Below are 144179 nucleotides of genomic sequence, written 5' to 3'. Positions count from 1 at the left end.
AATAACACGGTCAAAGAAAGTTATCCCTACAAAATCATATAGTCTGGCTATGCTCTATCTTCATCACACAAAATATTTAAATCATGCACAACCCCAATGACAAGCCAAGCAATTGTTTCATACTTTTGATGTTTTCAAACTTTTTCAATCTTCACGCAATACGTGAGCGTGAGCCATGGACCTAGCACTATATGTGGAATAGAAGGGTGGTTGTGGAGAAGACAAAAAGGACAAGATAGTCTCACATCAACTAGGCGTATCAATGGGCTATGGAGATGCCCATCAATAGATATCAATGTGAGTGAGTAGGGATTGCCATGCAACAGATGCACTAGAGCTATAAGTATATGAAAGCTCAACAAAAGAAACTAAGTGGGTGTGCGTCCAACTCGCTTGCTCACGAAGACCTAGGGCATTTTGAGGAAGCCCATCATTGGAATATACAAGCCAAGTTCTATAATGTAAAATTCCCACTAGTATAAGAAAGTGACAACATAGGAGACTCTCTATCATGAAGATCATGGTGCTACTTTAAAGCACAAGTGTGGTAAAAGGATAGTAACATTGTCCCTTCTCTCTTTTTCTCTCATTTTTTTAATTTGGGCCTTTTTCTCTTCTTTTTTATGGCCTCTTTTTTTTCTTTTTTCTTTTCGTTCGGAGTCTCATCCCGACTTGTGGGGGAATCACAGTCTCCATCATCCTTTCCCACTTGGGGCAATGCTCTAATAATGATGATCATCACACTTTTTTTTACTTACAACTCAAAAATTACAAATCAATACTTAGAACAAAATATGACTCTATGTGAATGCCTCTGACGGTGTACCAGGATATGCAGTGAATCAAGAGTGACATGTATGAAAGAATTATAAAGGTGGCTTTGCCATAAATACGATGTCAACTACATGATCATGCAAAGCAATATGACAATGGTGAAACGTGTCATAACAAACGGAACGGTGGTAAGTTGCATGGCAATATATCTCGGAATGGCTATGGAAATGCCATAATAGGTAGGTATGGTGGCTGTTTTGAGGAAGATGTATGGTGGGTTGATGGTACCGGCGAAAGTTGCGCGGCACAAGAGAGGCTAGCAATGGTGGAAGAATGAGAGTGCGTATAATCCATGGACTTAACATTAGTCATAAAGAACTCACATACTTATTGCAAAAATCTATTAGTTATCGAAACAAAGTACTACGCGCATGCTCCTAGGAGGATAGATTGGTAGGAAAAGACCATCGCTCGTCCCCGACTGCCACTCATAAGGAAGACAATCAATAAATAAATCATGCTCCGACTTCATCACATAACGGTTCACCATACGTGCATGAATCACAAACTTTAGAACAAGTATTTCTCAAATTCACAAATACTCAATTAGCATGACTCTAATATCACCATCTTCATATCTCAAAACAATTATCAAGTATCAAACTTCTCATAGTATTCGATGCACTTTATATGATAGTTTCTATTATACCCATCTTGGATGTTCATCATATTAGGACTAATTTTATAGCCAAGCAAATTACCATGCTGTTCTATAAGACTCTTAAAATAATATAAGTTAAGCATGAGAGATCAATAATTTCTATAAAATAAAACCACCACCGTGCTCTAAAAGATATAACCGAAGCACTAGAGCAAAATTATCTAGCTCAAAAGATATAAGTGAAGCACAAAGAGTATTCTAATAAATTCCGATTCATGTGTGTCTCTCCCAAAAATTGTGTACATCAAGGATGATTGTGGTAAACCAAAAAGAAAAGACTCAAATCATACAAGACGCTCCAAGAAAAACGCATATCATGTGGTGAATAAAAATATAGCCTCAAGTAAAGTTACCGATAGACGAAGACGAAAGAGGGGATGCCTTCCGGGGCATCCCCAAGCTTAGGATTTTGGTTGTCCTTGAATTTTACCGTGGGGTGCCTTTGGCATCACCAAGCTTATGCTCTTGCCACTCCTTATTCCATAATCCATCAAATCTTTACCCAAAACTTGGAAACTTCACAACACAAAACTCAACAGAAAATCTCATGAGCTCCGTTAGTATAAGAAAACAAATCAGCACTTTAAGGTACTGTAATGAACTCATTATTTATTTATTGGTGTTAAAACTACTGTATTCCAAATTCTCTATGGTTCATACCCCCCGATACTAGCCATAGATTCATCAAAATAAGCAAACAACACACGAAAAACAGAATCTGTCAAAAACAGAACAGTCTGTAGTAATCTGTATCAAACGTGTACTTCTATAACTTTAAAAATTCTGAAATAAATTGGTGGACGTGAGGAATTTGTATATTAATCATCTGAAAAAAGAATAAACCTAAAATCACTCTCCAGTAAAAAATGGCAGCTAATCTCGTGAGCGCTAAAGTTTCTGTTTTTTACAGGAAGATCAAAAAGACTTCACCCAAGTCTTCCCAAAGGTTCTACTTGGCACAAACACTAATTAAAACAAAAAACCACATCTAAAAAGAGGATATATGAATTATTTATTACTAAACAGTAACAGAAATCAAGGAACAAAAATAAAATTGGGTTGCCTCCCAACAAGAGCTATCGTTTAACGCCCCTAGCTAGGCATTGATAATTTTAATGATGCTCACATCAAAGACAAGAATTAAAGAACAAAGAGAGCATCATAAAACATGTGATAAGCACATATAAGTCTAACATACTTCCTATGCATAGGCATTTTATAAGCAAACAAATTATCATAGCAAGCAAAAATTAGCATATGCAAGGAAGAAGAAAGAGACGATAGCAATCTCAATATGACAAGAGGTAATTTAGTAAGATAAAAGTTTCTACAACCATATTTTCCTCTCTCATAATAATTATATGTAGGATCATAGGAAAATTCAACAAAATAGCTATCACATAACATATTCTCAACACGATCCACATGCATGCGAAGTTGACACTCTTCCAAAATAGTGGGATTATGATTAACTAAAGTCATGACCTCTCCAAACCCACTTTTAGCAATAATACCATAAGATTGAACATTCTCCAAATATGTGGGATCTAAAGTTGACACTCTTCCAAACACACTTTCAATATTATTGCAAACACTATTATCAATCTCATATTCATCATGGGGCTTAAATAAATTTTCAAGATCATAAGAAGAATCACCCCAATCATGATCATTGCAACAAGTAGTAGGCATAGCAAAACTAGCATCCCCACGCTTAGGGTTTTGCATAATATTAGCACAATTGACATCAAGAGAATTTATAATAACATCATTGCAATCATGCTTTTGATTCAAGGAACTATCAAGTATGGGTGCAATAGCAATAATCTCATGTTTAACATAAGGAACTATAGCAAATTCATCTCCATAAATATTGGCATCATGGCCATAAGAATAGAAAGCATCATGTTCATCAATGGATATTTCAATCAAATCATCGGAATCATAATTATCTATAGATTCGTGCATATCATTATTTTCTTCCAAAGCAACGATCATTCTCTCAATAAATTCCTTAACATAGGCATTATGAGCATAGTTTTCATAGCAATATTTAAGTATGTCGGAATTTTCAGATTTGTAGAAAGTAATATCATACTTTTCAATCAAGGAAGCAACTTCATGAGCACCCTTAAAAACGACAAATTCTTCAATTTGTTCGATATCATAGTAACTATAAACATCCTTTGCATAAGAAGATAAGATTTCATTATCATTAAACTCACATAGGTAGGGAAGGTGTTTTTTAGGGTTCTTAGAGCAACAAGTGAAATCATAGATTTCACAAAGATTCCAAGCATAGCATAGCAAACTATTTATTTGATAACATAAGAGCTTCCCCTTTTTAGACAAACGATGGCGCACAAAATGAGCATGCTCATCTAAAGATTTTCCCTCAACTCAACTAGTTGGGGTTTCACCACGAGCACATATAGATCGAAGATGATCCAAGTAGAACACTTTAAGTGGATCCATATCAATAGATTGTTAGCAAGCAAAGATGTAAGCAAATAGAAGGCACATGGAAACAAACAAAAAGACATACGGGATGAAGGCGAAGAAAAGGCAAAGGTTTTCAAAAATTGTTTTAGAAGTGGGGGAGAGGAAAACGAGAGGCGAATGGCAAATAATGTAATGCGAGGGATAAGAGTTTGTGAAGGGTACTTGGTATGTCTTGACTTGAGCGTAGATCTCCCCAGCAACGGCGCCAGAAATGGCTAGTTGCTAGGAGATCAAATCTTGACTTGACTTGGCGTAAGCCTCCCCGGCAACGGCGCAAGAAATCCTTCTTGCTACCTCTTGAGCATGTGTTGGTTTTCCCTTGAAGAGGAAAGGGTGATGCAGCAAAGTAGCATAAATATTTCCCTCAGTTTTTTAGAACCAAGGTATCACTCCAGTAGGAGGTTACACGCAAGTCGCCTTGTACCTGCACAAACAAATAAGAACCTTGCAACCAACGCGATAAAGGGGTTGTCAATCCCTTCACGGCCACTTGCAAAAGTGAGATCTGATAGAGATAATAAGATAATTATTTTTGGTATTTTTATGATATAGATTGGAAAGTAAAGATTGCAAAATAAACGGCGGCAGAAATAGCAAATTGATAGGAAAATAATATGATGGAAGATAGACCCGGGGGCCATAGGTTTCACTAGTGGCTTCTCTCAAGATAGCATAATCTACGGTGGGTGAACAAATTACTGCCGAGCAATTGATAGAAAAGCGCATAGTTATGAGAATATCTAGGCATGATCATGTATATATGCATCACGTCCGCGACAAGTAGACCGAAACGATTCTGCATCTACTACTATTACTCCACACATCGACCGCTATCCAGCATGCATCTAGAGTATTAAGTTCATAAGAACAGAGTAACGCATTAGGCAAGATGACATGATGTAGAGGGATAAACTCAAGCAATATGATATAAACCCCATCTTTTTATCCTCGATGGCAACAATACAATACGTGCCTTGCTGCCCCTGCTGTCACTGGGAAAGGACACCGCAAGATTGAACCCAAAGCTAAGCACTTCTCCCATTGCAAGAAAGATCAATCTAGTAGGCCAAACCAAACTGATAATTCGAAGAGACTTGCAAAGATATCAAATCATACATATAAGAATTCAGAGAAGAACCAAATATTGTTCATAGATAATCTTGACCATAAACCCACAATTGATCGGATCTCGACAAACACACCACAAAAAGAATTACATCGAATAGATCTCCAAGAGAATCGAGGAGAACTTTGTATTGAGATCCAAAGAGAGAGAAGAAGCCATCTAGCTAATAATTATGGACCCGAAGGTCTGTGGTAAACTACTCACACATCATCGGAGAGGCTGTGGTGTTGATGTAGAAGCCCTCCGTGATCGATTCCCCCTTCGGCGGAGCGCCGGAAAAGTCCCCAAGATGGGATCTCACGGGTATAGAAGGTTGCGGCGGTGGAAATAGGGTTTCATGGTGCTCTCGGATGTTTTCAGGGTATATGAGTATATATAGGCAAAAGAAGTAGGTCGGTGGAGCCACGAGGGGCCCACAAGGGTGTCCTGGCATCCTGGCATCGACCCCAAGATGGCTGCCAAACAGAAGAAGAAGCCTGTTGTGGCCCAAGCTGAAGCATCAAGGCAGGAAGCGCCTTGCATTGTCTTCCCTGCCAGCATGACAAGCTCGAAGCCCAAGGTCCCCTCAGCAGCTTCAGAACTGAAGAAGACTAGGGCAGCTGAGGCCGAAGCCAAGAAGCGCAAGCACATGAATGCCTCTGATGGTGCTCCATCAACAAAGAAGCCGAAGACCAAGTCTTCGCGAAAAGAGCATGTTGCTGCCACAGAGCCACTTATTGTCGAGCCCATCTCTGTTGCTCGTCCTGCTTCCTCAAACCAAGAGCGTCAACTTGTAGTTCACGAGCCTGCTTACACAGAGGCTCCTGAAGATCAAGAAGTTCCAGCTGTCGACCCCATCGCAGCTGAAGACATTGGTCATGGCGGCAATGTAGGAGATGATGAAGTCCTTCCTCAGATCAAGCACCAACTGGTATCATCACCTGTTCTCACGAACAGCGAACTCATCAGCATTGGTCGTCCCTTGACGCCAATTGCTCAGGATGCATCGTGGGCTGATCACCCTCAACAAGACACACCAAGTCAAGATGACATCCCCAGTACTCCCCCACCTCAAGTTAACACTCCGGTGCTTGATGATGACAATTACATGGTGCAGACCACTCCCTCACCACAGGCGTCGCCAGTTCCGTAGGCTTCACCAAGGCCCTAAGACACAGGTCGCCATGTCAATCATTCCAGAGGGAGAAGTGCAACAAAGCTCAGTAGCACGCCAAGTGTTTCCTGAAGTCACTCCCACTGCGAATGTCTCCGAGTCCGAAGAAAAAGCTGCTGAAGACATTCCGGCTGCATCAGCCGATGACAATCAAGAACCGCGTCAAGAAGAAGAAAGAGTTGCCACACCCCCAGTCACTCAAGAAGTTGTTCTCGAGGAGAACGTGTCGTACCCGACCCTCCTGCTATTGAAGAGGAGGTTCAAAACATTGAGGCGGCCACAAACAACACTGCTGAAGCCAATGACGTTGTCATGGCTGAAGACATTGTGGCGCCTGAAGCTAATGTTGCACCTGAAACTAGTGTGCAACCTGAAGCCACATTCAATGCCGAAGCTGCTGTTCCACCCCAAGGCCTCACACTATTGAGCAGGCATATGATCGTGGCCAACTTGTCACTGTCCGATGGCCTGTTCTGGTTCCTCCCACTGCTCCCGAACCACAATTTGACTACCATGTGGAGCAAAGGCCTCAGGTTTAGAAGCCAAAGTCCAGACTGCCAAGATTTCCCGGTGCTGCAACATCGCCAGGATCGTTCAATGTAAACAGCTTCAGGGCAGACAACACATTCTTTGACAGTGCCAAGAACTCGTACACGAAGCCAAAGATCTCATCTGATCGCTTCTGGAGCTATCAGCAGCGCAGTTATTACTCATGTATCTTATACAATCAGGGGTGAATCTTTCCTCACATGCGTCTGGATTGTGAAGCCATTGCTGGTTTGCCTTGCTTGGAAGAAGCTCTAGACTGTTTCAGAGATGCTAGCCTTCTGTAGTTCGTAACTGACAAAGAGCATTGGAATGAGGAGGTTCTGCTGCAATTCTATGCCACTCTTCACATTCGTGGCTACAACAGGGATGCGAAGACTTGGGTCCTTGAGTGGATGACAGGTGATGTGCACCATGAAGCCAAAGCTCAAGATATCATTGAGCTTACTTCCCTGCCCACTCCAGGTGAGCTCTATGAACCTGGTTGTTAGCTGCAGAGGAATGCATTGGATAGCATATCTCAGAAGCCTGAGCCCAACATGAGTCAGATGCTCGGCATGGTGAAGCCACTGCCACAAGATGCTGAATATCCTAAGGAATTCTTTGTCGAAGACCTCGAGTATCTGCCCCATACCAGTTATCACATTGTAAGGCGAACTCTATGGCCCGTCACAGGACATTCTCCTGCAGCCAAGCTTGAAGGCACGATGAAGACATTGGTGTTCTATATTCTCAACGGCATCAGCTTCAATGCTCAAGATTTCTTCATCAGGCAACTTGCTGCATCTGGAATTGATCTATTTGGCTTGAAGTTTTATGCTCCATGGGTGATGCGCTTAATCAAGCTTCACTCTTCTTTCAACTATCAACCCTCTGCATGCAACCATCTTATCTTCTTGCCTGAGGTTGATATGTCTGTCGAAGCCATCTACCCTGAGCCTGCCAAGGAGCCAATTTAACTTCATAATGTTGATCGCCAAAGCTTTTCACAACCAATTGAGGGAGTTCTTGTTGTAACTTGTGTTTATCCTCTGGCTGGAAATACACGTGCACCTCATCGTGCAACTACTGAAGCCACTGAAAGCACCATTGCTCAAAGGCCTCGGAAGCGATCTCGTGTACTCAATGACCGAGAGCTTCTTGTGGCCTTGCATCAGAAACAGGATAAGCACCATGACTTGCTGAAGCGTCAGATGCAGAGCCTCTTGGTGGATGTTAATCGCATTCGCAATCTTGCCACCAAGAATGCATTCGTATCACATGAAGCCTGTCGAAGGTCTTGGAAGAGTCTAACATTGCTAAGCTCCGAAGATGATCTTCGCAAAGATGGCTTCACTGAGCGCTACAAATTTGATTCCACGCCTCCCCGGAATGCCGTCTTGCGTCGTACTCCTTCCTTAGAAGACTCGGAGTATTCATCTTCGGCTACAACTGTTGTTGCGAGAGTCGTCGATGAAGAAGACGATGCCACTTCACCAACCATGACTTTGCCGCGTCTCGACACTGCACCAGGCCCCTCTACACCACCAGACTCCAATGTCAACCCTGCACCTTCATCTCCTCCTAATGGGAACGAGTAGATGCTCTATGTCTTCAAACCTTTTTGGTCATTACTGACAAAAGGGGGAGAAGCATATCAGTTGATAGTCTTCAAGCGGGTCCATATGGGTGGTTGCTATAATTTTTGCCAAGTGGTTACCACTCTCTTTTTTGATACATTTGGTTCTTGGGTTGTAACACTTAAACTCGATGGTCGTCTGCTACGTTTTCTGCTGCTTTGTGATGCGATGATAAATTCCGCATGAAGTCATTCCGCAGAAGTCCATTTTTCATTATGCATGTCATTATCTTCGCTATATCTGTATATGCATGATGAATTGTCTTCGTAGGTTAAAGAGGATCTCCGCAAGTAAAACCTGCCATGTGCATTTGCATTCAAGAGCAAACTACTTATATGCACATCTTTAGGGGGAGCCTTTTGCTACTTATGAAGACAATGCCTTTACCCTCAAAATTTTACATACTTTTATCCCCATTGAAAACTTCAACCAGTTTGTCATCAATCACCAAAAAGGGGGGAGATTGTAAGTGCATCTAGTGCCACCCCTAGTTGGTTTTGGAGTATTGACGACAAACTTGGTTGAGGGACTAATGTGTTTGTGAGAATTGCAGGATAACACAGGTAGTAGTCCCTCATTGATTCGGTTTACCTACCGGAGATGACCCCTAAAAATGTGTGAAGACATTGAAGACAATGGTGGTATGTGAATATATTCACAACAAAGATTATGACTCGAGAAGACATTCACGTGAAGACTATGGAGTGCGAAGACATAGCTGTTTCGCAGTTTCCTTTTCCTCTTTGTTGAGTCATAGGAACCATCGTACTGTTAAGTGGGGTCCAAGTGAACAAAGTCAGAGTGACTGAAGTGATGCTCAACCAAATCCTATGTCTTTGAGTGAAGACAATGAGAGCAAATCTTATCTAGAGCTGGATGAGTCAGCTTTACTTGTAGCCCAAGTCAAGCTGCCGCGTGTGTTTGAAATCTGACCGTTAGACACGTGTCAGTTCCTTAGTGACCCAGGGTCATTTCGGACAAATCCAGTCGGGTTGCCTCCTGGCTATAAATAGCCCACCCCCTACACCATAAATTGGTGGTTTCTGAGAGTTAGTGCACGACTTTTGTCGTTTGAGAGCAACCCACCTCCGAAGCATTTGAGAGAGAGAGATCCTTGTGAGGACAAAGCTCAAAACACCCAGAGACAAAGAGTGTTAGGCATCACTGAAGTCTTTCTGTCCGTGTGATCTGAAGAGTTATTACACTTGAGGACTGTGAATCCTCCAGCCAGTTAGGCGTCGCGTACTGAGCATCCAAGAGTCATTGTGGATTGCCGGTGAACGAAGTCTGTGAAGGTTTGGAAGTCTACCTTGAAGACTTACCAGAGTGATTGGGCGAGGACTAAGTGTCCTTAGCTCAAGGGGAATAAGGTGAAGACGCGGTCTTCTGAGTTGAATCTTAGCCTCCCTAACTAGACGTACACTTGTCATAGCAACTAGAACTGGTCTAACAAATCCTTGTCCTCTCCAAGCAACTGGTTCTATCACTTCCCTCTCTTTACTTACAGTTTGTCTTCATGAAGTCATTGCCTGCTTGCATGATCTGATTGACTTCACCGTGTGAAGATTGTTGTTGTTTGGCTTCATACTATCTCCCATCATGATACATATTGCCTAGCTGCTAATAGTCTTCGTGCTTTCACTTCATTACTTACATGACTATGGCTTGTCTAGTGTAGTCTTCCTTCGGCTGCATATCAATAGGTTCATTTCTATTGTCTGTCTTCGAAACTCCCATGTTTTGAAGACTTTCATAAAAATCGCCTATTCACCCCCCTCTAGTCGATAACTAGCACTTCCAATTGTGCGCTGTGTCTGGGTCTAATACTTCCTATACGGTGGGTAACGCCAACACCAAAATCTTCTTGAAGTGTTTCATTTGGCGTCATGATTGCATAGTCTTTGCATTTGGTTTGTCTTCAACATTGATTTGACCTAACGGTTTATCTTCGCAAATGTTGAGTTGGTCTTAGACTGATATATATGCATGTTCTGTCCTCTACAACATTCACTTATAGCTATGTCTTCATACTTGAATTTTTCTGACCTAAGTGAATGTGATCGGACCCTAACCCCTTCTGTGCTTCTACCTCAAATTCTATCTATCTAAGTCATATGCATTCTGTTGAAACCTGTCAAATGTCTTCACTGAGTCCTTGTTAGCAGAAGACACAGAGACAAACATTTAAATATGTTTTTAATGCCATATCCCTTTTGCCTGAATACCGGAGAAGCCGGAACGACCACCCGACAATCCAGGCGTGCGTGGGAACATGTAACAAGTTCCAATAAGTTGCATGCAGGCCACGTGTCCTTCCGATATGAACCGCCAGGGGCACCTGCGTAATTACGCTATGCAGTCCGTTTCCTTATAAATACACACACCGCACGGTCATTATCTCTTCTTCCACCTCGCTCAAACCCTAGCGCCTCCGCTAGCTCGCGTCGACGCCGGAGACGAAGCGCTTAGCTGCCGCGACTTCTTCGACGCCGTCCTCACGCCGGCCGCGGACCTCGTCCTCTCCGCCGCTGCCGTAGGTGTATTCCGCCGCCAAGTTAGGGCGCTGGAGATTGAACTGCTCGGCTTCTAACTCTGCCTTGTCTAGTAGTTCGTCAGCGGTAATTGAATCTCACTTTTTACTGCCCTTTCGATCCGTCAAATCTATCCACTTCAACCAAAAGTGGTTTCTATACTTCCAAATCTGGGTCCGTCTTTTCTGCATCTCATATCATGCTAAGAATATTCACTTATGCTTCATAACTAGTTAGATTCCTCACTTGTACTTATTCATGGATTCGTACAAATTTGAAACCAACTCTCTTCAAATAAGTGAATGTCTTCGCTCTATGAGGTCAATATCTTCAAACTGATTTATCTTCAAAATCTTCTGAGAATGCATATGACCTCTTCCCCTTCCCTCGTACCTCTAATGCTGTCACAGGTACATGTTCGTGGGAGAATCCCTTGGTTCTCATAGTCTGCATTCATTTGCAGAGTTCTTACAGCATCACATTCACTCCCGTGAAGCCAGTTCTTGTCTGACCAGTAGACAGAAGCCTTTCACTGTTCTAAAGCCTATCTGCTTGAATATCATGGCCATAGAAAAATCCGCTAGGAAAGGTGGCAGGCAGCACAGAGGCAACACAACTCTAGATCTGCCTCCGGATCTGCATGAATTGTACAAGACTGATCCAGAGGAGAACTACAATCAGCGCAAGACCCGAATCCAATGGATTCGAAGATATTGGGCAGAACAGTGGTTCAAGTACAACTTCGTCACGGCCGAATAAGCTGAGAAGAACGCCATCAAGCGCCCATGGGGCGATATACTGTACAAGAATCTGCAGCCAAAGTCGAAGCCTGAAGCTATTGCCCAAGGCTTCTACCCATGAATGGTCCGTGGACCGAAGCCTGAGAATGCCGACCCATCATCCATGTTATGGTGTCATGAAGACAATCTCTTCAAGCGCAACTACCAGTTTGCCAAAGATTCAGCTGCCAAGAACAAAAGGGATTTTGGACTCAACTTCAACCCTGGTCCTTCTGCTCCAAGGCAAGATGGCACTCGCGATGCCAATCCGAATGTCATCGGCCCCTTCACCAGCTTCGACGGGCTCCTCTCCCACATTGCTGCTTAGAGGGCCACTGTGGAGCAATCGGCTGATGACGCAGACTCTGAAGATGCGCCTGCTCCCCGAAGCAAAAGAAAAAGAAGTCAAAAGCTTCGAAGCCCTCTGCCACACGAAAGGCTTCGACCGTGAAGCCGTTGAATACTGCACCTCCTGAACCCAGTGTGCAGTCTGAAGATTTGTCTCGTGTCTCCAAGAAGACCGAGAAGACCAAGAAAACCAAGAAGCCCAAGAAGATTTCTGGGCATGAACTGACTCCAGCTGCCGTTCTGCGCAACGAGGAAGACACCATTGATCTGTCAAGTGATGAAGATCTTTGTGATGAAGCACTTGAGATGCTGATCAAGAGAAAGCAAGAGGCGGAGATCTTCAACGATCCGCCCCACTTTGATGTTGATATTCTGAATAACTTCATCGATGAGTGGTTCGATGACCAGAGCATCAGTATTGATGGTCTTCAGCTGCCTATGGACATAAGCGTCATGTTTCACGGAGCCATTGCTAATGAGTTGGCCCTGGCTCAGAAAATCATCGAGCTCAAGAACAAGATTGATTATGAGAAGGCTCATTTCAAGAAGAATATGGCCAAGCTCAGTGTGGCTGACGTGCAGATCTTCAAGAAGATGCTGCATGATCTTATGGAACAATTCCACAAGAAGCGTGAAGAAGCCAAAGGCTCACGGGAGCACATGAAGTACTTTGCGCAGAAATGTGTTCAAGCACATATTGAAGTTGAGAAGTGAAAAGCTCTTGGGCGTCCTGGCATTGACCCCAGGATGGCTGCCAAGCAAAAGAAGAAGTCTGCTGCGGCTCAAACTGAAGCACCAAGGCAGGAAGAACCTCGCGTTGTCTTCCCTGCCAGTATGACTGGCTCGAAGCCTAAGGTCACCTCAGCACCATCAGAGCTGAAGAAAACAAGGGCAGCTGAAGCCGAAGCCACGAAGTGCAAGCACAAAGATACTTCTGATGATGCCCCATCCAAGAAGAAATTGAAGACAAAGTCTTCAAAGAAAGAGCGTGCTGCAGCCCCTGAGCCCCTCATTGTTGAACCCATTTATGTTGCTCTTCCCGCCTCAACCAACCAAGAGCGTCGTCTTGTGATCCATGAGCCTGCTTCCACAGAGGCTCCCGAAAGTGAAGAAGTTCCAGCTATTGACCCCATCACAGCTGAAGACATTGGTCATGAAGACAATGTTGATGATGATGTAGTCCTTCGTCAGCTCGAGCCCCAGTCGGTATCATCGCCTGCTCCAATGAGCAGTGAACTTATCAGCATTGGTCGCCCATTGACGCCAATTGCTCGGGATGACTCATGGGTCGAGCGACAACAACAAGACACCCCAGTACATGATGAGACACCAAGAACACCACCACCTCAAGTCACCACTCCAGTGCTTGACGATGACAACTACATGGTACATACCACTCCCTCGCCAAAGGCGTCGCCCGCATTTTGCAGGCTTCGCAAAGGCCCCAGGCCACAGGTCACCATGTCGAGCATTCCAGAAGGGGAAGTGAACCAAAGCTCAATCGCACGTCAAGTGTTTCCTGAAGCCGCCCCTACTGCGAATGCCTCTGAGTCTAAAGACAAAGTCGCTGAAGACATTCCGGCTGCATCAGCCGAAGAAGAAAGAGAAGAAGAAAGAGTTGCCACACCCCCAGCTACTGATCAAGTCATTCTCGAGGAGAATATGATCATGCCCAACCCTCCAGTCCTTGAACAGATGGAGGTTGAAAACACTAAGGCTAGCACCAACAATGCCACTGAAGCTAATGACTCAGTCATGCCTGAAGACAATGTGGAGCATGAAGCCAATGTGGATACCGAAGCCACCGTAACGCCTACCATCTCGGATGGCACCGTTCCTCCTCCATGGCCTCACACCATGGAACAGGCCTACAATCGTGGTCAGCTTGCCACTGTTAGATGGCCTATTTTGGTTCCTCCCACTGCTCCCGGACCACAGTATGACTATCATGTGGAGCAGAGGCCTCAAGTTTAGAAGCCCAAGCCTAGATTGCCAAGGCTTCCAGGTGCTGCAACTTCACAAGGTTCTTTCAGCGTGAATAGCTTCAGAGGGCACAATACCTTCTTTGGCAGCGCCATGAATCCTTATTCGAACCCAAAGATCTCATCCGACAGATTCTGGAGTTATCAGTAGTGAAGCTATTACTCATGCATCCTCTACAACCAAGGGCGGATCTTTCCACACATGCGTCTGGATTGTGAAGCCATAGCTGGGCTGCCCTGTCTTGAAGAAGCTCTTGACTGCTTTAGGGATGTTGGTCTTCTGCCTTTTGTGACTGACAAAGAACACTGGAATGAAGAGCTTCTACTGCAGTTCTATGCCACACTTCATATTCGTGGCTACAACAGGGATCCGAAGTTATGGATCCTTGAGTGGATGTCAGGTGATGTACATCACGAAGCCAAAGCTCAAGACATTATCGAGCTTACTTCCTTGCCCCACTCCAGGTGAGTTATACGAACCTGGTTGTTAGCTACATAGAGATGAACTGCGGAGTATCTTTCAGAGGCCCGAACCAAACATGAGTCAGATGCTCAGTATGATGAAGCCATTGCCTCAAGATGCTGAATACCCAAAGGAGTTCTTTGTGAAGGACTTCGAGTACTTGCCACGCACAGTATACCATATTCTGAGGCGTACTCTATGGCCGATCGAGGGACACTCTTCTGAAGCTAAACTTGAAGGAGCCATGAAGACTTTGGTATTCTATATCATCAATGGCATCAGATTCAACACCCAGGATTTCTTCATCAGACAACTTGCTGCTTCTGGGATTGATCTGTTTGTTACTAACTACAGACCCGAAGGTCTACAAAGAACTACTCACGCATCATCGGAGAGGCACCAATGGAAGTGTTGAACCCCTCCGTGATGGTGTCTAGATTGGATGTGGTCGTTTTGGACTCTGCGGCGGCTGGATGAATATTTCGTTGACACTTCTAGGGTTTCTAGAATATTGGGGTATTTATAGAGCAAAGAGGCGGTCCGGGGGCACCCGAGGTGGGCACAACCCACCGGGGCGCGCCAGGGCCTCCTGGCGCGCCCTGGTGGGTTGTCCCCTCCTCGGGACTCCCCCCAGGTGCAACCAGGGCCCATCTACTTCCTTTTGGCCCATAAAAAATCATCGTGAAGTTTCGTGGCATTTGGACTCCATTTGATATTGATTTCCTGCGATGTAAAAAACATGGAAAAAACAACAACTGGCACTTGGCACTATGTCAATAGGTTAGTACCAAAAATGATATAAAATGACTATAAAATGAATATAAAACATCCAAGATTGATAATAAAACAACATGGAACAATCAAAAATTATAGATACGTTGGAGACGTATCAGGCGCGAGCTGGACATGGAGGCGGCGGCATAGACCGACGAGCACCAGCCATAGTAGTACTCTTTGTTTTGTTTAATTAAGAGCGCCGGTCTTTAATTTGTTAGAGTAATGTTTAGGTCAGCTAGCTCTATTTAATTGCTGAACTTGCTCGATAAAGAAGTGTGGGTGTGTTGTAGTCTCCTTTGTGTACCCAAATTAAGCAATGACGTGGATGACCACTGTAACCAGGGAAATTCGAACTAAATTTTTTGACGTGCAAACTCATCACACACGGGTTAAGCTATCTGAATCGTTTGTGATGTTCACATATCGTACACAGTTCTGAATAAGGGACCGAGTCTGATGACACTTTGCGCGCCAGTTATTTCGCTGAAGCGATTCCAAATTTTTGGCTTTCGCAGAAATATCTACCTCCTGCCCCCCTCCCCCTTACCAAAAGTCACATTTCCCCTGTTTCTGCCTTCCTTTCCAAGTTGAAACCTTCACTCCTTGCTTGCAGTGCCACTGTAAGTGCATCTAGTGCCACCCCTAGTTGCTTTTGGAGTATTGATGACAAACTTGGTTGAGGGATTAATGTGTTTGTGAGAATTACAGGATAACACAGGTAGTGGTCCCTTATTGATTCGGTTTACCTACTAGAGATTACCCCTAAAAATGTGTGAAGACATTGAAGACAATGGTGGTCTGTGAAGATATTCACAGTGAAGATTATGTCATGAGAAGACATTCACATGAAGACTATGGAGTATGAAGACATAGTTGTTTCGTAGTTTCTTTTCTTCTTTGTTGAGTCATAGGAACCACCGTACTGTTAAGTGGGGTCCAAGTGAACAAAGTCAGAGTGACTGATGTGATGCTCAAGCAAATCCTATGTCTTCGAGCGAAGACAATGAGAGCAAATCTTATCCAGAGCTGGATGAGTCAGCTTTACTTGTAGCCCAAGTAATGCTGTCGTGTGTGTTTGAAATCTGACCGTTGGACACGTGTCAGTTCCTTAGTGACCCAGGGTCATTTCGGACAAATCAGGTAGGGTTGCCTCCTGGCTATAAATAGCCCACCCCCTACACCATAAATTGGTGGCTGCTCAGAGTTAGTGCACAGTTTTTGTCATTTGAGAGCAACCCACCTCCGAAGCATTTGAGAGAGAGAGAGAGATCCTTGCGAGGACAAAGCCCAAAACACCCAGAGCCAAAGAGTGTTAGGCATCACTAAAGTCTTTCTGTCCGCGTGACCTGAAGACTTGTTACACTTGAAGACTGTGAATCCTCCAGCGGGTTAGGCGTCACGTTCTGAGCATCCAAGAGCCATTGTGGATTGCCAGTGAACGAAGTCTGTGAAGGTTTGGAAGTCTACCTTGAAGACTTACCAGAGTGATTGGGCGAGGACTAAGTGTTCTTAGCTCAAGGGGAATAAGGTGAAGACGCGGTCTTCTGAGTTAAATCTCAGCCTCCCTAACCAGAGGTACATTTGTCACAGCAACTGGAACTGGTCTACCAAATCCTTGTCTTCACCAAGCAACTGGTTCTATCCTTCCATCCCCTTTACATACAGTTTGTCTTCGTGAAGTCATTGCCTGGTTGTATGATCTGAGTGTCTTCACTACTTGTAGACTGTTTACTGTTTGGCTTCATACTATCTTCCATCCTGATCCATACTACCTAGCTGCTGATAGTCTTCGTGCTTTCACTTCCTTGCTTACTTGACCATGACCTGTCTAGTCTAGTCTACCTTCCGCTGCATGTCAATAGGTTCATTTCTACTGTTTGTCTTCAAAGCCCTCGTGTTTTGAATACTTTCATAAAAATCGCCTATTCACCCCCCCTCTAGTCGATAACTAGCACTTTCAGCCGCCTCCTCGCCGGCGACCCTCCTTCACGCTGCTCGGCCTCGTCTATCCAGGCAGGTAATCCACACCTGACCCCCATCATCCTCCTCCTGCATCATCCCACATGCCCCGACCGCTGGCGCGGGCGCGACACTTTCCACCCAAATCAACGACCCCTCCACCAAATAAGCGCCACCCTAAGCCATGGTGCATGCAGTATAGCCAGGATCTCAAGGAGCATTTGGCAGCGGAGAAGCAAATCGCGGCTGCACTCGCGGATGAGGTCGTGATGGCTGCCATTCGTGCCAACCCCCAGTTCTTGGAGGAGCACCTTGCCATTTGCTAGCTACGCCGGTTAAGCATGCTCGGTTTACCCGTTGCGTGTGCTGCTCCTGCCTTTCCTTCACAAATTCTAGTGAATTGTGCTATCTAATTTTACCATGCAATCTGTTGCTCTAGTGTCTTGAAGGAAATATGCCCTAGAGGCAATAATAAAGTTGTCATTTATATTTCCTTATATCATGATAAATGTTTATTATTCATGCTAGAGTTGTATTAACCGGAAACTTAGTACATGTGTGAATACATAGACAAACAGAGTGTCCCTAGTATGCCTCTACTTGACTAGCTCGTTAATCAAAGATGATTAAGTTTCCTAGCCATAGACATGTGTTGTCATTTGATGAACGTGATCACATCATTAGAGAATGATGTGATGGACAAGACCCATCCGTTGGCTTAGCACTATGATCGTTTAGTTTATTGCTATTGCTTTCTTCAGGACTTATAAATGTTCCTCTGACTATGAGATTATGCAACCCCGAATACCGGAGGAACACTTAGTGTGCTACCAAACGTCACAACGTAACTGGGTGATTATAAAGATGCTCTACAGGTGTCTCCGATGGTGTTTGTTGAGTTGGCATAGATCGAGATTAGGATTTGTCACTCCATGTATCGGAGAGGTATCTTTGGGCCCTCTCGGTAATGCACATCACTATAAGCCTTGCAAGCAATGTGACTAATGAGTTAGTTGCGAGATGATGCATTACGGAACGAGTAAAGAGACTTGCCGGTAACGAGATTGAACTAGTTATGGTGATACTGACGATCGAATCTCGGGCAAGTAACATACCGATGACAAAGGGAACAACGTATGGTTTTATGCGGTTTGACCGATAAAGATCTTCATAGAATATGTAGGAGCCAATATGAGCATCCAGGTTCCGCTATTTGTTATTGACCGGAGATGTGTCTCAGTCATGTCTACATAGTTCTCGAACCCGTAGGGTCCGCACGCTTAACGTTCGGTGACGATTTGTATTATGAGTTTATGTGATTTGATGACCGAAGGTTGTTCGGAGTCCCGGATGAGATCACGGACATGAAGAGGAGTCTTGAAATGGTCGAGACATAAAGGATGATATATTGGACGATGTTATTCAGACACCGGAAGAGTTTCGGGAGGTACCGGGTAAAAATGGAGTGCCGGAGGGGTTACCGGAACCCCCCAGGGAAGTAATGGGCCAACATGGTACTTAGGGGAGAGAGAGGGCAGGCCACGAGGAGGTGGCCCCCCCCCATGGGGAGTCCGAATAGGACTAGAGGAGGGGGCGCGGCCCCCTTTCCCTCTCCCTCTCCTTCCTTCCCCCTCTCTCCCTTTTGGTGGAATTCTACTAGGACTAGGAGTCCTAGTAGGACTCCCCTCTTGGGCGCGCCCTAGGGGCCGGCCGGCCCTCCCCTCCTCCCTCCTTTATACACGTGGGGAGGGGGTGAGGGAGTCCTGGATTAAGGGGTCCTCGGGCGTGTGGCATGTGTGACGTGGGCCGGACTGATGGGCCATGAAGATACAAGATAGAAGACTGCCTCCCATGTCCGGATGGGACTCTCCTTTGCGTGGGTGGCAAGCTTGGCGTTTGGATATGAAGATATCTTCCTCTGTAAACCGACTCTGTACAACCCTAGGCCCCTCCGGTGTCTATATAAACCGGAGGGTTTAGTCCGTAGAGGTAATCACAATCATACATGCTAGACTTCTAGGGTTTAGCCATTACGATCTCATGGTAGATCAACTCTTTTAATCCTTATATTCATCAAGATCAATCAAGCAGGAAGTAGGGTATTACCTCCATCAAGAGGGCCCGAACCTGGGTAAACATCGTGTCCCCCATCTCCTGTTACCATCGACCTTGGACGCACAGTTCGGGACCCCGTACCCGAGATCCGCCGGTTTTGACACCGACATTGGTGCTTTCATTGAGAGTTCCGCTGTGTCGTCATCAGAAGGTTCGATGGCTCCGTCAATCGTCAACAACGATGCTGCCCTGAGGGAGGTCTTTCTCCCCGGCCAGATCTTCGTATTCGATGGCTTCGCACTGCGGGCCAACTCACTTGGCCATCTAGAGCAGATCGACAGCCACGCCCCAGGTCACCAGATTAGTTTTGGAAATCTGGATTATGTCGCTGATATCCGAGGAGACTTGATCTTCCAAGGGTTCACGACCCCAACCTCCGCTCTGGGCTTGGATCTGGAGTGCATCACCAGGTACGAAGACGGGATTCCTGAGCCCGCCGCACTATCTGCGGCCACTAAGCCCAGTACGGGAGAGCTGGAGGAAATAGTGTCGCTGGCAACCATCATGAAGCCGGATTCTTCTCCGGACACTGGCTCCGAACCCTCGGAGTCAGCATCGTGTGAGCTCGGCCAAGGAGTCTCCTTCCCGCCGTACTCCACGGACTCTCTTCTCCCCGGCCAAACCTCGCCTTTAAGCGTGGCTATGGACTTGATGCGATCCCTCGTCATTACATAGGAGCAATGGCCGAACTACGCCCATCCCGGACTAGGGGCTGAGAGCGGGGAATTTTATGTCCCACCCACCACCCACTTCATAGCCACTGTCAAAGACTTGCACTACAAAAAAAGACACATCCGTGACATTTTGGGCCGAACGAATTTGTTTCCTGTCATACATATGACACTTCTATGACGATCATTGTGACAAAACCCGGTATCATCATAGATGTGGTGGGCTCCTACTTCTATGACAAAAAATCATGACAGAAAATGGGCTTTTCGTCCCGGGCGGGCCGGAGACGTAGCTGCATGACATTCTTTGGGCCGTCCATGACGGAAAAAACCATGGTAGAAGCGAGGGCGAGGAAAATTTTGGGGAGTTCCCGGTTACGGTGGGAGGTCGGGGGCCGAGCGATGCGCGTTTCTCTCATACACGTATGCGCGTGTGTGCGAGGCGTTGGCTCTAACTGAACCCGAGCGAGGCGTTGGGCTCCAACTGAACCCGAGCGATTGCACTGCAGGCTACGCGTTACTGAACCCGAGCAATCGATCGAAGGCTGTTAACTGAACCCGATCGAGCGATTCCTTCGCTACTGCTGCTAACTGAAGCCGATCGATTGGATGAACAGTGAGCGTTGCGGGGGGGGGGGGGGGGGTTGGATGAACAGTGAGCGGTGGCGTTGCCTCTGGATGAACAGGACCCCGTGGTGTGGAGGGCTGGATGAACAGTACACGGTGGAGGGGTGCCCGTGGAGGGGTGGTTGAACAGGACCCCGTGGTGTGGAGGGCTGGATGAACAGTAGACGGTTGAGGGGTGCCCGTGGAGGGGTGGTTGAACAGGACCCCGTGGTGTGGAGGGCTGGATGAACAGTAGACGGTGGAGGGGTGGTTGAACAGTAGCCGGTGGAGTAGCGCGCAGTGGAGGCTGGATGAACAGGAGCCCGTGGAGGCTGGAGGAGGTCGATGGTGGAGATGAACAGTATCCCGTGTAGTCCCGTTTTGCGGTACGCCACACCCCTCCCGATGAACAGGACCCCCGTTTCGACCGTAGGAGGTCCGTTTCGTCCGTTTTGCGGTACGCCACACCCCTCCCGATCAACAAGACCCCCGTTTCAACCGTAGGAGGTCCGTTTCCTCCGTTTTGCGGTACGCCACACCCCTCCCGATCAACAGGACCCCCGTTTCGACTGTAGGAGGTCCGTTTCCTCCGTTTTGCGGTACGCCACACCCCTCTCGATCAACAGGACCCCCGTTTCGACCGTAGGAGGTCCGTTTCCTCCGTTTTGCGGTATGCCACACCCCTCCCGATCAACAGGACCCCGTTCCGAACGTAGGAGGTCTGTTTCCTCCGTTTTGCGGTACGCCAGGCCTCGTTTCCATCGCCTGTTCCGTCCAAGCCCTCCCGATGAACACGACCACGCATTCCGTTTCGACCCAGCCGGTTGGCTCCCACGCGTTCCGTTGCCTCCCGATGAACACGACACATTCCGTTGCCTCCCCATGAACACGGCGCATTCCGTTGCCTCCCCATGAACATGGCACATTCCGTTGCCTCCCCATGAACACAACGACGACGTTGTTTCTCCGTTCCGACCCAGCCATGTACACGAGCCCTGGCCGTACGTATGCGCGAGTAGGCGTTCGAGACCCCGCCCGTATGTACACATACGTGGCCATATTTTCTTTCTTGCACCCTGGCCGCTGTACGTACGTGTACATGCTACGTGCGCGCCTCTACTACGACACGTTCGCGCCTCTACTACGACACATGTGCGCCTCTACATCCACCAGTATATATGTACATACACGTTCGTGACCAGAATGACAACGCTACGTACGCTTCGACCAGGTGGGTCCCGACTGTCAGGCACTTCCTTGCCTGCGAAGATGTAGCTGGTGGGTCCCAGCAGTCAGGGGGCGAATCGTTTTTTTTGCCCGGACGCACTTCCTTGCATGCGAAGATGTAGCTGGTGGGTCCTGTCAGTCAGGGGCAAACGTTTTTTTTTCACAAAATATGGTGGCCCGTCCGGTGGGTCCCCGCTGTCAGGTGGAGGAATAATTGTTTTGCACGTAATAAGGAGGCACTTCCTTGCTGCGGTCGTGGACCCAGCTGTCAGCCTCTCCACGTACAGTCCACGTCCGATGGAAGCCGTTCCTTGACCACGTTGACCACGCCGCGCCGAGAGCACCTGGGCGATGGACGACGGCGAGGCCTAGGAAGGGGACGACGCGGAGCCGGGGAAGACGCGGTAGTGGATGCCCACGCATAGAGGAGTACGAGGGTTCACTGGTTCGCTGCGGTGTGAGGCTGCCGTCGCCGCAGAATAACAGGGAGTGTGGGTGAGTAGACGGATGGCCTGGCAGAGGTGGGAGTAGTAGGGGGCGGTGAGGCCTCCGTCGCATCGTAGCCGGCCACGGGAGGCAGGAGCACGAGGCACGACCGGCGCTGGTTTGGGCGGTTGGAGCAAGAAGACCAGAGGTTGAAGAAGCACTACGGCCGTTGGATGGACATCGTACGGTCAGTGGAGCTAGAATCGTTCATATTGACTAAGTTGACAAATCCCTCCGTCCCCGTCAACTTAGTAGGCCCACAAGTCAGCCTGCCACTATACTGGGTCCCAGCTAACAGGGGGAGTATTCATTTTTTTTGTGCGTAATAAGGAGGCACTTCCTTGCGTGCGAACATATAGCTGGTGGGTCCGAGCTGTCAGCGGCGGTAACGTTTTTTTTCGCGAAATACAGAGGCCATTTCGGTGGGTCCCTGATGTCAGGTGGAGGAATCATTATTTTACGCGTAATAAGGAGGCATTTCCTTTCGTGCGGCCGTGGACCCAGCTGTCGGCCTCTCCACGTATAGTCCACTTCAGATGCATGTCGGTCGTTGACCACGTTGACCAGGCCGCGCCGAGAGCACTAGGGCGGTGGATGACGGCGAGGCCTAGGAAGGGAACGACATGGAGGCAGGGAAGACTCGGCAGTTGTTTCCCACGCGGAGGGGAGTACGACTGTACGAGGGTTTACTGGTTCGTCTGCTGTCGCCGGAGAATAACAGCAGGTGTGGGTGAGTAGAGGGATGGCTAGGCCAGCGATGGGAGTATGGTGGGGCGATGAGGCCTGCGCGGCAGCAGAGCCGGCCACGGGGAGGAGGGAGCAGGCAGTCCCGCCGGCGCTTGTTTGAGCGGCTGGAGCAGGAAGAGCAGAGATTGAACAAGCACGACGGCCATTGGATGGACATCGTACGGTCACTGGAGCTAGAATCGTTCATATTGACTAAGTTGACAAAGCCCTCCGTCCCTGTCAACTTAGTAGGCCCACAAGTTAGCCTCCCACCATGGTGGGTCCCAGCTAGCAGGGGGAGTATTCATTTTTCTGTGCGTAATAAGGAGGCACTTCCGGTGGGTCCGAGCTGACAGCGGGGGGAACATTTTTTCGCGACATACGGTGGTCCGTCCGGTGGGTCCCAGCAGTCAGGGGCAAACTTTTTTTCGCGAAATACGGTGGCCCGTCCGGTGGGTCCCAGCAGTCAGGGGGGAAACATTTTTTCCGTGAAATACTGGTGGCCCGTCCGGTGGGTCCCTACTGTCAGGTGGAGGAATAATTATTTTGCACGTAATAAGGAGGCACTTCCTTGCGGCTGCCATGGACCCAGCTGTCAGCCTATCCACGTACAGTACTCTTTAGATGGAAGTCGGTCATTGACCACATTGACCACGCCGCGCCGAGAGCACCACGGCGAGGCCTAGGAAGGGGACGACGCGGAGACGGGGAAGACGCGGCAGTGGATGCCCACGCGGAGAGGAGTATGAGGGTTCACTGGTTCGGCTGCGGTGTGAGGCTGCCATCGCCGCAGAATAACAGGGGGAGTGGGTGAGTGGCGGGATGGCCTGGCCAGCGGTGGGAGTAGTATAGGGACAGTGAGGCCTCCGCGGCAGCACAGCCGGCCACGGGAGGCAGGAGCATGCAGCACGACCGGCGCTGCTTTGGGCGGCTGGGGCAAGAAGACCAGAGGTTGAAGAAGCACTACGGCCGTTGGATGGACATCGTTGACCACGCCACGCCGAGAGCACCAGGGCGGTGGACGACAGCGAGGCCTACGAAGGGAACGACATGGAGCCGGGGAAGACACGGCAGTGGCTGCCCACGCGGTGGAGAGTACGAGGGTTGACTGGTTCGGCTGCCGTTGCCGAAAAATAACAGGAGGTGTGGGTGAGTAGAGGGATAGACATGCCAGGGATGCGAGTATGATGGGGCCGTGAGGCCTGCCCGGCAGCACTGCCGGCCACGGGAGGTGGGAGCAGGCGGTTCCGACGGCGCTGGTTTGGGTGGCTGGGGCAGGAAGATCAGAGACTGAAGAAGCACGATTGCCGTTAGATTGACATCTAACGGTCTGACGCTGGTAGAGTCGATTGTTGACTAAGTTTCTTTTTTGAGAAACCTTGTGGACGCATGAACTTAGTAGGCCCACAAGTCAGCCTCCAAATCTGTGGCAGACAACATAAATCCCATTTGCTATTTTTTATAATTTGCAGCCCATTTGCTAATTCTTAAGTAATTTATTACAGCCCATTTTCTGCCCAGGACCACGGTCAAAAAGTTCAACCTTATTTTGCATATTTCGGTGGAGTCCGAACTGTTGTAATCCCGAAATGATAAACATTTTTTAAGAACTTATTGATTTGCCAAAAAAATCGTTTTGTTTTTGTAAGCAAATAAGACGTGGGACAATTGAGTTGGTTTAAGGGAAAACCAGTGGTAAAAAAATCAGCGCTGGGTGGGAAAAAACAACAAAAATAAGGATGTAAATATGAAAAGGGAATTTTATGTGTTTTCAATATAATGATACGTGTATATGAACTAGTAACACTATAGGTAGAGATTAGAAAACGGATGTAGGACATGCGTTTCAAGAGGAAAATAGAACTGGGTTGTGTGTTTGATTCAGTAAAAAAAACTGCCTGCGGATGTTGTAAGACAAAATATAACTAACGCTGGCGGGCCAGAGGCCAGTAGATACCTGCTGGATCTTTGTGCCCCGTTGTCGTCATGGGCTGGGCCTGTCGGGTGGTAGGTGCGACATATGCCAACGGGTGGCTTATCATTGTGGGAGCCAGTAAGACGTCGCCGGTGCCTGGAAACGGGATGAGGCGAAGACATGCACGCCGGCGAATCTTACCCAGGTTCGGGGCTCTCCGTGGAGATAACACCCCTAGTCCTGCTCTGCGGGGTCTCCGCATGATCACTAGATCAATACAAGTAGCTACAGGTGCTCCTTGAGCTGTCTGGCTAGAGGAAGAAGAAGGGCAAGGCTAGCTCTCCTCTTCTCTCTATGTGGTGTGTGAAACTCTATGAGATCAACCCTTTGCATGGGTGTCCCGGGGGGTTTATATAGGCCTACCCCCCAGGGGTACAATGGTAATCCGGCTGGGCGCGGGTCCCAGCCATCAGTGTCTACGCTCGCCGGCTTCTCCGCCGGTCATTGGGGCCCGCCAACTGGTGGGTCCCGCCGGCTGCCGGCTTCTTGGCCGGCACGCCGGCCCCACCGCTTGGGTGCTTTGTCGGCGGCTGGTTACTGTTGCCTCGCCTCTGATGACGAGGGCTTTGTCGAGGTAAGCGTGGCTACAGTGTCGCCACCTTGCGAGCTCTCACTGTAGCCTTACCTCGTCTTGTCTCCTTAATGGGGCGCATGCTTCGAGGGAGGGAGGTAGCCGGCTATTGGGAGCCGGTCACATCCCTGGCCGACTAGAGGAGGCCGGGCCGTCTTCAGATGTCTCTATGGCAAAGGGGCCCGCCGCCCACGGGCCATACTGGCACCTATCGTGGGTGACATCGAGGCCAACATGGCTACAGTGCCGCGCCGGACGGGGGATGGTTGGCCCGTACAGCGCCCTGTGTCCATGCCCGTTCCGGGATTCGGGGGTAGTGGGCTGTACTGCGGCCACACCCCATCCTATCGCTGTTACGTGGGTACAGTCTTAGCAGGTGCAGTCTTGGCCGGCTTTCTTTATGGCCGGCTTCTGGGAGTCGGCTTTCTTCATGGCCGGCCTCTGGGAGTCGGTCCTCTTGGGGCCGGCTCCCTGGAGTCGGCTATCTCGTATCATTCTTGGGCGAGGTTTCTGGGGCTGGGTCACCCTCTAAGAGTCGGCCCTGGGGATAGCCGGCCGGGGGAAGGCGGCCCCCTATGCTTGGTATGCTTGAAGGCCTGAACGGCCTGATAATTTTCAAAGATCCAGGGGGAGTCGGTTAGGCTGCCCGTGGTCATTTACTCCGACAGTAGTCCCCGAAGCTGGTTGGGCTTTGAGGCTGAGAGGAGGTCGAGAAGCTCGGTCAGCTTCTTATCTTGACGAGCCAGCAGCTGGGAGCCGGCTTCGGTTGGGCGCGCCGTCTTGGCAAATTTTTTTAAAGTCGGAAGGCGGGAGTGTGTTGGCGCGTGCGCCGGGCTGCGGGCCAGCCGTTCGCCGCCTGCGAACCACGTGGCGTCCCTTGGATGAAAAGAGTCTGCCAACCCACGCGCGCGACAAGACGTCGCCGCAGGCCGTGGGCCCACCACTCCTACGCCTAGGCCCAGGCACGGATTCTTTGCGGCCCAAAGCCGTCCGCACGTCTTCCGGCGGCGGTTTCCGTACGCCGTTAGGGCGCAATAATCGCGGGACGTGGGGGAGTGGGCGCAGTTAATCCCACGTTCCTCCCCACGCCTCGTCTCCTCGGCTTCGCCGCACGAGGCTATAAGTAGGGGGAGGAGGGGGAAGCGGGAGACGCTCGCACGCTCCTCCCCTCTCCGCCATCTTCTTCCTCCTGCTTTCCCTTGCAGCAGCGCCTCGCCGCCGTGCCGTCCCACCATTCTTCACTCCGCCCCGCAGCTCTGCCGCTGCAGGGCCGTGCTTTCTCCGCCGCTGCACTCTTCCTCACTAGCTTCTCGCCACCATGCAGTACGGCGGGGACTGGGACGGCTCCAACGTCCACATGGACCACTTTGAGTTCCTCCGCAAGACGCGGCGGTTGCCCGGCGCGGACAAGGTGCGGGTCTGTCTCGCGCCTGCAAGGGAGATCACGCCGGAGCCGGAGGAAGGCGAGCGGGTAGTCTTCCGCTCGCATTTCCTGCGCGGCATCGGCTTGCCGGCGAGCGCTTTCTTCCGATCCTTCCTCGACTTCTATCAACTCCAGCCGCACCACCTCACTCCAAACACGGTGGTGCTGCTGTCCGCCTTCGTCACCTTGTGCGAAGGCTTCCTTGGCGTTCTCCCCACCCTCGAGCTCTGGGGGAGTTCTTCCAATCTAAGATGGGCACCCGCATGCAGGGCGTGCCGGCCCAGAGCGGCGCCTTCATCGCGATGCGGAGGTCGGCGGCCGACAACCCCTTCCCTGTCATCACGTTAATCCAGTCGGTGAAGCGCTGGCAGAAGTCCTATTTCTACGTGAAGAACGTCGCCCCGCAAGGCGACTATGTCAACTTGCCGGCTTATGTAGCCAGCCCGCCGGCTGGGAGGCGGCCCCACTGGCCTTATCGGGCCGCGTCGCTGACGCCGGCTGGAGCCGCAGCCGTCGCCCGACTGCGGGTGATGATCCAGTCGGAGGGCCTGACTGGGCCCGACTTGCTGGCTGCCTTCGTCGTGCGCCAGGTGCTTCCGCTTCAGAGCCGCCCTCACCTGATCTGTCAGATGAGCGGCCAGCTCGATCCGAGCCGGATGTGCACCAAGGACATGCCGCACGACGAGGTGTCCCACATGGTGAATTATCTTACGAACTGCAAGCTCTCCGCAGAGTGGCGGTTTGGCAAGGAGCCATATTCCCGTGCGCATCCTCCGCCCACGGTATGTTTTCTTTTTCCTTTTCTTTCTTAGTTTTGTTGCTGAATTCCTTCTGGCCGTCTCTGACCAGTCGGCACGCCTTGGCAGAGCTCTCTCCTTCGACCTGCAGCCGGGTCAGAGACGGAGCGCCGATTCCTCCCCGACCGGGCGGAGCATCACCTGGAGGACCACGACTTGGGGGCGGCCGCCATGGAGGACAACACCGAGGGAGGTTGCGGCGAAGCCGGCGGCGAGGCAGGCGGCTACGGGCTTGGAGCTAGCTTCGACGACTGGCTAGACGACGACGCGGCGGAAATCGTCCCACGCCGCCAGCCGGCATCCGGCCACGGCGCGGGTTCCTCCGCCGCGCCGCCTGCTCGGGGCGGCGGACAGAAGCGTCGTGCCGCGTCGGGCTTGTTTGGCAGCCGGCTGAAGAAGCCCAAGGGCGGGGCGGCGGCGACCAGGCGGGATGAGGCGGCCGCGAAGGCGGCCCGCTTCCGCAAGGTGGTGAAGCAGCCGCAGACGGTGTCGGCGTAAGCGTATACTCCTTTGTACATTCTTTCTTATTTTCTTTGGTAGTTTCTGAATCCTTGTCCTTTCTCAAAAAATCAGGGCTCCGCTGTCGCTCGAGCGGGTTGCTGCCGCCTCCGTCGTTGGATCGCCGGGAGGATCCGGGAGCACCCGCCGCGTGGACCCCGCGCCGAGCTTCAGGCGGCGACGGAGCGAAACGCGCGGGAGGCGCGGGAGGAGCGGGAGGCGGAGGAGTTGAGGGCGACTGCCGCCAAGGCGGCACAGGAGGAGGCGGCGGCGAAGGCGCACGCCGACGCAGCGGCCAAGTCCCAAGCGGAGGTTGCGGCCGCGGCGATGGCGGAGGGGGCCTTGCTCGTCACCCCTCTGCGCGTCGCGGCGCCTGAGGCCCCAGAGCCCCCGCCAGAGGAAGCCGGCGGCGACCAGCCGGGATTGGAGAGGGAGGACGATGTCGTCGTCCTGGAGAGGGAGGCGGAACCGGCCCCGCCGACTGGAGCGACCCAAGGCGGGCGGCCTAACTTGCCGCCTGCGCAATCGGCCGGGGGCGAGCCGGCCGCGAAGACGGATCTGGTGGTCCTGTCGCCCTCACGCCAGCGGACGGGGAAGGCCGCATCGGAGCCGCAGAAGGCCACGGGCACCAGCTCGTCGACCCAGGACATGGAGGCGGCCAGCGCCAGCTCGGGGTGGACGCCGGGTGGAGGGACGACTGTGGTGAACGTGGAAGCATAGGACGTCCGGAACCGACTTCAGTCCCAGGCTGCGGCGCTGAGGAAATATAATGACGAGTTCCTTGCGACACGGGCGGCCATTCGGGTTAGTCTTCTGGTTTTTGCTTTTTTGATCTTGGTTTCTTTCGTGGGGGCGCGTCAGCGCACCCACTGGGTGTAGTCCCCGAGTTCCGAGTCGGCTACAGAGCAGGCGGCTTGGAACTTCTTAGCGGGCCTTGTTTTGCTATTCTTGTTCTCATTCGCTCCTCTGCCTGACTTGCAGGACTACCACAACCTCCGCGCGGCTGCCTTCAACTCCCAGGCTCGGGAGCTGACCCAGAAGACTGCTGACCTATCTGAGAGCCGGGGTAAGTGCTTCGTCTTTTATCTCACATGGGGGCGCGTCAGCACACCCACTGGGTGTAGTCCCCCAGATTCGGGCCGACTGCTGAGCAGTCGGGTCGGATCTTCCTTGACGACTTCTTCCTTATTGCTTTTTTCTTTTCTGCCATCCCTGCAGCGGCCAATGCTAGTCTGAGGGAACAGCTGGGCGGGGCTCAGGCCGCCCTCCGCGCTAAGGAGTCCGAGTTTGCCGCCTTGGCACAGGAGCGTGACCGCCTAGCCAAGAGGTTGGCCGACCAGGAGAAGAGCCACAAGGCGGCCCTGAAGGCGGTGCAGGACAGCGAGGCCGCCCTCCAGGCCGAGTATGAGACAGAGGCGGCCAGCTGGGCCGAAGCGAAGCAGACGCTGATCAATGGCTATGGCCAGATCGAAGACTTGGTTGACGGTAGGCCGCCTTCCTCTTCGTCCTTGCTTGCCGCTTGCCGTTTAGCTCACTTTCTGACTTGGTGTTTTTCTCTTATTTCTCTTTCTTCCTTGCGCAGAGTCCTTCCCTGGCTACTCTACTGCCGCCAACCAGGTCGTCGAGGCCCACTGCGAGGCACGAAGGCAGGCTGGCGCCGAGATCGCGCCAAACGCTCGCCGGTCGCTGGAGGAGCAGCTCTTGGCGATTCAGGCCCGCCTCCAGCCGGCTCATCGCATGCTCCGCCGGCTTCAGCGCGTTGGAGCGCAGGTGTTGGTCGCTCTCTGGCCTGGTGAGGTGATTCCCCGCACCCTCAGTCAGACTGCCGACTGGCTGGAGGTGGCGGTCAGCCGCTTCGAGGCCTGGAAGGCTTCTGCGGCTCGGTCCGGCGCCAGGCGGGCACTGGAGTTCGCCAAGGCCTGGTATCCCGAGCTGAGTCTGGACCAGCTGGCCACCTAGCGGCAGGAGGCCGACACAGAGCTGGAGCCGGCGCGGCCGGCTATCGTCCAGCGGGCTTCGGCGATTGCCGACTACATCGACACCAGCGCCTTCGCTCCTGAGGTGGACAACAATGGCGTTGCCCAGCCGGAGGAGTGGTTCGGGCTGAACCCGGCAGACGGCGAGGACTCGGCGGAAGAGATCGACTCCAGCGAGGAGGGCGAGGAGGTGGAGGAGGAGGGTGAAGACGCCGCGCCAGATGGTGGAGCGGCCGGTCAGCCTCAGCTTGACCGTGCCTCCAGCAACAAGGCACGCGTGGGTGCACCGTCTGCAGCCGGCGATGATCAAGCCGAGACCCGCCAGCCGGCCACTCCTCCAGCCGGCGGCGCCGTCTCGCCCGACCAGCCCGGCTCCCCTGCTGCGCCCTTAGTCTAGTCTGCTGCCTCTACTTTCCTGTTTTACCATTCTCGGAATAGTGTTTTGTTAAGTTTGCACAATTCCACCCACTGGGGGTGTATTCAAACTATATTGACTGCCGGCCTGTTTGGGGCCTTATGTGTAAATATAATTATGCATGCGTTTGGCTTTCCCTTGTTCTTTGCTTTTCATCCTTCTGCTATTTCCTTTGCCGCCCTCCCTTGGTTGCGGCCTTCCCAGCCGAACAGCTGCTCTGCAATCTGTGGCTGGGGAAGTGCTTGGGAGGGCAAGTACTCTAGCTTTGTTGGATTATAGCGAAGTGATTGGGAGGCCGGCCAGCCGGCTGTTTTGGCAGCCGGCAGGCGTGGTTGGAGGCCGTCTTTGCATTATATAAGTTCGTTAGTCCTTAGCCGTTTTTCGTGTGGGCATCCTTTCTGCCTTTGGCTCTTGCCAGTCGGACAGTCGGTTCTTCGAGCTGCGACTTTCAACAAGAGAGGGCTCGGGTGCCGGCACACTACTTGTCTGACTTCGGGTAGAACTTTTAATATAACTTAAGGCGGCCAGTCCCCGGGCCGACTAGTCGAACCCGGTGCCAGACAGAAAATCAAATGTAATAATACATTCATGAGTATGACGCTCATCATTCTTAGATAAAGGAGGGCAGTCCCCGAGTGCTCCTCGGGGGGGCCGTTTGTCTCATATTTAATAAAAACGGTAGCATGGTACATACTGCTTTCAACTGTAAAATCTTCTCAGGAGGTTCGCGTTCCATGGTCGCTCTGACTCCTTGCCGGAATCATCCCTCTTGCGTGCTATTGGTTTTTGTGCGTCGATCAGGTAGTAGGAGTCGTTGCCTAGTGCCTTGCTGATGACAAAAGGGCCTTCCCAAGGGGCCGAGAGCTTGTGCTGGCCGGCTGTTCGCTGGATCAGCCGAAGCACAAGGTCGCCCTCTTGGAAAGATCTTGGCTTGACCTTTCAGTTGTGGTAACGGTGCAAACCCTGCTGGTAGATGGCGGACCGGCTGAGTGCTAACAGCCGGCCTTCTTCCAGCAGGTCGACGCCGTCTTCTCGCGCTTCCTTGGCCTCCACCTCCGTGTACATGGTGACCCGAGGCGAGTCGAACTCGATGTCAGTTGGGATGACAGCCTCGGCACCATATACAAGGAAGAACGGAGTGAAGCCGGTTGACTTGTTTGGGGTAGTACGCAGACTCCAGAGGACAGCCGGCAGCTCATCGAGCCAGCAGCCGGCCGATCGCTCCAATGGTACGACCATTCGGGGCTTGATGCCGGAGAGGATGAGTCCGTTTGCTCGCTCGACCTGGCCGTTTGACTGCAAGTGGGCAACGGACGCTAAGTCCAGTCGGATGCCCTGTGTCGCGCAGAAACGTGCCAGTGCTCCTTTGGCAAAGTTTGTGCCGTTGTCGGTGATGATGCTGTGCGGCATGCCATACCGAGTAGTGATGTCGGCAATGAATGTCACGGCAGTCGGCCCGTTCAGCTTCTTGATCGGCTTCGCTTCGATCCACTTGGTAAATTTGTCCACGACAACAAGATGATGTGTCAAGCCGCCGCGGGCTGTCTTGAATGGGCCCACCATGTCCAGCCCCCAGACGGCAAAGGGCCAGGTGAGGGGGATGGTCTTGAGTGCAGAAGCCGGCAGGTGTTGCTTGGAACTGAAGACTTGGTATCCTTTGCAGTTTTTGACTATCTCTTTGGCATCTTCCAAAGCAGTCGGCCAAAAGAAACCACGGCGGAAGGCTTTGGCCACAAGTGATCTTGAGGCTGCGTGGTGGCCGCATTCGCCTTGGTGGATATCCTTGAGGATTGCCACACCTTTCTCTGGCTCGACGCAACGCTGGAAGACTCCAGTGACGCTGCGCTTGACAAGTTCTCTGTTTATTATTGCATATGCTCCGGCTCGGCGTTGCACTAGTCTTGCCGAGATCTCATCAGTCGGTAGCTCTCTGTTGACTAGGAAGTTGAGGATGGGCTAGGCCCATGATGGAGCTGTGACTTCTTCTAGTGTCAGTACGGCCACTGTGACTCGGGTGGGCGGGTTGGGTGGTGGGGAGTTGGAGTCGGCCACCGCTTCTTGTGTCGCTGCAGTCCCCAGGCCGACTGCTGCAGTCCCCGGGCCGGGTTTTGAAGTCCCCGAGCCGCCTGCTGGGTTCCTCCAGTCGGATCCGGCTGCATCGGGGGCAGGCGGTACGAAGATAGAGTCCGACTCTGGAGACGGCTTGATAGACGGTTTGAGGAGGCGCTGGAGAGAGACACCGATTGGTATAGCCTGTCGGGTGGAGCCGATCCATGCCAGGGCATCTGCTTGGTCGTTGTCGGCCCGTGGCACGTGAAGGAACTCGCACCCTTCGAAGTACCCACTGATCTGCTGGACGAGGAATCGATAGCTCGCCATGTTTGCATCCTTGGCGTCCCAGTCGCCAGATGACTGCTGGACCACCAAGTCTGAGTCGCCATAACATAGGATCCGGCGTATGCCGAGCTCTTTGGCTAGCCGGAGCCCGTGTATGAGCGCCTCGTATTCAGCCACCTTGTTGGAGGCGGCAAAGTGGATTGCAGCGTGTATCTGAGCTTGTCGCCTTTGGGAGAGGTGAGGACGATGCCGGCTCCCAAGCCGGTGCGCATTTTGGACCCGTCGAAGTGCATCCGCCAATGAGTAGAGTCGGGAGCCGGCGGTAGGTACTGGGTCTCGGCCCAGTCGACGAGGAAGTCGGCCAATGCTTGGGACTTGATGGCGGTGCGGGGCTGATAGAAGATTGTGTAAGGTGCAAGCGCAATGGCCCATTTAGCCACCCGGCCGGATGCATCCCGGCTGCCTATGATCTCGGCAAGCGGGGCGGTGCACACGACCGTGATGGGATGCTCTTGAAAGTAGGGCTTCAGTTTCTTGGCGGCGAAGTATACTCCATAGCACATCTTCTGGTAGTGTGGGTAGTTTTGCTTTGAGCTGGATAGTACTTCGCTTAGATAATAAACTGGTCTCTGGACTAGCTGGGCTCGGCCTTCTTCTGGGCGCTGGACCACGACGACTTCACTGACCACTCGGCTAGTTGCGGCGATGTAGAGGAGCATGGGCTCCTTCTCAGTCGGCGCCGCCAGGACAGGTGGAGTGGTCAGCATCTTCTTCAACTCATGGAAGGCTTGGTCTGCTTGGTCATTCCACTCGAAATGAGTGGATTTCTTCATGAGTCGGTACAGGGGGAGAGCCTTCTCTCCTAGCCGGCTGATAAAGCGGTTTAGGGAGGCCAGGCACCCGGTGAACTTCTGAACGTCTCGCAACTTGGTGGGAATCTCCATTCTCTCAATGGCCTTGATCTTCACAGGGTTGCACTCAATGCCGCGTTCGGAAACCAGAAAACCTAGAAGCTGGTCGGCTGGTACTCCGAACACGCATTTCTCGGGGTTGAGCCTTATCTGGAATCGGCGCAAGTTGGCAAATGTTTCTTTGAGGTCCTCCAGTAGGGTGCCGCGCTTCTCTGTCTTCACCACAATATCGTTTACGTAGACGTGGGCATTTCTGCCGAGTTGCTTGAGGAGGCATTTCTGCATGCAATGCTGAAAAGTGGCACCGGCATTCCTCAAGCCGAATGTCATGGTCAGGTAACAGAAAGCTCTGAATGGTGTGATGAAGGCGGTCTTCAGGCGGTCTGCCGGGTCCAACTTAATCTGGTGGTATCCTGAGTAGGCATCCAAGAAACTCAACAGCTCGCATCCGGCTGTGGAGTCTATCACTTGATCAATCCGTGGCAGAGCAAACGGATCTTTGGGGCAGGCCTTGTTGAGGCTAGTGTAGTCTATACACATACGCCATTTGTTGTTTTTCTTCAACACCAAGACTGGGTTGGCAAGCCACTCTGGAAAAAACACTTCCATGATAAAGCCGGCGGCAAGGAGCCGGGCTATCTCTTCTCCTACGATTCTTCTCTTCTCTTCTGACAGTCGGCGGAGAGGCTGCTTGACCGGCTTCGCGTCGGCTCGGACGTGTAACTTGTGCTCGGCGAAATCCTTCGGAACACCCGGCATGTCCTTTGGGGACCATGCAAAGATATCCCGATTCTCACGGAGGAAGTCGACGAGCTCGCCTTCCTATTTACTGTCCAGGTTTGCACCAATGACTGCAAACCTCTCCGGGTTCTCCGGGTCCAGAGGTATCTTTTTCGTCTCCTTGGCCGGCTGGAAGGGGCCCTGCGCATCATTCTCCTTGGGGTTGGGGGACAAGGCCGGCTGCTTGCCGGCCATGGCCACAACTCGCCCCAGCATCTTCTTCTCTCCTGCCACTACGAGGGACTCGGCCAGCCGGCTGCTGGCTACAGCGCACTCGATGGACTTCTTGTAGTCGCCGGCCACAGTGATGATCCCCTTCGAGCTCGGCATCTTCATCTTCAGGTAGGCGTAGTGGGGCACAGCCATGAACTTGGCCAGAGCAGGTCGGCCAAGCAAGGCGTGGTAAGGGCTTTCCAGATCCACTACCTCGGCGAAAGTGATCCTTATCTCTGAAGAGAACATCCATCTTGATCTTGCCGATCGGGGAACAGGACAGGCCGGGTAGGATGCCATGGAACACGGTCCGGCTTGGCATGAGCTGCTTCGCCTTGAGGTTCAACTTCTCCATGGTATCGCGGTATAGTATATTGATACTGCTTCCGCCATCAATTAGAACGCGGGAGAATCGGGCAGCTCGCCTCTCCGTTGTGAGGGTGACATCCAACAAAAATGCGTAGGAGCCAGGGGACGGCATCACCTCTGGGTGATCGGCCCGGCTCCAGTTGATAGGCCTTTCGGACCAATGCATGAACTCGGGGTTGCTGGAGGCGACTGCGTTGACCTCTTGGTGCTGTCGGCGCCGGCTGCGCTTGTCTTCAACCTGGCTCGTGAAGACGACATAGGCGGCGTGCTCATCAGGGAACTCATCTTGAATGGCTCCGACTGCTGGTCGAGCAGCCGGTTGCTGGGGGGCTGGAGGCGGCGGGCCGGGAGGCGGAGGCGGCACCAGCCCCTCGCCCTTGGAGATCCGTGTGAGCCAGTGGCACTTTCAAGTCGTGTGGTTGGACGGCTTCGCGCCGCTGTGGAACTTGCAGGGGGCATCGTGAGTCTGCTCGTAGGAGAAGGCCGGCTGCCAAGCCGGCCTGCCGCCCTTCTTCTTGGGAGCGGGCCGCTCTTCGGGCTGCTCGTCTTCGACTGCGGCCACCTGCCGACTGGTGGAAGGCGGCATTGGGGCCTTGCGCTTATGGTCGTTTTGGTAGGGGCGCCGATTGGAGTCGCCAGCCGGTGTCTTAGGAGCCGGAGCGAGCACCTTCCCAGAGGCGTCGACTCAGAGCTCGGTCTTCATCAAGGAGTCGGCTGTGGCGTACTTGTCTGCAATGACCAGCAGCTCGTCGAGGGTAGCCGGCTCGTCGCAGAGGAGTCGGTGCTTGAGGAGGGTGCCCTCTCGGCACCCGGCGGTGAAGTATTCGATGGCCTGCACCTCGTGCACCCCCTCGCAGGAGTTGTGGAGCTCGGCCCACCGCGTGAGGTAGTCGCGGGTCGACTCGTTGGGCCCTTGGACGCATAGGGAGAGCTGGCGGGGCTTGGGAGGCCGCTTGTACGTGCTGGTGAAGTTGCGGACGAAGACTTCCGTGAAGTCCAGCCAGCTGTTGACGCTGTAGGGCTTGAGGCTATTGAGCCAGGTGCGTGCCGTGCCTTGCAGCATGAGAGGGACGTACTTCACGGCAACGCGCCTGTTGCCGTTCGCTATGCTGACAGCGGTGGAGTAGTCGATGAGCCAATCTTCTGGCTTCACAGAGCCGTTGTACTTGGGCGTGTCTCTGGGGAGCGAAAACCCTTTGGGGAAGGGCTCGTCGCGGATGCGGGAGCCAAAGCATGGCGGGCCGACATCGTCTTCTTCTTCTAGCGCCAGGGATCGAGCTAGGCGGTCGATCCGGTGGCGGGCGTCGTTCTCGCCGACTCCTTCGCGGTGGCCCAGTCGGCCACCGAGAGTCGGGTGCGTGACAGGCGGCGGGGTGGGATATCTCTCCCCCCGAGTCAGGGGAGGAGGCGGATTGCCTTGGCGCTCCACTTCTCGAGGGCGGCTTTCCGCGTCGCGCTCGATGGTGATCCGAGTCCGGCTGCGGCTAGCAGCCGGCTCCTTGTCTTTTCTTGCGCGGGCGCCGCTCGCAGTCGGCGACCGGGATGTCGCGGCGTGCTCTCGGCGTTGGGGAGGACTCTCAGCGCGGGCGCCGGCTTCATGCCGCTCTGCGGCCGCGTCGATCAGCTGCTGGATGCGCCTTGTCATGTAGGGGAGCTCATCAGCCCCCAACCCATTTAGCTCTTCAGCGTCCGCCTGAGCGGCTCGCAGATTCTCGAGCGGTGTGGCGTAGACGGGGCGGTCTGCCCCCAGCATGCTGGCGATGGCCGCGCCGCGCTTTTTGACGAGGTCGGCTCGGCTCGGCCCGCCATGAGGCGGCGTACCGAAGGCGGCGCGGTCGACTTCGCGCTGGTGAGCCTCGGTGAGGCGTCTCATGGAGGCTATCTTCTGACCCTCCGCGATGAGGGCAAGGCGGCGTGCCTCCAGGGTCTCGGCGTCGGCGTCGGCCGGGATGGGGACAGACAAGTCATGCATCGCCGCTTGTAGGGCATCGCGGGCATTCTCGCCCGAATCGGCGACGTGGCTGATGACCAGCACCTCAGTGACAGCGCTGCTGCCGCTGTCAGCTCGAGGGAGAGGGTCATTGAAGACAACCACGTCGGAGGGGTAGGCGTCGAGCGATGCCGTGTCGGAGTCGACAAGCATCGGGTCGGTGGAGCCGACCGACTCCAAGTCTACAGCAAGCTCGCTGGAGACGTGAAGTTGGTCGAGGAGGCTGACGAGGCGACTCTTGGGGTCGTCCGTGCCCGCATCGGACGCGGGCTCGTCGGAGATGCGAGTCTCGCCAAGAAGATCGGCGAGCCAGCTCGCTGCGCAGGCGTCGTCAATGCCTTGCAGCGCGTCGGGGCAAGCGCCATCGGGTGCAGCAGGCTGGCTGCGCTCGCGGGGAAGGAAAAGGGGTCCCGTCCAGAACAGGTCTCCAGACGACGGTGCACCTGGCCCCACGGTGGGCGCCAAATGTCGGGTGGTAGGTGCGACATATGCCAACGGGTGGCTTATCATTGTGGGAGCCAGTAAGACGTCGTCGGTGCCTGGAAATGGGATGAGGCGAAGACATGCACGCCGGCGAATCTTACCCAGGTTCGGGGCTCTCCGTGGAGATAACACCCCTAGTCCTGCTCTGCGGGGTCTCCGCATGATCACTAGATCAATACAAGTAGCTATAGGTGCTCCTTGAGCTGACTGGCTAGAGGAAGAAGAAGGGCAAGGCTAGCTCTCCTCTTTTCTCTATGTGGTGTGTGAAACTCTATGAGATCAACCCTTTGCATGGGTGTCCCGGGGGGTTTATATAGGCCTACCCCCCAGGGGTACAATGGTAATCCGGCTGGGCGCGGGTCCCAGCCATCAGTGTCTACGCTCGCCGGCTTCTCCGCCGGTCATTGGGGCCCGCCGACTGGTGGGTCCCGCCGGTCAATGGTTGGAAGCAAATGCAAGTTCATACCAAAAGATCGTTAACAACAATACCAACTTGCGGACGACAAGGTAGTACAACTACCAATACCAAACTAACTTATAATCTTTTTACTCTTGGACCTAGTGTTCGTGTGGTAGAAAATCTTGCAGAGGACCAGCTCCCGCTCCTTCTCTTGCTCCAGGTCCCTGAGGTGGTACTGGTGCATCACCCAGTTGGTCCTCTGCTGGTCGAAGTTCTTGTTGGTGTGCAGCACCAGAACCTTTTTTCTGCCCGTCTGCCGGCCGTTGACCATCACCGGCAAGGTATTGCCGGTCTTGTGCCACATCGCGTGCATGCCGCACTCCGACTGTATCTTGCGACGCGTCCACGTGCCCCTTTTGAACGCCCTGGAATTGCGCTGGAAGAAATGCTTCCTTAGGCCACTCAGTGTGATACCTGCAGTATTGTGGAATATAGGTTTTAGTGTACCTAGTTGGCATTTTCATAACATCTTTGGCATGTTGCAGTCACTTGTTTCACTTTTTATTAACTGTCAAATTGTAATTGCTTCACCAGGTCTGCGTCTAAAAAGAAAAATAGAGCTATAAACAAAGGAATATGTTTGTGCAAGTAGACGGCCGATCGGTGTCTTACCTGGAAGTTCTTAGGTTGGGTGTAGCATATGCCATGCTCGCTGTCGATGGTTGGTATGAACAAATCGATGAGAGACTGAAATCTCGCGCTGTCAGCACTCACTTTGGCCTCAAGGTGCTCGATCAGCTCCTGATCCGTGGGATCAAACTTGATGCCAGCCGGCAGCACCGGCCAATCCTTCTTTGACTTGCATCGGTAATTCCAGTTATATGGTACTCAATGTATGATCAATCGACTGTTTTAAGTGAATGATGAAAGATTTCGATAGATAAGTGGTACTCCAAATCTGAAGTCCAGAATACCCGAACACGTCGCCGGGATTCTTGTGTCACCTCACGCGCAACGTGTTGTCACGTCAATTCAATGTGTGGACATGATGAATAATTTGACCGACGTATACTAGTACTGCTACTGTACAACTTACTAGTCGTATTTAGTGTCACAATTTATACATAGGTTTAACTAACAAGTACGCACTTGAAGCCTAACTGATATATATATGGCTTCTGCACAGCATCTCCATCGTCATTATCAGTACATCCTACACAGGTGAGTTAGGATGCACTTGATCCCAGGAAGGTATCTATCCTTCAAACCAGAGGAGTGCTTCAAACTAACAACAGTACATAATATCCAACAAAAGAGGGTCGTGCTACAGCAGCAGAATACATGGCTCAGTCTAGATATCAGCACGAATCAAGTTGTGCATATTTGCTGTTGGCATGAACCACATCGCCGCATGTCGGGTTTGCAAAAGCCATCCATCGCATGGAAGCTTGATGCCTTTCACACACTGAAGATTATCTGGCAACAAGCTGTGTCGACGAATCTCTGGATATGGTGATTCATGAAACCCATGGTATGATGTGTAAACACAGCCCCCCCTCGCGAATGGAAGTTGCATAGCACAGTAATCATCGCCGGTGATATGATCGATGATTGGTTGGATGATCGGATAATTGAGCCCGAGGAACAAGGAGTGGTTGCCGAGGCTGTAAACCCGCCTCCAGTTGAATACGCCTAGCCCAGCGGAGCTGGGATCTTTCTCGAACGCGAAGCAGCCATAGCCATCAATGTCACGAACGCCCCACGCATTGTACTGCATGTGGTTTGATGTAATGGTTTGGTCAATTTGGTACGTGCGAATGAGCATCAAATGACCGCCGTCAGCTGAACGAGCGATAAACCACCACCCATCGGCTGGTATGATTCCAGGTCCTAGAATCATGAAGGCCAGCGCATTTGCGTCTGCTGCAACAATTCAAATTGGAGACCAAAAGGACAAAAATAAACAATCATGTTCAGAGTATGTGTGGAATTAAGATTATTATAACAGTGACACATATCATAGACAGAGAATTGCAATGCCGTGGTCATAATCATACCCCAAGTTAAAAAGATAAGCCAATGGCTTTCATATTCTAGCAATATGTCATGGTTCAAACATCATGTAACAATGAGAGGAAAACAGCTATGACAACGCCTACTCATATTCTACCATAGCACTTACTACTACTGTTCTCATATCAACTCTAAGCAATAACATGCGTTGTTAAAAATCTTGTAAACGAGAGTAACGTATAGCAATCATGATGTTATGCTCATAATATGTATTCTAACAAACATTAGATGCCAATTGTTCTCATATCAACTCTAACAATAACATGTGTGGTCATAAAAATCTAGGAAATAAGAGGAACATATAGCAATGATGTGGTTATAGACATGCTATGCATTCTATATTTGTAACAAATGAACATGCAGTCGTATTCATAAGGTAAAGATGAGATGAGATAGAACAATTACACGACGATATATTCCACCAGTATAGGCAGCCAATCTGTGCGTCGACCGCGTAAACGATGCCATCGTGCACTATAGCATCAGACAGAAATGTTGCCTCAACAGGATTGATGATGAGCCATAACCATGTATGGCGACCGGATTCCAGATAGGCTAATCCCATGTTGAACAAGGCAATGAGCTTGTAATCCATGTAGTCTTCTGATGGTGTGGGCACTTCGCAGATTACAACTTTCTGCAAACAGAGGTCGAGCCAAAAGCTTGACGCGTCTCGTGCGTAGTAGGCAGGAGTGTCCGGCGGGCCGCGAGGCTCGATGGCGGCGGTATCCAACGATGGAAGGGTGATCTCTCGATGGGTGTAGATATCCACGAGATGCCACGGACTACCGGTGTGGTGGATGAGGACGATCCAGTTGGCCTTCATGCCCGCCCAGTAGTGGCCGCGCATGAAGGACAGGTGGACGGGTAGTGGTGGCATGTCGAGGGGCACCATGGCAACCTCCGTAGGATCATCAAGTCGGTGTCTGGGCCACCTACGAGGATCGGGCATCAGCAAGCAGGGTGTCTTGAAAAGAGCTGGCCGGTTGCAGACGAGTAGACGGTACAAAGACACCGAGCATGCGGCCAGACGGACGGTGCTGAGTAGGTCCATATGACTACAGATCTGCTCCAAGAGAACATCGGGGAGGGAATTCCAATCGCGGCTCTGCGTGTCAGTCGGTTCTGCCATTGGGGTTTTCGGTGCCTGCGAGCCAGCGTGGAAGTGGATTCGGGCGGGCGAGCGAAGAAGCTTCTCCTCGTGTGGCCGAGCAGTGAGCGGGGGGGATGGTACGCGCGAGCTACCAAGGAAGATGGCGCTGGCGGGCGAGCAGTGAGCGGGGGTAAATGGTGTGTGACCGACGATGGGGAAGAGAGGAGGAAGTAGAAGAGAGGAGGAAGAAGAAGAGAGGAGGAAGAAGAGTGGAAGGCGGGGAAGAAAGTGCATTCAATCTCAATTCTACTAGTACTACTACCAGGATATACCGTCCTTCGGAGTGTAAATAGTTACACCGATGACATGTGGGTCTACCACAACAGGGCCCATATGTCAGTTAATGGAGGACAGAGGTGCGTAGGCGTATTTGCGGAAGCGTGCTCTACTGGCAAACATGATGGCAGTACTGGGTAAGGCTGATTTAGTAACACCAACACGCTGGTTCAGCTTATTAATTACGTGTCCCATCTGCTGCAGCGTGTATTGTCACTTCACTGCGAAGACTAGTTGACTAGTTCTCTCTGACCGAGATGGGGAATAATGGATCGCAAGGACTTCCTTTCTAAAGTATCCCTATGCCTCTACGCTCACTTCACTCATTTTGCTCCGTACCTAGTCACTTGTTGAAATCTGTAGAAAGACAAATACTCCGTATTTGGGAACAGAGGGAGGCTTTTACTCCGTACTATTTGGGAACAGAGGGAGTATCACCATATGGAGGGAATAGAGGAAGCTTGAAATATGAACATGTCAATGGGAGGGAGTAAGCCCCATGCATGCATGCATGCATGCAACATGCAACACTCACACGTACACATGGACGCACACAACACTCACGCACCCATGCGGCACACAGCACACGACACAACACACACGCTCACGCTCAAGTGCTCAACCTACTCCCTACGTCCGTGAAAGACTCTACATTTAGAGATTTACACATTGACCAGGGCATAATTAAATCCCAAAAGTAGCAGACTTATGTGTGCATGCGACCAATGAGATAAGAAGATTAAATGAAGGCCGTTGCATGCTGTAATTAAGGATAGACATGTAGCCTATACCTACAGCACAAGTTGGTGCATTAGTCAATCAATATCGATTTAGATTAAAGGCTAAATGCATTGGAAGTGTAGATGTACATCATGTACTACACTCTTTGTTTTATAGCCGATGTACACTCTTTGTTGGAAGACCGAGGGAGGACACGTGCATGCACTCACATACACAGCCAGGGCGGTTCACGCGCAAGGGTTGGACTCGTGTCGTGCCTACGTAAAGTTTTGTTTAACTGATTTCTTTGCTCTGCCAACTGACAGGTGGGACCCAGAAACCAGGTGACAATTTAACCAGTCAACAAAGTGCCACGTCGACTATGTGGCCGGTCAGTTGGGTGCAATACGGTGCTCTACGATGAGCTAGTGATCGTATAATCGCCGCAAAACTATATATAGTGACCGTAAAGAGCGTATTGTTACATACGTTGACTGCCAGTGTATTTTTCCCGTTTCAAATTAAGCCATATTAATCAGAAAGGACGCAGTATGGACTACTACTACTAGTACTAGTACTGCTTTGATGTGTCCCGTCAACTCGCCGAACGAGGAGAAGCTTGCTTACTACGCCTCTCCCTCGCCCACGCGCGCGGTGGTTCGCAGGACGAGGAGAGGGTTTTGACTACAGCGCCCTCTCCCTCTCCCTCTCCCTCGCCCTCGCCCTCGCGGTGGACGTGCAGCAGTTCAATCGGTGTCAGATTGCCAGAAGCATATTGTACTATAGTATCATCATTGTTGGACCTTCCAAAGAGGCGAAGAGCCAAGTGCAAGGTTCACACGAGTACGAACTGTTGAACCTCCCGAAGAGGCAAAGAGCCAAGCGCAAGGTTTTATAGGAGTTGTCGTCCTAGTAGGAGTGTACTACAACTATAGCGAACGATGCCACTGTATGATGCCGCCACGTCACGTATATCCAAAGTTGTGCCACCTTTTTCTCTCAAAGAGCGTGTTGGAGCCCGTGCAACAACCACACAAGTTGCATGTACACATAACACATTTACTAGTAATAAATTCTAAAGGACAAATGCCAGTATGCCACACAAGTTCATCTCCAATTCATGTGATAAATTTGTGCACGACTAGTCTACATATATTCACAGCGCTACCGTTCACAATTACCGTACTCCACTTACACGTTATAGATGGGCTACATGTCCTCCTCCAGGTTCCAGTCCCAGGTGCTCTTCATGGATGGCACGATCCATAGCAGTGGGCAACGGGAATCATTGTCACAGCTTTCTAGTCCGGTTCCACATGATGGAGACTCATCCAAGCTGAAGCGGCATAAATCAGGGATAGCGTGTCCCAGCATGTCGTTCATCCGGTGGTGCGCACTGAAGACACAACCATGCTTCATGAACGGCAGGCCTTCCGTGTCGTGCACGGAAGGTGGCATCCGCTTCACAATGGGGTAGCTGTCCCCGATGAAAAGCGAGTACTCTCCAAGAGTGTTCCTCGGCACCCACGTAGCATCACGGGGGTCGAACTCGGCGTCGTTCATTTGGTACACGCGGCATCCCAGATCTGGACACATGGTGACGTACATAGTCAAGGTCAATGCATAATAATGTTGTGCTCAAATATGGCGGTCAGTAATACTGTGCAACAAATATTACTACTCCGGTATAGAGGAAGTAAAATAACCGGCTTATTATATATAGCCACTCTTGGCTACATGGATGAGATAGTAAGACATGGAAAAACAAAAATGGTGGCAGCTAGTGGGTTCAAGTCTTCAAGGGCCTAGCTAGCTATATGCATCCTCCAAGGTAAAAAGTACTCCTACTAGTACTACAAAGTATACTACTAGTACAACAATGAAAGAGAAGGCGAGAGGGTTAAAAATGGAATACCTGGGTAGATGGTGACGGTCCGATCGTGGTAGATTGTGTGACCATGTTGCACATCAGTGGTACCATGGGTAACGACTGCTAAGATAGTTGATCCCAATATGCCAAAGTCAGCTACAAGGTTCCAGGTTAGACCGAATCGCGGATGCAAATGCACATCTAGGATCGGCGATCTTATTTTGATCGGGGGATGACTGGTCCCTGCAAAATAATGGAGTACCGTTAGGGATGCAAATGATGGTTTGTGCATTCCGTTTGTAATCTCCCGTACCGTAGGATGGCAACCAGATGAAACAAGTCCCCTGGCTTGTCACCGCGAAGATGCGGCCTAGATGGCGCACGGCGTCTTCGAATGTGTAGGGGTACAAATCTGCCGCCGCCAACATGCGCCAGCCTCTGCCGTTACTGCCTCTTGCATTGATGGCAATCGTTATGTCGAACACCGCGATGAGATAGTAATCGTCGTAGCCGCGTCGCTTTGCCGGTGTTTCCGCAATTGCTATCTTCTTCAATCTCATGTAGGCATCATTACGTATTCATGCCCAGCCAGTCCGGAAGGCCGATCCCAATGGTGGAGAAGGGGTCTACCGGAACGGCCGCACTGCTGTGGATGTTGTGCAAAATGATGGTGGTATCCGGCCAGAGGTATGCAAGCCAATCTTTGTTGGCACCGACCCAGACCTATATATAAGACGGTGGGCAGCGGAGAAATTACGGGATGGAAATGGAATAACTAAGTACTACATGATCAAACTCCATTACTGACCTGCTCATCGGACAAAATCCGACTACCTCTCAACGTCGGCAACTCTAGCGGAGTCAACGTGCAACCATGGCCAGGGAGCGGTGGACTGTTCGAAGGATTGTCCCATAGAAGAACCTTCTCCTCGAGGACGCATGGAAGACCAACAAGCATGGCCTTTTCCCAAGCCTGTTTAAGCAGCGTCTTGAAAAAGTTGGTGCAGGAAGCACCGAGTCTTGCGGCGGTGAAGACGTCGGAGCGGCGTGCGATTTCTCCCAGAGGATCGTCATCCAAGGTCTCCCAGCCCCGACGAGGAGGAGAACCGCCTGGCGAATCCATGGGAGCAGCGACGAACTACCTTCTCTTCGGGGGGAGGGGAACTGGCGAGGAGGAGATAAGAGTGTAGTAACCGCAGGGACTCGTCCCTTCCAACTGTAGATCGTTCCTCAGCGAAGGGGTGAGGCTATTATTTACTACTAGTACTAGCATTATGGAACATTATGGGATTGCATTATACTGTAAATAATAGCACTAGTAAGAAATTTTTGGCACTAGGTAGTAGTTTTTGGCGTGGATTAAGAAATTTTGGGTATGTTTTGCCATTTTTTGTACACGCCAACTAGTGTCAAAAAACGTCTTACATTATGTGATGGAGGAGTACGTACTCGTACTGTAGCAGTACTAGTACTACTTTTCTCAACTAGTAGTGCGATGTACTGTACTTCTAGTCTAGTCTAGTATAGTGCACCAGTTTTGAACTCTTGAATCTCAGAGCCAAGGAGCTACAGTTGGAAGTGGAGGGTACTACTGTTCTCTAGAACCATCGCTGTACTATCAAGGCAGGGGAAGTACACCTGCGTAGTGGCCTAGTGGGTACTCTCGGTGCTCTATTCAGCCGCTCCTCTCACGTAGCTGGCCTACTCAGCCGCTCCTCTCACGCACACACTAGCAGCCTGTTTATCAGCGGCGGTTACTGCGGGGGCAGAACATTTGAGTTATTTGATACAGCAAGACTAGGTTTTTCGCTTCCATTTGCGGAGGTGTAATGGATCTCGTCGAACTTTGTTAGTAGTTCCTTCTTTATGAATGAGATGAAGCAAAGCTTTTGCCTCCGTTTCAAAAAAACACGTCAAGAGGAATTTCTTTTATAGTAGAGCCGATAATGGAGTGAAGTCCATGCGTGCAACGCCACAAGCTACAGAGTAGTAGTAGAGCACTTTACGTACAGAGCCATATTGCACAGTTCCCAATGCCTCGCCAGGATTTTTCGGCTCCTCGGGCTTAATTGGGAGGCGCTAGTTTAAATATGCTACTAGCTGGAAGCTGCAAGCGAGGTGCGGCTAGGGCGAGCACGCGAGCCACGGGATGCTGGGAAGGAAAACCCGTTCACGTGGCTAGGCTGTCCAGTGCACCCAGATTGTGGGGCCGCACGTCCGTTTGACTTCAAAACTCAAACTACCCGTGTAAAATATTGGCTCGCAGCAAAGTGTAGTAGTACTATTTTTAAAAAAAGTCCGCCGTGCGTTCGGCCGGGATCGAACCCACAAAATGAGGTATACACTCCCGCGACCACTAGTAGTACTCGCTGGAGTACAACGCAACCTAGAATCGCCTTTTGTCGCTAGTAGTACGTACATTGTTCCTTACAAGAAACCCCTAAGAGCATGGTTAATAGTATAGCCAGCTGCTGGCTATAAGCCAGTGCCATGTCATCTACAGCCCATCTTATAGCCAACATGTACAATAATAGATCAAAAGAGTGTACTACTTTTTTATTATGTGGCCCACTTCTCATTCTCACAAAGTACCTAGGAGCACGTGCTAGAGCTGGCTCTTCACGAAGAGCCCACTTACCTTCTCTCTCCTCTTCTCTTTTCTCCAACTAAGCAGAAATATACTAGTTTATTTCTTATAGCCCGCTGACTTAGCTATATTGTACTTGCTCTAATAATGCAAGAAACCACTAAAATGCCAAGAAACTACTACCACTTGCATACGTGGCAGACTTAAGATAAGACTACCTTATCAACCATTGTACATGCTCTTACCAACAAAAATCCTCGAGTGGCCTCCTACCTCCGGCCCGTCCACCTAGTCATCCTCGGCCATGGGACGTAGCTACCGCCGCCGGCAGAAGGCGAGGTCAAAACCACCGGCGGTGCGGAGCCCATGTTGCGGCAGCCCGGATGCCAGCTCCGTCCGGCGCTCGCGGCCGCTAGCTAGCCAAGATAGCTCCGTCCAGCTGCTTGTCTGCAAGGTTTGCTAGCTAGATTGGCACGGCAGCGCGGCGGCTTGCTCGCGCGCGCCGCGCTAAGGCCAGCCATCTGGCTCGAGCGAAGGCCAGCGCGGCGGCTTGCTCGCTCGTGAGTCACGCTCGGGCCAGCCTGCCAACCCGTGCGGAGGCCAGCGCAGCGTCCGGCTTGTCCGGCGGAGCGGCGGCCAACTCGCTCATCACCGGCGCCACCGACGAACACGCATCAGTACTGTTTGAAGTAATGTTCAGGAAAAGTAATGTTTTGAGGGGGAATAACAGGATAGAAGGTCAGATGTGGGTCCCTCGTGTCAACGGTCAAACAAAATGTGTTGGTTTAAGCTGCTTCGTCAGCACGGACGTGTGGGCCAACCCTGTCATAAATGGGTTTAAACGAACCTAATCGGTAGGAGTACTAGGTAGTTTTTGGCGTGGATTAAGAAATTTTGGGTATGTTTTTGCTATTTTTTGTACAATAGATTCTTCCTAGGGCTGGTTGAAAGTGGTAGTTTTTTGTTAAATACTCTACATATTGTAAGTAGGAGTGAAAGTTAAGCTTTGGAAGCCAATAAGCAAGGCTAGTTACATAGTGCATATGTGTACATGATTGAAAGTAAATATCAACCATGAGTGACTAATATCTTGATGGAAAACTCGAAACTATGGAATACTAGGAAAAAATGCATGGTTGGAAATACTAGCAATGTTCATGTCCGTTGCAACGAATCATAATTAGAATAATACTTATTCACAAACTTGGTACAAAACACTCTAATTTTGATATACATATGTCACTAGAGATATATTATATTTCAATTAGAATATATTCGTTGGGCTGTTTTGGTGAGGTCAGGGAGGGATGTGGTTGGTTTTAAGATACTAATTATGGGTTTTTCTGCAAATTGGTAGACAAGTGGGATGTTGGTGAGAAAAGGCAACAACTTACCTCACAATCGTTAGATGTAGATCTAATGGTCAGAAACGACGGATGGCAGACACACCAGCATGACCAAGTTAGTCTTGTGTAGGAGTACTAGCAAGATCCGTGCATTGCACGGAACATCAAGATGCATTTTTTTATAAAACACTTGTTGTGATTGACCCTTGCGGGAGTAATCCCATGTGTAAAAACTAATGATATCTCGAGAAATATGAGATAAGGTGAAGAGGAGTGGGGTGTGGTGGTGGTTGGTGGTCGGACTGAGCGGAGGCATGGGGATTGACGACGCCGGCAGCGGCCACCAGGCCAGTTTGTTCCAGAGGCTTCCTTTCTTAATTGCTCAACAATGAGGTTTGTTGGAGATAAGGATGAACGAGGGAAGGCCTTGTCTGCAAATGTGGAGAGGGGTGCGGGTATCGTTTAGTTTAATTTACATCCGTCAGATATAGATCGGACGGTCTATATTGCAAGATGGCACACGTACCATCATCACCAACTCGGTTTTTTATAAGAGAAGAAATATAAGTATGGAGATACAAACGTATTATCAATACTTGCTTCCGTAAACTAGCATCCACATTCTATTCAACGCCTCGGCATGTGGGGCCTTAGCACAATGACTTCTCGACTGTGTAAAACAAACATTTTCCCGTCGCCGACAAGGAGGGGGTGACGGCAGCGCGCTTTTTGGCTTGCTCTAGTCCTAGTAGTCATACTAGGTGGTCTAAGCACGTGTAGATTTATTCTTTTTCACGTCTCGTGTTCACCGTACTGCCACGACTGTTGATGAATAGACGGTAAGTTATTCACGGGGAAACCCTTGTTGAGCATGTTTGCGAGAGAGAGCGAGAGAGAGACAGTGTGCGTGTGTGATATGTTAGAGACTGAGGCAATGATAAGAGATTCTTTGTGTCTATGTGTGTGGAGGATAGAGAGAGACATGTACATGGGGCTTTGTGTTGTGTAACGTGGAGACACATATACATAATTAGAGAGTGAGTGTGTGAGATACACATGCGGACATGAGGATAGATGAGGATCCAGATAAATGGGTGTTTGTGCGTGTCTGTGTGTGTTTGTGCATGCGTTTGTGTGTGAGAGGGAGAGAGTGTATGTGGAGTAGAGAGACCACTGATGATGTAAACCTAGTATAAGGGAAGGGGGAATGGTGTGACATGTGTAGTAGCGAGATAGCACGGGTGCGGGCGGGGGGAGCAGACTATTTGGAAGAGACATCGAGTGTGTGTGTGGGAGAGGGGTGTGAGAGCGAGAGAAAGAGAGAGCTAGCGACGGAGAGAGAGAGAGAGAGAGGAAGAGAGGGGGCGAGAGGGGTCGTTCGTGTCCATAAATGGCGTATAGATAGGGAGACAATGTTGATGTTGTCCGAAATTTGCCTATGAACGGAGACGCAAGGGAAGCGAGTCATCGTGTGTGTGATGGGGACTTCATGAGAGATCTAGAATAGATGATGTAGATAACAATGTGCGAAATCGAGAACGATTATACATTAGGGAGCTATGCAAAGAGTCACGACATATATGTATACAGGGAAGGAGCTGGGGCGGGTCCGCATGTGGGAGAGATAGAAAGAGGAGAGTGGTGCACAAGGACACAAAGTGTGCTTGTTTGCACTGGGGTGGTGTGTGAGGTGAGTGCGCGAGAACCACATAACTAGGGAGATAGACGTTTGGGGGCGATGTTTTGTGTGTATGGGAAATATACACTCTACATAGTGCATCTGCTTGGGTAAGAGAGATAGCGGGAGACCTAGAGAGTGAGGGAAGAGATGTGTGCATGCCCGAGAGACAAAGTGATAGAGACCTATGTTGGGGTCCGGACTTTACAAGAGAGAGGGGTGTTAATGTGCTTGTGTGTTGGTGTTTGGGGGAGAGAACGACTTCTCTATGTGTGTGTGGTGGGGGGGGGGGGTTGACTTCAGATAAAGAGTGAGGTGTCTATATTTGAGGGACTTTAGCGTAATATAGATATTGTGCACTCATGGTTGATCAATTTGTTTCACAGTTTGTACTATGAGATAACGATACTTTTGAACATGCGTGATATACCTTGATGTACCAGAATTACAAACCTAAGATTGGAATTTTGGAATTCGACTCCATCATTAGCTTTTGTAATTCATTTAAACGGAGGTACATTTTTAAGCCGGGATTTCGTGATTTCAAATTCATATATCAAACCTAGAGATATACACATACGGGCATGTTCAAACTTTATAATCATCCACTTTATTCATACACATACACATTTTTGCTTTTGTCATCATATTTAGGATAAACACATTTGGAATTTCATTTGAATTGGACCGTATGATGGTATTTGCTTGTAGTAGCTCAATGATCCATATTTGAATTGAATGGACAATCTAAGTTTCGAGTTGGAGACATTGATTTTCAAAACTTGCACATTTTTTTGCGTGCAAAACAAACAAATTGTCGGCCATGATATCATAGTCGGCCGTACGAGAGCAGAATACTTATAATTTTAGGCGCCAAAAGCTTTCAAACTTCCCGCTCACATCGAAATATCACGCGCCCGAAAGTTTAGCCCTGCGATATTCCTGTTTTACCCCTGCCACATGAACAGAAAAGGGCTACTTTGGTAACTCCATTGTTTTCCCCTCTTTGCCCCCAACATTCTTCCCCAGAGCCCCTCCCCTTCCCCTCCCCGACCCCCCAACCACGGCAAGCCGCCGAATCTAGTCCTCCGCCGCAGCGGTGGACCTCACACCCCGCCGGATCTACCTTCCGCACCTTGGAACCCCCAACTGCCAACTCACCACTTCGCCGGAGCCGCTTCAGCGACTGGCTTGTCCACCGCTCTAAATCTCCTTGACCGCCATCATGGTCCACCGCACCGGATCTGCTTAACCGACGCCCTCGTGCACCATAGCGTAGGCCCTTCACTGACTCCCTCGTCCACCCCTTCGCTGGCCCTTCATACAAGCCCTCGTCCGCCGCAACAGATCCGCCTCACCGAAAGCACTCTACAACGCGCCCGCTGAAGCCTTCGTCCACTGCACCAGACCCGCTCCACGGACGCCATATTCAACTCCACCGGCCCTGCTTTACCGATGCCGCGGCCTCATCAGGTTATTTCGATTTGTACTCCTTCGGTTTTTCTCTTTATCGTGCAACTGTTCACTTACCACAGATGAGCTTTCTTGTATGTCGACAGGCGCCGCAACCGTAGCACCGGAGCCGCTTCAGCGACGGCGACGGCCGGCCCAAACTCAACCGCAACACGAGCACCATCGATGATCCATAGCTATCAAGTATGACAATGATACCCACACGCCGCCGAGAATCAGGTACTATTATCCAACGGCCGGCGCCTACGTTCACTTTCCTAGCATAAGCACCGCACCTTTGAATTTCTTCAGGGCATCATTCAGTTTTTCATGAGACGCGTTATTCTGCTTGCACCTGTAGGGCCATACTTCTGGCAGTGAACATGTTACATGTGCTAAATTACATACCAGTGCACATATAGTTAATATGCTTTAGTTTTTTTCTGATGCCACCTGTTGGTTCCATCAGACTGCTTAATGTTCTCTATGCTTAATTACACATCAGCAAACTAGCATGTGGTTCCGCTGCTTTTTGTTCGTTTTACCCTACATTTTCTGATGCTAGCTATTACATCACTGCTCCGAGCCTCTGTTCATTACTTGTTTGTGTGTTCTTGATCTTCCCAAGTTGCATGACTAATTTGATGCTTCTATTAATTATGGAGCTGCCAACCCCATCAAGCAAAATATTTGTTCTTTTGGGTCTGGCACCTCGAACAAGCATAAAAATAGAGGGAAGCAGATATATTGTCGTGTATGCACACACCCTTCTTTCATTAGTTTAGATGAACCATTGATGATCAATTCTGACCAGTGCATGCGATTAAAATTAATTTTACCTAAATAGATGGTGCAGAATAAACTACAACAACTAGATTTGCAACCATGGGATGCTGACGATATCTTCAAAGAACATTGCAACAGCAGCTAGGCTTCACAGCAACATATGGTAAGCCAGTGTGTTTTAGTACATGTGAAATGTAATGCGAGTGGGCTGCTTTCTTGGCTTGTGCCCTCAACGTGTAATCCTACCGGATTACAAATAGTTCAGTTGTCTACTTTGCTGTATTGCTTGATTCGAATGCTTATTTGTTGTTACGCTATACCTGAGTTGGCCAATATGTCAGCAGTGCCTGCTGTACTATCATAAAGAAATGCATGCCTATTTCATTTGAGTCCTTAACTTTTCCTCTCAACTTCATCACAAGACTGTCTTCGTAGTTTATATGAGGCCACACTGTTAAGTGCTTTCTCAGATTATTTCAACTGCTTAGATGCCTTGGCAACTTAAATATAGCGGTTGTACACTCCCTTTCAACTAGGGATGTCAACTGGGTCCCGTTTAATCCCGATTAAAGTCCACTAGTGGTATGATAGTTCAAAAGAGTTTTTGTTTTTTGAGGAAAATGAACTAGGGAGGTAGCAAAAACTAACTAGATGGGACTGGTGGATGTCGTTTATTTGCCACTTACATCGCTAGTTTCATCTTACCATTTTAATTTCTTTTCGGTTGATGCTGCTTCGAACCATTTAAATATAGTTTGCCATGCTCGGCAATAATTCGTCCGTCGTTTACCATGTAAGCTTACTGCCTGGATCATACGATAACTATCTCTTACTGATGTCCAGCGGAAACCTTTCAGGCTGCCGTTCACACTAGGACACAATGTACAACCCCGGAATCTATTTGTGGAAGCTGTGCACCATCCATGTTACCAGATGGTAGCAGTTCAGAGGCAACACCGCCGGAGAGCAGTCTGAGCACAGATATTCTAGTGCTTGAGGCTCTACTAGAGGCAGAAAGAGATGGTGTGGCTGCCATGAATGAGGTAATCTTTATCTTGAGGCTGGAAATTACGGAATTAGCGGCACGCATTATGCAAGCAACCCAAGAATTGGAGGAAGTAAGAATGTTGCATTTGAAGACGGAGGAGGTCCTGCTGTTTCTGCTATCTGAAGCCCAAGGTAATCCCGGTTCTTCTTTAGATACCAGTTGAAATTGTCATTAGATTATTGTACTTGCATGTTGTGTCATGTCTCTGAATGGATTATGTTGCAAGACCCCCTATGTTGTCCATGTGTTGTAATGATCCGAATTTTCTAGGCGAGGTAATCCTCAGTACTTGTATGATTGACATAAGGTGAACTGCTTTTCGTGTGAGCATATTGTATTGGATGAAATAACTGTTTGACTCAGAGTGTATCCAACCTACTGAATTCGAAGATCACGGCATTTCTAAATCATAATCATATATAAAGGTGGAATAAATCTTTGTTTTGGTTTTGAAGAAATAAATAACAAAACGTATAATTATCTGTGGATATTCGTAATCGAATACAAATTGGATTTGAATTTAGTTTGCCAGGTCCCAGGGCAAACGTGAATGCTAATTCTCCCAAGTTTTGAACGAAGCGGCTAAACACCCACTATAATTTGTGGGCTGCCCGAAGCAAGTGTTTGCGAGATGGAAATTACTGTCTACCCCTGACACTTGACATCCTTATCGACCGGATTTACACTGCTGTCGATAGGGGTAGACTAGTAAGTTCAATAAGACATGACACGACGGCCTTTGAGCCCATTCAGACACGGTGGGCGCCAAACGTGGGCGGCAAAACACATTTGATTCAAGCACGTCTGAAAGACATGTGTCTCTTCCTCCATTTCCCCATTCATACACGGTGGGCGGCAAAACAAACTCTCCTCGTCCGAAATCGATGTAGGCTAATATTTTAAATAGGGGCAGATGTGTAACTTCCATCAGATGTGACACAACCGCCCTACCTGTCAGCCCCGTTCATACACCGTGGGCGCCAACCGTGGGCGGCAAAACACCCTCTCCTCGCCCGAAATAGTTACCGGCAAATATTTGGGAGATGCGAGATTACCGTCCTATCCCTAACCGACGCGATGTCCGAAATTTTAAACGGGGGATAAGTTCGTAACTTTCCCCCATTTCAGAGAAGCGTGTCCCAAAGTTTGAGATCCCCCCCTCCATTTCCTCATTCATACACCGTCGGCGGCACGACAACCTCCGCACTACGGCTAGCCTCCTCCGTCCGCCACCCCATCCTCCACCTTGCCGGAGCCGCTACCCCTACCCCGTCGTCCACTGCAAGAGATGGATGTCTCTCATCCACGGCGCTGGACGAGGATCCTGTCATCGCCTCCTCTCGCTTCATCGGCGCCATTGTCCACCTTGCCGTTGCCGCTCCTACGACCGCCTCGTCCACGGCAACAGGATATATCCCCCGACCCGGCCGTCTGCCGTCTAAAGTCTTCTTCCCTGCCACCGACAGCCATCGCACCCGCAGCACCCTCAACGTATCAGCATAGGCCTACACGGCGTCGCAAGAGAGGTGGTACTCTTCCATATGTGCTTAAGTTATTGATCTCACCCGGAAAATAGATCGTAATTTGTTTACTGTACTTTTCTTGTCCGTACCAAATCGTAGTGGCTAGTTGAAAGCAAACATTGGTTGCGAAGTAGCTTTGTCCGGTTTGCACCTTCAGATTCGCCATGGCACGGGCACTATACTCGTAAAGCTTATGGTTTCCACCCTTTATATTCACTACCATCATCGTAGGTGCTTCGTGTCGTGCTAGCACTGCTCCTCAAGACCTCAACCCAAAGCTTACGTGTTGAAATACGAATCTGGTATGATGCTCATATCACTAAAACAGAGAACGTTTAATTGGTCACCTAATGTTCCTATATTCGTTTTGAAAAGCATGTGCGCCACCCACTGGTCCAGCTAGTTCCACTTTCCTGATTTTTCTCTTGATGCTTAGGGTTTTCCCCTTTTATCTACTCTACTATGATCAGCGTAGGTGCTTTTTATCGTACTAGCATTACTCCACCCTTCAAGCTAAACAACACAACACTCAGAATTCGAAAGCTTAGTTGTTCAAATATGATTGTGATATGATACTGATATTAGTTAACCGACACATTTAATTGGTTAGCTAAAGGTCCCACTTGAGTTTCCAAATGCATGTCGCGACATATAGAGAGACATCATAATTGCATTTCTTTGTCACTTGTTGACCGTACTTTCTTGTCCATACCAAATCTTAGTTGTTATTTCAAAGCAAACATCGGTTGCTAAGTACCCTTTGCGCGGTTTGCAGCTTCAGATCTGCCATCCCACTTCCACGGTCAACACTGTACTCATCATGCTTATGTTTTCCCCATTTTATGATGACCACAATCAGCCTACGTGGTTCGTGTCGTAATAGCACTGCTCCACCCATCGAGCTAAACAAGATTAGTTGTACAAATTCATATCTGATATTATTGCTGATATTAGTAAAACTGAGAGATGTTTAATTGGTTAGCTAAATGTTCCTACTTTAGTTTCGAAATGCATGTGAGCCACATATGGAGAGACCGGAAAGAATAGTATTTCTCTGTGCGCTCTAGTTCATCATGGGTGGCCAACCGACATTGTATTGAAAGACTTGTAATATCTTCAATCTGCTTGCTCTTCTGCTCTTCTTTAAGATGATACTCTTCTCTTGCGGTCGACTGGTCAGGTCGAGTTGTTCTCCCTTAGTATATTTTGAATCTGTCAGGTCAGGTCGAGTTGTCATCACTTCTGGAGCTCTCATATTTTGAGTAGTAGGCCACATTATATTAATGCACACAACAAAATACAGCATGCATGGCATCTTTTAAAAGAATTGCAGAGATAGCACAAAGGGGTTTGCAGGGAGGCAGTATTGGATTAGAATCACTTCTGCATTACAAAGAAAATCTCACTTGTTTCTATGTTTTCATGCATGTCAGATATTGAACATTATCAAAATGAATATGAGAATGGGCGCACGAGAGGAATATTGCGGAACGATCCACTGGCTAACAAACTTGGCATGGTGGAGGATGGCCTATCTTATTCACCCATCAAGGTGCTTGCTCTAACTTTGCAAAGTTGTATTGGTCGCACATATTTTGCATCTGACCTCTTGCATTACTTCTACTTTGTTACACTATCTGCTTAGTTTAAGCATCATATATGAGTATATGCCATACCTATCCATTTTCTGTACCTATTCCATGTGTCGTCACACTATGTGTTTCCAGTCAAATGTTGTTCTTTCGTAATAGATGTCCAAAAGGAAGAGGGTGAGTGCAGATCCTCAAGGAGTACAAACTAGGTATTTGGAAAAGGTAGTGATTCCTGTTAAATCAGATAGATCAGCAGCCACAGAAAACACAGGCCCAACTGTACCACACTTTACCCCTACTCAAGTGGCCAAACCCCTATTAGAACTGCTGGGAGCCGAGCGTCAGGTACTGTCTATGATATCAATTCAAAATTTGAACTCCTAAATTTCTGCTTGTGCCTTACCTTCTCTCTTGTATGAAAACTAATTTTAGATGAATCTCCTTGCTCAAAGGATCATACGATCTCAAAACAATAATGGGCTCTGCATTGCTCTTGTCAGTACCTCTCTCCCTTTTGCCTTGTAACGCTGTACTTAATTAATTGCTATTTGATTATGTATCATCAGTCTGCACCTGAGCTTTATTATCCTCTATTTCTTCTAATATTATTTGATCTATATTTACTCTTTGCAAAATGTAGAATAATGGCAACGCTTATAAAGAATTTTCTTTGGGGAATTTATTGAATTATCCTTCCATCAACATGGAGAAGGGCTTTGTCCAGCCCGTGTTAACATTTAATGTAAGTTCATCCTTCTCAAGCCTTCAAACTTTGTTCTAGTATAGATTTGGATAGGCATCATTTCCTCCACTGCTGTTTGCTTTGTTGTTTACATCTGATTGGCTGTTTGCAACAACTACCAGTTTCAAATTGTAGTTGTAAAAACATGTTCCTTATGTAGAACAGATACATTTATTTGCTTATATAATTGTGAAACCTGTTACGTGTCTCCTTGTTTCTCTTTCAGACTCGTATCTCTTACGCCAGGCAGAACTTTAGGGAAGATAGTGAGCCAAACCATCTTGAGGACAGCGAGATGACCCCAAGGTCATGTCTTGATGAAGACAGTGAGTTGAAGCTACTCACCAGCAGGTGTGAGACAACCTCTGTGCAGTCGCTGCCTCAATCAGTTCGACTTCTTCAGTCTCAACTTAAAGCAGAAAGGCTTGCTTCAGCTCAGCTCCGACTTGAAGTCAAAGATGCAATGAAGATGTCAGAGGACTGCCGTGCGCATCATCATGCCTTAAATCTAGTGTTGATGCATCTATGGTTGACACAACTGAGGTCTACTCAGCTTCTTCAGCTGTTTGGGGGGCCCGGCGTGGCCAGGCCTAGTGCCTTCTGAAGTGCTCTCAGTTTTGTATATTCTGTTGTCGGCGCGTTTATTTGCACTGGTGGCGAACTTTGATGCCCAGTGGATGTAATATGTGTGATAGCCGTGATAGCCTAGCGTAAGTTCCTTACTTATTTATTTCCTTGTTGTCTTGTTTATTTGTTTGCTTGTAGTCATTGCAGTTCTTTTTCCGCGGTTTGCTAGTGGCTGCAATAACCTATTTTTTAAAAACTAGGCCACAATAACCATGGGCTAATATTTACTGTAGTGACACTGGGCCTCCTACGGGCCGTAGAAATAGTGGGCCTTCTACGGGCCGTAGAAACAACGGGCCTTCTACGGGCCGTAGAAACAATGGGCCTTCTACGGGCCGTATCATCAATGGGCCTTATACGGCAGTATGATCGATTGGCCAAACATGGGCCAATAACAGGCCGCATTATGGCCGTAAACGGGCTAGAGTTGGAATCGTCCGTTCATGGGCCGACCATAACGGGCCATCATTAATAGGCTGTATTTGATGACGCTATGAAAACGGCCCAACATATTAATGGACCACAAACGGGCCGGCTGTAACCACGGGCTGAATTTGGCCCACAAGCAGAAAATGACAGTAACGGGCCGTAAGTAAACGAATGCTGAAAATGAGCCCAAGAATAAATGGGCTCTCAGAAGGCCGAAAGATAACATGGGCTGGAAACGGCCCAACGGAATAACGGGTCGTTAATGGGTATAAAGTGATACACTGTTCATTACGGGCCAGTTTCACCACGGGCCGTTAATGGGTGTAAAGTGATACACTGTTCATTACGGGCCAGTTTCACCACGGGCCGTTAATAGGCCAAGAGTTACATAGGGCCTCATATGGGCCGAAAGACGTCATGGGCCATACATGGGCCAGAAGTGAAAAGGGTTGGAATCATATTGGGTGGCCCAGATGACGCTACTGGGCCTAATTCGGATAGGGCGTAACGGGCCTTGGGTTAGCGGGCTATAAATGGGCTATATGCGAACAGGCCGTTAACAGGCTTTACATGGGCCGGCCCGCCACCTTTTGACCAAGTTAAACGGGCCGGCCTTTTCAAAGGAATGGGCCTCTGTTGGGCCGTGCCACGTGTCGACGTATCATAGGCGCCTTCTGTCCAATGAGTGGATGACATCTGTCCCAACAATGAGCCGACACGTGTTTCCTCCAGCCAATGATGATTTTACACGTGGAAAATCCCCATTGGTTGGGGCTGTTAACGGGTTATCGGATTCAAAACCCGACCCGATAGCTTAACAGTGTTCCATTACGGTGGATGCCACGTGTCGGTCACCCTTGACGAAAGCACTTCTGTGACGCGGGATTTATCGTCATGGAAGTGGACACTTCCGTGATGATAATTTTGGTATTGTCATGGAACACTTCTACGACAACACATGTATGACTATCTTGATTCTGTCATAAAATCGTCATGGATGTACATGCATGACAGAAAATGCGACCTACTGTGACAAACACGTATCATCACGGAAGTGTATTTTTTTTGTAGTGTTGACTGACATGCTCGATTATGGCTCCGAAGACATCGACGGTATGGACGACGATGCCGGAGAAGAGCAGGCCCAAAACCCGCCGTTCATCGGATGCTGGACGGCCACCTCTTCGTATGACGTGTATATGGTGGATACACCCAAAGAGGGTAACGACGATAACGAGAAAAATCTAGTTGAGGATAAACCTCCTGAGATACAACCAAAGTGCCAACGTCAGCGGCGCCGCTCTAAATCACGCCGTGGAAAAAACAGCAATACCAGCACGAGAGACAACAATACTCCGGACGACACCGAAGACCAAGAAGACCCCGTCGAGCCAACCTCCGAACAGGACGATCAGGAAGATGGGCAAGTTAGCCCTGATGAACAGGCTGTATACGAAGACTCGAAGGACAGTAATTATCTTCCACTCTCCGAGGATGAGGTGAGCTTCGGTGACGAAGACTTTATCGTGCCTGAGGAACCCCTCGAGCAGGAGCGCTTTAGGCGCCGGCTAAGAGCCACTTCAAGGAGCCTGAAAAAGAAGCAGCAGCAGCTTCAAGCCGATCAAGATCTACTCAACGACAGGTGGACTAATGTCCTGGCAGCCGAGGAATATGGCCTCGAGCGCCCAACCAAAAGTTACCCGAAGTGTAAACTACTACCTCAATTCGACGACGAGGCACTTGAACCTGTACCATCAGCGCGTAACGCGGCTGACCGACCACCACGTGGCCGGGACAAAACAGCAACTCAAGCCGAACACCAACCCACACTACCTCGCCGTAAAGGTAGAGACACAACAGCTCGGGGATATACATATGACCCGCGGCAGGACCTGGAAAATAGAGCAGGTCAGACCAGATCAATTTACGTATCGCGGGGGCGTGCCCTGACGCGCGACGATGGCTATCTAGCCAGGCGTGACAAGCATAACCACGTCCGGGCCGAAAACCGCAGACGGACTCCATCTGAGCTGCGTCGCGACGTGGCCCGATATAGAGGCGTCGCACACCCCCTGTGCTTCACCGATGAAGTAATGGAGCACGAATTCCCAGAAGGGTTTAAACCCGTGAATATCAAATCATACGATGGAACAACAGATCTCGTGGTATGGATTGAGGACTTCTTCTCCATATTCATATGGCCCGCGGTGATGATCTTCATGCCATCAAATACCTCCCGCTAAAACTCAAGGGACCAGCTCGGCACTGGTTAAACAGCGTCCAAGAGAACTCCATTGGCAGCTGGGAAGACTTGGAAGACGCCTTTCGCGACAATTTCCAAGGTACATATGTCCGGCCTCCGGATGCCGATGATCTCAGTCACATCATCCAGCAGCCCGGAGAATCAGCCAGGAAACTCTGGACTAGGTTCCTAATTAAAAAGAACCAAACTGTCGACTGTCCGGATGCCGAAGCACTCGCGGCCTTTAAACATAGCGTCCGCGATGAGTGGCTCGCCCGCCACCTCGGCCAGAAAAGCCCAAGTCCATGGCAGCTCTCACCGCACTAATGACCCGCTTTTGCGCGGGAGAAGATAGCTGGCTTGCTCATAGAAGCAATAGCGCGAGCGATCCTGGCACCTCCGAAGTCAGGAACGGCAATGGCAAGCCACGACGCAATAAAGACAAGCGTCGCTACAATAATGCAGGAACCAAGACATGTCGGTCAACGCCGGATTTAGTGGCTCCAAAACTGGTCAACGCAAGAAGCCATTCAAGGCAAACAGAGATGGTCCATCCAGTCTAGACAAGATACTGGACCGGCCCTGTCAGATCCATGGCAGCCCCGACAAACCCGCCAACCATACCAACAGAAAATGTTGGGTTTTCAAAAAGGCCGGCAAGCTCAATGCCAAGCACAAAGGGAAGGGGCCGCACAACGACAGTGAAGAAGAGGAGGCTCGCCTACCGAGCACCGGGGGACAGAAACAATTTCCCCCCGAAGTAAAAACAGTAAACATGATATACGTGACGCATACCTTTGAAAGGGAGCGCAAGCACGAACTACGAGACGACCACACCATAAAGCCGGACGCCCCAAAGTTCAACCCATGGGTGGCCTACTCGATCACTTTTGATCACAACGACTACCCAACCAGTATCTGTCATGGAAGTTCGGCAGCTCTGGTCCTTGATCCAATTATTGGCGGATTACATCTCACACGAGTCCTCATGGACGGCGGTAGTAGCCTCAATTTACTCTATCAAGACACTGTCCGCAAAATGGGAATTGACCCTTCAAGGATCAAGCCCACCACAACTACCTTCAAGGGAGTAATACCCGACGTAGAAGCTCATGACACAGGCTCAATCTCTCTGGGAGTCGTCTTCAGTTCACCAGAAAACTTCCGACGTGAAGACTTCATCTTCGATATTGTCCCGTTCCGCATTGGCTACCACGCACTGCTCGGGCGGACCGCTTTTGCTCGTTTCAATGCGGTCCCAAACTACGCCTATCTAAAGCTTAAGATGCCCGGTCCACGCGGCACCATAACGGTCAATGAAAACACGGAACGCTCCCTCCGCACTGAGGGGCACACTATGGCAATCACAGCCGAAGTACAAAGCGGCCTCCTCCAGCCGCATATCTCATCGGTCATTAAACCGCCGGCCTCTGCCACACATGACCGATCAATTTTAGAGCTGGATTAGCAGCTCTGCCTCCGTCGTTCGCCTCTTATACCCGCGGAGTTTGTACCACGCATGCATAATTATGCACTCAAAGTACCTTGATCATCGGTGGAGGCATAATACGGACCGACCAACAAAGCGGTTCTTCCAGACTTTAGCCTTTTCTCTTTTCTAACCATTTTCTTATCTTTTTGCCACAGGTGAATCAATACCTGTCCGTCCTATGGACCTAAAAGGACTCTTTGCGAAGTCGATTTTCCTACAAATAACCAAGGATTGCTCCCTTTAAGGAAGCCTTTCCACGGAGGCACAGGCCGCGCAGACGTTCGACAGGAGGTCCAAAAGATTTTTTTAGACCACAAACTCTATTCGAAACCTGTATAGAGCCTTTTTCCTCAGCCCTCGACCCCCGGCACGTAAAATTGGCTGGGTGGTGGTGTCATAGTCTGTAAGATTGCGTTCGACGTATCAACCAGATTTTAGTGAACATGATCCGTCTCCAGTATTCGCTTTTCCGCATACAAACGTACCCTGCTCCTTCGGTTGTTTCACGCGGACACCTCGGCACAAATCGCCAGGGCCTCGATACGACAACATATGGGTTGCCGAAAAAGTGTGAACAGCTCTATAGCAGACTTCGGCGTCATGAGTTTGGCATTATATGCATCAGCTCCGAATCTTGTCTTTGGTCAATAGTTGGGTTGCCCGGCTCCTGTGCTTGCTACCCTACGTTCCGCCTTATCGGCTAGGGTAGTAAAGGGAGAACTACTGCGATTGTGTTTCCGGTTCACCTGGTTAAACACCTCAGTAGAGAAAGCCGAAAACTGACTGTCATGATGCGGCGAGAGCTGGTCAACCACTCGGTGACTTATTAGAATCTTTTGCGATTCCTTCCGTATTACATGAAGGACCATTTTTTTTCTGGTCACCTATGTAACGCAACCGTATTCGGATAACCGCGTACATACCAGGGGCTACATCGTAGACCCACCGTAAAACTCCTATGGCTAAGTGAAGGTGTTAAAGCCCTATAGTCCGATTGCCTAGTTCGCCGCACTGGCACCTCCGTTCCGGACCAAGACGTTGGGTCAAGAGTGATCAGGTGCTATTCCGAACACCCCCGTATTATATGCGAGGGGGCCGAAGCCGCCGACTGGCAAACTTTGAGGTTATAAGAAACAGCCGCACAGGAGGAAATAATAGAAAAGGTATATAAAACAACTTTCATGTATCATAATATTGTTTTCACAATTCCGGTACATTTATTCAAATATAATATCCTTCGAGCACTAACCCTCTATCAAGCGGGCGCCCTCTAGGACGTCCTCCAAATAATGCTCCGGCGTGCGATGGTCCTTGCCTCCTGGCGAACCCTTGGTTGCAACATCAGTGGCCTTCATCTTTGCCCAGTACATCTTGACGCGGGCAAAGGCCATCCGAGCACCTTCCATGCACACCGACCGCTTGACGGCGTCAATACGCGGCACTGCATCGACAAGCCGTTGCACCAAACCGAAATAGCTGCTCAAAACGGGTTCAGCTAGCCATAGCCGAACCACGACGTCCTTCATGGCAGCTCCGGACATCTTGTGAAGCTCGGTCCACTTGGCCATCTGTTCGTTCAGCAGCGCCGGACGCCTTGCCACGTTGAATTGCGACCAGAAAAGCCTCTCCGCAGCACGTCCTTCCTGTGCTCGGAAGAACTGCGCCGCGTCGGAAACACTCTTCGGCAGATCCAAGAACGCGTCTAGAGAACTCCACATTTGGTCAAGCAGAGCATACTTTGGGTCGCCGAACTTAGTCTGTGAAAGAAAGGGCTTACCAGCCGCTATCTCCCCAGCCTGTCGGATCTCCTCCCGAGCCGCTCTAGATTCGGATCGCGCTTCTTTCACCTCTAGTACGGCCTTGTCGAGTTTGGCTGCCTTGGCTTTGTTATCCTCCTCGAGCGATTTGCATCTGCTAGTGGCATCCTTCAGCTCCCGCTCTATGGTAGATATTCTCTCCTGGCACTGACGCCGAGCTGTCTGTTCGGCCTTTAGATCCGTAGCCACCTTCTTGGCAGCCGCGTCGCTCACTCTGGCCTGCTCCTTGGTCCGGGCAAGTTCAGCCCGAAGGGTCTCAACCGCGGCAGCACCATCTGCAGTTATGCATGTCACAGTATATGATTTTCAGCCTCGTGCTCATACTAGTATACATGCATAAACAAACTGCCCCGACACATACCTTGTGCCTCGTCGAGCCGCCTGTTAATAAGAGTGATGTCCTCATCCGCTAACTCAAGTTTCTGCTTTAGATCTGCAACTTCCGTAGCTTGGGCGGTCGCCATGGACGTAACAACCTGTGTTCAAATTAATTAGGTTCCTTCCTGAACATATCTTTTTTGATCCTCTGATCACCTCCCTGTGGAAGCCGACCAGAGCCTCAGGGGCTACTACCTGTACACAGGCGCATTGTGCATGTAAAAATAGTTAAGCTATTACATTGCATACCTCAAAGCCTCTCAACAGGCCCATGAAAGCTTCATTCAATCCGCTTCTCGCGGACAGAACCCTTTCAACTGCCGTACCCATTAAGGTATGATGTTCCTCTATGATGGACACACTTTGTAATATGCCCATCAGGGTATCCGGCACCTCCGGATTCCTGGATGCTGCTGCGGGAGTATGCATTCCCTTCAAAGGGGTACATAGGCTCGACCCTAGAGTCGTCTTCGGCCGTAAGCCGGATAGTTTGGGGCCTTAATTGCTGGCGCCCCTGGACCCTTGATGATTGAAGTACCACCCTTGGGCGTTGTCTTCATTGTCCCCAGCGCCGCTTGATGGTCAGGGGAGATTCTCCGACATGACACCTCAAAGTCGTCCGCCCTAAGAGGCGAGGAAGCATGAGAAGGTGTCTCGCTTTCCATCACCCCCGGAGATAAATCCCCTGATGAGGAGGACTGTCGGGGGGGACTGTGGGCTGAACTGCAAGCATATAGTTTAAATGTTACCCTTGCAACCCGAAAAGAATGGATATGTCTAGAGCATCGTTGTTCACTTATGATTCGGCAAGGGGCTTGTCCCTAGAGAGGTGCCTTGTGACGACATCGGCTTGGGAACCCGGACCATATGGTAGGGATACCTTCCCTCTTGTAGGTGCTTCCACCTCCAAGTCTTCGGATGCGGTCCTTTTCCTCCCATGAGGGAAAGGGATATCACCTTCTCCTTCCCCTTTGTCTTTCGAAGAGGGAGCTTCAGTCTCCTCGGATATAATGTCCGGCATACCTGTAGAGTGGAGGCCGCTTTCGGCCCCTTCGCTCTTTTTCTTGTCCTCTTGCGCTGGCACTTGATACGGCGCCGGGACCAGCATCCTCGTCAACACAGGATCGGTCGAGTCTTCGGGAAGTGGAGCTGAACACCTGATTCGTTCCGCCTTCTTTATCCAGCCCTGATCAAAGATAGAGCTCTCAGTACATCGCTATGGGATAATCAACCGAGTTGCAGTCAGAAATTGTGTGCTTACCGAGGTATCCGGATGGTTGCAGTCGAAACAGATGTCCTCTGACGTGTCCTGCCACTTCTTTCGAGCCTTGAAGAATAGTTTCCACATCCCTTTGTGCGTTGTGCTGAAAAATTGCTGAAGGGTCTGTCAGCGTCCTGGGAACGGGGGTCCCCAGACTTGCCTACCTGCGGCCCACAACGTGGCTCCACCATCGGCCCTGCATGGACCATCTTCACCAGCAAACACTCAGGACCCTCGCGAGGGGCCAAGCCTCGCGAGGCAGACGACGCAAGACCCCCTCGGGGGCTGCCTCACCAGGCTGGCTCGCGAGGGGCGGAGAGATCAAGGCAGGGGACACCTCGCGAGGTTCCCGTGACGCAAGCCATGGCGACCGGAGCCAGGCGGGCGCCAGCGCGCAGTGCCCTCGTTTCCTCTTTGGTGCTAAAGGGGCAAGCGCAGGCGAGGAGTCCCGAGGCATCAGGAAAAGGTTTCCATATCGGTGCAACGAGACCAAGACCAGCAGGACGGCAGGACGAAGGTCACCGTGGAGCCCTAGACGGCGTCATCACCAGAGCCTTTGGCAGGCGAAGACCATCTTTAGTCAGGATAACTTGTACTAGTTGTCTCCCTTTGAATTTGGCCATTGTTGGCTCCCTTCCCGCTCAATATTTGGGGAGAGGACCAGGGACTCTATAAATAGGACTAGCCACCACCATAGAGAGGGACGGACCATTGAGCTCTCCCTCGACCACACAAGTTCACCAAGCACAAGAACACCTCTCCTCAGGAGGTTGTTCTTCCCCTTGTACTATTCATCATCAGCCCACGAGGCAATCCACCACACCACACTAGAGTAAGGTATTACACCACAACTGTGGCCCGAACCAGTATAAATCTCATGTCCCTTGTGTTGCGGGTTCATTGAGCTAGGCCTTGAGATCGCGGTGAGGCTGAGGGCGTGATTAGGTAGGGGGAGATCTTCATGCACACCCCAGTGTTCGAACCTCAATGGTTTTGCCGGAACCCGAAATCTGACATTTGGCGCGCCAGGTAGGGGTGCGCTGGAGCTTTCCTTCCACGAGTCGATCCGTCGACACTCCGCGATTCCGATGTCCGGCGACCCGAGGGCCAACGCCGACCGCTGGGCAGCCCGGGCGGCGTCGTCTGCCCAAGAAGACCTCGACCCCGCGCCCCAACCAGCACGCGCACCGCCAAATGCTGCGGGGTGCGGGCGACGCGGTCACACACCGTCCGCCCTTACTCCACGCCAAGTGCGGGCAGCCGCAAGGGCCTCAAGCCACACTGCAGCCACGGCGCCGCACACCCGACGGGAACAAGCAAACATGAGGGCCGCACTCATGGTGGCTCGGGAGCTGCTGCGTTGCCGGTTAATGGAGAGCGGCCGGGATGCGTTGCTGGAGTGCGTCGCTGAGCTCTTGGACGCCGCGGCCTCGGGAGCACCGCCCTTCTGGTCCCTGCTTATGCCTCAGGCCGCGACCGGATCGCATGGCGGGCCTCGCCGCGCCCGCGTGCCCCCGGGCGCACGAAGAGGCTTCATCGACACCGGCGCGACCAGCAGCACCGGACGCCTAATCGCACCCGTGCCGCCTCCGATGGGCACGGGCACGAGCGTTGCCACCTACGGCCCCGGCGGGATGCCGCCCTACCATCCTCAAGGCGGTGCGCTGGGCCGGGCAACTTGGAGTGGGGGGCACTTCGGCGAGGTCTTCGAGGCGACGGCCTCGGAGGCCTACGTGCCCCGCATGGTGGACCAGGAGTACACGATGGAAGATGACCCTGGCTCGTTCCTCGAGCCAGGCTGGGAGGAGGAGGCGCTAGAAGCTGAGGCCTTCCAGGAGTCTCCCGGGAGCCTCACCGACCGTGCCGGCGACAACAGCTATAGGGTACCGCTAGTCTCTCAGGAGCAAGCTTACGCTAACCATGGGTCGCAGGAGGATCAGGTCACAGCGGCGGATGGCGGCCCCAGCTCGACGGCCTCCCTTCCACCAGGAGGAGCGCACTGGGGGCTGCAGGGGAGGGGCCGGGAGCAAGGCCCCTCCCCGCGCCGCACGGAGCAAGGTGCCCCCCGGAGGTAGGCCCTCTGCCGGGGAGGCGCTGGTGAGCCTTCCCCCGGAAGAGGACCCGTGGTCGCCGAGGGCGCCGCTGGCGTCCCCTTTGCCCCTTGGCGTCGTCCTGGTTTTCCGGACGCCCCCAATGGTGGTCTAGGGTGGCGCAAGGCGGGGCCCTCGTCTGGCGATATGAAGTAAGGCTCGCGCCTGTGAAGGTCTCCGCACGTGACACTCTCACGTAATAATGAGTGGGGTTGTACACGCCCCGGAGTCTCAGGAGTGCCGCCCTCGGGCCTCGGGGGCTCCCTCCCACGTCCTAGTGGCAGCACTTAGCTCCGCGTTGGTGAGAATACAAGAAGACTAGACTAGGCGCCGGACGTGGCCATTTGCTTTTAACCTCTTTTCTGTAGCCCTGCCTTCTGGCTTTGGATTTAAGTTTGGAGTTGAATTTTCATTGGTGTGCGCGGGGGGTGCCTTTTCTCGTTCGTGCGATTTCTTGCAATCTAGTTCCCTACCTTGATTTGGAGTTCGCGCCTGCTGCCTCCCCCTCGCGAGCGGGGGCTGGGTATAGCGCACACGCTGCACACATGCCCTGCCATCGCTGGCGCTTGCTTCTCGCGAGGCCCTCTCGGACGGATCGGCAGGCTCCTCAGAAACTTCCAACCTCACGAGCCAGTTCGGGACCTGTCCTAGCTAAGGTAAACCACAGCAGCAAACTCACGGCAAGGCTCACGGGCTCATGAAGACACATACCCAGCTTGGCCTAAAGAATAGAGGCAGTAATCTGTTTACATGAGGGGCTTCCCCTCCCAAAATGCTCTTACAACTTCCAGGGCCACGCCCGAGTTTTCGCATGCAGGATAAACAGCAGGGAAGCACGGGTTCAATCGGACATGTTGCTCACTGCATCCCCGGGGTCGTCTCCAGGCGCGTCGCTGGCGTTGCTGTCACCATCGCTGGCATCACCATCACCATCGCCGGTGCCGCCCACGCCGTCGTCGACCACGTCGCCTTCATCCGCCGCAACCACCACCGCGTCGTCATCAGAAGCGAAGGCCCTGACCAGCACATCCACATTGTCTTCCACCCATCACGCCATATCGCCCCAGATGGCCTCTGGCACAGGGGCAATGGCGGCGTCAAAATCGAAGTTGGGGTAGGTGTTCTGGAGGTGGCTGAAGACGCGAGAGAACGCGCGCCCGATGAGGCCACGACTCCTCTCTTCATCAAGCCGGCGAGCCCTCTCGGATTGGTTCTCCAGACGCGTCACCACATCCATGAAGAAGCGAAGGTGACTGGCATAATCATTCGCATGGGGATGAGGGGCATTTTCATCACAGATGTAGGCCCGGTTCCTGAGGTCTTGGAGCATGGGGGCGTGCATGCGCTCCAGCGTCCGTCGCTGAAGCACTTCCTCCCTGCTCTGCTGCGCGAAGGACTCAGCATTGGTGACTCGCTGCTGAAGAGAAAGCAGCTCGGCACGGGCGGAGGCCAGCTCGGCCTGCGCCGTGACCAGGGCAGCTGCGGCGGCTTTCTCGCGTTGCTCCACCCCGGCCAACTCTGTCCTCAGGGCAGTGGTCCGGCCCACGGCTTCGGCTTCCACAAGCTCCAGCTTCAGGTCGTACCTGCCGACAAGATCCGCGCGCGCCTTGGCCACCCTGCTGTCGACCTCCTTCTGGATCCTCGCCTCGCGCGCGTTAGCGGTATCCTCCACTTGGGAAACCTGGCGCTCCCTTGTCTCCAGCCTCTCAAGCTCGAGGCTGCACTCCACGGCTTCCAGCGCCAGCACTTCCTCGCGCTTCAAGATCTCTTCCTCCTCGGCGGGCGTCCCCCTCATCGATGCAAGGCGGCCTTGCGCGCTTCCACTTGCTGCTCCAAGGAGGCACTCCAGGCTTGGAGCTCCCACCCGCGTTTCTCTGCGACCTCACGGCGACGGTCAGCTTCTCGGGCCTCTTCCAGGGCCCGGGTGCAGGCCTCACGCGAGGCCGCAAGAGACACCTCGGCCTTTGCATTATCAAGCTCGCGCTGGTGGCGCCCGAGGTTGATGGCCACCTTCAGCTTATGCCGCTCCTCCATCAGCCGATGACCCTCGGCCTTGAGGCACGCGTCTACATCCACGAGTTCTCCACCAAGCCGGCTCATCGCGCCCATTGCCTCCTGAAAAAGCTCCGTTGGTGCGCAAGCTCAAGCGCGTGACCGATCCCGTCCTCCGCAGCGGGGATTGCAGACGGGACCCGAAGCGGCTCGCCCCCTTTTAGCAGGGGGCTGGCGCCCCCCGATCGCCGACTGGGCTTCGACGGGAGCCTGATTGAGTCGAGGCTCGCTACTAGAAGAGGAAGCCAAGGCTGAAGCCATCCAGCCGTCGTCCACAACCAGAGGAGGAGCCCTTGGCATGCTCGCCGCACCTCCGGCGAGGCCACGAAGAAGAGACAACAGGAGAGAGGGTTCGAGACGCCAAGCTGGCGTATCTGTCTCTCCGGCCGACCTCGCGCCAGGGGCGGAATGCTGGCTCGGGACGCTCAAGGCCAGTGGGAGACTCGAGGCAGGAGGAGGTTGCTTCCTGAGAGGCTCCACGACTCTAGCAGAAGGGATCTTGAAAAGCCATCGTCAGGAAGGGAAGTGGCACTCAAGGGATCACAAAGATAAGGTACTTACTCATCTATGGCGATGTACTTCCTTTGTTTCAATGGCCGGAGGGCACCACTGCTGCAGCTTGGGGACCCCTTCCTCGTGTAGAGCACTTCGAAGTCCACACGAAGCCTGCCGAAGCACTGGACGTGGCGGCCAGCATAGGGCGCGACTGGAGAAGCGCCCAAGGAGACGACCTCAGGGGAGCCGAGCTGGGAAAAGCTGTCGGGCTCCGCCTCGCCACGGCTCGCGGAGGCCTCGGGAACTTCAGCCTCAGGAGTAGCGGGTTGCGTCGCCCCTTCAACCGCCGCCTCAGGGCGAGGGTCACGGGTTCCCGAGGATGGCGCCTCGGGAGCCTCGGGCAGCGTCGGTGCCTCGGCACCCGTGCACCTGACCTCCAGCGGCACTTGCCCCTGCGTCCACCCTTGGGGCAAGTTCGGCGCTGGCGACAAGGAGAGGAACCACGGTGACGGGATTCTCATGAGGCCCCACAAGGCCAACTGGACGCAGCCCCCATTCATCAAAGGGGGGCATCTGCCCAACGAACTCCACCCTGTTCGAGCAGCTGTACAAGAGACAACCCTCCTGTGGCAAATCGCCTGGCGAGGGGTCACCAGCCAAGATTTCGAGCACCATTCTTTGTGCCTCGGCCGGGAGCCCCGACTCCTGAAGCCTCATGTGATCCTGGTCACCGGTCAGGGCCCCCATTGGTTGGGAATGGCGCTGGAGTGGGGCGATGCGGCGTCGGAGGAACTCCTTCATCACCTGGGGCGCGGTCACACCAAGGTCCTTCAGCCTCCTCAATCGGAGCCAGACAAAGGCAAGACGGGAGCTTACGAGCTCCTCATGACCCCAGCCGGAGCTGGGGACGGCGGGTGACGACGGAGGTGAGAACAGGGGGCAGAGCACTCCGACATCAACATACGCCCACCGCCTCCGGAATTCACTTGTTGACGGCGGGAGTTCAAAGTCAACCCCCGAGCCTACAGTCGCCGCCACGGCCTGGAAGCTCAGGCACCCTGAGCACAGCCGGGGGTCGGTCAGGTGCAGCGAGAAGAAATGGCGCAAGAGGGCCACGGAAGGGGCAATGCCTACCATGGCCTCGCAGACAAAGGCGAAAACGGCGAGAAGGGCGACGGATTGGGGATCAAGGTGCAACATATGGATCTGATAATGGGAGAGCACGGCGTTAAAGAAGGCGGAGAAGGGAGGAACCAGGCATGCGCGCAAGACATCGACGAAGAACTGGACCTCAGTGGTTGTCCTATCGATAGTTGCTCGGGACGCAGGCCAGGCCACCGTCCCTCCCCATTCGTTGAAGCTGGTAGCGAGCGCAGGGCGGACCTTGTCCATGGCCTCCTGACTGAGCACCCGCGATCGGCCGACAGCGGGCTCGACGGCCGGAGGCGGGCAGGCCGAGGATAGGGGCTTCTTCCCTTTCTTCGTTCGGTTCGGCGCCATGGCGGTGGAGAGGATTGAGCTCGGGTCGGATTGGAAGAGGAAGCTGAGGTTCGAAGAAGCGGAGAAGTTGGGAGGTGTGTTGCCAGCAAGGGGTAAATAACTGTGTAGAACGCCGTGACTGCCTAGCCAGACGGATATCAAGGCTGCATGGGGAAGCGGGGCCGCCCACGTCCAATCGGTCGCCATGCGTCGAGCGGGGCCGCAGGCTGCTGGGGCCCGCGATGCTCCGCACTTGCCCTTTGGCTTCACCCCGAAGCCAAGTCTGAGCGCGCCTTGGGCCCGGGGGCTACTCTCGGCGTCCTGGGAAAGGGGGTCCCCAGACTTGCTTGCCTGCAGCCACAAACGTTGCTCCACCATCGGCCATGCATGGCCCATCTTCACCAGCAAACACTCAGGACCCTCGCGAGGGGCCAAGCCTCGCGAGGCAGACGACGCAAGACCCCCTCGGGGGCTGCCTCACCAGGCTGTCTCGCGAGGGGCGGAGAGATCAAGGCAAGGGACACCTCGCGAGGTTCCCATGACGCAAGCCATGACGACCGGAGCCAGGCGGGCGCCAGCACGCGCAGTTGATACGTCTCCAACGTATCTATAATTTTTGATTGTTCCATGCTATATTATATTCTGTTTTGGATGTTTAATGGGCTTTATTATACACTTTTATATTATTTTTGGGACTAACCTATTAACCGGAGGCCCAGCCCAAATTGCTGTTTTTTTGCCTATTTCAGTGTTTCGCAGAAAAAGAATATCAAACGGAGTCCAAATGGAATAAAACCTTCGGGAACATGATTTTCGGAACAAACGTGATCCAGAGGACTTGGACCCTACGTATTATTGTGCAATTGCAGGAACCATTCTAGTATTTAGATTTTTAACAATTTAGTCTTGCACATGTAGGTCCTGCTGTCAGAGGTTTTGACCCACTGTTCGACCCTTTTTGCATATGGGGAAATGAGTTGTCCATGAATAGCAATCAAGTCAAGAAACTCAGAAAGATTGCTACGATAAAGAAATTAGCGACAAAAAACAACAAGATCTTTGTCTGCACAATGAAGAAGACATCAATTCACTACAAGATGGTACTAACTATTATACCTTGCCTTTTTTTATTCCTTTGCTCCATTTCCAATATAGAGAAGATATTTATGCACATCCTTGTTTTCAGGCCTTTCCAAAGCAGTTCACTGATGATTACCTTTCAAACCACCTCTATGGTCAGGAGGTGAGGAAGGTTTTCATACAACACCCACGGTTCAATATTGAAGTGTTCCTGAAGAGGACGAAGGACGGACGATCAATCATCCACAGGCACTGGCCTAAAGTTGCAAAGACCTCCAACATGAATGAAGGCTCAATATCCGCCTTCCGCTTCAGCAGTTTTCCAAATGAGATGCATCTGTCTATATAACGTCTATGATGCTAATTTCGAAAGGTTCTACATGTTGCATGTGAAACTTGGTGCTGGTGCAGTTGTGTAATGGGGTAGCTGAGTGTTGAAGCTATATCATGTTGTACTCTGATGTATTTTAATTACGAAATCCTGCTTCCTTAATATGGAAATGAAATATATTATGTGCTTAATATGAATGTCAATTTGATTAATAAATGGATTATTAATAATAGGGCAATTAGCCTGCTAATTGGGTTTTGCTATTGTAAACGGTTATTGAGAAAATACCGTGGGCGATGACCTCAGGCAACACACATAGTTTTTAGGAATAAACTGTGTTGGATCAATGAACAATCACACATGACTTTCTCTTGAAAACTGTTTGCGTTAGGCCACCTTGCGCAGACATTTACCACATAAAAACTGTGTGTGATGGACAGCTTTGCCGCACAGTTTCTTCTATGCACCGTGGGTGATGCATTCAATAACGCAAACGATAAAATTATTAATATCGTGTGCAATGACAATACTATGATAAACGATTTAACGGGGAAAATTGTGTGTGATGTACCTGTGAACGGAAACGTTTTTCTTGGAGCGACTGTGTGGGATGTACATATGAACGGAAACGTTTAGCGGGGACTGACTGTGTGGGATGTACTTGCGACCGGAAATAATTTTGCCCGTATAATTGTATTTTTTTAGCTCTACTATACGTATTTCCGTATTTGAGCGCTCGTCTGTCGCACACGACCTCATTTTGCCGAGCGTGTGTGCCAGGAGAGCATATCCCTGACGGTTTCTGGGTCGTGTGTGAAGGACCCCCTATCGCCGTCACTCAATAGGCGACGGTTCCAAATGCCATCGCGGAAAGGGGTTAAATACCGTTTGTATAGCACCAATGCGTAACAGTGTTAGTGATACAATGATATGCTAAGCTTACGGTTGGGTCTGTCCATCACATAATTCTCCTACTGATGTGATCCCATTATCAAATGACAACACGTGTCTATGGTAAGGAAACCTTAACCATTTTTGATTAACGAGCTAGTCTAGTAGAGGCTTACTAGGGACACAGTGCTGTTTATGTATTCAGACATGTATTTAAGTTTCTGGTCAATACAATTGTAGTATGAATAATAAACATTTATCATGAACAAGAAAATATGATAATAACCAAATTATTATTGCCTCTAGGGCTTATTTCCAACAGTCTTCCACTTGCACTAGAGTCAATAATCTAGTTTACATTGTAATGTATCTAACACCCATAGGGTTCTAGTGTTGATCATGTTTTGCTCGTGGAAGGGGTTTAGTCAATGGGTCTGCCACATTCAGATCTGTATGTACCTTACCAATCTCTATCTCTCCATCCTTAATGTAATTACGAATGGGGTTGAAGCGGCGTTAGATATGCTTGGTCTTCTTGTGAAACCTTGGCTCCTTGGCAATGACAATGGCATCAGTGTTGTCACAATAGAGTCAAAAGATCCGATGCACTAGGTACCACTCCTAGATCGAACATGAACTCCTTCATCCAGACTCCTTACTGAGCTGCTTCCGAAGCAGCTATATATTCTGCTTAACATGTAGATTCCGCCAGGACGCTCTGCTTGGAACTGCACCGACTGACTGCTCCACCATTCAAAATATATATGTATCCAGTTTGAGACTTTGAGTCATCCGGATTAGTGTCAAAACTACCATCGACATAAGCCTTTATGACGAGCTCTTCGTCACCTCCATAAATGAGAAACTTGTCCTTGGTCCTCTTTAGGTACTTAAGGATATTTTTTACCGTTGTCCAGTGATCTACTCTTGGATCACTCTGGTACCTACCTGCCAGACTTATGGCGAGGCACACATCAGGCTTGGTACACAACATGACATACATTATAGAGCATATGGCTGAGGGTAGTTGTTGGAGTAGTGGTGCACTATTTGAGGGCAGCTGTTGGAGAAGAAGAAAAATCTATACCCTAAAACTCACCTTTTTTTGGAAACACGAACGCTTTATTCATTAGAAATAACAATTACATCGTTTATGAGGAGGGATACGATTTCACTCACATGCTCCTCAAACCAATCAGAAGTTGAGGAAACTCTAGCTAATCTAGCAAGTTCATGAGCAACCTTATTTACTTCTCTATAACAATGTTCAAACCTAGAGATAGTAAAAGTCACAAGCAATATGATAAAAATCATCGAATACTGCCGCTGCCGCTGAGTGTCCTTCATTCTTCATAGTATCAATAACCTCCAAATTGTCAGAGTTTACCACAAGAGGAATGCAACCCACCTTTTGCAAAAGTGTTAGGCCAAATCTGAGTGTCAAAGCTTTAGCCGTCAGGACGTCCACGCACCAGTCGATTCTTCAATTCCCGCCAGTGATGAAGGTACCTCTGTCATCCCTCAAGACCGCCCAACTCTTTTCTTGGTAGCGTTTGGGGAGTGCGCAATAGTAAAGTTGAAAGTAATAGTATGAATCCCCATGAAAATCTGACAAGAATCTTGGATTATTTCCTCATGAACCAATTTACGCCCAACCCATCACAAATACCAAGCAGTTATGCCGATCATCTCACGAGCGTTCTTGATCCCCAAAATAGACAGATCCTGGCCAGACAACATGAGTAAGAACTCCAAATTCGCTTCACCAGCTCGATCAACCTCACATGCTCTTATAACAATTTCATCAAAACCCAACCTTCTCCAAACCACCTTACTTTATCACAAAGAAACATTGAATGCTTTGTACATTCCGCCCCATAGAAACAAGAGGGGCATTGAGGCGAAACTTTCAGATGTCTATTAGCGAGCATTACATGACGCAGAAGAGTATCATGCAGTGTACGCCAAGTAAAAATCTTGACCTTTGCTGGACATAAAAGCTTCCAAACCTCACGCCAAATAGGATTAACATTAATTTGTCCCATACCATTAGTGTGGCGAATTTTCCTCCCATGTTGATGCTCCCACTACACTTTGCCGTGCTGCCCTTCAAAGTTAAGCCCTTCTTTTATTAAGCCTCCTTCTTTTTAACGTGTTTTTACACTGGTGGTTACGATTGGTTGCTTTGTTGCATGATTCACCTGAATTGGGCATTCGGTATTAACCGAAATCTGTTTTGGTATATTTTTAAATTTGGGTTAGCACAAGTGTTAAACCAAAAATGACATTACAAATATGGAAACTGAATGTTCAGTTGACAAATTTTTAAATTTTGGTGAACACAACTGTTAACAGAAAATAACATTCAAATATTGAAACCAAATGTTCACTTAACTGACTAAATCGGTTTAGTACTTATTTGTTACCAAAAAGGATCACTCAGACTCAGATCAATACGTGCAACCCACTGTCTTATATAGCTCAGCTCTCCTTTCCTTCTTCGTAACAAGGCGAGGTGGGACTAACAATGTGCACGCATATGGTATAGTCAAAGCTCCTATTCCTGTCCTCACCATCCGAGTAAAGAAATTTAGGCTTTGCATGGAGCTGCTTGCGTGGCCCATGTCTTAAGAGCATCTTTAGCATTAAACTGTGGAACAAAAAACGCGGCTTTCATTTCATGAAAACACGTTTTAAGGGTCGGTTTGAGCTGCAGCTGAACAGACTCCTTAAACTCAAACTGTAAAATTGAATATTCGCATATTTTTCCCACGTCTTTTTTCTCTCGCCCGTGTCCATAATCTCCTACGAAGCCGGTGGGCAGCACACGAAAGCGGTCAAATACGAAGCCGCCAGCGGCCAAATACGAAGCACATCGAAAGCGGCCAAATCCATGAGCTAGCTAGCTCCTCCCGAGCCAGCTCCAATCGATCCAGATCCAGGAGCTAGCTACCCGAGCCAGCTCCAATCGATCCATCGATGCATCCAGCAACAATTGATCCAGGAGGGAGCTAGCTAGCTAGCTCTAGCTCCTCCGTTGCGGCAGCTAGCTCGTTCGTCGGAAGAAACGCGGGCCGGCAGCCGCGGGGGTGGGCGGGCGGCGGTCAGGGACGGGCTGCCTGCGTACGGGACGGCGGGGCGGCGTCCGGGATGGCGCGGACGATGAACGCGGACGGCGGACGCAGATGTTTACAGTTGTGCTCCCGCCAATTGCTTTCTCTCGGTACAGGCCATTGTAGAAAAACTGTGTTTTTGCAGTTCGGAAGGAGCTTTTTACCGTGCCCCTTAAAAAAAATTGCAGGTCGGAGTCGTTTCTATTCGCGCCATTTTTTTCCGTCTAAAACTATAAACCGACGGTTATTTTATAATCTCGTGCCTTTTAAGAAGTCTGCTAGAGATGCTCTAAACCTAGTCTAGCACATCTGACCGCCCAAAAAAAACACCACGTAAAAACAAGATGCACAGCGCCGCCCACAGTAACCTCTCGATTCACCGCATCGTGCTTAGTAGTTAGTATCTCTAGGTATTCAACAAGATAAGCAGACCGGACCAATAACAAATTATTTTTTGTGGAATTCCAAGCGATAAAGTCAATCATAACATATTGGGGAAGTGGAATCGCAGGAATTCGGTGAGCATCAATTAGCCAAAACATCTGCATGATAAGAATCACCGAAACTCACCTTTTGATGTTGTAAACTTGTTTCTTAGTGCCATATTTTAAGGTAGTGCTGGAGTGCTGTTAGGCTTTTTCTTTTAACGGAAAAGGCGTCCAAGGCGCCAAATTGTATTCATCTCCAAGAGTAATACAAAGAGACACACTCGGCCGTGATAAAAGAAGAAAGAGCTGGCAGCATAGTCTGAACCTACACATGTGGAGATGAACAAAGCTGGAAGAAACAGGAACCTAAAAAAATAAGTTCTTGAAGAACAAGAGAGCTGTTAGAATAATTCTGAGGCATACCGTCGATCATCCGAGGATCAACCAATCACACCAAACACGACACCGAGATTTGTTAACGAGGTTCACTGATATGGCTACATTCCCGGGGCTTGACTACGGGCGCTCCTCCCCGTGACACCGTCACAATACCGCATCCGGTCGCCCTGGACACCGGCACATGCCGCCGGCTTCCCCTGCGTTCCGGTACTATTATGTTGGCATATGTTACATCGTGTGTCTACCCCCGCTATATATGAGAGGCTTAAGATACAAGTGTCCTACCAGGACACGACTCCGTACCCTGTAAACACAATACAACTCATAGTCTAACTGTAACCTACCTTGTACACTATATTCGACACAACTCTAACAAGAGCAACAAGAGGCTGCTGGAGAGAGAACTAGCGAAATCTGTAGCTAGAGAGCACAGAAACCAGCAAGTTTTAGAATGATCCTTGAATGAAGAATATGTATTGGTCGCCTGCAATGTCCTGAATAGGCAACACTTTGAGCTCCACAGAGCAAGCCTTCGTGAATATCCTAAAAAAGCATCGAAACTAGGGAAGGTTTCGATCTTGAATGTGATGTTTGTGTTCCTCTGTAATGTCTCTTGTGAAGCACCTTGAACCCCAGGTACAAAGTGATCCGTGTGCACTCTAAATGTTAAAGTAACAACAACCATCTAGGAGTCTGGACGTGAAAGTTTTAGAAAGCGAGACCTGCAACTGACATATCACAGCGAACGAACGGCCAGCGGAAGTTCATGGCCTAAATAAGGTGCTTTACGGCCCACAAGTAGGCCTCTTCTCTTTCTCTCTGCGGGCCCATTTCTCATTTTCTTTCTCACAGCGATTTTTCGATCGAGCTATCAGCGACGTATAGGTTCTACGTATAGAAATCAAGGTAGGTGTTCTGAAATGAAATGTAAATTGTGGAATCACACACCATGCTCTTTCAACACAATTTCAATTGCTTATTGGATCCTGCATTTCTTATAGCTGTTGTCTAGTAGTAGTAACATTGCGTCGTGGTTTGGACGTTTGGTTCACTTTGTGTGTTACACCGTTCTCAAGATTCCTCAAAGTGAAGCACGGGTGGGTTGTGATCGTGGTCAGCGGACCATATATCACAGCGTAAATAAGGAAATGAAATTGCTCATAAATTTCTAAATACAATAGTATAATCGGACATATAAACATCTGCTGCCCCCCACTAGAGCAGAGCAGGGGCGACGCTAGAAGCAGCTGCATCAGCATGCATGCTTCCGAGTTGTGAAGATACTACTAAACAAATGGGGCACCTCTGCTTGGCAAGGTTTCGCGGCAGGGAGGTTTCTGTTCTGCGGTGCAACTGTGCGTGCGCATCCCAGCATCCAACGGCGCGCGCTTCTTTGACTGCTGCATAGGATTGCCATCTTGAGATGCGTGTATCGCCTCATGTGGCGAGGCTCATCGATAGCGTCGCGGCAAGGATGGAGACGAGAGCCAGCGTTGCCCTGCCCATCGCCGTCGCTGGGGCGGCGCCGACGTCGCTGTAGTCCGGAGGTGAGTTTGATCCTGGGCCTGGAGGGGACATCGACCCGAAGTCCGGAGGTGAGTTTGATCCGTACATAGGCGTCCCGGTGCTAGGGGTGTCCGGCGTCATTGGCGTCGGGGTGAATGGGGTCATCGGCGTCGGAGTCATCGGCGTGGTCGGCGTCAGAGTGGTCGGTGATGGCGGGGGCATGGTCCCTTGAGCGCCGCCGCTGCCATTTCAAATCACAAGAGAAAATTCAGGCCTCGGTTACAGATTAAGTACCGGCTACAGTTTTTTGTTTCAGTTGGTTATTCATTAGTAGGAACTTTACCTTGACGCTGGATACTGGCACGACCCTGAACCTGCAAAGGTCGAAATAAATTCGCGTGAGAACGAAATACACAAGGGCTGAAATTTCAGTTGGAAAGATTCTGCCAAAACCGGCTGCAGTTCAAAGATGAGAAAGTTTGGGAAGAAATGTATGCGTGTGTTGGAGACGTTGAGCTTACTGGGATCAGTGGTGGTGATGGTGGCCGTGCCGCCAAAGTCGCAGCTTGTGGGGAGAGGGTTCTTCTGGTAGTAGCTGTTGAAGGCGTAGGACGCATGGTCGTGGATGGTATCCGGGTTGAAGCAGCTCCCGCCTGTCTGGATCGCCGAGCAGTCTACGCCGCTGTAGCCGCAAGCATAGTCCAGGGCCACCTGCAGCGCGGACGTGCTCGCGCTCTGGCTCGCCACGCACCACGTCCCGCCACCCCCACCGCCCCCGCCACCGCCGATGCCTCCAGCAGCACCGCCGCCGCCCACGCCACCGGCAGCTCCCCCGCCCGTAGCACCGCCGCCCCCCACGCCACCGCCAGCAGTACCACCACCGCCGGTGGCACCACCAGCAGCACCACCACCGCCGATGCCACCTCCGCCGACGTCACCGCCGCCGTTCGCATCCGCCAGCGACGGGAACCTGGAGGACGCGGGCATGGCGTAGGATGCGGAAGTGGGCGTGGTGATCGTGGGGTACGAGGGTTTCATCACCGAGACGGTGGTCAGGACCCTTGGGTGGTGGGTGAGTCGGTTGGATGCTTCTACCCTCCGCCGTTGTGTTCCTGCAGCGATCAAAAGAAGAAGAAACGTGTAAGGTGAAAAGATTTGCGAAATGTTACTGACACATGTCAAGTCACTTTCTTCCGCGGATGCACTGCCAATTCTTCATGCAGCATCCAGATTTGGGTTCGTTCAAATACCAGCACAGCCTTTCGCACAAAAACAAGCATCGGACAGCACCAAAACATCTCTGTCATATCATACCTAATGCACACACACAAATATTCCACAAGAACAAGAGAAGACAACTCACCGCAGCACAAGGCAAGGACGACGAGAAGGTAGGCAATGCAGCTCGACGGCCTAAGAAAACGAGCCATGTCTGGCTCCCTCCCTCGAGAATCAAGATCAAGAGCTCGCTCTCTGCTCCCGAACAAGCCAGGGGTCGATGGATGGATGGGTACCTGACGAGGAGGGAAGTGTAAAGTAGGACCTTGCTGTCCCTGGGGGCAGTGCATATATACCTGACGCCATGTCGCGGAATCATAGGTTTCTTCCCCAACAGGGGAGGGGCAGGGAGGGAGGGAGGGAATAAGAGGAAACTTGGGAGTGGAGGCTGGGTCTGGGAGCTTTGCAGGGGCACGCAAGCGGGAGGACACAAAATATGGGAAAGAAACGCGTGGGAAAGTGAAAGGCTTCGGCCGATCGATCAGGGGGACGGAGGAGATCTACCGGGAGGGCAAGCAAAAGCTGGACGAGGAGTACTTTGGAGGTGAAAGAATTCCTCATGTCGGACGCATTCCTCGAGTGCGCGCATCGGGATTGCGGCGAATACTTGGCTTTGCGGTTTTATATCTCTGGGTTTCGTACGAGGTTCCAGTATATTAACCGGATTTCTCAAAGGATTGGTAGGAAATGGCTGGTATTTGGCTTAAAAATTGTCCTTTTTAAAGATGGATCTTTGGCTAATTGGCCTACGCAATTGGTTGCAGTTATCTTTGTAGTATAATCATAACTGGATACAGTAGTAGCGGCTTTGTCTAGAGGCCCACCTTAATGATGAAATTAAAAAGTAAGGGAAATGCATAACGTAGGACACCATCCTTTGATTTCCAATAACCCAGCCTGACCTTTTGTTTTATTATTCATTTCGGCTTACTTTTGCCGACAATTTTCCAATGGATATGTGTGGCATGGCCGCATGGACAAAGCTTGCTAGTTGTGCTCTAACTTCTTTCCTTTGGGTTGTTAGCCAATCCACTCCTTCACACCATAAAAAGGCGGATAGGATTAAGGCGATAGACAAAGTTAGCAGCGCCGACACCGCATGCTTGCACCGTTTTGACGGTGTTGTTTTCAAGCTTTGTCCCTCTCGATGCATCATTCATGACATGTCAAGATTAATCGTCCATGAAGGGATCCGTCATGTCTAGATGTAATCCAATGCTATAACTTTGAAGTTTTCATTTCCGTGACAAATTTCAGTCACATGTCTTGATGAGCGCATATTATCCATGAAATTGTTTACCTTGATAATCAGTCTAATTATTACAAGTCGTAAGAATACTTGGTATTGGTTTTTCAACCACTGGCAGGCATCTGGGCCGGATGGCTTCCCAGTAGAGCTTTATAATAAATGCTGGCATATCATTAAGGGTGACCTCTTGCTAATGTTCCATGACTTGTTTAACGGTGAGCTACAACTATTTCACTTAAACTTTGGAACATTGTTGCCAAAGAAAGAGGAGGCAATGTGTATTGAGCAGTTCAGATCGATATGTCTGCTTAATGTGAGCTTCAATTTTTTTACTAAAGTTGGCACTAACCGACTGACTCGGATTGCACATAGTGTGGTGCAACCAACTCAGACGGCTTTCATGCCGGGAAGACACATACTAGAGGGTGTTGTCGTCTTACATGAAACACTTCATGAAATCCACTCGAAAAAACTGGATGGGGTGGTATTCAAGGTGGATTTTGAGAAGGCGTACAATAAGGTTAAATGGCCGTTCCTCTAGCAGGCCTTACGTATGAAGGGATTCGACGATTCATGGAGGAAATAGGTCGATTCATTTGTACAGAAAGGCAGCGTCAGGATTAAACTGAATGATGACATAAGTCATTATTTTCAGACGCAAAAATGCCTCATACAGGGGGACTCGATGTCTCCTATCTTATTCAACATAGTGGCAGATATGTTGGTAATTCCGATAGGAAGAGTTAAAGAGGATGGCCAAGTAGGAGGATTAGTACCCCATCTTATAGATGGTGGGGTGTCCATACTACAGTATGCTGAAGATACTATTATTTTCATGGAACATGATCTCGCAAGGGCCAGAAATATGAAGCTGGTGATATGTCTGTTTGAGCAATTGTCGGGATTAAAGATCAATTTTAATAAAAGTGAATTGTTCTGTTTTAGGAGAGCCAAAGATGAACACGACACGTATAGACAATTTTTGGATGTGAATTGGGTGCCCTTCCGTTTAGCTATTTGGGCATTACCAATTCATCATCCCAAGCTATCCAATAAGGAGTGGAAGTGCATTGAAGATTGATTTGAAAAAAAACTAAGCTGCTGAAAGGGTAAGTTTATGTCTCATGGTGGACAGCTGGTACTGATAAATTCAGTACTCACAAGTATGTCGCTGTTCCTACTGTCTTTCTTTGAAGTACTCGTAGGGGTACATAAAAGGTTAGACTTCTATCGATCACGATATTTTCGGCAAAGCAATGAACTAAAGAGAAATACAGGCTAACTAAGTGGGATACTATTTGTAGACCGAAGGACCAGGGTGGGCTCGGGATTGAGAATTTAGAGGTAAAGAATAGATGCCTGCTCAGTAAATGGTCGTATATACTTTCGGTGGAGACCGAAGGTACGTGGGTACATATTTTGCGTAATTAGTACCTGCAATCCAAGACCTTGGCCCAGGTTACCGTTAGACCCAATGATTCACCTTTCTGGAAGGGGCTGATGAGGACGAAAGCATCCTTCTTTCATAGGACTAAATTCATCATTGGAAATGGTAATTTGACTAGATTCTAGGAGGATACATGGCTCGGGAGGAGCCTTTAATCACACAAGATCCGTCCCTTTATAATATTGTATAGTGTAAGGATACATATGTTGCTACAGTATTACAGTCTGTCCCAGTTCCGGAGATCTTTAGTAGGAAACCGATGGGATGCGTGGTTACATGTACCGCGGAAGTTGATGGACATTCAACTCTGACGAGCTAGGTGTGATTCACTAGAGACTATCTGCTAATGGATTTTTCTAAGTGAAATCTATGTATTTAAATTTAATTGACTCTGGTCCAATTCTGAAATCGCCACTTATTTGGAAGTTTAAAGTGCCTCTAAGAATCAGAGTCTTCATGTGGTTTGTTCACAAGGAGGTGATTTTGACTAAGGACAACTTAGCAAAGCGAAGATGAGAGGGTATTCAATGATGTTGTTTCTGTGATCAAGATGAAACTATTAAGCACCTCTTTCTCAAGTGTCCTTTCGCCAAACTTTTATGGCGCTCGATTCATATAGCCTTTAATATCAGCCCTCCAAGTAGTATTAACACATTATTTGGGATGTGGCTAAATGGAGTGGAGCCAAACACTGCGGGGCATATTCGGGTAGGAGTATGCGCATTACTTTGGGCTATATGAAACTGCAGAAATGACATGGTTTTTAACAGACAAACTCGTATAAATTTTTTGCAAGTTATTTTCAGGGCCACTACTTGGATCCATACGTGGTCGTTACTCACTCCTGCGGAAGCCAGGGACCTTTTGGATACTGGGTGTACCCGGTGGGAGATGGTAGTTCGGGATATCGACAACCGGTTTGGATGGCGGTTCAATAATAGGCTAGGTGTTTAGTCTTCTCGACCTATTTTCGCCGGTTGTGGCAAATTTTATCTTCTTTTTCATTCATCTTAAGCTGCAAGTGAGCTTGTACTAGACTACCTTTTGGATATTGCTTTACTAATATGGCTGCATGCATCGTTCTGATGCAGAGGCAGGGGGTAATCCTCCTTTTCCAAAAAAAGTCCATTAAAAACTGATGAAGCTACTATGCCTTTATAGTGGTTGTGTCTAATGTTGTGACCCTTCAGTTGTTGACCTCATTAAGATGGTCTATTTGCAAGACTATCATGAAATAGTGCCATACCACCCAGTGTAAACACATATCCACTTGTGGCTTTAAACTCACCAACATTAGATATCCAATTTGAATCACAATATCTCTCTAGCCGCTCTACCCGAAAGTTTACCTTAGTTTCCTGGAATGTTCATAGATTAGGTGATCCGAACAAATGTGTCTCTGCTAAGGTTGTTCTTATTGACGTTGTTCCCTCGGTAATTTGCATTCAGGGGTTGCAACTACAAGCCATACCCATTTTCAAGGCTCACGAGATTCTGACTGCGAGTGTGGCCCAGAACGTCGCCTTCCAGCCCAGCTCTAGGGTGTTTGGTGGGCTGCTCACTACATGGGATGATTAGGCCTTGGGCCTGGTACCTCATCCCCGAGTCTGGGCCTGCTCACGATGGAGTTTTTCTATTGAGCGTTTGTGCTTCATTTCTTTGTTTTCACCTACGTTTACGACCCATGCACTAGGCTGGAGTGAGGCGAGTTCCTCCCAAGCATCGTCACTGGACCATGTGACCTTGGCGGCGATTTCAATTGCTTCTATCTCCCAGAGGAGTGGACGAACGCGAACTTTTATGCCTGCTCTTCAACGAGTGCCTCGACAATGCTGCTCTCGTCGAGCTGCCCCTCCTCGACGAGTGCTTCACCTGGACCAATCGATAACGCTCCCCCACCCTCATCAAGCTTGATCGGTTCCTCATTACCAATGGCTAGTGCACCACCTTCTTAGACTCATCTGTCACGTCAATTGCATCTCGCATATCAAACCATATCCCCATCATCCTCGTGGAGGCCATGGGATCCTGTGCTCGACCATCTTCCGCTGCAATGACAACTGGGTTGGATATCCTGGTTTCACCAACACTATCATGGCCACTGCTGTAGCAGTGCCATCTGGTTCGCAGGCGGCCAAACACCTCATGCTTCCCCTGAAGAGGATCCAATCTACTCTCAAGCCTAGGGAGGCAGCTCAAACATCCTAACATCGTCGTAAAAAACTGCAATGCCATGATCCACTTCCACGACAAGCTGAAATAGGACTGCAACCTCACCGATCATGAGTTTTATCTGAGCTCCCTTGTTCAGCGCTCTCTATCCCTCCACGAGAAATGCTCGGTCATATTCTGGAGACACCAGAGCAAAATCTGCTTCCGCAAGATGGGGGCTAAAAACATGAAGTTCTTCCACGTGTATGCTTCTGGAGACATCAGAGCAAAATCTGCTTCTACAAGATGGGGTATGAAAATGCAAAGTTCTTCCACACGTGTGCTTCTGCGAGGTTTTGCGGCAATCTGATCGCTTGGCTGGCGTGTGATGGAGCTAACATTGCTCTTATCGGGACAAAGCTACCATCCTCCATGACTTTCTACCGTGCTTTGTTGGGCATGGAGACGGCCATGTCTAATGACATCAACCTACGGATCCTGATGACTCGCGCCCACTTGGACTCATAGCAGGAGGTGTCGCTTATAGAGCCATTCTCTCCACAAGAGGTAGCGGTGTTCATGATGTGTGGTGGGACAGTGTGGAGACCAGATGAGTTTGACCTCGCCTTCTTCAAACACGTTTGGGGTGCACTTGCGCCTAACGTCATTTCCCTCGTTGACAGCTTCTATGGGCGCGACGTTGACCTCTCCGACATGCACAAATCACATGACACGCTCCTCCCAAAGGCGGCCGCCCCTACAACGCCGTCGAACTTTCGCCCGATCTTGTTGTAGAATTTCCCACCAAAGCTGCTATCGTGGGCCATGATGTCGCGCCACTAACAACTCCCTTCCTGGCGCATCCGAAGCAAACTAGTTTTCTTCATGGGAGATACATCTCTAAGAACTTCCTTCTTGTGGTGGAGCTTGACACGTCTCCAACGTATCTATAATTTTTTATTGTTCCATGCTATTATATTATCTGTTTTGGATGTTTTATATGCATTAATATGCTATTTTATATTATTTTTGGGACTAACCTATTAACCTAGAGCCCAGTGCCGGTTTCTATTTTTTCCTTGTTTTGAGTTTCGCAGAAAAGGAATACTAAACAGAGTCCAAACGTAATAAAACTTTACGATGATTTTTCTTGGACCAGAAGACACCCAAGAGACTTGGAGTTCAAGTCAGAAGAGCCACGAGGCGGCGGCAAGGGTGGAGGGCACGCCCAGGGGGTAGGGCGCGCCCCCTACCTTGTGGGCCCCTCGGTGACCCCTGACCTAGATCTTCCTCCTATATATTCACACATATTCCAAAACCCTCAGAAGCATCCACGAAAACACTTTTCCACCGCCGCAACCTTTTGTTCCCGTGAGATCCCATCTTGGGGCCTTTCCCGACATCCTGCCGGAGGGGGATTCGATCACGGAGGGCATCTACATCAACTCTATTGCCCTTCCGATGAAGCATGAGTAGTCCACTTCATACCTACGGGTCCATAGCTAGTAGCTAGATGGCTTCTTCTCTCTCTTTGATTCTCAATACCATGTTCTCCTCGATGTTCTTGGAGACCTATCCGATGTAATACTCTTTTGCGGTGTGTTTGTCGAGATCCGATGAATTGTGGATTTATGATCACCTTATCTATGAATATTATTTGAATCTCCTTTGAATTCTTATATGCATGATTTGGTATCTTTGTATTTCTCTTTGAATTATCGGTTTGGTTTGGCCAACTAGATTGGTATTTCTTGCAATGGGAGAGGTGCTTAGCTTTGGGTTCAATCTTGCGTGATTTCACCTAGTGACAAAGTAGGGGTAGTGAGACACGTATTCCATTGTTGCCATCGAGGATGAAAAGATGGGGTTTTCATCATATTGCTTGAGTTAATTCCTCTACATCATGTCATCTTACTTAATGCGTTATCTGTTCTTATGAATTAATACTCTAGATGCAGGAAGGAGTCGGTCGATGTGTGGAGTAATAGTAGTAGATGCAGAATCGTTTCGGTCTACTTGACACGGACGTGATGCCTATATTGCATAATCATTGCCTTGGATATCGTCATAACTTTGCGCTTTTCTATCAATTGCTTGACAGTAATTTGTTCACCCACCATATTATTTGCCCTCATGAGAGAAGCCTCTAGTGAAACCTATGGCCCCCCGGGTCTATTTTCCATCATATTAGTTTCCGATCTACTATTTTGCAATCTTTTATTTTCATATCTATAAACCAAAAAAACCAAAAATATTTTATCTTTTGTTTAGTTTTAGTTATCTATCTCTATCAGATCTCACTTTTGCAAGTGACCATGAAGGGATTGACAACCCCTTTATCGCGTTGGGTGCAAGTGTTTGATTGTTTGTGCAGGTATTGGTGATTTGCACGTTCTTCTCCTACTAGATTGATACCTTGGTTCTTAACTGAGGGAAATACTTATCTCTACTGTGCTGCATCACCCTTTCCTCTTCAAGGGAAAAACCAACGCAAGTTCAAGAAGTAGCAGGAAGAATTTCTGGCGGCGTTGCCGGGGAGATCTACGCCAAGTCAAGATCTACATCAAGCCTACCAAGTACCCATCATAAAACTCTCATCTCTTGCATTACATTATTCACCATTCGCCTCCCGTTTTCCTCTCCCCACTTCTAAAACGATTTTCGAAAAGATTTGCCTTTTTTTCGCCCATCTTCCGTTCGCCTTTTCGTTTGCCTTTATGTCTTACTTGGTTTGTTTGCCCGTTCGCTTGGTATAATTATGTGTTTATTGAAAATCAAGAACCAAAAGGTTTATGGATCCACATCCACTTGCTAATATTTTTAAAGGATCTAGTTATGATGAACCAATTGCTAGTGAATTGAGTGCACTAGATTATCTCTATGAGGTTTTGCTTGAAATTCGTGAATCTGAAAAGTGTGATGAAGTTTTGAAAGAAGAAAATTAAAAAGTGATTCACGATAGTGCCTTGGACGAAACGCGTGATTGCAATGATGTTAGTATAAATTCCATTAATGTTAATTGTGTTAATGATATGCAAAAACCTAAGCTTGGGGATGCTAATTTTGCTATGTCTACTACTTGTTGCAATGATCATGATTGAGGTGATTCTTCTTATGATCTTGAAAATTTATTTAAGCCCCATGATGAATATGAGATTGATAATAATGTTTACAGTAATATTTAAAGTGGGTTTGGAAGAGTGTCAACTTTAGATCCCACATATTTGGAGAATGCTCAATCTTAAGAAATTTTTGATAAAAGTGGGCTTGGAGAGGTCATGACTTTTGTTAATGTTAATCCCACTATTTGGAAGAGTGTCAACTTCGCATGCATGTGGATCATGTTGAGAATATGTTATGTGATAGCTATATTATTGAATTTGCTTATGATCCTACATGTAATTATTATGAGTGAGGAAAATATGGTTGTAGAAATTTTCATGTTACTAAATTACCTCTCTTCATGTCGAGATTGCTATCGTCTCTTTCTTCTTCCTTGCATATGCTAGTTTTTGCTTGCCTTGACAATTTATTTGCTTATAAAATGCCTATGCATAAGAAGTATGTTAGACTTAGATGTGTTTGTCACGTGTTTTATGATGCTCTCTTGGCGCTTCAATTCTTGTCTTTCATGTGAGCATCATTGAAATCTCGATGCCTAGCTAAAAGGCTTTAAAGAAAAGCGCTTGTTGGGAGACAACCCAATATTTTTTCCTTGCCGTGTTTCAATAAATAATACATCTAGCCTCTGGTTAGATGTGTTTTTGTGTTTTAATTATTGTTTGTGCCAAGTAAGACCTTTGGGATGGCTTACGGTGATAGTTGATTTGATCTTGCTGAAAAACAGAAACTTTTGCGCCCAGAAAAATAATTTTCGTAATCACAGAAGCGTGCTTTTGATCTGAATTTTTTACACAAGATTGATATACAAATTTCCCAGTTTGTCCTATTTTTTTAGAATTTTCGAAGTTACAGAAGTATTCGAAGTTCTCTAATTACTACATACTGTTCTGTTTTTGACAGATTCTGTTTTCTTTGTGTTCTTTGCTTATTTTGATGAATCAAAGAATGAGTTAACAACAGTACCATAAAGTGGTGATTTGCTTTCTTACACTAACGGATCTCATAAGATTTTCTATTGATTTTTGTGTTGTGAAGTTTTCAAGTTTTGGGTAAAGATTTGATGGACTATGGAATAAGGAGTGGCAAGAGCCTAAGCTTGGGGATTCCCAGGGCATCGCAAGGTAATATTCAAGGACAACCAAGAGCCTAAGCTTGGGGATGCCCCGGAAGGCATCCCCTCTTTCGTCTTCGTCTATCGGTACTTGAGGCTATATTTTTATTCACCACATGATATGTGTTTTGCTTGGAGCGTCTTGTATGATATGAGTCTTTGCTTTCTAGTTTTCCACAATCATTCTTGCTGTACACACCTTTTGAGAGGGACACGCATGAATCGTGATTTATTAGAATACTCTATGTGCTTCACTTATATCTTTTGAGCTAGGCAATTTTGCTCCAGTGCATCACTTATATCTTTTTAGAGCACAGCGGAGGCTTTATTTTATAGAAATTGTTGAACTCTCATGCTTCACTTAAATTATTTTGAGAGTCTCTCTAAACAGCATGGTAATTTTCTTTGGTTATGAATTTAGTCCTAGTATGATAGGCATCCAAGAGGGATATAATAAAAACTTTCATATAAAGTGCATTGAATACTATGAGAAGTTTGATTCCTTATGATTGTTTTGAGATATGAAGATGGTGATATTAGAGTCATGCTAGTGAGTAATTGTGGATTGGTAAGAATACTTGTGTTAAAGTTTGTGATTCCCGTAGCATGCACGTATGGTGAACCGTTATGTAACAAAGTCGGAGCATGATTTATTTATTGATTGTCATCCTTTGTGCGGAGGCCGGGATCGCGCGATGGTTAACGCCTACCAACCCTTCCCCTAGGAGCATGCACATAGTATTTTGTTTCGATGACCAATAGATTTTTGCAATAAGTATGTGAGTTCTTTATGACTAATGTTGAGTCCATGGATTATACGCACTCTCACCCTTCTACCATTGCTAGCCTCCCTAGTACCGCACAACTTTCGCCGTTATCATACACCCACCATATACCTTCCTCAAAACAGCCACCATACCTACCTATTATGGCATTTCCATAGCCATTCCGAGCTATATTTCCGTGCAACTTTCCACCGTTCCGTTTATTATGACACGCTTCATCATTGTCATATTGCTTTGCATGACCATGTAGTTGACATAGTATTTGTGGCAAAGCCACTGTTCATAATTTTCATACATGTCACTCTTGAGTCATTGCACATCCGAGTACACCACCGGAGGCATTCATATAGAGTCATATGTTGTTCTAGTATCGAGTTGTAATTCTTGAGTTTTTTTGACTGGGTTGTAATTCTTGAGTTGTAAGTAAATAAAAGTGTGATGATCATCATTATTAGATTATTGTCCCATGTGAGGAAAGGATTATGGAAGCTATGATTCCCTCACAAGTTGGGATGAGTCTCCAGACTTTGTGAAAAATAAAAGAGGCCAAAGAAGCCCACAAAAAAAAGAGAGAAAAGAGAGAAGGGGCAATGTTACTATCCTTTTTCCACACTTGTGCTTCAAAGTAGCACCATGATCTTCATGATAGAGAGTCTCCTATTTTGTCACTTTCATATACTAGTGGGAATTTTTCATTATAGAACTTGGCTTGTATATTCCAATGATGGGCTTCCTCAAATGCCCTAGGTCTTCATGAGAAAGCAAGTTGGATGCACACCCACTTAGTTTCTTTTTGAGCTTTCATAAACTTATAGCTCTAATGCATCCGTTGCATGGCAATCCCTACTCACTCACATTGATATTTATTAATGGACATATCCATAGCCCGTTGATATGCCTAGTTGATGTGAGACTATCTCCTTCTTTTTGCCTTCTCCACAACCACCATATTCTATTCCACCTATAGTGCTATGTCCATGGCTCATGCTCATGTATTGCGTGAAAGTTGAAAAGGTTTGAGAATACTAAAGTATGAAACAATTGCTTGGCTCGTCATCGGGGTTGTGCATGATTTGAATATTTTGTGTGATAAAGATGGAGCATAGCCAGACTATATGATTTTGTAGGGATAGCTTTCTTTGGCCATGTTATTTTGAGAAGACATGATTGCTTTATTAGTATGCTTGAAGTATTATCATTTTTATGTCAATATTAAAATTTTGTTTTGAATCTTATGGATCTGAACATTCATGCCACAATGAAGACAATTTCATGGATAAATATGTTAGGTAGCATTCCACATCAAAAATTCTGTTTTTATCATTTACCTACTTGAGGACGAGTAGGAATTACGCTTGGGGATGCTTCATACGTCTCCAACGTATCTATAATTTTTTATTGTTCCATGCTATTATATTATCTGTTTTGGATGTTTTATATGCATTAATATGCTATTTTATATTAATTTTGGAACTAACCTATTAACCTAGAGCCCAGTGCCAGTTTCTGTTTTTTCCTTGTTTTTGAGTTTCGCAGAAAAGGAATACTAAACGGAGTCCAAATGTAATAAAACTTTACGATGATTTTTCTTGGACCAGAAGACACCCAGGAGACTTGGAGTTCAAGTCAGAAGAGCCATGAGGCAGCGGCAAAGGTGGAGGGCGCGCCCCCTAAATTGTGGGCCCCTCGGTGACCCTCTGACCTAGATCTTCCTCCTATATATTCACATATATTCCAAAACCCTCAGAAGCATCCACGGAAACACTTTTCCACCGCCGCAACCTTCTGTTCCTGTGAGATCCCATTTTGGGGCCTTTTCCGGCATCCCGCCGGAGGGGGATTCGATCACGGAGGGCATCCACATCAACTCTATTGCCCTTCCGATGAAGCGTGAGTAGTCCACTTCAGACCTACGGGTCCATAGATAGTAGCTAGATGGCTTCTTTTCTCTCTTTGATTCTCAATACCATGTTCTCCTCGATGTTCCTGGAGATCTATCTGATGTAATACTGTTTTGTGGTGTGTTTGTCGAGATCCGATGAATTGTGGATTTATGATCAGCTTATCTATGAATATTATTTGAATCTCCTCTGAATTCTTATATGCATGATTTGGTATCTTTGTATTTCTCTTTGAATTATCAGTTTGGTTTGGCCAACTAGATTGGTATTTCTTGCAATGGGAGAGGTGCTTAGCTTTGGGTTCAATCTTGCATGATTTCACCTAGTGACAAAGTAGGGGTAGCGAGACACGTATTGCATTGTTGCCATCGAGGATAAAAAGATGGGGTTTTCATCATATTGCTTGAGTTAATTCCTCTACATCATGTCATCTTAATGCGTTACTCTGTTCTTATGAACTTAATACTGTAGATGCAGGCAGGAGTCGATCGATGTGTGGAGTAATAGTAATAGATGCATAATCGTTTCGGTCTACTTGACACGGACGTGATGCCTATATTGCATAATCATTGCCTTGGATATCATCATAACTTTGCGCTTTTCTACCAATTGCTCGTCAGTAATTTGTTCACCCACCACATTATTTGCCTTCATGAGAGAAGCCTCTAGTGAAACCTATGGCCCCCGGGTCTATTTTCCATCATATTAGTTTCCGATCTACTATTTTGCAATCTTTTATTTCCAGATCTATAAACCAAAAAACCCAAAAATATTTTATCTTTTCTTTAGTTTTATTTATCTATCTCTACCAGATCTCACTTTTGCAAGTGACCATGAAGGGACTGACAACCCCTTTATCGCGTTAGGTGCAAGTGTTTGTTTGTTTGTGCAGGTATTGGTGATTTGCGCATTCTTCTCCTACTGGATTGATACCTTGGTTCTTAACGGAGGGAAATACTTATCTCTACTTTGCTGCATCACCCTTTCCTCTTCAAGGGAAAGACCAACGCAAGGTCAAGAAGTAGCAGAGCTTATCCAGTTCTATCACAAGTAAAGAGGCGACGGTTGTTTCAAAATTGATTTCAAAAATACATTTTAGTGAGTATCCTGGGATGCCTTGGATCGGGTTCTTGATGCCAAAGAGTTTCCACCCTAGCGGCGATGGTGGGCTGACGATCTTAACTCTTCGAGCCGGTCCGCTCTCGTCCTCAATGGCATGTTGGGAAGTGGATAGCCTGTCGAAAAGGTTCACATCAAGGGGATCCATGGTCTCCCTACCTTTTCATCTTGGTGGGCGGGGTGCTTTGGTGCCTCCTCCTCGCCATTGGTGCAGATAGTGACCTCTAGCACCCTCTCGACCCTTTGTTGTCGTGCCCAAAGCTGCAATATGCATATGACAGAATGATCTTGTTCCGTATGGATGCGACACAAGTGTCCAAGCTAAAGGCGGTGCTTGACTCCTTCGCGACGAACACTGGCATCAGCCTCAACTTCAACAAATGCACATTCATTCAAATGAACATTGCGCCGGAGTGTGCTGCACAGATGGCTGCTGTGTTTGGAGGCCTATTGGTCAGCTCCCCGCAACCGTACTTGGGGCTGCCTCTTTCTCCCGTAAGCTTTCAATCGCAGATCTTTATCTGCTCATTGCTAGAGTGGACAAATGGCTCACTGGGTGGTGAGGTCTATTGCTCTCATCGGTGGGAAAATGGACGCTGATGGACGTCGTGCCTACCTTCCCGCCAACATATGCCATAACCTATCTCCAGCTTGCTGAGGGCGCCCACACCGCCTTTGAGAAAATATGCAGGTCCTTCTTTTAGGCCAAAGACGCGAGTGTGAGCTGTGCCTAGTGTGAGATTGCTTAGCCGAAGGTTTGCAAGCTAATGAGTGTTATTTTTACACTCCTCGAACATGAGTTCAAACCGATATATTTCATTAAACCAAGATATTCGCTCCGGTATTGCCACTAATGACTAATGAATACATAGGATTAAAGATCCTACTTTATTTTTTCTGCAGGAAATGGGCTATATATGGATGAAAACCAAGCCAATACTTGGAAAGGAGTAAAGTGGAGATAGAGTGGATCAAGTGGGAGTCGCATCAGAAGAAACAGAGCAAAAGACAACGTTCCATGCGACCGCGCCCGCCCACTCATATGAGTGATCGTATGGCGTGGAAACCGATACTCCTCGTCCACCTGAACAAACTTTATAAAAAGGCTGAGGCCAAATGGATAACAGAACAAGTCGTGGGTGAAGGAAATATGCCCAGAGGCAATAATAAAGTTGTGATTTATATTTCCTTATATCATGATAAATATCTATTATTCATGCTAGAATTGTATTAACCGGAAACTTGATACATGTGTGGATACATAGACAAAACAAAGTGTCCCTAGTAAGCCTCTACTAGACTAGCTCGTTAATCAAAGATGGTTAAGTTTCCTAACCATAGACATGTGTTGTCATTTGATGAACGGGATCACATCATTAGGAGAATGATTGGATGGACAAGACCCATCCGTTAGCTTAGCATAATGATCGTTAAGTTTTATTGCAATTGCTTTCTTAATGACTTATACATATTCCTTTGACTATGAGATTATGCAACTCCCGAATACCAGAGGAATACCTGGTGTGCTATCAAACGTCACAACGTAAATGGGTGATTATAAATATGCTCTACAGGTATCTCCGAAGGTGTTTTGTTGGGTTGGCATAGATCGAGATTAGGATTTGTCACTCCGAGTATCGAAGAGGTATCTCTGGGCCCTCTCGGTAATGCACATCATAATAAGCCTTGCAAGCAATGTGACTAATGAGTTAGTTGCGGGATGATGCATTGCGGAACGAGTAAAGAGACTTGCCAGTAACGAGATTGAACTAGGTATGTGGATACCGACGATCGAATCTCGGGCAAGTAACATACCGATGACAAAGAGAATAACGTATGTTGTCATAACGGTTTGACCGATAAAGATCTTCATAGAATATGTGGGAGCCAATATGAGCATCCAGGTTCCGCTATTGGTTATTGGCCGGAGAGGTGTCTCGGTCATGTCTACATAGTTCTCGAACCCATAGGGTCCGCACGCTTAACGTTCAATGACGATTTGTATTATGAGTTATGTGTTTTGGTGACCGAAGTTTGTTCGAAGTCCCGGATGAGATCACGAGCATGGAGAGGAGTCTCTAAATGGTCGAGATGTAATGATTGATATATTGGAAGGTAGTATTCCTACACCGGAAGGGTTCCGGAGTGTATCAGGTACATACTGGAGTACCAGAGGGGTTACTGGAACCCCCCGGGGAAAGATATGGGCCATATGGGCCACATTAGGGAGGCTAACAGGCCCACAAGGGGCTGGCACGCCCCTCACAAAGGAGGAGGCCGCATTGGATTAGGGAAGGGGGCGGCGCCCCCCTTTCCTGCTCCTACTCCCTCTTCTTCCCCCCCTTTCCCTCCGGAAGAAGGAAAAAATGGGGAGGGGCCGAATCCTACTAGGAGTGGAGTCCTAGTAGGACTCCCCCATTGCGCGCCCCCTTGGTGGCCGGCCTCCTCCTCCCCTCGTTTATATATAGGGGCATGGGGCACCCAATAGCACAACAGTTGTTCTCTTAGCCGTGTGCGGTGCCCCCCTCCATAGTTTACTCCTCCGGTCATAGCGTCGTAGTGCTTAGGCGAAGCCCTGCACGGATCACATCACCATCACCGTCGCCATGCTGTTGTGTTGACGAAACTCTCCCTCGACCCTATGCTGGATCAAGAGTTCGAGGGACGTCATCGAGCTGAACGTGTGCTGAACTCGGAGGTGCCGTACGTTCGGCACTAGATCGGTTGGATCGTGAAGACGTTCGACTACATCTACCGCGTTAACCTAACGCTTCCGCTTTCGGTCTACGAGGGTACGTGGACACACTCTCCCCCTCTCGTTGCTATGCTTCTCCTAGATAGATCTTGTGTGATCGTAGGAGATTTTTTGAAATTACATGCTATGTTCCCCAACAGTGGGAGGCGCAAAAGAATAGTCATTATCATCCTCATCTCCATCAACCCTAGCCGCCACCATTTCCATCTCCATAGCGACCACCTTCATGTTTACCATAGTTCTCCACCATCTAGTCATATCTGTAATCGTGTATCACCCACGGCATCCATTGTAAGACATATTATTAATCAATTTATCTTCATGATGTGTTCGTCGATGTGCTCTTCGTATGATCTGATCTCCATGTGTGAGTAGTTCAGTAAGGTATGGGTTGAGGCAAGAGCCTTGCAAACCAATGTATTTGATGGAGGGATCAATGGAAGGGCTTCTAATTAACGTCTTGTATGTGTAACATAAAATTGTTCCTTAGTTGTCTCTTGTCTCGTTCACGTTCTTCATCCCTGCACGTGCCCATGATTATGGAGAACGAGCCACTGAGAGGCTAAGGGCAAGGAGACCGTGAAGTGTTATTCTGAACACCAGTGGCAGAAAGGTTTAGTATGGTAACAGGAATCCTATCCCTGGGGATTCAAGAGGTTTAGTCATTAAATGCTCAATACTTTTGTCTGATTATTGCAATCTTAATTATCGAGGAAACCCCGCGTGACGGATAGGGCCTTCGGTTGGACAACTGACTCTTGATGTAGGACGCGCGTCAGTTAAGACATAATATGGACACATCCCCCACTTCGATACATAGCAAGCACATCTTGATGAGTGACTTCTAGAGCAAGAATTAGGATCATATTTGGTCCCGTCATAAATATATTGTTGGAAGCATAAGACCTCATACACATGCCTATATTTATTATAAGTGTTCTTCCTTTGTCAGTTTGATTTATGATCCGGTCAATAGATAGAATTAATTCTTCAGCAAAAGCTTGTTTACACCCTATCTTAAAGGACACTGTCCTTTCGTGGGTTAAATAACTAAGGGTCACCTCTGGGAAAAAGGCAAGGATCCTTTCTGCTCCATTTCCGGACCACCAAAGGAAGTAATCACAAGCGTAGGGTGTAGGGAGGCCTGGGCGTATGTGACATGCATGTGTAGAACACATGTCTGCTCATGAAGCTACTGTCCAATGTCCATGCTCCTCCCTCGACGGTGCAGCAAACGTGTTCCTGGAGCTCTGTGGGTGGTCCTTCTTGCGGGATCTGGCGATTCACGTCGCCTTGACACGTATGTCTGGAAGTCTTTCCTAGTTATCTTGTCGCCCTTCTGTGTCTGCACCGACTGCGTGACTGGGGATGGGTGGTGCACGACTTTTTGATGGGATCTATGAGGTTGTTTATATTCACATTCTTCTTGTTTGATGCCTTAGCTACAAGGTTGAAATCTCCAAGAAGGAGGCACTCACTTCGACCCAAGGTCTTAAGCGACTGTAGCTCCTCTAGGAAGGCGAGTGTCATGTGGTCTCCCTCTGGGCCATAAACGCAGGTAATTTTCAGGGAGTTGCTCTCATTGAGCATGGTGACAGTTGCGGAGATTGTGCCTGGATTGGCATGAAAACTCGATAGGATAAAAAAGCGGTTAGATACGACCATATTCATGACATCCCTAATGCAGTCGACCGGGAGGACGGTGTAGTTTGTGGTATAAGCGAAACTCCAACGTGAATCACATAATCGACTGCAAATGTACGACCCAGATGTCCTGGACACTTTTAGTCATCTAACGCTAGTCACTAAATGTCCACGAACAGTGGGCCAAGCGGTCTGGACGATCTGAATTTCCTCAAACCGGCATCAAAGTAGGGGAGGTTTGGTGGAGTCCAGACATCCACCTAGGCCATTGTTAGTTGGACCACATTGCCCCATAGCCCATGTCTCGCTCACCTTTTTTCCCTCTAGGTTCACCTCCCCCACTGCCAATCGTAGTCCACTGGCTAGGTTTGATGACTATGGTTGGATAGCCGACGCCTCGTCCGCTATCCCCAGACACATTCAGGACATGACCGTGGACATTTGATGCCGAAGACGTGTCTACGGGCATTTGATGATGGTCCATTTGGTGAACCGTATTAGATTTGACTAACATTCTCCAAATTTTTGTGTCACTCATATGGTGAACCATGTTGGAGTTTGATACGTCTCCAAGGTATCTATAATTTTTGATTGTTTCATGCTATTATATTATCAATATTGGATGCTTTATATGCGATTTTTATATCATTTTTTGGGACTAACCTATTAACCCAGCGCTAGTTACTATTTTTTTTGCTTGTTTTTGGCTTTTTGTGAGTAGTTACCACATACCTACGTGTCCATTGCTAGTAGCTAGATGGCGTCTTCTCTCTCTTTGATCTTGAATACCATGTTCTCCTCGATCTTCTTGGAGTTCTATCCGATGTAATCTTCTTTTGCGGTTTGTTGTTGGGATGCGGTGAATTATGGGTTTATGATCAGATTATTCATTGAAATTAATTGAGTCTTTTCTGAACTTTATTATGCATGATTGTTATATCTTTGTATTTCTCTCCGATCTATCCGTTTGGATTGGCCAACTAGATTGATTTATCTTCAGTGCGAGAGGTGCATTGTGATGGGTTTAATCTTGCGGTGTCCTCACCTAATGACAGAAAGGGTAGTGAGGCATGGATGAGAACCAAGTGTGGACTTTGGTAGACTTACCCAATGACCGGCAGGCCATCGTGAACAATTGGATCTTTAAGAAGAAGACATACGTTGATGGTAATGTCACTGTCTATAAAGCTCAACTTGCCGGAAAGGGGTTTCAAGTTCAAGGAGTTGACTACGATGAGACTTTCTCACCCGTAGCAATGCTTAAGTCTGTTAGAATTATATATGTTAGCAATTGCCGCATTTTTCGATTATGAAATCTCACAGATGGATGTGAAAACCACTTTCCTTAAGAAAGAATTGCATATGATGCAGCCTAAAGGTTTTGTGGATCCTAAGGATGCTAAAAAGGTATGCAAGCTCCAGGGATCCATCTACGGACTGGTGCAAGCATCTCGGAGTTGGAATATACACTTTGATGAGGTGATCAAAGCTTTCGGTCTATACGAAGTTTATGAAGAAACTTGTATTTACAAGAAAGTGAGTGGGAGCTCTATAGCATTTCTAATAGTATATGTGGATGACATATTGTTGATTGGAATGATGTAGAATTTCTGGGAAGCATAAAGGGTTGTTTGAAAGGAGTTTCAAAGGAGGGCCTGGGTAAAGCTGCTTACATATTGGGCATCAAGATCTATAGAGATAGATCAAGACGCCTGATAAGACTTTCACATAGAGCATACCTAGAAAATATTTTGAAGGAGTTCAAAATGGATCAGTTAAAGAAGGAGTTCTTGCGTGAGTTGTAAGGTGTGAAGTTGAGTAAGGCTCAAGGCTCGACCACGACAGAAGAAAGAGAAAGGATGAAAGTCATCACCTATGCCTCAGCCATAGGTTCTATAATGTATGCCATGTTGTGTACTAGACCTGATGTGTGCCTTGCCATAAGTCTGGCAAGGAGGTGCCAAAGTAATCCAGCGGTGGATCACTGGACAGCGGCCGAAAATATCCTTAGGTACCTAAACAGAACTAAGAAATGTTTCTCGATTATGGAGGTGATAAAGAGTTCGCCATAAAGGGTTATGTCGATGCAAGCTTTGACACCGATCCGGATAACTCTGAGTCGCAAACTGGACACATATAGTGGAGAAATCATTTGGAATAGCTCCAAATGGAGCGTGGTAGTAGCATCTATAGTATGACATAGAGATTTGCAAAGTACACACGTATCTGAATGTTGCAGACCCATTGACTAAAACCTCTCTCACAAACAAAACATGATCAAACCCCATAATTCATTGGGTGTTAATCACATGGCGATGTGAACTAGATTATTGACTCTAGTGCAATTGGGAGACTATTGAAAATATGCCCTAGAGGCAATAATAAAATGGTTATTATCATATTTCCTGTCCATGATAAATGTTTATTATTCATGCTAGAATTGTATTGACCAGAAACATAAATACATGTGTGAATACATAAACTACACCGTGTCCCTAGTAAACCTCTACTAGACTAGCTCATTGATCAAAGATGATTAAGGTTTCCTAACCATGGACATGAGTTGTCATTTGATAACGGGATCACATCATTAGGAGAATGATGTGATAGACGAGACCCAACCATATGCTTAGCATATGATCGTTTCACCTAGTTTTTGCTCCAGCTTTCATCATGTCAAGTATATGTCCCTTAGACCATGAGATCGTGCAACTCCCTGACGCCGGAGGAATACTTAGTGTATCCAAACGCTAATTCGTAACTGGGTGATCATAAATGTGCTCTACAGGTATCTCTAAAGGTGTTTGTTGGGTTGGCACGATTCAAGACTGGGATTTGTCACTTCGTGTGACGGAGAGATACCTCTGGGCCCTCCCGGTAATACACCATCATAAGAAGCTTGCAAGCATGTGACTAATGAGTTTAGTCACGGGATCTTGTATTACGGAACGAGTAAAGAGACTTGCCAATAACGAGATTGAACTAGGTATGGAGATACCGACGATCGAATCTCGGGCAAGTAACATATCGCTGGACAAAGGGAATTGTATACGAGATTAACTGAATCCTTGACATCGTGGTTCAACCGATAAAGATCTTCGTGGAATATGTGGGAACCAATATGGGAATCCAGGTCCCGCTATTGGTTATTGACTGGAGAGGTGTCTCGGTCATGTCTACATGATTCGTGAACCCATAGGGTCGCACACTTAACGTTCGTAGCGCTAGGGTAATATTGAGATATTAATAGTGGAAAGTTTGAAGGTTGTTTGGAGTCCCAGATGGGTCCGGGACGTCACGAGGAGCTTCGGAATAGTCTGTAGATAAAGATTCATATATGGAAAGTTGTTATCGGGGTTTCGAAAAAAGTTTGATTTTTTCGATATTGTACCGGGAAGCTTCGAGAAGGTTCCGAAGGACTCAGTTGGGGTCCGGATGTCTGTAAATGGTTCCACCACATCGCATACATTAGCATGGGCTGTAAGGGGGCACCCTGGCCTTATTGGGCCAGGCGTACCAGCCCCTACAAGGCCCATGCGCCTAGGAAGGGAAACCCTAAAGGGGAGGGCCCTCCACTTGGCTTGGAGGGCACTCCTCCCCCCTTGGCCGCCGCCCCCTACCATGGGAGGGGGCTAGGGCTAGAACGCCTCTCCCTCACCAATATATATAGTGGGGAGGCACAGGGGGCAGCCAACCCTTCCGCGCTTGCCCCGTCTCCCTGTCATTACTCCTCCTCCATGTTCTGTAGACGCTTGGCGAAGCCCTATTGCAGTTCCGCTGCTGCCACCACCACCACCACGCCGTCGTGTTGGTTCTGATCTCATATACCTCCTCTCCCTCGCTTGCTGGATCAATAAGAAAAGGACGCTGTCAATCCGTACGTGTGCTAAACTCGGAGCTGCCGTCTATTCGACACTAGATCGAATTGGATCGCGATTGGATCGTGAAGAGTACGACTACATCAACCGCGTTACAATTCTAACGCGTTCGGTCTACAAGGGTATGTAGACACACTCCCCTCTCGTTGCCTTGCATCTCCTAGATTAGATCATGGGTGTTTGTAGGTTTTTTTTTATTTTCATGCTTCGTTCCCCATCAGAAATAATTTCAACAACAATGCTTATAGAAGTAATTTCAATCCTAGACTGTATCTCAGAAATTCCTCTAATAATTATGGTAATTCCTATTGTAGTTCATATAATAATAATAATAGTATTAATAATAGGATACCTATAGATCTTAAGAACCAAATTAAAGAATTTATTAGTTCTCAAAAGATTTTCAATGCTATGGTAGAAGAAAAACTACATAAAGTTGATGATATGGATAGAAACATGGATATAATTGCTTATGATGTGGAAACTCTTAAAATTAAAATTTTCTCCACCTAAGCATGATATTAATGAGTCAATAAAATCTATCCAAGTCTCCATTAATGAAAGTAAGGAGAGAACCGCTAAATTGAGAGCTAAGCGAGAATTTCTAGAAAAAGCTATTCCACCCGATTTCTATCGTAATCATGATGAAGATATTAAAATGATTGGTGTCTCACTTATTGCAAATTTGTTTGTTAATATAAAACTTGATATAAAAAAGGGTCTGGAGATGAGTCAAATTTAGCTAGAAGGCATCCCGATTGTTCGGAGGGTGATGATCTTAATGATAAAAATGATAAAACTGGGTTTGGAGAGGACAAGACTTTAAATAGTGATGTGCCCACTACTTTGAATTACAATGACTTTAATTATGATAGTTTTTATTTAATTGAATGTATTTCCTTGTTGCAATCCATGATAAATTCACCTAATGCTTGCGAACAAAATAAGGCTTTTACTAAACATATTGTAAAAGCTATGATAAAAGTTCATGAAGAAAAGCTAGAGGTGGAAGTTTCAATACCTAGAAAGCTGCATGATGAATGGGAACTTACTATTAAAGTAAAAATTAAAGATTATGAACGTAATGCTTTATGGGATCTAGGTGCCAGCGTCTCGCTATACCGAAATCTTTATGTGATGTGCTAGGCGTCACCGATATGGATGAATGTTCCCTTAATTTGCACTTAGCGGATTCAAGTATTAAGAAACCATTTGGTGGAATAAATGATGTGCTTATACTTGCTAATAGAAGTTATGTGCCCACGGATTTCATTGTGCTTGATATTAGATGCAATCCGTCTTGTCCTATAATACTCGGTAGGCCTTTCCTACGAACCATAGGTGCTATTATTGATATGAAAAATGAAATATAAGATTCCAGTTTGCATTAAAGAAAGGGATGGAACACTTTCCTAGTAAGAGAATTAAATCTCCATATGAATTTATTATGAGGGTCACCTATGGAATCTATGTGAAGACTGACAATACTTGAAACAATGCCTTACGCCTAGCTAGGGGCGTAAAACAATAACACTTGTTGAGAGGCAACCTAATAGTTATCTTAAATTTTTGCTTTTACTTTCTGATTTGGAGTGTTGAACAATTATTGCTACTGTTAGGATTGTGTTTTTATGTTTTAATTAGTGTTTGTGCCAATTAAAGCCTTTGGGACGATTTGGTTGATAGTTGAATTGATTCTGCGAAAAAACAGAAACTATTGCGCCTAGTACTGAAATTATTATAATTCACAGGAACATGCTAAAATTCAGAATTTTTTACACATGGTTGATATACAAATTTCCCACGTTGTCCAAAGTTTATTTATTTATTTATTTATTTTTGAGTTACAAAAATATAGTGTTTGTTCATATCATTACAAACTATTCTGTTTTAGACATATTCTGTTTTCTATTGCATAGTTTGCTTGTTTTAATGATGTTATGGATTATATCGGAGGGTATAGGTCATGGAGAAGTTAGAATACGGTAGGTATTATGCAAGAATAGAATATGAATAGGTTCACAACAGTACCTAAAGTTTATGATTTGTCTATTATACTAACGGATCTAACAAAGTTTCTGTTGAGTTTTCTATGCTGAAGTTTTCAAGTTTTGGGTGAGATCACGATGGATGAAGGAATAAGGAGTGGCAAGAGCTTAAGCTTGGGGATTCCCAAGGCACCCGAAGGTAACATTCAAGGAATACCCAAGCGTCTAAGCTTGAGTATGCCTCAGATGGCATCCCCTCTTTCGTCTACAATCCATCGGTATGTTACTTGGAGCTACATTTTTATTCATCACATGATATGTGTTTTGCATGGAGCGTTTTGTGCCATATTAGTATTTTCTTTGTTTGATTTTTAGTTTGCCACAATAATCATTTCCCGGACACACCTTTTGAGAGGGACACACATTTATCATGATTTATTAGAATACTCTATGTGCTTCACTTATATCTTTTGAGCTAGGGAGTTGCTCTAGTGCTTCACCTATATCTTTTAGAGCACGATGGTGGTTATATTTTAAACAAATAGTTGCACTATCATGCTTCACTTAAATCTTTTTGAGTGTCTAATAAATACGAAGTGGTAGTGTGCACAGGTTATGAGACTGGTCCATAAAGTATAGGTATTTGAGGGTGATATATTAAAAAACTTTCATGTAGATCACTAAATATGAAACACATGGTTTAATGATATTGATGTCGTAATATGAAAGGATATTGGTTCATGATCATTGGTTAGTAGAAATATCGGTATTAAAGCATGTTATTAAATTCTCATCTATTTGTCGGTCATGTCATGGTGGGAGGTTTGAGCATTTGTATTTCTGATTGAAATACTAGAGTGCTATTATAATCGGATACGCGCGATAGTTAACTCCTACCAACCAATTCCCTAGGAGCATGCGAGTAGTACTTTGCTTCGAGGGCTAATAGGCTTTCACAATAAGTATGTGAGTTCTTTATGACTAATGTGAGTCCATGGATTATACGCGCTCTTATCCTTCCACAATTTGCTAGCCTCTTCGGTACCATGCATTGCCCTTTCTCACCTCGAGAGTTGGTGTAACTTTGCCGCTGCATCCAAACCATGTGGTATGATACGCTCTATCACACATAAGCCTCCTTATATCTTCTTCAGAATAGCCACCATACCTACCTATTATGTCATTTCCATAGCCATTCCGAGATATATTGCCATGCAACTTCCACCGTTCGTTTTCATGACATATGTGCATACGTGTTCTTTGTCATAATGCTTTGCATGATCATAGAGCTTACATGATATTTGTAGCATAGCCACCGGTCATCATTATTATACATGTTACACTAGAATCATTGCACATCCTGGTACACTGCTAGAGGCATTCATACAGAGTCATATTGTTCTAGTTATGGAGTTGTAAGTAAATAAAAGTGTGATGACCATCATTATTAGAGAATTGTCCCAGTGAGGAAAGGATGATGGAGACTATGATTCCCCACAAGTCGAGATGAGACTCCGGGCGAAAAAATATAGAGAAAAAGAGGCTAAAAAGAGCCCAAAAAATTAGAGAAAAAGAGAGAAGGGGCAATGCTACTATCCTTTTCCACACTTGTGCTTCAGAGTAGCACCATGTTCTTCATACAGAAAGTCTCCTGAGTTGTCACTTTCATATACTGGTGGGAATTTTTCATTATAGAACTTGGCTTGTATATTCTGGTGACGGGCTTCCTCAAATGCCCGAGGTCTTCATGAGCAAGCAAGTTGGATGCAGACCCACTTAGTTTCCATTGAGCTTTCATACACTTATAGATCTTAGTGCATTCGTTGCATGGCAATCCTTACTCCTCGCATTAACATTAATTGATGGGCATCTCCATAGCCCGTTAATTTGCCGCGTTGATGCGAGACTTTCTTCTATTTTTGACTTCTCCTTATTAATCTCTATTGCCGCATTCTATTCCACCTATTGTGCTATATCCATGGCTCACGCTCATGTATTGCATGGGGTTGAAAGTGCTGAAGCACATTAGAAGTACGATCGATTTGCCTGGTTTGACACCGAGGTGCTCATGATTTATACTTATGTGGTGAAGGCGGAGCCATGCCGTGCTAGCATGATTAAATGAGTGGGGATAACATTCGCTAAAGGATCTTATATTTTAAAAAAGTAATGATTATGCTTCTTATATGCATGGGTATTATTATGTTGATGTTGTTACTTCATCGTTTCTCAGTAATTATACCATCAACGAGATTACATGATACACATGTTAGGTAGCATTTCACATAAAGAAATCTGTTTTTATCATTTACCTACTCGAGGACGAGCAGGAATTAAGCTTGGGGATGCTTGATACGTCTCTAACTTATGTACAAGTTTTGATTGTTTCATGCTATTATATTATCAATCTTGGATGCTTTATATGCTATATTATATTATTTGTTGGGATTAACCTATTAAGCCAATGCCTAGTGCCAGTTCCTATTTTTTTCTTCTTGTTTTTGGTTTTTTAGAAAATCAATACCAAACAAAGTCCAAACATGATTAAACTTTACGGTGATTTTCTATGGACCAGAAGGGACCCTAGAAGGTTCGAGAGGTGGCGAGAAAAGTACATGAGAGCCACGAGCTCACAGGGCGTGCCCCACGGGGGTAGGTGCGCCCCTTGAGCTCGGAACTCCCACGCAAATCCGTTTGACCTAATTAAACCTCTATAAATTCCCAAATATTCCCAAACCAACAAAGAGCCACCCGAAACACTTTTTTCGCTGCCGCAAGCTTCTGTTCTTCCATGATACCATCTGAAGGCCTTTTCTAGTACAATGCCAGAGGGGGAATCGATCATGGAGGGCTTCTATCATCCTTGCTACCTTCCGATGGTACGTGAGTACGTAGTTTACCACAGACCTACGGGTCCATATCTAGATGGCTTCTTCTCTCGTTGATCTTCAATACCATGTTCTCCTCGATCTTATTCGAGTTTTACCTGATGTAATCTTCTTTTGCGGTGTGTTTGTTGGGATCCGATGAATTGTGGGTTTATGATCAGATTATTCATTGAAAGTAATTGAGTCTTTTCTGAACTCTATCATGCATGATTGTTATAGCTTTGTATTTCTCTCTAATCTATCCGTTTGGTTTGGCCAACTAGACTGATTTATGTTCAGTGGGAGAGGTGCTTTATGATGGGTTCAATCTTGCGGTGTCCTCACCCAGTGATAGAAAGGGTAGCGAGGCACATATTTTATTGTTGCCATTAAGAATAAAACGACGGGGTTTATTCATATCGATTGGGTTTACTTTGTCTACATCATGTCATCTTGCTTAAGGCGTTACTCTGCTTGCCATGAAATTAATACCATAGATGCATGTTGGATAGCAGTCGATTGGTGGAGTAATATTAGTAGAAGCAGGCAGGAGTCGGTCGACTTGTCTCGGACGTGATGCCTATATACATGATCATTGCCGTGAATACGTCATAACTATGTGCTTTTCTATCAATTGCCCAACAGTTATTTGTTCACCCAGCGTATGCTATGTGTTCGTGAGAGAAGCCTCTAGTGAAAACTATGGCCCCCCGGGTCTACCTTTATCATATTATAAAAACTAAAAATACCTTGCTGCTATTTTACACTTTTTATTTTACTTTTGTTTTTATCTATCTATCAGTATCAGAATTAATCCTTGCTAGTAACGAGTTAAAGGGGATGATTGATATGTCTGCAATGTATCTATAATTTATGAAGTAGTCATGCCATGTTTATAACAATTATATATGGTTTTGGTATGATTTGAATAGAACTAACTCGGACTGACACTCTTTTGAGCAGAACTACCGTGGTGTTGCTTTGGAGAAATAAAAGTTGTCGGAATGGGCTGAAAATTTACGGTGATTTTGAATGGACCAAAAGAGACCCCCGAAGCTTCGTGGAAGGACCAAAAGAGCCATGAGGACGCGAAAATCCTGGGGGGCGCGCCCTCCCCCACAACAAAAAGAAGACACATCCATGACTTTTTGGCCCGAACAAAAAGTTTTTCTATCATGCTTATGACACTTCTATGACGATAATTGTGACAAAAACACGTATCATCATAGATGTGGTAAGCTCCTTCTTCTATGACAAAAAATCATGATAGAAAATGGGCTTTTTGTCCTGGGTGGGCCGGAGATGCACCTTCATGACATTGTTTGGGCCGTCCATGATGGAAAAAATCATGGTAGAAGCGAGGGCGAGGAAAATATCGGGGAGTTCCCAGTTATGGCGGGTTGTCGGGGCCGAGCGATGCACTGTGGTTGCCGCATTTCTCGCGTGTACGCGCGTGTGTGCGAGGCGTAGGCGTTGGCTAATTGAACCCGAGCAATCACAGTAGCTACCTTAATAAACACGAGCGATCAATCCCTTGGCTGTAACTGAACCCGAGCGTTCATCCGCCGCTGACAGAACCCGAGCGATTCCTTCGCTGCTGCTACTAACTGAACCCGAGCGATTGATCACTGCTGCTGCTTACTGAAGCTGATCGAGCCCCCGTGTGAGACACATGCATCCGGTGTTGGGTTGCCTCTTGATGAACAGTGACCGTTGCTACCGTGCGCGCGATACGTAGAACGAGTCGAGACGTGGTGAGTCGAGCGACTTGGTTGGCTGTGGATGAACAGTTCCTAGTGGGGGTTGGATGAATAGGGCCCCGTGGTAGTAGGAGGTTGCCGCTGGATGAACATGACCCCGAGGAGGCCGCTGCACCCCAGTCGGTTGGGGGTGGATGAATAGGAGCCCGTGGAGGCTGGATGAATAGTAGCCGTTGGAGGCTGGATGAATAGTAGACCGTGGATGAACAGTAGGTGGAGGATGGAGGAAGTCGATGATGGACGCATAGTAGCCCATGGAGGCTAGAGGGAGGCAGTAAACGGTGGATGAACAGGACCCCATTTCGACCATAGGCGCTTGAACAGAAATCCATTTCCTCCATTTTGCGGTACGCCACACCCCTCCCAATCAACAGGACCCCGTTTCGAGCGTAGGCGCTCAAACAGAAGTCTGTTTCCTCCGCTTTGCGGTACTCCACACCCCTCCCGATCTAACAGGACCCTGTTTTAACCGTAGGCACTCGAACAAAAGTCTGTTTCCTTCGTGTTGCGGTACGCCAGACCCTTCCCGGTGAATAGGACCCCGTTTCGACCGTATTGGTCGAACAGAAGGCCGTTTCCTCCTTTCTACGGTATGCCAGACCTTGTTTCGGCTGTTCCATCCAAGCTGGTTGGCTCCCGAGGAACAGGACGTATTCTGATCCAGTCGGTTGCCTCCTGATGAACATGATGATGTTTCCTCCGTTCCGACCTAGCCGGTTGGCTGGCGATGAACAAGACGCCGTCGCTGTACACGTTCGAGACCCTGCCCGTATGTACGTACGTAGCCATATTTACTTTCTTGCAGTGTGGTTGTACGTACGTGCATGATATAAACGGGATTGCGTGACATGCTACTTCGGCTGCTCTACTATGACACATGTCGCTTCTTACTCGGCCGCGGTTCATCGCTACAAAGAGACCGATCGACCAGTATGTACATACACATTCGCGACCAGACAGACAACCCTACGTACGGTTCGACCGGGTGGGTCCCAGCTGCCAGGGAGGATAAGGAGGCACTTCCTTGTGTGCGAAGATATAGCTGGTGGGTCCCAGCTGCCAGGTGGAAGAATCATTTTTTTGCCCGTAATATGGACGCACTTCCTTGCATGCGAAGATGTAGCTGATGGGTCCCACCTGTCAGGGGTAAACTTTCTTTTTTGCAAAATACGGAGGCCCTTCCGGTGGGTCCCCGTTGTCAGGTGGAGGAATCATTATTTTGCGCGTAATAAGGAGGCACTTCCTTGCTGCTGCCGTGGACCCAGCTGTCTGTAACGCCCCGGATCCGATGCACCAGGTGTCTGACAGTTATTCACCGTCCTTGCCTTGTCATTTTCTTGCGTGTTGCATTTTTCCATGTCATCATCTGCATTTCATCATCATGTTTTTCAAAACTTGCATTCGGTCCTTTTCCCCATTGTCCGTTTCGCGATCCGACACTCTCGCCGCACCCGTTGCACCCCCTCTATTTTCTTTTCGTGAGTGGGAGAAAAACCTTCTTGGAATGGGCCGAGATTTGCCGAGTGGCCTTGGTATAGCACCGACAGACCGCCCGTCAAATTTCGTTCCATTTGGAGGTCATTTGATGCCCCAACGGTTAACCGCGTAGCCCGAAACCCCTTCTTTTGTGCAGCCCAACACCCCTCCAAATCAGCCCACTAACCTAGCAAAACCCCCTCCATGCTCTCCGCCGTTCGATCACGATCGTGTGGGCAAAAATCGCACCCCGTTTGGACTCTTCTAGCTCCCTCTACCTATAAATATGTGTGCCTCTCCCGAAATTCGCGGTGCAAACCCTAGCCCTGCTCCTCTCGCGCCGCCGGACGAAATCGCCGCCGCTGGACACATCGCCTCGACCAACCACGGGCCGCCATGTTAGCGCCGCCGCCTCCCCAACCAACCGCACGCCGCCACGTCGCCCCGCCGCTTCCCTTCACCGCGCTGGCCCGCGCGAGCCCATCGCGGGCCCGCCCGAGCCCTTCCGCCGCCGCCGCCCGGGTCCAGATCTCCGTCGTCCGCCGCCGCGCGTCGGGACCCCGCGCCGCCGTGCTCCGCCCCCGCCTCGCCTCCGTCCGCCCCGCCGCCGTCAGCCGTTCGCCGCTGCCTTTCCGCTGGCGTGCCTCGCCGACCCCGCCGCCTGTGCGCGCCCTGCCGCGTCCTCCGCCCCGCGCCGCCCGACCTCCCGTCGCCGGCCGCCTTGCCGCGCCGCCCCGCGTCCGCTTCGGTCCGGATCCGGCGAGATCCGGCCGGAGGGAGCTCCCCTCGCCTTACTCCGCCTCGCCGGCGCCACGCGGGCTCGCCGGAGCGCCGCCCCGCCGCCGGGACAGCCCCGTCCGGATCCTTCCCCGATCGCGAACCAAACAGGAGCCGGATCCCCTTCATCCCTCACCGCGTCATCCATTTTTCCCGAGGTTGAAATTTCTTCCAAGTCCCTAGTTCTCAGCATTCTGTTGCCCTATTCATCATGCCATAACTTCGTGCTCCGTGCTCCGAGTCATGCATATAATATATCGAAATGTTCATCGTGAGATTCTCTTCATTTTTTTCCATTACACCATGCTTGTTTGAGTTTATATTGATGCCCTAATCATCGTTGAAAGAGTGTTATAGGATGTTAACTGCTGTCTGTTATCAGAACTTGGTGATTTGTCTTTTTCATTGCATTTTGTGTGTGCATCCTATGAGCATGATCTCTACATGAGTTTTGAACTACATCATGCCATCTTTACAGTGGTGCTAGTCTTGTATTTTTAGGATCTCTTTAGTGACTAGCACAAGCATGCAAAGTAGCCTCCATGATGTTGCTGGTTTCTGTGACTTAGTGATTTCTGCTAAGTCTGAGTCTGTTATATTTTGTTGCCATGTAAACCTGCTGCCATCATGAGTTCTATGCATAATCTGGAGATGTTTACTAAGGATGTTTTGTTTTTAATGTCATTCTATATTCATGAATTCCCTTGCTTGCATTTATAGCCTGCTGTAGCTTGTTGTAATATTGCTCTCCATTTGCTAAATAATGTTGCTGTCAGCCTGTTAATATTAAGTTCAGTTTTGACATGTGTTTTGCTAGTGAGCCGTGCACCCTATGAACTTTCTCTTGCCATGCTTAGCTTTATATTCATGCCATATTACTGTTGGTTGGCTTCACATGCCATGAAATATTCTGTGGTGAGTGGTTCAATCTCACCAACATGCCTACTTATCGTTATTCCTGCCATGCTCTGTTTTTCTTCTAAGTCTGAATCTGTATATGAAACTTGCTATGTTTACATGGGTGCCATCATAACTTCTGTGCCTTTTTGGCTCGTGATCAGTAAGAGACTTTTGTTCTATGCAATTATTAGATTCAGGCCATGCCTTCGGTTGCTATAATATGTTCCTGTAGCATGTTGTTTGATAGCTCTAGACTTTGCAATCTGATGTTATTTCTGCCATGTCCGGTGATTTTCTGCCAAGTCTGTGAAACTGTTATTATTTGCAATCTTGCCTTGTCCTTTTGAGCATGTTCTAGTGAGTTCTGGAGATAGCTCAGTGTTCATGTTTTGTTGTGCTTTACCTGTACATCACGTCCATTCCTTTTGTTTTCAGGTTGAGTTGTTGTAGCATATTGTTTTGATGCTTGCTAGATGCCTAGTTGCTGTTTTGGACAGATTGTTGCTATATCTTGTTTGGAGTGTATGTGTTGCACCGTTGCTCCGTTTTGAGCATGCTCTATATGAAACTTGCTTAAAATTTCATGTGGTTTCATATTATCATGTTGCATCCTTGTTTTGAGTGTGTTTGCTTGATGTTTGTATGCATTTTGCATCAATGCCATGTTTAACTTGTTTTGCTCATATCTTCTAGGCCGTAGCTCCGAATCTAATGAACTTTATATGTAACTTGACTAGAATTTTATGTAGATCATCTTGGTGCATCTTAACTTGCTGTTTAACAACTTGAATATAAGGTTTATTCAGATCTGGACCAATTTCGAAATTTTGCATATGAGGACTTACCGGATTTGTTATATGTTGTTTCCGACCTCATTTAAACTTGCTTTGATGTGTTGCTGTTGTATGCATCATCTTTTGCCATGAGTAGCTTCATGTAGCCTTGTCATGCATCATACTTGGTGGAGCATCATGCCTTGTTCATGTGTGGTGTGTTTACCATGTTGTGTGCTTCTTCTCGATAGTTCCCGTGTCGTTGCGATCGTGAGGATTCGTTCGTCTTCGTGACTTCATCTTCTTCATGGACTCGTTCTTCTTCCTAGCGGGATTTCAGGCAAGATGACCATTACCCTGGATCTCATTACTATCATTGCTATGCTAGTTGCTTCGTTCTATTGCTATGCTGCGCTACCTATCACCTGTTTATCAAGCCTCCCAAATTGCCATGTCAGCCTCTAACCTTTGTTACCCTTCCTAGCAAACCATTGTTTGGCTATGTTACCGCTTTGCTCAGCCCCTCTTATAGCGTTGCTAGTTGCAGGTGAAGATGAAGATTGCTCCATGTTGGTTTATGTTTATGTTGGGATATCACAATATCTCTTATTTAATTAATGCATCTATATACTTGGTAAAGGGTGGAAGGCTCGGCCTTATGCCTGGTGTTTTGTTCCACTCTTGCCGCCCTAGTTTCCGTTATACCGGTGTTATGTTCCTTGATTTTGCATCCCTTACGCGGTTGGGTGATTTATGGGACCCCCTTGACAGTTCGCTTTGAATAAAACTCCTCCAGCAAGGCCCAACCTTGGTCTTACCATTTGCCTACCACCTATTTCTTTTCCCTAGGGAGTCGCGCTCCCGAGGGTCATCTTTATTTAGCCCCCCCGGGCCAGTGCTTCTCTAAGTGCTGGTCCGAACTGAGTAGACTGCGGGCCCCCCTTGTGGAAACTCGAGGTCTGGTTTTACTCGTAGGATGTCTCATCCGGTGTTGCCCTGAGAACGAGATATGTGCAGCTCCTATAGGGATTGTCGGCACATCGGGCGGCTTTGCTGGTCTTGTTTTACCATTGTCGAAATGTCTTGTAACCGGGATTCCGAGACTGATCGGGTCTTCCCGGGAGAAGGAATATCCTTCGTTGACCGTGAGAGCTTATAATGGGCTAAGTTGGGACACCCCTGCAGGGTATAAACTTTCGAGAGCCGTGCCCGCGGTTATGTGGCAGATGGGAATTTGTTAATATCCGGTTGTAGAGAACTTGACACTTGACCGTAATTAAAACGCATCAACCGCGTGTGTAGCCGTGATGGTCTCTTCTCGGTGGAGTCCGGGAAGTGAACACGGTTTATGGGTTATGTTTGACGTAAGTAGGAGTTCAGGATCACTTCTTGATCATTACTAGTTCACGACCGTTTCGTTGCTTCTCTTCTCGCTCTTATTTGCGTATGTTAGCCACCATCCATGCTTAGTCGCTGTTGCAACCTCACCACTTATCCTTTCCACACCCTTTAAGCTTTGCTAGTCTTGATACCCATGGTAATGGGATTGCTGAGTCCTCGTGGCTCACAGATTACTACAACACCAGTTGCAGGTACAGGTTATGCGATGATCATGGCGCGAGAGCGATGTTACTTGTTTTGGAGTCCTTCTTCTGCTTCTTCTTCGATCAGGGAATAGGTTTCAGGTCGGCAGCCTGGGCTAGCAGGGTGGATGTCGTTTGAGCTTCTATTTATGTTTCATCCGTACTCGGATGTTGATCATGTGTTTGATGTATTGATGTATTCTTGCGGCATTTGTATGCCTTGTATGTATCCCCATATATTATGTAATGTTGATGTAATGATATCCACCTTGCAAAAGCGTGTCAATATGCGGGTCTATCCTTGGTGGGACCTTCGAGTTCCTCGCGGATAGGATCGCATATTGGGCGTGACACTGTCGGCCTCTCCACGTACAGTCCTCTTCTAATGTAAGTCGTTCCTTTACCACGTTGACCACACCACGCCGATAGCACCAAAACGGTGGACGACGGTGAGGCCTAGGAAGGGAATGACCCGGAGCCGGGGAAGACTCGGCAGTTGTTTCCTAGGCGGAGGGGAGTACGATGGTTTACAGGTTCGGCTGAAGTGTGAGGCTACTGTCGCCGGAGAATAACAAGAGGTCTGGGTGAGTACAGTGATGGCCAGGCCAGCGATGGGAGTAGGGTGGGGCGGTGAGGCCTGCGCGGCAGCACAGCCGGCCACGGGAGGCTGGAGCAGGTGGCACGACCGACGCTGGTTTGGGCGGCTGAAGCAAGAAGACCAGAGGTTGAAGAAGCACGACGGCCGTTGGATGGACATCGTACGGTCACTGCAGCTAGAATCGTTTATATTGACTAAGTTGACAAAGCCCTGCGTCCGCGTCAACTTAGAAGGCCCACAAGTCAGCCTCCAAATATGGTGGCTCCCAGCTAGTAGGGGAGTATTTATTTTTGTGTGCGTAATAAGGAGGCACTTCCTTGCGTGCGAAGGTATAGCTAGTGGGTTTGAGCTGTCAGCGGGAGGAACTTTTTTCTTGCAAAATACAGAGGCCCTTCCGGTGGTCCCCACTGTCAGGTGGAGGAATTGTTATTTTACGCGTAATAAGGACGCACTTCCTTGCGTGCGGCCGTGGACCTAGCTGTCGGCCTCTCCATGCACAGTCCTCTTTTGATGGATGTCATTCATTGACCATGTTAACCACGCCGCTCTGAGAGCACCAGGGCGGTGGATGACGGCGAGGCCGCGGAAGGGAACGACATGGAGCCGAGGAAGACTCGGCAGTTATTTCCCACGCGGAGGGGACTACGAGGGTTTACTGGTTCGTCTGCCATTGCCGGAGAATAACAACAGTTGTGGGTGAGTAGTGGGATGGCCAGGCTTACGATGGGAGTAAGGTGGAGCGGTGAGGCCTGCGCGGCAGCACAGTCGGCCACGGGAGGCGGGAGCAGGCAGTCCCGTCGGCGCTGGTTTGGGCGGTTGGAGCAGGAAGAGCAGAGATTGAAGAAACAGGACGGGCGTTGGATGGACATCCAATAGTCACTTCTCTTGTGTGTTGACTAAGTTTACATGGCCTTGCGTGCGCGTCAACCATTTTTTAGGAAAGCATACGCGTCAACCTAGTAGGCCCACAAGTCAGCCTCAAATATGTGGAAAACAACATACAACCCATTTGCCATTATTGCTAATAAATTTACAGCCCATTGGCTAATTCTTAAGGATTTTTTAAGCCCATATTCTTTTTGTTACCATTACAGCCCATAGTCTGCCCACGGTTAAAAAATTCAATGAAATTTTGATATTTCGGTGCGGTCCAAACTGTTTTTAATCCTGAAATTTGAAATCATCACTACTACAGGATGTTGCTAACGCGACACTACGATCAGAGACCCTTCGATGAAACTAGGTGCGATGCAATAATCGCAAACGGTGATGTAAAAAACCCGTCAAAAAAGATGCAAAACTTTTGCGATGACGGATGCATCGAACACGGTTCAGACTTTAGTTGCGTGTGTGATGCAGGGCATACAGTTCAGTTCAATGAACTATTTGTGATGAGGGAGAAGAACAGAAACGGGCAGCCAGATGAAGGTGTGTGCGATATACGGCATACGGTTCACTCGGATGAACTGTTTGTGATTAGGCGGAACAAAATAAACGGCTAGCCAGATCAAGGTGTGTGCGATAGAGGGCAAACAGTTCACTCGGATGAACTGTTCACTCGGATGAACTGTTTGCGTCGAGCCAAGATAACAGAAACGGTTCAATATAACAAGATGTGTGTGATAGGCGACAAACAAGTCTGTAATAAAAAATGTGTGCGAAGACCGATAATAACACAGACGATTGCTGCTAATAAGACGTTGTGTTGTTCGTTGGGATTGCATACAAAACAACAACATATATACACACACACACTTATAAGGACATGGTTGCATAACCAAATTAAACATCCAATTACATAGGTGGCTACTACACACATGACATTTGCACACACCAAAGTAAATTATTACATGCATAATTACAGAGGTGGCTACTACACACATGACATTTCCACACACCAAAGTCAACTATATGTTACATGCCTAATTAAGTAGGATAAACGATCATCTAATCATCATCTACTTCTTGTGACGCTTGCCGCTACTACTCTGCGTCTGGCTCGATCCGGCCTCGTCGATCTCGGTAACGAGGCACTTCCTCATGTCAACGATCTGCCTGTGCATCTCGTAGCATGTGTACACACTCTTGGCCGCGAACCTGAGGTGAGATTCATCCAGTTGCCGCATCTAGGCCCCGTGCCAGGATACGGGACGTGTTTGTTGGCATCTTGCTTCATCTTTTCATAGTATGGGTCGATGATGGCCGAGGCGAGTTCAACCAGGGAGTCCTTCTTCGTGCTGCCCCATACCCTGTAGTGCTCAAGGATTTCGACAAGGTTCTTGCAGGCCAAGCTCGTAACACTGAGCGCTTTTACATCGTCGGTGGTTTCCAACGTAGCGAACTTGCAGTCGGTGCTGTTGACAAACCTGGCGAAATGGTCGCAAGGCTCTATGACCATGCAGTAGTGGTAGATGAGGACATGATGGTGCTCTCACAACTAGGCGATGGCAACCTTCTGATCTATGTTGGGACGAGCACCGGTATACTGGAGGTCGATGCCGATCACCTTGTACTTGTCTCGAGCAATCATCTGCTCAACGGTGTTGATGTAGTCGTCCACTACGGCGGGATCGATGGTGTACACCATCGAGAGATCCATCTCCCTCGCGTGGGTCTCCACTTTATGCTCGCCAAACTCCATTGGAGCACCTCTAGACATCCCCTCTCTATGTGTCGTCGTGGGTATGCTTGTTGTGTTGTCGGGCGCGATCGAAAGGTTGAAGAGACTAAGGTTATAATGGCTGCGGTAATTAACGGGGAAGCTGGACGGCCTGGAATATCGGCACGGCCAGATGGCAGTTCTAATTTGCAGCGCGTAACTCCATCATGCCGCACGTAACTGCTTTGTGTGGCGACGCGCGTGGCGCAACTGCATGCATATGGGGCCCCCGACATGATCGTGCGCAGGCCCAACCGCTGGCAGAGCGCGCACGGAGGGACGCGAGTAGAGCGCTCCACGGTCGCCTCAATGGCGAGCAACCATATATATGCATATAGCAGTTGAACACGCAAGGAAAAGCTGCCCACAAGCCGAGCGCGCCGACGGACGCGAGCAGAGCGTGCCGCGGCACCTAACGGCGAGCACAGTGCGCTGCGGCGCCTTACGGCGAGCAGAGCTTGCTGAGGGATGCAAGCAGAGGCCGGCACAGTGATACGTGGCATATAAGACGAACAGTGCGAGGAATGTCGGAGACATCAAGCACGAATCAGATTAGAGTTGCGTGTGCGATACGTGGCATAAAGTTGATCTATCCGAGCTATTTGTGATGGAATAAGCCGTGTGTGTTGTGGGCAAACGCTTGCTGGTATATAACCGTTTGCGATTGATGAATTCATCGCCGACGGGTTACCTAGTGTGGTCCGTGTGCGATGTGATATGCTCTGTCTGCAGAACATCTATGCTCTGTGTACAGAAGAACAACATATATATACCTGTAACAGGACATGATTGCAAGACCAAATTAAACATCCAATTACGTTATATAACAAATACCATAAATATTGCAAGGTTCAAATTCTAGCATTACAATGCCCAAATTCAAAGATTGCAAACCTCATCATTTCTAAGGGACCAGCCGCTACAAGTCATGTATGGGTTTGACACAATGACTTCCAATTACTCTGTCATATAATCTTCCAATACAAACTTTAGCTTTTTTGGAGTGTCTTCCATTCTGCAGTAGCTGCCGACTCTGATCAACAACCCATTCATCTTTCCTAGTTAAATGTGTGTTCAACCTCAGTACCTTCAGCACCCTTGCTCTAGCAAGAAAGAACCTGGCGAATGTAATCTCCGGTAAGGTCCCTCGATAGGAGTTCAAAGTAATATTTGAGAGATGCAGATCCAGGCATTCGATGCGATTGTCGTTATAAACATTATCCACCTCCGGGCCAATTATTATCTGCCAAAGAATAGAACGTGTTAGTGCCTACATGCAGTTTTCAACACTACTACATGCCTGTTTGGTTTGCAGGATTTGTAAAATGCACCAACGTGCCATCTTCGACCTGACATGATTAACATGGGCATTTGATTATAATCTAGAAAAATGTAGCTTTCTTCACAAGAGGTTGGATTGGATGAAAAATTCCATTAGAAAACTAGTAAAGATGAATCCAAAGGAGAAATGCTTATGGATTGTAACCATATGAATCAAGCAACCAATATGGGGTGGGGGTGTATGTCCTGAAATCCTCCAAAATTCTTTCAGAAATCGTAGTACATTGTCATTGTAAACTTGGGAGAAGGTGCAAAAAATTGAACTCCCTTATGGTTAACATTTAACAGGAAAGGAACATCACCTCGAAATACAGCTTCTTCAGGCATAGAAAGCATCTCAGGAAACTAACAACTTGGTCCAGGTTGGGGCCAATAGATTCTAGTGCCAAGACCTTCACTGTGCCCAGAATCCGGGTGAAGCTTTGCTAGATGACAGATGAACATACATCTTCAAAACTAGAAATAATGTTGATATCAAGAAGGAGAGGTATAAGGCGACTGTTGTACCTGAAAGTAGTAGTATTTGACAGACGAGTATCCCACCACTATCAATTTCGGCGCAGAAATGACATCGATTCTTGTTGGACCTTGTTGATCAACTACATGTAATCTCTCAAGTGAAGGTGTGTCCTCAATGACCATATTATGGTCCACCTTTTGTGATCTCTCGTTGCAGCACCAGCAACACACATAAATAGTCCGGAGAGTCCTAGAGGTGATGTGGAAGCTACTCGACCAATTCATTTCCTGAAGAGGAAGGAACTCGAGTGTAGTATAGCCGCGGAGCAGGCGCTCCATGTCATCCTTTGGGATGCAGATGATGACGAGCTCGAGGTGCTTCAGTCGTGGTAGAAAAAGAGCGGGCGCATCATTAAGGGGGCGGCAATGGCAGTTCATGAACTTGGCGAGGCGCAGCGTGGGCGCGAAGCGGAGCGCGGACATTGGCAGCGAGCGCATATGCCCATCATTAAAACTGAGATCGTCGAGCTGACCTAGGGCGGGAGATCGGAACCACTCGTCAAGCTTGGCTCGGTCCTTGCCATTGGAATGGAACTTGCCCGTGATACAGCCTCTGATTGGGCTAAGACTGCCGAGGATCTGGGAGAATGCATCCAAGCTTTTGCGATAGTCTTGGCAGAGCTCGTGGACGTCGAGGAGGTCGAGGCGGGTGGAGAGCCATAGGGGGCGCCACCGCAGGGAAAGGGCGGTTGTCCTCGCCCCATATTTGATTGGGAGGAGGGATATGATGGCTGTCAACATATCATCGGGGAGGCTGCTGATGAAGGCTAGGCCTGCTGGAGTCGCTTGCGGTTCTTTCTCGACCCGCCTCTGCTTGTTGGCAGCCTCGTGCTCCACCTCGTCAGCGGCGACGGAAACCTCTGTCTCCATATTCATGCCGTGCTCCGGTGCTTTAGCAGCCCCGGCATCGCCACTCCCTCCGATGGGGCGCTTCGGCGGCATCCTCATACACTGACGGCTTTGAGGACTGAGAGCGGCATCGAGGTTGCGGGCGAAGAGAGAGGATTGTGTGTGTGGCGAGGATGGGGGGTGCCGGCTTTGAGGACTGAGAGCGGCGTCAAAGATGCGGGCGGAGAGAGAGGATTGTGTGTGTGGCGAGGATGGGGGTGCCGGCTTTGAGGGTTGAGAGCGGCGTCGAGGATGCGGGCAGAGGTAGAGGATTGTGTGTGTGGCGAGGATGGGGGGCGCCGGCTTTGAGGACTGAGAGTGGCGTTGAGGATGCGGGTGGAGAGAGAGGATTGTGTGTGTGGGGAGGATTGGGGGTGCAGACGCTCGGGCGCGCCATTAATACGGACCAGTGGGAGTGAGGCGGGCGACGGTGAAAGGTTGTCTCGCTTCCCGGTGAGCCTGCGCGGCAGACTTCTGGAATTTCTATACCATCATTTCATGGAGCAAGGCAGGCGCGCCATTAATATGGAGCAGTGGGAGCGAGGAGGCCGACGGTCAAAGGGCTGGCTCGCCTCCCGGTGAGCCTACGCGGCGGACTGCTGGCACGCCTACTGTCATTTCACACAGCTACTAGCACACCCTGCACGGTGAGTGCGTAGCGAACACGCGCATGCCTCGGCCTCCCGGTCTGCCTGCTAGCATGCGTCTCGTCAACTCACACATGCTCGTACGGCACACAGAACGCGTGCGCGGCATGTATTCTATTGATTTGTCCTTTTGATGATTAATTCTGCCGCTTTATTGCTTAACCGAAGCACGACACTTACATTGTTGGTCTAACGCCCACGGTTCGAGTAAAGAGTTTGTTTGCGATATTGGTTGATAATTATTTATAATTTCCTGTATGTAAGAAGATTATATCAAAACTTGTCTCAAATTTGAAAAATAATAATAATATCACAGTCTATTGGTGTCCATATGACACCACGATAAGTTTCATGAATTTCAACTTAGTTTTGGATTTATTGGATTTTAAAATCAAGATTCTAGATGTTAGAAACTTCTTGCATGGGGACGATTTTGCAATCCATTTTTGTGCACTATCACGGGTCTCATGTAGATCAAATTTGATTTTGCACATTTAAATCCCTGGGAAATCAACCAATGTATAAAAAACGAATAGATGTTATCTATTTTTTTCAATTTTCAACACTAAACTCCTTTGGTTGCATGTTCGCTGCAGAAAAAGTTTGACATGCATCTTTGGGTCACATGCACGCGGTGGTCCTAGGACCCTCACTCGCGTGGGCCCGCGAGGTCGCCGTCCAGCACTATGACATGCGATGACAGAGGTTAATTTGACAAACAAGGATGGTCATTTTTTGGTTTTTGTTATACGTACGGTAGGATTATATATATAGTATGCATTGAAGAGGGTGGCCCGGGGCAATATTACGCTCATATAAAACAGTCACTCGCGTGCGATGCTTCCATCCGTGGGCCCGTGAGGTTGTCCTCCATCATTTTGACCCAACAAGGAGGTTTCTTTTTGGGTTTTGTTGCGGTAGGAGTATATAGTATGCGTCGAAGAGGGGAGGAGGGGGCCGGGGCAGCACATATATACTACACACACGTCATGAAACGATCTTGCTCCATGCGGGGACTTTTCAGTTTCCGAGGCAGGTGCCGCAAATAAGTTTTGCATATTGGGTATTAAAAACATCACCAACACATTGGGCCACGTGAAGATGAAGGTTGTCACTCATTCGTCCGCGACTATTTCCCTCCATGGGCCCGCGAGGTCATCGTCCATCTAATATATGACACAACGAGAAAGGTAATTTGACGAACAAGGAGGATTATTTTCGGGTTGTGTTACGGTACGTACGTAGGAGTATATATTACACGTCGAAGAGTGGAGGGGGCAACATATAGATACTACGTGTCATGAACCTCGGTTCGTGTGTGGGGGACTTAAAGGTTTCCGAGCAGGTGCCACATCAAAGTTCTGCATATATATTAGGTATTCAAACAGCACAACCACACATCTCCATAAATATGTGTTTGGCCCACAAGCAAGCGATGGTAGTTGTCCTCTAGCACTCACTCATGGGGTTATCGGCGAGATGCTTCGTCCATATCTGTGTGCCCGCTTAGTCAATCACTTCGACCGATAGCGATAGAGGTTAATTTGACTTATAATTAGGAGGGGATTAAATTTTGGTTCATCTTATCTGGTTTGGTACATGCAACTATACTTCACGCGCATGTGTACCCATGAATCCCTCCGACAGGGTCGAAGTGGTGGTGGTGGGGGGGGGGGGGACAGAGCACGCGACGCATCATGAACTAGATCTGTGTGGGGACTATGCGTTTCTCAACGCATGCATGCACCACATCCAATTTTTGTGCTTTAGGTATTCAAACATATATACATGCATCACGCATGTCCATACATATGTCTGGGGCACATGCATGCAGCGGTTGTCTTTGGACACTCTCCCTCGCTTGGTTATCATCAATGGCCCATATATTCATGGGCCCGCGTGGACGTCTCCATCACTTTGACCAACAAAGCGAGAGAGGTTACCAGGGTGGATTCTTCTTCTCTTGGTTCGTGTTACCGTATAGTCGAACGTCGATCAATGTGAGATTCGGCACCTAAGTTTGAGGGCTTGCATACACATGAATCAAAGTTGTGCATTGGGTATATTCAAACACCACATGACACTTCATACATATGTTTGGGCGACATGCACGCAGTGGTTGTCTTCAGGCACTCCCTCGCGTGGTTATCGGTTACAAGCTAGCCTATTTTGTGGGGGCGCGTGTGGAACGTCAATGCATGACTTTGACCCAACAAACAAGAGAGGTTATACAACCAAGGTGGTGATTCTTCTTGGTCAGTCTTGCAATACGCCTTGGTGAGATGCCCCCCTCACCGACTCAAAGTGTGTGTGTGTGGGGGGGGGGTACAGTACTACTTCGTACTAGATGAACCTCCATGGGGTTGGGGATGCCCGGTTAATTTGCAATGCACATGTGCCACATCAAATTTGTGATTTGGTGATTTAAATATCATAGCACATCGTTTTCACACACACACACACACACACACCGGGCCACCCGCAGGTGTGGTTGGTAAGTGGTGTCACCCATCTAACGCCAGAAGAACACATCTGTGGACCTGCACACGGTCCACATTTGATCAAAAGCAAAGGGGAGAGGGGGGTTGATGTACTTCTTTTGGTTTTGTGTTACGGTACAGTGAGATGTCGGACCTAGCTATTTGGGGGCATGAGTTCATAGCTAGGATTCCCCTCCCGCAACACGAAGTGTGTGTATTTGGGTGGGTGGGGGGGGGGGCTAGCAATAATAACGTGCGCTTTGTGCGACAGGTGCCACATCAAAGTTATGCATTGGGTATTTGAACATCAAACCACCCTTTTCAGACATATATTTGGTCCACATGCAAGTGTGTTCGTGTTCTGACCCTTTCCCGTGTTTTTTAGCCAAATTTATAAACATCAGACGAGTTGGATGCAACAACCGTCTGTGATCGGGTAAGAAACAGACACGGTTCCCTATGACTACCCATGTGCCGTGCCCCTGCCCCTGTCACCCACATGATCACAGTAGATTGGGCTCCATGAGGCTTCCCTCAAAAAATATCTACTCCCTCGCAATTCGAAAATATCTACCCGCGTCCGCGTAGATGGTTTTTCTGTTTGATAGCACACGATTAGTATGTCTGGTCCGTGTGTGATGTCTGTTACTCCCGCTCTGCTTTAGTCAGTAGATCCAAATTTTCAGTAGCCCCGACATTTTACTCCCGCCCCGCTCTGCTACAATCCCTTGATCCAAATTTTCGGTAGCCTCACCATTTTACTCCCGCCTAGTAAAATTTTCAGTACCCGCGGCATTTCCTCAAACACCACCTTGGACCCCCTCCACACACACACCCCAAATCCACCGTTCACACACATACACACCACCCCTCCCTCTCTCCAAACCTAGCTAGGTCACCACTGCCGCCGCCACGCCGCCTCCATCGTCAACCTCTGCTGGTCTCCCCGTGCAGTTTACCCAGCGATATACATACCCTCGCCGCCCTGAGTTTCTTAGATGACGCCTGTGAAATGCCCCCTTTCCCAGAGATCCCCATCCCCACCCCTCCCCCAGTCTAGAGCGTCCCAGCCTAAGCCTGGCTAAGCTCCCCGGGGAGCTCGAGGAGCGAATGGCCCAAAAGAGATTTACCGTGGCCTCTTCGCCCGATGTCAGTGAGGTGGCCACCGAGGAAGCTGAAGACGATGAGTGGACCTGGATTAAGCCTTTCAATCAGCGGGCTGGAGTATTCTGGCATGTCGCGGACGCCGGCTACGACATCGAGGTCGTCGACACCGACGGCTTGACACGGGTTATGTCATAGGTTAAGTTGCCCACCCCCAACCCTTCGGGTTCGACAGCCGTTGATCTCATCGATGGCCCTGCCGCTGATCTCCTGCGGCTCGTTATGAACAATTTGCCATCCTTCATCACCATGGATCCCTGTTTTTCACTTATGAAGGACACGTTCTGCGACGCTGGCCTGGGATCCTCAGCTGGCAAGTCAGACCTCATCGACGATGACCACGAGGAGGGAGCCAATCTGTGACAAGTGAGAAAACCCATGATTTGTTTTCTCGAACCCCTTTTGTAGTGAGAACATGTCCAGTATTTATTGCTATATTAGGTTGTTTGCATTACGCCTTATTTATTTCTACGGTTTATGGTTGTTCAGTTGTTTGTAGTTAGCATATGTCCAGTTTCAATTGCCATCTTTGGTAGTTCGTAGTACGCCTTGTTTATTTCAGCTATTAACAATGTGATGTTTTATATGTGCTAGTATAAATTGTGCAGTTCAATTTCATCAATACCAAATTTAACAATAGCTCTATGAATGGCTATATTTGGTTGATGTTAAGCATGTTGTACTCCCTCCGAATCTTTTTAGTTCGCATATAAGATTTGTCTAAATTCAGGCCTCTTAAAGTTTGACCAACTTTATAGAACAAAATGCCAACATTCACAATATGAAATAAATATCAGTACATGTGTCATGACTTAAATTTTCATATTGTATAACTTTAGCATGCTGGATATTGATTCTTTTTCATATAAATAAGGTCAAACTATATGAAGTTTGACTTTAGACAATTCTTATATGTAGAGTAAAAAGGACCGGAGGGAGTATGGAACATGCCTTTCCATTTGATTTAACAATGGCACTGTTTGAATACTCTAACTTAGCTAGAGGTTATAGTTAGTTTCTAGCTCATGACAGTTAAAAGGGAGAGAGAGAGAGATTGGTGGAATAGTTGATTGTATTGATTGAGCCTCGTGGGCATATATATAGGAGTACATGGTCATCTTGGAGTACAAGTCAAGGAAATCCTACGTTTCCTAAATAACAATGATACTCAACAATGACTAACCCTGAACTAACTCTAGCCAAAGAGGTGTTTGGGTGACAGTGTTAGATTGACAATAGATGCACTTGGAGAACTAGCCCCAATCAACAGCTCTTGGGTGGGATAGTTGTTTTGGGTGGGTTTGACGCAACTAGCTCAAACTAGCCCTCATGTTTGGATACTTTAGGGCTATTTGATCCCAAACTAACTCTAACCCATGGATCCAAATAGGGCTAATAACTAGCATACTTAAACCCGCACAATACAAGTTTGAATGACTACGTTTGCTTGTTTTTTAATATTAGGCCTGTTGTTAATAACACACCTTTCCACTTCTTGTTCTTAAATATTTGGTTTTTAACAATTTGGTCTTGCACATGTAGGTCCTGCTGTAAGAGGTTTTGACCCATGGTTTGACATTTTTTGCATATGTGGAAATGAGTTTTCCATTAATATCAGTCAAGTCAAGACACTCAGAAAGATTGTTACGATAAAGAAATTAGCGACAAAAAACAACAAGATCTTTGTCTGCACAATGAAGAAGACATTATTTCACTATGGGATGGTACTAACTGTTATACCTTGTCTTTTTAATTCCTTTGCGCCATTTCAAATCTGGAGAAGATATTTATGCATATCTTTGTTTTCAGGCCTTTCCAATGCAGTTCATTGATGATTACCTCTCAAACCACCTGTATGGTCAGGAGGCGAGGAAGGTTTTCATACAACACCCACGGTTCAATACTGAAGTGTTCCTAAAGAGGACGAAGGATGGACAGTCGATCATCCATAGGCACTGTCCTAAAGTTGCAAAGACCTTCAACATCAATGAAGGCTCAATATTCGCCTTCCACTTCAGCAGTTTTCCAGATGAGATTCATCTGTCTATGTCCCGTCTGTGATGCTAATTTTGAAAGGTTGTAGATGTTGCGTCTGAAACTTGGTGCTGGTGCAACTGTGTAATGGGGTAGCTGAGTGCTGAAGCTATATGATGTTGTACTCTGATGTATCTGAATTATGGAATCATGCTTCCTTAATATGGAAATGAAATATATTGTGTGATTAATATGAAATGTCAATTAGATTAATAAATGGATTATTAATAATAGGATAATTAGCCTGCTAATTGTTTTTTTATTGCAAACGGTTATTGAGAAAACACCGTGGGCGATGACCTCAGGCAACACACATAGTTTCTAGGAATAAACAGTGTTGGATCAATGAACAATCACACACGACATCCTCAAAATTTGTTTGTGTTAGGCCACCTTACGCAAACATTTACCACATAAAAAGTGTGTGTGATGGATAGCCTTTGCCACACAGTTTCTTCTATGCACCGTGTGTGATGCATTCAATAACGCAAACGAGAAAATTGTTAATGTCGTGTGCAATGGCAACACTATCACAAACGATTTAATGGGGGAAAATTGTGTGTGATGTACCTGCGAACGGAAACGCTTTCCTTGGATTGACTGCGTGGAATGTACATACGAACGGAAACGTTTAGCGGGGACTAACTGTGTGGGATGTACTTACGACCGAAAATCATTTCGCCTGTATAATTGTATTTTTAGCACTACTGTATGTAAAACCGTATTTGATCGCTCGCCGGTCGCACACGACCTCATTTTGCCGAGCGTGTGTGCCAGGAGGGCATATCCACGATGGTTTCTGGGTCATGTGGGAAGGACCCCCCTATCGCAGTCACTCACTAGGCGATGTTTCAGAACACCTTCGCGGAAAGGGGTTAAAAACCGTTTGTATCGCACCTCGCTATACTAGTGCATGTTTAAACTGTTTATTTTAAATCCAACATAATTTCCCCCACCAAAAAAATTAAATTCGAAATCTTGGAATCTTAAAAGCTGATATTTGAAACTAATTGCCGGTTGCTTTGTTTTAAAATTTACATCCCGTTTCTTACTACTTCATTTTCTAGGCAAGCGAATACATCGCTCTTGTCTTGAAAGATTTGCAGCCCAGCTGGGCTGAGCAAGCAAGTAGGCCTCTGTTGGGTATTTCTTTAAAAAAAGTAGAATTGCGTAAGCCATTTTCTGAAAGAAAAAAACACAACTGGGCTCATCATGCGGTGAACATAAATTAAAACCCTGGGCTAGATGGACCATTGCCCCGGCACAACCCTGTTGTTACCCTGATCCGTCTCTAAAACTAGTAAATAACAAATGCTTGTTCCTAAAAAAATAACAACGACGCATCCTGCTGGGTCCCTGGTGTCATCCGCTCGTTGTGTAATTCTCTCGTGCATTGACTACGTTGACAATGGCATCGGACCGAGATGTCCAACCATTAGGAGAAACCATTTTTTGGCTTGTAATAACAACGCACTTGCTTGCGTACTGCCATGAACCAGGTGGGTCCCTACTGTCATCCTCTCCACGTACACTCATCTACTTATTCCTCTCGGTTGTTGATCACGTTGACAACGCCAGAAGGCAGCGCACCGCGCACAGCGAGCGTACCAAGGCAGAGGACGACGACGAGGCCTCAGATGGGAACAAACAGGAGCCGTGAAAGATGCGGCAGTCTAGTCGCAGGCGGAGGGGAGTACGAGGGTTGACTAGTTCAGGTGCAAGTGCAGGTTGGGGCTAACGTCGCCGGAGAATAACATGACATGTGGGGGAATAGAGGGATGGAATGGCGAACGTTTGAGGGTATGGTAGGGTGGCGGAGGCGCAGCCTGCCGTGGGAGGCGGGAGCAGGATGGACCGACACCGTGGTTTGGTTTGGGCAGCTGGAGGAAGAAGACAAGAGATATAAGAAACACGACAGATGTTGGATCTCAATCAAACTGCTGGTAGGCAGAATGGTTTGTTGACTAAGTCGACACCACCTTGGATAGGCTTTTTCCTCGTGGGTTCCGAATGTCAGAATCAAAAACTGTCACGACCATGCAGCCTTTATTATGAATAATTATGGCCTATTTGGTGTGCTAGCTCAAAATAAGTTTGTGGGTGCTGGCGGGCGCTAAGCACTTGGGTTTTGTAATGCAGAATGAGCTGAAGCAGTCAGCTAGAGTGATGTTATTTCCCTTGGTCAGGATTTGTTACCATATTTCTCTCTTCATTAAGCAATTGGCAAGCCATTTTCCTTGTTTCAAAGAAAATATGACATTCTCGACCGAGTTGAAAAGAGCAATCACATCTAACTCAAGCTTACAAACGGTACAAAAGCACAAGAATTAATTGTTCATCAAGTTTAGACAAAATCAAGATTGAACATGGTAGTTTTTGGCAGTCACAAACAAATGGATCGGTCTGATCCATAAAATCAACACCCTGTGCCAAAAAGTTTACTGGCATATGACGACAAGTTGTTGTAAATAGAAGCCGAGCACGTTCAGAAGCCCATTTGTCCACCTGAAACTTCCTTTTTTGTTGTTCAACATATCCATCAGTGAGAAATTTCTTGTTGAAAAACTTAAGCCTCATGGACAATAGTAACCTCGCATTCAACATGAAGAATGTGATGAAGTTTCTGTTTGCCTGATTTGATGCATAACCTTCCATCGTTATTGTCCTCAAACGAATGTCATGAGAATTGAGAAAATCCCGGTGCTTATTACGCCACCGATTGGTTAGATGTTTTTCTCCATGTGTTCGTGCCTACGTAGACATGAAGATTGAAAACAGCTAAGGTCTAAAAAAGAGTGTGTTGATAGAGCGACAACTGAACGGTAATTCTAGTACAATATATATGGACTTTCAGTGTGCATGAAATAATCACCTCTATATACAAATTCTCCACACATGGAAAGCATCGCAGCAAGCCAATAATTGTGTTCAGATCAATACTAAACATTCTGATATATAAGATCTTGACAAAATCTAGCACCATTGATAGGCTATCCATGGACGAACTCTTCATTGAGCATATAACATAATATTAGTATCCAAAGTGTACTCCAAGATGATATGAAACTTTATCGCACAAATGAAAAATGCAGCTTATGATTACAAACGTGTAGATAATATACAGTACCTGAATAAGTGTGGAGCCAAACACCATGCATGATGTTTAAATGGATCACGAATAACACCCAATGTCTCAAGTTTAGGCGCTGAGATGATAGTTATTTGCGAAGGTTTATAACAATAATCAAGGACCAACCTTTGAAGTGAAGGGGCATCTTCGATGATGAGCTGTCGTACTTCAAACTACCAATGCTTTTAAGGTGAGGCGACTTTATTTGAAGACAGTGGATACATATTTCTAATCCGAAAACAAGCAGCAAGCTCTCTAGGGCAGGGCAACCGGAGTGGATGATGTTGTGCAGTGAGGCCTCTGACAGATCAACCACCACAAGCAAAAGTTTTTTTAGCAGTGGGAGTCAAATCATTTGTACTAGATTGTCTGGAAGATGGCACCGGGCTATGGTGAGGGTGTAGAGAGAGGAGGAAAACCATGAGATGGACAACGGTGGTGTGGGCAGAAATACATTGCATTCGGTTCGCGGTATATATTTTTCGTAGTAATGGTAGAACTCAAGCTGCTGGAGTTTTTGAAGTCAGTGGATGTTAGCCAGGCGCCCACCGTGTAGGGTATGGACAGCAGGTAGCGTGTCGGGATGTAGAGGCATTGAACGGAGCCCTGGTGGGAGGAGATGATGGCTCTTAGGAGTTCAAATTCAGGAACGACAGATATATGACGACAATCGAGATTAAGAGAGTGCGCCACCAAGATGCGAGGACTTGCGTGCGGCAGCCAACCTTAGTGGGGAGAAGGGAGACAATCTCCCCAAGCATGGCGTCAGGGGGATCGCTGATTCGGCCCACCAGAGATTCTACGGGTTCCTCGGATTCGGGTGGGGGGGGGGGGGCTCGCCGCTTCTTCCCACACTGCCGGGTGCGCGATCTACAACCGGTGTCACTGCTGGCGGGAGCCTCATCTTCTTGGCGTTGGGGCCAGCAGCCTCCATTTTCCTTGCGTGCATCGCGTCGAGCTCATGAGTTTCAGCAGAGTAGCGAGAGACGAGCCTAGTGGCAGTGCGAATTGGGAAGGAGGGCTGGGGTTTTCTGTAGGAGCGAGGAAGAAGGAGGGCTAGGGTTTTCTGTACGAGTGAGGGAGAAGGGGAGCGGCGGTTTTCTGTACGAGTGAGGAAGAAGGGGAGTGCGGGGAATTGGGGGGGCGATGGTAGGGGAGAGTCCAGCGAGTTGCATTAAGTGGAGGCGAGGAGCCGAGGAGTAAGGAGGTTTTTTTTGGAGCGTCCCTCTTCAAAAAATATGGGCTTTCCCTCGCAAAAAATGGGCTTTAAGATGGATTGGCTTTTGTACCGGCCTAGCCGGCTGCCGTGTTTCGTACTGGACGGTCTTAATACTAGAGGCAGCCCATTAGAGAAACTCTCTAGCTCTCCAGCTTATTGCCCATTCGAAAGAAAAAATAAGACGCCCTCCAGTTTATGGCTCCTCATCGGTAACCTTTTTCAGCTTAGGGCCTGCTTGGCATCCACCAAATAAGAGGATGACGCACTGCATGCAGACACCACACTAGCCTTAGCGCCGCAAAATGAGGGGTCAAATAACAGGCCCACATATAGACTCTAAGAGCAAGTACTACAATAATGGGTTTATAGCCCGCTTACATGGCACTTTTGCCTATGTGGAGGAGAGAGACATAGAAAAATGATGGGAGTGCGCTCTCATGCAAGAGCCTAGCTATATGCGTACTCCTAGGCAAATGCAATAAATATGAAGAAATAGATAGAAAGAAGGTGAAAAACCTTATAGCTAACCTTACTGTATAAGTGACTATAAGTGATGACTATATATGACATGGCAACATCATATAGCCAGCAGTTAGCTATACTATTAACCATGCTCTAAAGGTTCACACGCTAGTCAACAGTAACATTAAATTAACATTCACAAGCTCATAAGTTCAGCATGTTTATGCATCTCAATGATTCACCAGACTATAACCAAGACAAAGCTGTGACAAGGTGTAGAAATAAAGAATAAACAATCGATGCTTCTCAGAGCAAAGGGCCTCCCTAAGCACGCATTAATTTCCTGGGCATGCTTCATTCTACTCAATGTTGCGTGCACTTTGAGCATGTTGGAAACTCCACTACTAGCTTGCTGGCTTATTTTGCAATTGACGCTGGCACATTGCAGCACTCCTGCAAGGCCTAAAGGTTAATTTGAGAACAAGTACACAGAGCTTATTTTGACAGACATGACTTATAAGTTGACAGAAGTCATATCACTTTTTTTTGGAAATATGTCGTAAAGTAACACGATGGACCTTCTTCAAGCCAATTAACATGTGTTCAAAAAATAAAAATTATCAAAGGTAATGTGATAGACCTTCTTTAATCCAATTAACATGTGTTCAAAAAACAAAAAATGTCAAAAATTACAAAACAAGGACCTCGACGTTATTATCTAAAAGAACAGAGCACTATATACATTTGAGCCAACTAAATGTTTAGAGTGAACCATCCCATCAGTTAATTTAACATCGAGGCCACTTCCCATCCAGTCACCCATCCCATGACTACTCCACCCTCAACACAGTTAACTTGGGAGTTCTGTTAGATGAGCTATCAGTAGGGAAAATGGTCTTTGCTGATATAGGATGCCTCTTCGCATCCTTTATGGTGTACCTGGATAACCGCCTGTTGCCGGCTCAATGGCCAATGCCATGCCCCCCCGCAAATGTAGAAGCTTCCCTCCCTCGTCTAGATGCTTCCCACGTTTTCCCCTGTTTTCTGCCGCCTGCCCACCTATTGAACCGCCTCGCGCCGGCGAATTCCTCTCCAAAACCTTAGGAAGGCAGTTGAACCGAACAAGTCTAGACTTGTTTTAGTGGATTCATTTACGTGGCAGTGGAAGGGTATGATAGCTAACTCTGACAAAATAATTGACTACCACATTGGCATACATGAGCATGGGGCCCACTTGTCAGCGTGCTGGACGGAGGAAGTAACGCAAGACAAGATGGTGTGCGGAGGGGTGCGAATCGATTGGCTATCCGCTCAGATTGTACTCCCTCTGTTTCTTTTTTGTTTGTGCATAAGTCTTGACCCGGATACCAAGGTGCCCCGAGCTGGATCTCTTTTAGACTATTTTACCCCTCTGTTGTGTAGAGAGAGACGAAGCCATTTCAGTTGCTGCATGCATCCGCTCGCTTCGGTCTTTATTTCTCTCTCCCATGCGTGCGGGATGGGACCTCTGCATGGTGCGTTGGATTGGTTGGTGTTTGCATGCGTACATTAAATATGGTTGAGAAAAGCCACTTACTCCGGTAGAAGCGAGGACATGGTTGGGAACTGAGGGAATAAAAGAGCATCGCACAGACTAATGCGAAAAAATGAGAAAAAGTTATACACAAATAAAATAGGAACGGCGGGAGTACGTAAACAAATTGGTGCAAACACGGCTAGATTTCATTACATTTACATCAAATAAATGGTGCTAGTAGAATTAATATACCTAATCAAAATAGTCGCCATCCGATCTCTTTGTCTTCCTCATGTACAGCTGCCTGATCACCGGACTGCCAGCAGCCCCGGAGGTATATGCTTTAGCGCGAAGGGCAGTTCCCTTCCCTACCGCTCATCAGAGTGGAACCCCTGACTGATGCTTCAGCCAGAGGGGAAGGGGGTAGCTCCGCTTCCGTGGAGCCCATGCGGGGTCGACGATGGTCTTTGTTGAAGAAGAATCGTGCAAGACACCGGTTGTTTACGCCAGCGTCGCCTCGGTGGTAGCCTTCACGGGATACAACCGGCAGCGGCCTAGGATGCTCTACTTCAACTTGATGATGGCGGCGGGCACGAACATGCTGGCCTTAACCTCATCGACATTCGCGCAACTGGCTTCTTTCTCTGCATGCATGGCACGGCTACGTGCGCGTCGACGGCGGATGGCGAGGTAGCAAGCACTGGAGGCGTGGTACGACGCGACATCGTCGATGGCAGCTATGATCCATGCCGCCGTGCTCCCCGCCGTGCTGGTGTGGAGCAACTCGCCACTCCTCCTCGAGCTGGATTGGAGCAGCCAGTTCCGGAACCATGCGCTGGCTTAGGGCGGCAACTAGCTTCGCCGGGCTAGGCAAGGGAGGTGGAGCGGCGAGCTACCTCGGTCGTGACCGTCAGGCTCTGCGGGCCACCCAGCCGGCTTTTATGCCTGAGAACTGCTCTTCCTGCTCGTCGGATGCCCATCGAATGAGTGGAGAATATGGTGGAGGAACGAGGAGCTTAGTCGATGTACCTCTCCTGAATGGACGTGTGGTCGGAGTAGGTTTCTCGGATTCCACACGGGTTTAATGTAGGCATTTGAATGCAGCGAGGAGGCTCGTTCAGCCGGGCGTGCAGCGGGTGGCGCCCTCGGCCAGCGTGCCGCTTCAGTGGCGGACGCAGTGAGAGGTGGCATTTGCCGTATGCTGCCTTGACCGTGGACCTTAGTAGTACATTGGTCGTTTGATTCATAGGATTGAATCCTATAGGAATTTTTACTAGTATGGAATCACGTGTACAACTACTACATTCATTAGAAATCTAGAATCCGCTCCAACTTTTTTCTTTCACTTCCTCTGTTTCTCCTATGGCATCAAACACTCGGTGCTAATCCTATGGGATTCAAGTGGACATGCCACTCGAATCCTTTATTTTTCCTATTTCCGTGTTTTAGGAGTCCTAGTAGTACGAATCAAAGAAAAAAAATGGAGGGAATACTTGCTCTAAATGATGTGCCACCAGAATGGATCTAGTAGCCGACTATACTAGTGAGTAGGTGACCTTGCGCTTGGCTCTTCGCCTCTTCCGGAAGTCAAAAAATGATGATGGTACTATAGTACTATATAGTTTTGGCAATTTGACACCGAATGAACTATTGCACGTCCATCGCCTGTATAACCGCACTACTGTAAAGCAAGCTTCTCCTTGTTCTGCAAGTTGACGGGACACATCAAAGTAGTGTAGTCTCCAAAAAGGGTCGACCATGTCCATGGCTACCATCTCGTGCTGCGTCATTGAGTGCATGCACGATTCACGTTCCATTGAAGAAAATTATGTTGCGTACGTGCCATCGAATAGAATAACTTAATTTGTAAATAACGCGCCACCGCGTCATGGTCGACATTTGATTCGTTCACGCATGGTTCCCGACCCTCCACTAAGTGAACAACTACTAAACTCGCCAAATTATCACGTGAGATGCCTCTTCGTATAGAAATGATCTCACTGTGTACCTGCGTGTGAGTGTTAGGGAAAGAGGCAAAGAGTACCTGCGTCGGTGCATGCACCTCTTCTCTTCGTGCACGTACTCCTTTTTTTCGGTGATTCGTGCACGTACTCCACCGACGTTCGTGGTCGTTGGTGAGTCTCTCCTACTACTACTTCATTTTCTTGCATGACACATGGACCTGGATGCTGGATGTCCCATGTGTCGGCAAAACAAAGAAGAACGCTTTCCGACAACCGAGAAGGGGCAGGGAACCTCGCGGTGGAGTGTCTGAACTCTTAATATTTTATATTCAGTGATATAAAATCAATGCAATCTTCTCCACATGTAGTAGACCGGAAGAGTCCGAAACACGACAGCCCAGTGTAGTTACATCATACATGGCCCACCTCAGGCTATCACCATATTACTTGGCCTCTGTGCGACACCTAGCTCAAGTAATCAACCCCTAAAAAAAGCTCTAGTAATCCACCAGACCGTATCGCTTCTCGCTCCTCGTCTCTGTCAAAGTGCGGCGAGCTAGCGATTTTGCCGTCTATTGAGGTTGGTTTACTCACACTCCCTCCCTTTGACCGACGGACCAAACGAGAACGCGTTCTTGGTCATGTTACTCCTCACGCATGCATGCGTTGCAAGATGAGATACTAGTAACGCTCACCATCTAGTAGTTAAGTGGTTGGTTTTGGTTTTTGAATTGAGTCCCATACACTTGATGTTGTGCTTCTACCATCCAATATTCGTGTGTGGTGGTTTCTAGATTAAAAAGGAGGTGCTTACTGTGGGAAAGGTGAAGTGATGGTTGCTTCGTCCGAGCAACTTACTCTGGAAATATTGGAGTACGAGCGGATTCAACGAAGAGTGAAATGATGGTTGCTTCGTCTGAGAAACTTACTGTAGTAGTAAAGCTGGGGCTCTGTGATTTGACTACTCACTAGTCATTATTAATGTGGCACAACGACCGGGGTGAAAGCTCCCCTATAGTTGTGCACACAATATTAGTGCATGGCAGGTGGACCCGGATGCAAGATGTCCCACATGTCAGTGAAACATAGTTGAATGGTTTCTGGCTTTGCTATCAAGCTTTCATGATTTGTTTATGTTATATGCATGCATAATTTTCCAGCATAATGAAATTGTATTGTAATGTTATGAATGTTTCAACTTTGGTTCCCACAAATAAAAGGTTTCAACTTTGGATTTATCGGATTACGGGTTCCGGCAAACCCTTGAGGTTCGAACACTGGGGTGCGCACGAAGATCTATCTCCCTCTCTAGCTCACTCGCACAAGGATCTCAAGGCCTAGCCCGCCGAACCCGAGGAACAAGGGACACCAGAGTTTATACTGGTTCGGGCCACCGATGTGGTGTAATACCCTACTCCACTGTGGTGTGGTGGATTGCCTTGTAGGCTGAGGATGAACTAGTACAATGGATGAACTGCCTCGGGAGGAGAGGTGCTCTTGAGTTCTATGAGCTGGTGAGGATGGTCTTGGTGGAATGGATCCGGTCCAAGATCAGTTGTCTCCTATGGTGGTGGCTAGTCCTATTTATAGAGGCCCCGGTCCTCTTCCCAAATGTTCAGGCGGGAAGGGATCCCACAACGGCCAATTTGAAGGGGGACAGCTAGTACAAGCTATCCTGACAAAAGGTGGTCTTCGCCTGACAAAGGCTCTGGTGGTGACGCCATCGTGGGCTCCGCGATGACCTCCGTCCTGCCGTCCTGCTGGTCTTGGTCTCATTGCACCGATATGGAAACCTTTGGCTGATGCCTCGGGACTCCTCGCCTGCACCTGCCCCTTTATCACCAAAGAGGCAACTGGTACTCTGCGCCCGCTGGCGCCTGCCTGGCCTTGGTCGTCATGGCTCACGTCATGGAAACCTCGCGAGGTGCCCCTTGCCTTGATCTCTCCGCTCCTCGCGAGCTAGTCTAGTGAGGCTGCCCCTGAGGAGGTCTTGTGTCGTCCGCCTCACGAGGCTCGGCCCCTTGCGAGGGTCTTGAGTGTTTGCTAACGAAGATGGGCTGTACTAGGCCGTTAGTGGAGCCACGCCGCGGGCCGTAGGCAGGCAAGTCTGGGGGCCCCATTCCCAGGACGCCGGCAGTAGCCCCCGGGCCCAAGGCGCGCTTGGACTTGGCTTCGAAGCAAAGCCAAGGGGCAAGTGCAGAGCGCCGCGGGCCCCAACCGCCCGCGGCCTTGATTGACGCGTGGCGGTTGACAGGATGTGGGCGTCTCCGCTTCCCCGCGTTGCCTCGGCAACTGCCCGACTTGACGAGTCCCTGGTGCATGCAGAAAAGCCATCATTACCTGTGATCGTGGGGGTCGTCGGTTGGCCTCCTTCTGCTATAAATGGGAGGGGGCGGAGCCCCTGTTGCCCATCTCTTCCTCCGTTCCTCTTGCTTGTTCTTCCTTGCTTCACTGCTTGCAGCGACACCCATGGTGCCAACGAAGAGGTTCTCGGCCTAGGAGAAGGGGAAGGCTCGCCAAGAGGGGGCACGGTCGCCCTCGCAAGCACGCCGCTACCCCCGCTGTGGTTCCTCGTGGGCGAGGACGAGTCTCTTTGGGGTCCGGTGCCGCTCCGGGCAGCCGAGGAGGCGTTTCTCCGCCTAGTGGAAGCCGCCTGAGGCGTGGTTGTCCCGTCGACGAGGGGAGGTGCGCCATGGTTGCTAGGCCTCCCCGACCACGCTTCCAATCGGCGGAGGTGCTGCCGGAGTTCATTGTGTGGTCGGAGAACCCGACCGGCACCTGACTCCAGCTTCCGCGCTCCCTTGCCGGTGAGCTGGCGACCACGGGTCCCGGCGGCCTCTGGCTGCAGGCGGACGGCTGCAGCAGCAAGGCCTCGTGGATCGCGGTGGAGATCTCAGTCGCAGGCAATGTAGCCCTGGTCCGCGGCTGGCAGACGTTTGCCCGTGCGCGCGGTCTGAGAAGGCGGTGCACCCTCCACTTCAAGTATGACGGTGCCGCGACCCTCTTCCTGAGGGTATTCAAAGAAGACTGTCGCCGCGCTGGGTGCTGCCCTGAAGACAGCGACGGCGACGAAGTGCTCGGCCTTGGCGATGGCCGCGACTAGGATGAGGGCGAGCTCGCCCTCGGTGATGGCCGCGGCTCGTCCGGCAGCAGCTGCTCCTCCTCCGGCGACAGCTCCAGCAGCGGCGGCTACGACCAACCGCCCCGTCGCCGGGCTCGCTTCGAGGACGGTGGCGGGTCGTCCCGTCGTCGCGCCCTAGTGAAGCGCGAGGAGGGCTCCTACTGAATTTGGGGAAGCGCTGGGAGCTGATTCTACGGAGTAGCCGCGGGCGTAGGGGCCGCTTTTGCCTGTTTTTTCTTTCTTTTCTTCTTGCATCACAAGAAGCGAGTATGGGGCCCCGCGGGGGCATATGATGAACCGTAACGTTTTTTCTGCCTTATGCTATGTTTATCGCTTCTAAGTTGTGTTGTGGTATTAGTGCTTTACGTAGGCATGTAAGGATAACTTAGCTCGATGCGTCTGAAGTAGTTTCCACCTCGTGAGGCGCGCATCTCCCAGCACCTGATGAGACCTCCCTGCTGCGAACTCGAGATACTGCAAAAAATCGTCAAGAAACCCTTATTCTACCTTGCTCAGGGCCCCAGGCGTGGCCGGTCATGGCCTAGAGCACCACATCGCGGTACCCGTGGGGCACGGACTTAAAAAGGGGTGCACCAGTTGCGAGCTCGAACGAGGGTGCCTCGTGGAGACCAGGGGAAGTGCTTACGCGCGCACCTGTCCAGCCCCCTCGCGAGGTGTGCGAGGGAGAGTGTCGGGCAAAACAAAGAACCAAGGGAAAAACAGAGAGAAAAGGGAATCGAACCAAACCATCGAGAAACACCAGAATCAAATTTCCATTAAAGAGGGGCAAGCCAACTACGAAAAGCAAATGAACAGCCACGTCCGGCGCCTAGTTGAGTCTTCTCACCAGCACGGAGCTAAGTGCTGCCACTAGGACGTGGGAGGGAGCCCCCGAGGCCTGAGGGCGGCACTCTGGAGACTCCGAGGCATGTACAGCCCCACTCATTATTACATGAGAGTGTCATGAGCGGAGACCTTCACAGGCACTGGGCCTTGCTTCATGGGTAGAACTTCCGGAGGTGCTGGATGTTCCAGGCGTTCTGGATGGGGATCCCGTCCTGCATCTCCAGGCGCCCGGTGCCAGGCCTGGAGACATCGGAAATCCTAAACGGGCCATACCATATGGGTGAGAGCTTATGCAGCCCTTCCCTGGAGAGCACCCGCCTTAGGACGAGATCGCCCAGCTCGAGCGTCCTGGAGCGGACGCTGCGGCAGTGATACTGTCGCAGCGCCTGCTGGTACCTTGCCGCCCAGAGCGAGGCTTGGCGGCGGCGCTCTTCCCCCAGCATGAGGTCCATCCCCCGCATGGCGTCCTGGTGCGCTTCGTCGAACGCCAGGACCCGCGCGGAGCGATGCTTGACCTCGTGAGGGAGGACTGCTTCAGCTCCGTAGACGAGGAAGAACGGAGTCTCGCTCGTTGGCTTCATGGCGGTGGTGCGGATGGACCACACCACGGATTGGAGCTCGTCGTGCCAGCCCCTACCGCAAGCCTCAAGCTTCTTCTTGAAGGTCCTGGTCTTGAGGCCCCTCAAGACCTCCGCGTTGGCGCGCTCGGCCTGGCCATTGCTCCTGGGGTGTGCCACTGAGGCATAGCATATCTGCGTTCCAAGGTTAGCACAATATGTCTTGAAGAGATTGCTTGTGAACTGCGAACCGTTGTCGGTGATGATGCGGTTAGGGACCCCAAACCGGCTCACGAGGCCCTTGACGAACTTAACTGCGGACCCGGCTGGGATGGTGCGGACGGCCTCCACCTCCGCCCATTTGGTGAACTTGTCGATGGCGACGTAGAGGTAGCGGTAGCCCCCAGGCGCTCGAGGGAACGGGCCTAGGATATCCAGCCCCCAGACCGTCAACGGCCATGAGAGTGGGATAGACTGGAGGCCTTGAGCTGGCCGGTGGATCTGCTTGGCGTGGAATTGGCAGACCTTGCAGGATTTCACTAGCTCGGCTTCGTCGTTGAGTGCCGTGGGCTAGTAGAACCCGCTGCGGAACGCCTTGCCAACCAGGGGGCGCGACGACGAGTGATGCCCGCAATCTCCGCCGTGTATGTCAGCTAGCAGCTCGCCCCCTTGCTTCCTAGAGATGTATCGTAAGGAAACATCATTCAACCGTTTTCTGTAGAGCTCACCATCTTGGATGCAGTATGTCGTGGCTTGCCGGGCCACACGCTCCGCATCCTCCTCCTTCTCTGGCAGCGTCCCCCGCACCAGGTACGCCTTGAACTCTTCGGTCCAGCACCCCTCCTGAGGCTCGAGCGCCAGGAGCAGACGGGCTCCTAAGGTTGGACCGCGAGCGGGGGCTCCCAAGGTCGGTGGCTTGGGGAGTTCCTCTCGAGATGGTGCAGTATCTGCGGCCACAGGGGCCGCTGAAGGCTTGAAGAGTCACTCCTCGAAGACGCCGGGTTCTTGGGGCTGGCGCCTTGATGCCCTCTTGGCGATCTCATTGGCCTCCTTGTTGGTTCCGCGCGGTACATGCTGCAGTTCCAGGCCCAAGAATTGCTTCTCCATCTTGCGCACCTCCGCAAGGTACGCCTGCATGTGCTCGTCCCTTGGTTCGTACACCTTGTTAGAGAAGTTGACGAGGAGCTGGGAGTCACCCTTGATGGTGAGACGCTTCACCCCCAAGGCCACCGCTGCCTTGAGGCCGGCGATCAACCCCTCGTATTCCGCAATGTTGTTGGAGACCTTCTCACCCCGCTGGAAGCAGAGCTGCACGACGTAGTATAGCTTGTCTTGGGTGGGCGAGATGAGCACAACACCAGCCCCCGCGCCTTGGCGTGCGAAGGCGCCGTCGAAGTACATGACCCAACCATCTGGTGCTTCACTTCCTGGCAAGAGAGATAGGCTCTCGCCAACTTCAGGTTCCGGGGCGTCGGTCCATTCGTCTATGAAGTCGGCTAGGGCGGCTCCCTTGATGACCCTAGTTGTGCTGAACTCGAGCTGAAATGCCTGAAGTTTGATGTTCCACTCGGCGACCCTTCCCGCGGCATTAGGGCTATGGAAGCACCCTCTCCAGTGGGTAAGCTGAGACGACCTTGATCGAGTGGCCTTGGAAGTAATGCGCAGCTTGCGTGAGGCCACCAAGAGCGCGAGCAGGAGCTTCTGCGGCATGGGATACCGCGCTCTCGCGTCCCGTAGCACTGTGCTGACGAAGTATACTGGGTTCTCAACGAGGGCGGGAGCGTCGGTGGAGCCTGTGCCCTCTGGAGGTTGTGGTGCCTCCTGAGGTGAGGGGGCCTCAGGAGCTTGGTCGCTCATCTGGGCCTCCGCAAGCCCGGGAGCACCATCTTGCAAGGCCTGGCCGTCAGCCGACACCGTCGTGGCTTCAGTGGTGCCGTCTTGGTGCCGCGTCGTCCCTGCCGGGGGTGCGGTGTTGCGCGGCGGACTCTTGGTCAGGCGTTCTTCCTGGACCGCCACTAACGCCGCGCTGGCGGAGTGGGGAGTGGCGGCCAGGTAAAGCACCAGGGGCTCGAGGGGATGAGGCGCCACCATCACCGGAGGGCTGGTCAGGTATATCTTGAGGTCTTGAAACGCCAGGTCGGCCTCTGGGGTCCACTCGAATGGGCCCTTCTTCTTCATCAGCTTGAAGAACGGCAGGGCGCGCTCCCCTAGCTTGGAGATGAAGCGCCCCAGCGAGATCACGCAGCATGCAAGCTTCTGCATTTCCTTGAGAGTTTGTGGTGGGCTCATGTCTTCTATTGCCTTGACCTTCTCAGGGTTTGCCTCGATCCCCCTGTGAGGCACGAGGAAACCCAGTAGCTTGCCGGAGGGGACACCGAACACGCACTTCTCCGGGTTGAGCCGCAAATCCACCTGGCGCAGGCTAGCGAAGGTCTCCTCCAGGTCTTGAATCAGGGTTCTTTCCTCCCGAGATTTTACCACGATGTCGTCGACGTAGGCTTCAGCGTTTCTCCCGAGCCGCTGACCCAGGGCGATGTGCATCAGCCGCTGGAAGGTCGGCCCAGCGTTGCGCAGTCCGATCGGTATGCAGATGTAGCAGTACACCCCGCACGGGGTCAACAAGGCGGTCTTCTCCACATCCTCCACTGCCATCTTGATCTGGTGGTATCTCAAGAACGCGTCCAGGAAACACAGCAGGTCGCACTCGGTGGTGGAGTCGACGATCTGGTCGATGCGCGGAAGCGGGAACGGGTCTTGGGGACAGGCCTCGTTGAGGTTGGTGAAGTCAACACACATGTGTTCCTTCCCGCCTTTCTTTGGCACGACGACGGGGTTCGCTAGCCACTCCGGGTATCGGACCTTGCGAATGACACCTGCCGCCTCCAGCTTGCGAGCTTCCTGGATGATGAAGGACTGCTTCTCCGTGGACTGTCGCCGCGCCTTCTGCTTCACAGGGTGCACATTGGGGCACACCCTTAAGTGATGCTCGATTACCCCCCTTGGGACCCCTACGAGCTGCTTGGGCTCCCAGGCGAATACCTCCTTGTTCGCGCGCAAGAACTTCACAATGCCTCCTCTTGATATGGGTTGAGGTTGGCGCCTATGGTGAAGGTGGCTCCCGAGGGTCCACCTTCCTCAACCGGTACTTGCTTCGTTTCGGCCCGGTTTTGAGTGAACAACCGCTTATTCTTCACCGGCGCGACCTCCTTAGCCCCGTGGGTGGCTTCGTCGGCTGGGTGCACTACCGATGCGGCCCTGAAGGCAAGCTTGAGGGCCGTCAGAGCCTCCTTGGTGTCTCCAGCCACGGTGAGGACGCCGCTGCTGCCCGACATCTTCATGAGGTTGTAGGCCGGATGAGTCGCTGCCATGAACTGAGCTAAGGCAGGGTACCCGAGTATGGCATTGTACGGGAGGCTGATGCGGGTGATGTCGAAGTCGATAAGCTCGGTGCGGTAGCTGTCGCGGGTGCCGAAGGTCACGGGGAGGCGGATCTGCCCTAGGGGGCTGGTGGAGCCGCTGCCAACTCCAGAGAAGGGCTTGGTGGGACGGAGCCGTTCATGTGTTACGTGAAGCAAGCCGAAAGCCTCCACGGAGAGCACATTAAGGCCGGCCCCGCCGTCGATGAGGGTCTTGGTGACGGCCACGTTGCAGATGGTGGGCGTGCAAAGCATTGGGAGTACGCTCGAGCTGGCAGTGGTGACGGGGTGGTCCCCTGAGTCGAAGGTGAGGCCGGCCTTGGGCGCGACACATCCTGGAGGGGCTCCTTGCTGCACAGAGGCGGCGCCGATCTGGCGGAAAAACTGCTTGGCGTGGCGGTCCGAGGGTGGTGCTTGCGAGCCGCCGAGGAGGGCCGCGACGACGACAAGCGCCGGTGCCGCGAAGCGTGCGATGAAAAGGCCCTGCAGCTCTTCCCAAGAAGCCACAGAGGATCCTGGCAGGTTGAGCAGCCAGGCGCGCCAGCTAGGGCCATGGGGAACCAGTTGGCCATGACCTTGTCGTCGCCTCCAGCTTCCAGGACGGCCTCCTCGTACGCTAGCAGGAAGGGCAACGGATCCGCCACACCGTCATAGCGTGGCGGCATCTCCGGCTTGAACTTGGGCGGCCGATGCACCCACAACAAGGTGGGGGTAAAGGCCCTGAGGCCCCCGGCGCCGTCGTGGGCATCCGTTGGCCCAGTTGGAGGAGCAACGCCGGCCATGGGGACAGAACGGGGAGGCGGCGCCGGCGGAGAGGCAAACTTCAGCGCACCCCTACCTGGCGTGCCAAATGTCGGATTACGGGTTCTGGCAAACCCTTGAGGTTCAAACACTGGGGTGCGCACGAAGATCTCTCTCCCTCTCTAGCTCACTCGCACAAGGATCTCAAGGCCTAGCCCGCCGAACCCGAGGAACAAGGGACACAAGAGTTTATACTGGTCCGGGCCACCGATGTGGTGTAATACCCTACTCCAGTGTGGTGTGGTGGATTTCCTTGTAGGCTGAGGATGAACTAGTACAATGGGTGAACTGCCTGAGGAGGAGAGGTGTTCTTGAGTTCTATGAGCTGGTGAGGATGGTCTTGGTGGAATGGATCCGGTCCAAGATCAGTTGCCTCCTATGGTGGTGGCTTGTCCTATTTATAGAGGCCCCGATATTTAGGCGGGAAGGGATCCCACAATGACCAATTTGAAGGGGGGCAACTAGTACAAGCTATCCCGACAAAAGGTGGTCTTCGCCTACCAAAGGCTTTGGTGGTGACGCCGTCGTGGGCTCCGCGATGACCTCCATCCTGCCGTCCTGCTGGTCTTGGTCTCGTTGCACCGATATGGAAACCTTTGCGTGATGCCTCGGGACTCCTCGCCTGCACCTGCCCCTTTAGCACCAAAGATGCAACCGATACTCTGCGCCCACTGGCGCCCGAGAGAGTCCTGGACTAAGGGCTCCTCGGGCGTTTGGGCTATGTGACGTGGGCCGGATTGATGGGCCATGGAGATACAAGATAGAAGACTTCCTCCCATGTCCGGATGGGACTTTCCTTTGCGTGGATGGCAAGCTTGGCGTTCAGATATGAAGATTCCTTCCTCTGTAACCGACTCTATGCAACCCTAGCCCCCCGGTGTCTATATAAAACCGGAGGGTTCAGTCCGTAGAGGGAAGAATAATCATAATCATACAGGCTAAACTTCTAGGGTTTAGCCATTACGATCTCGTGGTAGATCAACTCTTGTAATCCTCATATTCATCAAGATCAATCAAACAGGAGGTAGGGTATTACCTCCATCAAGA

At 49.0% G+C, this 144179-nt stretch overlaps 1 protein-coding gene across 1 annotated transcript; it reads right to left on the bottom strand.

Moving 5' to 3' along the window:
* Positions 1-78840: 78840 nt before the first annotated feature.
* LOC109732689 (uncharacterized) lies at positions 78841-80829 on the bottom strand. Its single transcript, XM_020291880.3, has 4 exons — positions 80569-80829; positions 79727-80317; positions 79549-79579; positions 78841-79446 (listed from the first exon to the last, which is right to left on the bottom strand). The coding sequence occupies exons 1-4, from the start codon at positions 80771-80773 to the stop codon at positions 79137-79139; spliced, it is 1137 nt and encodes a 378-aa protein (XP_020147469.1). The 5' UTR covers positions 80774-80829; the 3' UTR covers positions 78841-79136.
* Positions 80830-144179: the final 63350 nt, after the last annotated feature.

This window comes from Aegilops tauschii, chromosome 3, assembly GCF_002575655.3.
Source record: "Aegilops tauschii subsp. strangulata cultivar AL8/78 chromosome 3, Aet v6.0, whole genome shotgun sequence".
NCBI lineage: Eukaryota > Viridiplantae > Streptophyta > Magnoliopsida > Poales > Poaceae > Aegilops > Aegilops tauschii.
This window is presented reverse-complemented; position numbering and strand designations above follow the sequence as displayed.

Coding starts and splice junctions, on each gene's coding strand:
- LOC109732689 (XM_020291880.3), bottom strand. CDS start 80,773: ATGCACTGCCCCCAGGGACAGCAAGGTCCTACTTTACACTTCCCTCCT. Junction 80,318..80,568: donor CGTCCTTGCCTTGTGCTGCG/GTGAGTTGTCTT, acceptor TGATCGCTGCAG/GAACACAACGGCGGAGGGTA. Junction 79,447..79,548: donor TGCCAGTATCCAGCGTCAAG/GTAAAGTTCCTA, acceptor TTGAAATGGCAG/CGGCGGCGCTCAAGGGACCA.